We start from the raw sequence: 144,179 nt of genomic DNA, 5'->3' as shown, positions 1-144,179 counted from the left end.
AGGTCCTGGAAGCTTTGCTTCCAAATTCCTGAGGTACTTCTGCTATATTCCTAACACCACTAACTAAAAAGCATACAATCAATCACTCCTCACAATCCCAGTGCAGCTCTTTCTGCCCATGGATCCAGTCCTGTACTGTAATAAAATCACCCTTTGCACCAAACATGACCCAGGAATTCTTTCTTGACCATTCACTGCTGTCCCCATACTAGTAACCATGCCTGAAATGCAGATATTGTAGAAATACCATGATCTTTAGGATGAACTATCAGAGTTCAAATTTCCACTAAGAATTTAGTTGTTATGTGATCTTGGTCCCTGTAGTTAACTTTAGTAAGCCTCCATTTTCCTCTTGTGAAGAAAGAAAACAGAGAAAGATGGAGAGAAGGAAGAAGGAGGAAGGAAAGAAGGAAGGAAGGAAAGAAGGAAGGAAGGAAAGAAGGAAGGAAGGAAAGAAGGAAGGAAGGAAGGAAGGAAGGAAGGAAGGAAGGAAGGAAGGAAGGAAGGAAGGAAGGAAGGAAGGAAGGGAAGGAGGGAGGGAGGGAGGAAAGGAGGGAGGGAGGGAGGGAGGGAGGGAAGGAAGGAGGGAAGGTGGGAAGAGGAAGGGAGGGGGGGAGGGGACAATGGGGGGAAGGGGGAAGTAGGAAGGATAAAGGAAAGGAAAAAAGGAAGGGAGGAAGGAAAAATCTATTTATTTTGTTGAACTGTTTTGAGAGTTAAAAATAACATTTTAGGTCACCAAAGACAGGAATTGGCATACATTTAGTTGCACTGTTAGATTAAACTGATAATATGCCTGCCTGCTTTGATCAAATCACATTCAGCTGCCACTTTTGCAATGATGCCCACCCTGACCACCATATTGACACTGTAGACTGCCCCACATCTACATATTTCTAGTCCATTACCTTACTCTTTTTACTTTTTCCCATAGTTTTTATCTTCTTTTAACTCACTATATAATTGGATTTTGATTATGCTTATTAAAGCCTAAGTACACAAATTCCAGGAGGGCAGGGATATACAAATTGTCTCGAATAGTACTTGCCAGGTGGTAGATGTTCAGTAATTTTAGGGACTTTTATTTCAAAACTGGAATATTCTTTTGTACACAAATTTAAACATTTATATTTTCTCATAATATAAACACTTGAGTTCAGAAACTGTAAATGATTATTCTTTTGTAATGCCCCCAATTTCGAATCCGAGAGACCACCAAGGAGCCGATACCGATGCAAACGCACAAGGGTTTATTTGCAAGCTCAAGCTTGGGACCAAGTATACCCGACACAGCGGAGCAGGGACTTGGACCCCTAGGTTAAGAGGCGTAGCAGTTTTATAGGGGCCAGTGGCCAATGAGATTGTTACACACATAGAAAGTTGCATAGTCATGTCAGTCCACACGCAGGTGGCCAATTGAATTACAATTTACCCTATAGTAACTGTTTGACCTAGCCTATCACTCTGGTCAGAATTGGTGCACAAGTTTGGCGGGCAAAAGGCGGGGTTTAAGAATTGGCGTGCAAGTTTGGTGGTTAGGGGCTCCACATTCCTATATGAGCCGGTTTCCAGTAAGGGTGTGCTCAGCGGCTTGACTAGGGTGGGGGAGTGTCTTAAGCAATAAGTAGGTCATGTGGGGGTTCTACATGAGATGGTGGGTGTAGCACAAAATGGAGTTAGTCTTGCTCTGCTTGTCCAGGGGCAGGGGATTTTGGTTAATTTCCTTGGGTCCCACACTTTCAAGGCAGTTATAATTATTTGCATAAGTTCAATAAGAATCTCCTTGTAACTGGACACCATTGGAAATAGTGGTTATTTTATGAAGGCTTTGATTGGAATGTCGTATTTCATACCAACAAGCATAGACTCAGATATGACCATATACAGCTTTAAGGAATTAAGGTTGACTTAATGAAACAAGGGAGTCATAAAGCCCCTTGGAAATGTTGGCCTGATACCTTGCTTACAGAGTTCCCAGCAGCCTCACCAGGTGAGTAAAGAAGGTCACTTTCTGGCAGGTGCAGGAGCCTCAGGAGATCCTGGGGACTTCATGAAGAGGAATTTACCAATTCTGCAGGTATTGCAGGCCTGTCTGATGGAAGTAGCTGACTTGCCTTCTGGTCTGCAAAGGCTACTCAAAGTTCAATCTAAATTCCTTATAAAAGGTTCCAGCAAAGCAGATTTTAGAAAATTTGTATAGTTAATCACTATTCTTGCTGCACTTATTACATAAACAATTAGACCAAGTTTGCCAAAAAAGAGTACTTGTTTTACAAATTACTCTTAATTTGGTTATCTTTGACAGAAATGAGTGACTTTTAAAGAAATTATGTCTCACTCTTCTCTTTCCACCCATGGAATGTGGTCATGGGCACTTGCAAATGGGTCTTCTACTAAAACTATCAGCACTACTTCCAGTGCTGCAGGTGTTGTGGGATTCTCTGAGATTCACTGAGGGAAAAAGAGGCTGGCATGCACGCATGCGCACACACCCACACCCACAGTTGGAATATGTGTGATATTCCTTGGACATTATGGCTACCCAAGAACAAAGGAAAGGGATTTAAGTGCTTGCCATGGTACGTGGGAAACCAAGGCAAATGAAAACTGAAATTCCCTTACTGCCTACGGCCTACTGACAAGTCCTTTAAACAGGGAGAGTGACCCCCTTCTAGGAGCTCTGCTGCTTTGATGATGACACTTTGCTCAGGGCAAAAGAGAACCTTAGTTTAAGATTATTCCAATACCGGGGCCCCTGGGTGGCTCAGTCAGTTAAGCGTCTGACTTCGGCTCAGATCATGATCTCGCGGTCTGTGAGTTCAAGCCTCGCGTCAGGCTCTGTGCTGACTGCTCAGAGCCTGGAGCCTGTTTCCGATTCTGTGTCTCCCTCTCTCCCTCCCCCCCCCCCGTTCATGCTCTGTCTCTGTCTCAAAAATAAATAAATGTTAAAAAAAAAAAACAACATTATTCCAACCCTAAGGATCCTGTAAGTTTACTTCCTTTATCTCAACTGTCCCAGGATATATGCTGGCATTCATGCTCCAAGCTTACCGTCCCTGATATACATCTGAAAGGTCTCATGATCCAGGTTTCATTAAATGGTAGTAAGTGCTGTTTCCCTACTAACAGCTAGTCCCTCAAGTTTCTGGAAACCTTGCTTCCAAAATACTTTAGACACTTCCTCTATCCCTGACCCCCTCCCAACCTGAGGGTATAGATATAATAAGGTACTCATCACAACCCCAGGGCAGCTCTTCCTGCCCATAGCTTCTGTCCCCATGCTTTACTAAAATCACCTTTTTGCACCAAAGACATCTTTAAGAATTCTGTTTTGGCCATCAGCCCTGAACCATGCCATCACCACCCCAAAACATAATCAACAGCCATCTATGTCTGGTTCTGCTGTGTCCAGGAGTGGGCACATACCCAGCCACGGCTTCCACAAGCACCTCACTCAGCCTTGCCATCTGACAATGAGTCCTATGGACAGTAATAAACCCACACACAGTGCTGTGGCTTCCTACAATTCTGTACAGTATCTGGTGGGCATGTGCTGCCCCTGCCCTTTGGAGAGCTGGACCTTGATCCCACTATCCCTCCTGCCTACTGCCTGTATACCTCCAAGCTGCCACCTTCCTAGAAGGAGACTTGCCAAGATTGCCAAATTTAGAAAAGACAGCAAACCCTCACCCCTCAGTAACTCAGCCCTTTCCCAAATGCTGTAGGCCTAGAGAACCTGGCAGGGTACCAGGAGACAGGCTTCAATGCTCAACACCCCTAGCAATAGCCCTGGCACCCCACAAAGTCAGAAGAAATATTTCTTGAACCTCCCAATATTGCCAGCCAACCTGTGCTCAGAGGAAACCAGTGTAAGGATACTTATAGCTGGGGACCCCCAACACTCCATTAGAATCCTTCCCCAGGGAAGGCCAGCTGTCCAGCACATTGCTGGAGCTCCAGCCACATTGCTATGTAACACCAGGGAGCTAAGCCAGTTAGCCCAATGTTGGCCAAACACATGTACCAATGTAAGGGTTAAATTGTAGTGTAGGGCTAATGCTTAGCTTGAAAAATAACAGCTTTGTGTTGACATTGAAGGTTAAGAGATAACAGCCTTGGTTTACTCTTATAAATTAAGCCTCATACTCTTGTAAATTAGGCTTCACCAATTAAGGAAACAAAAGTTCAAAGAAAAGAGCATCAGAGGCAGGGTCAAGGAGATCCACTGGTTGCAAGTTAGAGGCAGAAAGTCTAAAATAAACACCTCATTAGGCAACTGTTTCTAACTCATCTGGGAACTGTTTCTAACTCATCTGGGAACTGTTTCTTTGTTCTGTTCCCAGGTGATGATAAAATGATGTGATCAGCTATAAAAACTGTGTACCCTGGCTGTTCGAGGCCGCACTCTTATCAAGAGTGTTGGTCCCGATCGGTTGGCCTTGCCTCTCATTGTAATAAACTTTGTTGTGACTGTCACTGGTGCCTGTAGCATTCTGTTCCAGGAGTCATGTAGATGCAACACCAACAAATACTAAAGCATGAGTACAGAGGCTGCTGAATTTAGCCCCAGCCCCACCAGCCTGAGTCTCTGAGCTCAGAACTAGCTGTGACACCTCAAGATTTTTGGAGAGAGAATAAAGTTCATATCTTAAAAAGAAATAATACAAGTTTCAAGTGAGAAGGAAAGCTAGTAAACAGAGAAAATTGCCAGTCCGAGGTCGGATACTCCCCTTGCATGCTTTTTTTGGCTTCTGTAATCTTGCTTACTTCTTCCAGCAGCCAGCAGCCAGGAACCAGAAGCTTGACCATAGTAGCCCTGCCCAATTCGGCTGTACAAATGTACAAATGACCAGAAAACCTGAGCTGAGTGCCCAGCCTTTGGAGGTGACTTTGCTGGAGCAGCACCCATGCGAGAAATAAAGTCTGATTCCCTGAGTACATGTCACTTATCCCTTCTTGGGTGCCGAGTATTTGCTATAACAGTAACACACCTTTGGAGATGTCCTTTTCAAACATTTGTCAATTAAAGAAGTTTAATTTTTCATTTGGCTTTGTTTCCCACATCATCTTGATAAAGGAGCATAAGGCAAGCTGAGGCAAAGCAAAAGCTAGCAACCTCTCCCCTCCCCCCAGGTGGGATATGCGTTCTATTAGTTAGGCACTCTTGGCTGCCCAACAACAAAGGAAACAATATGAAACAAATGGCTAATTTAGGGATCACAGTTATGTAGGACTTGAGTCTCCATCAGTTTACAAATACCTTAGTAAATTACACGAAAAATTGGCAGTCTTATCAGTAGCCTAATCTCCACAACCCGGTACACTCAGTTTCCTGGAGCCCCAATGTCACCCTCCAGTCCATAGTGATGTGGGGAACAAAGGCAGGAAGGAAATGACAGGCACAATTAAATTTCCTTATAATCTGCAGCTCATTGACAGATACTTGAAGGCAGGCAGAGTGTAACAGCCCTCCAGGAACTGCCTACTCTTACAATGTTAATTCTTTGCTAGAGGGAAAACAACCTTAGTTTACAATAGCCAGGCCTCCAGTATCAGATGAGTCTTCTTTAGCACATGCAAATCCTTTTGGAAACTTCCTTTTTAATTTACTTCCCCCAAACCCAAGTATATATAATCAATTTCTCCCTAAGGAACCCTCAGGTCCTATCCCTGTGCTTTAATAAAATTGAGGAAGGAGCATAAGGCAAGCTGACACTGCTTGACAGAGCTGACACCCCTACATGCTCAGGTGGAATACATGTGATTTCCTCAGGCACTCCTGGCTGCCCAAGAACAAAGAAAAGTTAAGAAAACAAATAGCTAACTGATAGAGATCACAGTCATACCAGACAAGAGTCTCTATCAGTTTACAAATATCTTGGTAAATTGTACGGAAAGGCAATCTTATCAATGGCCTAATCTCTAAGAACTCCCTACTGTCTTAATACTTCACTAGAGGGAAAAAAAAAAATCAGCCTGACAATAGCCAAGCTTCCAGTAATCTGTAAATCGTCTTTACCATATGGAAATCCCTTTAAGAAACTTTGTCTTGGTTTTATCTTCCCCTACTCCACAGTATATAACGAATCACTCCTCACAACCTCAGTGCAGCTCTTTTCTGCACGTGGGTCCTGTCCCCGTGCTTTAATAAAATGCGTTTTGCACTAAAACATCTCTACTCTTTCTTGGTTGTAAGCTCTGGACCCCGAGAACCCCCATCTCCACCCCATCTGTCATGACTAATGTTTTACTATTGTAATGCCTGAGGTGGCGAAACCCCCCACAAGAGACCACCAGAGTCTTAAGTCAAAGCCAAGCAGCAAGGGTCGTTTATTGCAGGTTCGAACCTGGACCTCCGCGCACTCGTTGCCAGTGACGCTAAGAGGCCCCAATCAGGGTTGGTACAGCGTTTTTTGTTTTTGTTTTTTTTTCAATGTTTATTTATTTTTGGGACAGAGAGAGACAGAGCATGAACGGGGGAGGGGCAGAGAGAGAGGGAGACACAGAATCGGAAACAGGCTCCAGGATCTGAGCCATCAGCCCAGAGCCCGACGCGGGGCTCGAACTCACGGACCGCGAGATCGTGACCTGGCTGAAGTCGGACGCTTAACCGACTGCGCCACCCAGGCGCCCCGCTACAGCGTTTTTATAGACAGAGACAAATAGCATAGGGGAGGTTTCAAGTTATGAGGGGCCTGATTGGTTGATTTTAAAGTAAGGACATTTGTTGTTCTCTGATTGGGCGTCCTTTGTCTGTCCTTTGGCAGGAAGGCTTTGTCCGTTACTTGTGGCGGGAGAAAAAGGGGGAAGGGGGAAGGGGAAGAATGTGTTAAGCAAGCAAGATTACAGAAGTGAGAAAATGCTGGTTAGTAAGTATTTCCGTAATCTTAGGGTATAGCAAACTAAGTCTAGAAAAATTTAACGGTGCTCACATTGAACAATAGGCAAGACATACAAAATTTTAAATTCATTCTCTACACTATTTTACTAGACAATAGTAAGTAACTTTTATCTTAACAGCATCTAACTCCTCAAGGTCCTGGAAACCTTGTTACAAATTCTTTAGCCTTCTGCTATCCATAACCCCTAGTAAGTGAAAAGTATATAATTAGTCATTTCTCAAAACTGCAGTGTAGCTCTTTCTGTGCATCATTCTATCCACATGATGGGATTTTGGGGTGGTAGGGGTGGTTTAGGGCAGACGACAAAGAAGGAATTCTTTTTAAAAATTTTTTTTTTCAACGTTTATTTATTTTTGGGACAGAGAGACAGAGCATGAATGGGGGAGGGGCAGAGAGAGAGGGAGACACAGAATCGGAAACAGGCTCCAGGCTCTGAGCCATCAGCCCAGAGCCTGACGCGGGGCTCGAACTCCCGGACCGCGAGATCGTGACCTGGCTGAAGTCGGACGCTTAACCGACTGCGCCACCCAGGCGCCCCAAGAAGGAATTCTTAAAAACATCCTTGGTGCAAAAAGTGATTTTATTAAAGCATAAGGACAGTGCTAAGGGAGCTTGGGGCAAGCTGAGGGCAAATACAGGCTGGCACGCATGGGCAGGCACACACACACACACACACACACACACACACACACACACACACACATACACCACCCCAGGTAGAATATGTGCAATATTCCTCAGACACTCCTGGTTATGCAAGAACAAAGGCAAGTGAATGAATTCCCTTACTGCCTGCAGCCCACTGACAAGTCCTTGAGACAAGCTGAGTGATCTCCCTCTAGGAGCTCAGCTGCCTGGCCAACTTTATTGGGGCCAAGAGTGAATCTTAGTTTAACATTATCCCAACCTCTAGGGTCCAGTAAGTCTACTTCCTTTATCTCAATGGCCCCAGGACATATGCTGGCTTTCATACTCCAGCATATGGTCTCCTGAGATATATCTGAAGGGTCTCATGATTGACGTTTTATTAAATGGTAGTAAGTGGAATTTCCCTAGCAACAACTAGCCCCCTTAAGGTCTTGGAAACCTTGTTTTCAAAACACCTTGGGAGACTTTATCTATCCCTGACCTGAGGGTGTATGAGTTACCTGTCATGACTCCAGTGCAGTTCTTCCTGCCCATTGGTCCTGTCCCCCTGCTTCAATAAAATCACTTTTTGCACCAAAGATGTCTTCAAGAACTCTTTCTTGGCCATTCACTCCAGACCCCACAAACTCCCCATTACCCCAAAACTTCATCAGACAGTTTCCATGGGCAGAAAGAGCTGCACTGGAGTTGAAAAGTCTGACTGATTATATACCTTCAGGTTGGGAGGGAGTCAGTGATAGTCAGGGGGTTAAAGACAAAGGAATTTTTATGTATTTAAGGAGAGTCACAGAACTCTGGTGGGGGCGTGGGGGGTTGGCAGCTCAATATAATGTTAAGCCAAGATTCCCTTTTGCCCACAGCAAAGTGTCACCATCCAGGCAGCCAAGCTCCTAAAGGGAGGTCACTTGGCCTGTCTCAAGGACTTCTCAGTGGGCTGTCGACAGTAAGGAAATTTAATTTTTGATTTGCTTTTTTCCCACATCAGCATGGCAAGTACTTAAACTGCCTTAAATCTTCATAACGATGATATCAGCGCTCCAGGAAATGGAAACTTTAAGTTTCCGGAGATTAGGCTATGGATAAGATTGTCCTTTTTCTTCAGTTTACTAAGTTATCTGTAAACTGAAGGAGACTCCTCTCTACCCTGACTGTGATCTGTATCAGTCAACCATTTGTTTTCCCCTTTCCTTTGTTTTTGGGCAGCCTGAGGATTACCACACATATCCGACCTGGGTAATGGGGTGCTGCTAACCTGTACTTTGCCTTCAGTTTGCCTTAGGCTCCCTAAACACCCATGCTTTAATAAAAATACTTTTTTGTATTAAACGTCTCAAGACTTCTTTCTTGACTATTTGTTTTCAGACTTCATATCACATCAGAACCTAGTAGAAAGGCTAAAGCTTGTTTTTCAGAGAAACATTTCCTACTAATCTGCTACAACAAATTCACTAACAGTCCCTGCAGAAGCCTAGACTCAAGGTCAATTGATATGATTGAAGGCTATGAAAAAGCAAAGATGCATTTACAACAGATAAAAAGCAAAGATGAATTTATAACAGATAACAAGCCCAAGACCCCCACCCAATTCAATAGCAGCTCTCAGAGTATTACCACAGTCCTTTAGTCCTAAAATAATCCCCTAAAGTAAAGGGATAAATTTAGCCTCATGATGTTCAGTCTCCACCCTAAAATAAACATGAGATGTATGTTACATATATATTTATTTAATGTTCATACTCTATCTTTCCTCATGAATAATCATGAATTTCCCTACCTTTTTATCAAGATGTATATATAAGATTCTCTGAATTTTTTTCCTAAGTCTATTCCAATACTACATTAGTTCTTTCAAACTGTTTTTACTGGAATCTCTTACTGCCCATATATCTTTGTTATAAATGTTGTATCATATTTTTTTTTAATTTTAATGTTTATTTATATTTGAGAGAGAGAGACAGAGTGTGAGCAGGAGAGGGGCAGAGAGAGGGAGACACAGAATAGGAAGCAGGCTCTGGGCTCTGAGCTGTCAGCAGAGATCCCAACATGGGGCTTCAACCCACAAACCGTGAACTCATGACCTGAGCCCCACCTGGATGCTCAGCTGACTGAATCAACCAGGCACCCCAAATGTTATATCATATTTAAAGCTACATGACATAAACCAAGCTCATGTACTATCTTTGGTTGTCAGGTTGAACTCGAAGGGCCCACATTCAATGTAGGATGGCCTCCAGAAGGGACGTTAGATGCTCCAATAGTGCAGCAGGTTTGGCTAATAGTCACTGGGAACCCAGGCCACCCTGATCAATTTCCGTACATCGACTCCTGGCTTGAAATTGCCCCAAATCTACTGCCTTGAAGGTGATTCATCATTAGCAAACAGAGCCAGGCAAAGGTTTTAGCCACTTTATCTGGAGGCTCACCCAGGGAGCCAAAGAAGCGACCCACTGCTCCTCTAATATTTGAAGGAGATATGGAGGAAGATATTGTCTTTCCACCTCCTCATGACTCTTCAAGCTCCCTCCCCCCTCCCCCGGAGCTTGAGACTCCTCCTGCATCTGTCTCTCCAGCCACAGCCAGAGTCAGTGCAGTTGCCACTGCAGTCAGTGCCGCCCATCTCCCCGCCGCTCTCAGACCCAGATAACCCACCCCAACATGGGCCAGCAGCCAGACTGCACCCCAGACCCAGACCTAAAACTCGCCGGATGCATGTAAAGGAGACGAGAGAGCATGAAAGACAGAATGAGGATGGACCAGTCCAGACCAGCCATTCCATGATGTGTTATCTACCTTTCTCTACAACCGACCTCCTCAATTGGAAACACAACACTCCACCATACTCCGAAAAGCCACAAGCAATGGTTGACTTGATGGAGTCCCTCTTCCAGACCTACTGACAGACTTGGGAAGATGGTCAACAGTTACTCCATACTTTGTCTAATTAAAAATAAGGATGACAGAAACATGACAGTACCTAGAAGATCACACATCTCCAGGAATCAATGACCCTACTTTCTGGGCTCAAGCTGCATGCCTGAAGAACACCCAACATGGGATTTCACCACAGAAGGAGGACAGGGCCACGTCTGATGATACCAGGAAGCCCTCCTTCAGGGAGTCTGACTGGAGTCAACAATCCCATGAACATGACTAAAATATCATCAGTCACACAGCACCCTGGGGAGTCTCCCGGAGACTACTATGAAAGATTCTGTGAAGCGTACCGTGTATACGTCCCGTTTGACCCCGTGGCACCAGAAAGTCAACAGATGGTAAATACCTCTTTTGTGGCACAGGCTGCCCCAGATATCCGACGAAAACTCCAGAAGTTGGGGGGCTTTGCCAGATGAATCTCACTCAGCTGTTAGAGGTCATCAATACAGTTTTCACGAACAGAAATTTGCAGTGGAAAGAGAAGTGAAGACTAGAAGAGAAGGCCACCTTTCTCACAGCAGAACTAAAGAACAGATGCTGCTGTTTTTTAGCAGCATCTAAAAACCCCAACCACAAAAAGGGGGGAAGCCCATAGCCCCCTTAGCAAGGGACCAGTGTGCATCCTGCAAAGGCAAGGGAAACTGTAAAATGTCCAAATTGGATGGGGACCTCAAAACCCAGCCAATATCTGGAGGAACCTCGAGGTGAGAACCTTCTTGATCTGGCCGGGGTAGAATTGGACTGAGGGGGACCGGACTCTTTTTTCTTGGCCCCCATGAACCCATGGCTGAAATGAGGTGGTGGGCTGAACAATAACTTTCATGGTTGACACTGGGGCTGGATACTCCTTGGTTACTTCCCTGGTAGCGCCCATAGGCCAAAAGACAGCAACCATACTTGGGGCTACTGGGACACAGGCAATGCAACAGCCCTTCAGTCAAGCTCAACAAGGTGCACTTGGGGGTCACAAGGTCCGGCATGAGTTCCTCTACTTACTTGACTGCCCGATTCCTCTCCTGGGCCGCGACCTACTCTCCAAACTTGGGGCCCAGATACCTTTTGAACCCACTGGACACACTGGCCTCCAATTAAACCCAAGGCAGAAGGAAACCCTGGTCTTGGCGATACCCCTGCCAAGGGAAGAAGAATGGAGACTGTTCTGTGCCCAGGCCTTACCTTGTCGCCCCTCAGAATTCAGGCTTACATTCCCCTCCCTATGGGCTGATGATAACCCGCCTGAAATAGCTTGCAATTGGGTCCCAATCATTGTCGACCTGATCCCTGCAGCTCAACCTCAGACACCAAGGCAGTCCCCCCTTCCACTAGAGGCTAGAATGGGCATACAAGAGCACCTGACCAAGCTCAGAGAAAGAGGTATTCTAACTGAGTGCCAATCAGTTGGGAATACCTCCCTCTTGCCAGGCAAGAAGCCAGGAGGAGGACACCAACCAGTACAGGATTTGAGGGCCATTAGCAAAGTGACTGTTTCCTTACACCCAGTCATTCCGAACCCTCAGTATACTCTCCTCAGCCAAATTCCGTGGTCAGCCAGAAGGGTTGCGTGCTTCGACCTAAAGGATGCTTTCTTCTGCCTCTGCCTGGCTCCGCAAAGGCAATCATTGTTTGCCTTTGAATGGACTGAGCCCGTTACAGAGCGCCAGATGCAGCTGACCTGGACACGACTTTCCCAAGGTTTCAACAACTCGCCCATTCTTCTGGGGGAAGCCCTAGGTTCAGATCTCGCTGACTTTCCGAAGGAAACCGCAGGGTATGTCCTTCTCCAATATGTAGAAGACCTCCTCCTTTCCAGTGACACCCAGGAAGACTGTATGAAAGGTACACAGGCCCTCCTACAGCTCTGATCCTACTTGGGGTACCAGGCCTCTTGGAAAAAGGCACAGATTCGTCAGCAGCGGGTCCAATACTTAGGCTCCCTCCTCACAAAAGGAAAAAGAGAACGAGGACCGGAAAGGAAGAAAGTGTGGCACCACACTGCCACAGCCCCAAACAAAACGAGGCTTGTGTGAATGTTCACGGGCCAGAGGGTTCTGTCGCATTGGGAATCCTCAGATGCTCAGCCATAGTGAGGTCCCTCTATGACCTGTTGGGAGGACCAAACTGGGAGCCCCTCGCATGGACTGAGGAGGTGAGGGCCGCTTTCACAGAAATAAAGTTGGCTCTGGGACAAGCCCCAGCCCTTGGTTTGCCTGACATAGACAGACCCTTTAACTTCTACACACACGAAAAGGAGGGCTCACTCAGAGCATGGTGCCTAGGCAATGGCCAGTGTTCTGTACAAAAAAAAAAAAAAAAAAAAACCTTGATCCTGTGGCTGCAGGATGGCCCCTGTGCCTCAGAGCTCAGAGCCACAGTCCTGCTCATCAAGGTTGCAGACAAGCTCACACTGGGCCAAACATTTAATGTTAAGGTCCCACACACGGTCGTGTGGCTCACAAGCACCCAAGGATATCATTTCCTCTCCATTTCTCAGCTGACACAATCCCAAGGCCTTTTCTATGAGAACCCAAGGCTCACTCTCAAAACAGTGTAAGAACACTAAACCTGGCCACCTTCCTTCCCACAGAGAGGGAGAACCTGACCATGACTGTTCTGGAGTAGTGGATGAAGTCTACGCCAGCTTCCCAGACCTCCAAGACCAGGGTATAACAAGCTCAGAGATCACCCTGTTCAGCGATGGGAGCAGCTATTTAGAGGAGTGCAGCCAAAGAGCAGGGTATGCGGTCATCACAGCCATGGAAGTTCGGGAAGCCAAGGCCTTGTCGGAAGGATGGTCTGCACAATGGGCTGGACTCAGTACGCCTTAACCTGAGCCATCATTCTTAGCAAAGGTAAATGAGTTAACATTTACATCGATTCCCCGTATGGCTTCGCTACTGTGCATGTACACGGGGCCATCTATAAAGAAAAAGGCCTCCTTACCGCTTCAGAGAAAACTATCAAAAACGAGGAAGAAATACTAAAGCTTCTTGAGACCATATGGCTACCAGACAAAGTAGCTCTCCTACACTGTAAGGGACCTCAGAAATGAGATGACCCCATAAATCAAGGAAATCACCTGACTGACTAAACAGCCAGAGTGGCTGCCTGAGGTGACCCAGGTGAAGCTCCTACCTACACTCTGACTCTTGTGCCTCAGAAGGAAGCCTCCCCACCCATGTACACAAGTGAAGAAAGAAGTTGGGCCTCGACAGAAGTGGGCACACTAAGCAAAGACGGATGGTGAGTCTTGTCCCGTCATCTATGTGAAAGCACCTAGTGAAGGAAGATAACTAACTCACCCTTTTAGGGAAAACTGCTCTAGAGGTCCTCTTGAAAAAGAACCACGATATCAGCCAGCTGCCGGCATTATGCCAGGCTGTCAGTGAATAATGTGTAACGTGTGCCAAAACAATGCTTGCTCGGCCCCACGGCCCCTGCCTGGCTCACAAAGGATGAACTTAGGGGTGGACTTTACCAACGTACCACCAAATAAAGGGTTTAGGTACCTCCTTGTCATAATCTGCACCAATTTGGGATGCGTCCAAGCATTCCAGACCAGAATGGAATGAGGTCAGGAGGTGGCCAAAGCTCTTCTATGGGAGATTGGGCTTAACCACACACAGTAATAATGGACCTGCATTTGGAGCGGACATTATACGAACCCTAACAAAGTCCCTTAACATTGCCTGGAAACTGCACACTGCTTAACGCCCCCAGGGCTCAGGGAAAGGTAGACCACATGAACTGCACCCTCAAGGCAACCCTGGCCAAGAGACTAACCCCCCATGGCCAGATTTGCTTCGGCTGGTCCTCCTGTGTGCCCAATGCCCGCCTGGGGCACTGGGATTCTCCCCTTTTGAGTTATTATATGGGCGATCCTCCCCCCCCACCCCCACGCACACACACACATTTAGGAAAGCTCCCAGGAGACCTACACCAGATTGCAGACAAGGAAATAAGATAACAGCTCCAGAAATTGGGGGCAGTCCTAAACAAGTTAGAGATACACCATAGAGAGGGTCACAATTTCCTTAGGGACCCCGTTCACTTCTTTCAGCCAGGAGACTCTGTGTGGGTCAAAGATTGGAAGAAGGAACCTCTTATACCATGGTGGACTGGGCCTCACACTGTTATTGTAACAACTCCTACAGCCCCCAAAACTTCAGGTATCACCCCATGGGTCCATCACTCCACAGTTAAGAAGTCCAACTCAGAAGGACCCACAACCTGGCGAAGTGATCCAGATCCAGTCATCCCGCTTAAACCTACCCTCAAAAGGGAACTGACCCCTGAGGTGTCCAGCCCTGCTCCAGCCACACCAAGCGAGATGGATGGCCTGCACACAGCAGAAGCTTGAGGAATCAATGCGTGAACCAAGCCCAGGGGTTTGAATGCAACTCTGCCAACCCTTGCCCCTTACTGGTGTCATAAGCCTGGTCTTACTTCTTACTGTTGGGCTGATAGAGACTGCGCCAACAAGCTGGACATGGTGCAAAAGATGCATCCTGGGCCTCACATACCTCCTGTGGATGGGAGGGTTACCAAGTATTGCCTGTATATTATGATAACCACTCTCACCCTCACAACTGCCGCTTATCCACTTTGCCCCCACCATTGTCATAGGACAATAAGGGGGTCCAGGGGGTTCAGCATCTTTCCCTCCCTACACAAAGATTGCTACATGGGAAAAACACCCACTCTCTGTCAGTCACCTGGTGCCCCAAGTGCTAAGTATTGGACCGAGGATATAACCAAACTATCTGTAACCCATGTCACAACAAGGGCCTCCAGAGAGGGAAGCGAGCTTGCTACACTTACCTTCCTCAATGGGGAATCTCGAACAGGGGAGGGCTGCACTACAGGGCCCTTCAAAAAGTTATAAAGCATACCCAGGATAGGGTAATACAAGCCATAAAGGCGACCACTCTGCCAGCAGCCTACCAACGTTTGAAACTTCAGCCGTCAATCAGATGCCTACCAATTCCCCACTCCAGCATTGGGCCGACACTGCTCTACTAGTCCTCCATAAGATAGATAATCACATGCAAACCTGCTGGATGTGCTTGCCCCTCAGCCAGAGGACTTACTTAGCTACTCTGATCCGTTTGACCTGGGAAGCTCCTGAAAACCTCAAAACCAACTCCTCTGTCTTAATTGGACCCCTGGCCACTAGGGTCCATCTCCCAATGCCGACAATCTAATCCGTACAGTCCCTGAATTCCCTGTCTGTGAGGAAGAGATATAACCTTAATGAGGACTACAACCCTATGTTGCACCCTTGGGTGTTCTATCTGTGTTCTAATTCGGCCTATCAATGCTTAGAGGCCAACTGGACTCAGAAATGTTATTCCATCTTCTGGACCCCAGAGATATTTGTATACACTGAAGATCAGTTCCTAACAACCTTTAGCCCCACCTCCCAGGCTAAATGGGCAATCCTGCTCCCCTTTCTGATAGGAGCCTGAATTGCGACAGGAATGGGAACCAGAATAGGGGGCATAGATTCATCCGTAAGACTATACCATAGACTATCTCAAGAGCTAAATGAAGACATGGAATGGGTGGCTTTTCTTCATTAAAGAAAATAAGCAAAAAAAGAAGTATTCTGAATGGAAAATATATGGAAAATGAAAAAACCTCGTTCCCACAAAATTAATGTCATACACCCTGCATATATTAGAAACTTCACAGCTGTCCTAAATTGCACTCAAGTAAAACTTTCTTTTGGAAATTCTAAAAGGATTTCCAGGAACAATTATATTATCAAATCCTTCTGAATATTCATCTCAAACCATAATAAAAGTAGCCTGCTTACCCCTGTTCAGGGAGTCAAAGATGACTGTTGAGGCAACTTCTCTGGGTATAGTCACTTGTCTGTAACTCAGCAAGAAGCAGACACCACTTTGGTCCTCTACCAGTTCTAAAATTAAATTCTTAAATATACGGTTATTACCTAACCATGTTGAGAGCTCTGCCAATACAGAACAATGAAGAGCCTTAAATAACTCAGTTCTGGCTTCCTTCAAACATTTTTTCTTTTTTTCTTTTTTCTTTTTTTTTTTTTTTTTTTTTTGTCCTTAAGGTGCAAAAATGCTGGAATACAAATATCAACCACAATTTGGCCATCCCGTGATAGCAACTTTCCAGTTGTTTTGATATCTTAAGAATGCAATTAAAGAAAGAGACCCAAATTAAAAAAAAAAAAAAAAAAAAAACATTTTTTTAAACAGCGACTTACTGGTAATATTTCCACTAAAAATAGTGATGCTCTTGGATATGCTTTTTAGAAGCCTTTGGGTTCTCTATGCTACTATGCTAACTGCATTGAACGTAGTCATTTAACACAATGAACATTTACCCAGAACTCGGAAAACAAACTAGGGACTTTTGCTCTTGCCATCTCTGGACCCCTGAACTCTTCACCAAAATTCCCTGAGACCATAAATCCATTTTGCCTTATTTAATTACCTAAGTCAAGAAGAAAACCTTCCTTTTTCAGTATCATACCACAAATAAGAATCCCACGTTGCCGGCCTCCCACAGAGGAAACGGAAACGGCTCCTGCTTTATAAGCGCGACAGTCAATTGCATCACTTATGTGGGGAGACAGAGGACTTAGTGAGGTTGACCTCACCGTTGCCTGCACAAATATCCATCAAGTCTGCGACGAAAACATGCCGAAACTCCGTCTCCTGTTATTTAGTCAGACTGCCGCAGGTACTGTGTAAACCCAAGCGAAGAGAAGTCCAAGCAACGGAAGCCTCTGGTGCCCTGTCCATCCTCCCATCCCAGGCGAGGGCCCTAGTCGGCCTTCCAGCCTCCGCTTTCCCCGTCCCTCACTAGGGGACCTCCGTTCGGTAAGCAGCCAGAGGCTCCACTTCCTTCCTCGGAGCATGATGGCTGGAGACGAGGTTGGAGTGACGCTGGGACAGCCGCATCTTTCTCGCCAGGATCTCGCCACCTTGGTAGGGTTTCGCTCTGGGAGGTTGCGAAGAGAACTCAGTACGGGGATGAGTGAACCTCCCAGCACTCATTTAGTGTCGTGTTTTCGGGACCAAGGATAAAGGCCATGGAGCTGGGCGCGATATGCTGCGCTTGCGCTGCCCTCTGCTTTTCGCAAGTCTGCGAGACCAGCGTGCTCGTTTGAAATTGTGTGGACCTAGGACCCTAAGGATTCGGCTGAGAAGTCCTAGTGTTAAATGTTATTAAGATTTTTACCTATGAAGGTGTTAGAGAAGCGTAAATTAAACATTCTAAGTTTTGCATCTTTAAAGGTCTGGGAAGGCGTTTATACACTCATTCCTGCTGACTCCCTAAATTTCGGGCCTGGCCTTTCAGGTCTCCTGCAGAGAGTGGTGATAGTCGTCTCTTTTAAGCATAAACTTCTTTTAGGATTTATTAGCCCTATCGTTCTGTTTGTGAATACAGACAATTTTTACAGTAAATTTTGGTAAGCAGTAGGGAGTTGAATTTATGGTGGCGTGTTGTAGATTAAAAAACGAAATCAAGATCCTGTTTTGTCTTACGTGAGTTTAAAATGCACCGTTTAATTGCAGGATGTTACCAAATTGACCCCACTCTCACAGGAAGTTATCAGCAGACAAGCCACAATTAACATAGGTAAGCAAATTGATCGCATAGAATTTTAGTTTTGAACTCCTGAGGTGGCAGCCCTCTGAAATGGTTTGTAATCTCTTCTTGTAGAGTTAACTGAATTACAAGAGAGTTTAGATATGTAGGCAATGACTTTGAGCCATGAGGAAAGCACCTGCTTGATTTCCTTAATGCAGTGAATGCTCTCTATTCCTGTAAGGAGGAGGTGTTACGTCAAGACTTATATTTAAAAAAACAGTGTGCTTTAAGGATAAATATATGCATACAGTATTCATACACCAAAGGGTAAGGAAACCATGAAGATGTTATTAAATGGGATTATTTTAAGAACGGGGAATGTAAGGGGTGCCTGGGTGGCTCAGTCGGTTAAGCGTCCAACTTCAGCTCAGGTCATGATCTCCCTGTGCTGACAGCTCAGAGCCAGGAGCCTGTTTCAGATTCTCTCTCTCTCTCTCTCTCTCTCTCTCTCTCTCTCTCTCTCTCTCTCTCTCTCTCTCTCCTCTCCCCCCCTCCCTCCTTCTTCTCTCTCTCTCCCTCTCTCCCCCTCCCCCACTCATCTTCTGTCTCTGAAAAATGAGTAAACCTTAAAAAAAATTTAAAAAATGGGGCGCCTGGGTGGCTCAGTCGGCTGGGCGTCTGGCTTCAGCTCAGGTCATGATTTCACGGTTTGTGAGTTCAAGCCCCGCATCGGGCTCTGCTGACACCTCGGAGCCTGGAGCCTGTTTCGAATTCTGTGTCTTTCTCTCTGCTCCTCCCCTGCTCATGCTCTGTCTCTCAAAATAAATAAATAAACATTAAAAAAATTTAAAAAAAATTTTTAAAAACGGGGAATGTAAAAGCCTTGATATATAAGCTATTATTAAGTATTTTTCCTAATCAGCACCTTCATAATTTAGAAGTTGGTTAATCTAGTAAACTTTGGATATTTTAAGGTCCCTACAAACAGTAAAACCTAGTATAAGATTCAGCTGTGATGTTACAAAAAGTTATACCACTTTTAAAGTATATTTAATTATTGTAATTAAACAAGAATTGTTTTCTAATTTTCATGAATTACTTTTTTTGTGTGAAAATTTTCATACATGTTTACTTTACCCAAAATACTGGTAAGTTTTTAAGTATACAAAATTTTGTATATTTTTCAGTAACTTTATTTCAGGCAGTTATTTTTTTTCTAGGTCAATAATAACTTGAATGATGATATACTGGGTATTTTTACATAGATGGCAGGTAGTTGGAAACTTCTTTGGTGTTTCAGAAAAGCTTTTGTGTAGAAGGGATACATGCAAGGAAAAAATGAATTCATTATTGCTTATATTGACATTTACAATAACTTGGTTTGGTTTTTCTAACTACACTAAAATATTTGGTGTAATTTGATGCATACAAATTAATTTTTTTGTTTTTTGTAGGTACAATTGGTCATGTTGCTCATGGAAAATCTACGGTTGTAAAAGCTATTTCTGGAGTTCATACAGTCAGATTCAAAAATGAATTGGAAAGAAATATTACAATTAAGCTTGGATATGCTAATGCCAAGGTACATAGTAGGTTGTGTAAGTAGAAGCCATTTTACATTAATTGTCAAATGTATAGATGCCAAATTTGATCTTTTCATTGAAATTTTTAGATTTATAAACTTGATGATGCAAGTTGTCCTCGGCCAGAATGCTATAGATCCTGTGGAAGTAGTACACCTGATGAGTTTCCTACAGACATTCCTGGGACCAAAGGAAACTTCAGATTAGTCAGGTGATTGTTTTTTGTGGTAAACCTACTTTTTTGTCTTGTGCTAATTGAAATATAGAGATACTAAACTGATTTCAACCAAAGCTTGTTGCATATGAATTTTGTCAAAATGTAGGTAAGAAACTTTGAAGAATATTTTCTAGGTAAGATGTCTATAGTGCATAATAGTTGATTAATAAGTTTTTTAAAGTGTATGTTATATAATAATAAGAGATTGAAAGCTGATTAAACTGAAGCTAAAATATGTATGTGCACATTTTCTGAAGAATTACCACATAAACAATTAAATTGTTATATTTGGTAGTTTCTTTTTTTGGGCTTTTGTTTTCAACTTTGTTTTTTTGTTTCTCAGAAGAAGACCAGTTATTTGGTTTTGACACTTTGAAATGTTTCCATCCATTTTTGGAATATTGTTGCATGACTTTGTTGCTCATAAGAGGATATTGCCTCCACCAAGTGATGTGTATGGGTAACAGGAGTACTCTCAATGAAAGTTTAGATCATGAGGACATGAATATATAATTTTTCAAAACAATAACAGTTTAGAGTGCATGGTATACTTTTTGTTTTTTTGTTTGTTTGTTTGTTTTTAAATTCTGCCCTTGTGCATTAGATTTGCAATTCCACATTGTTTTTCAATATGCTAGAGAGCTTTAAGCAAATTTTTTTTTTTTGGATGATAATTCCCATTCTGATAACAGTTGTGTTATTTTTCCCAAATCAATCTAATTTGCTTCAGATGATTACGATTTTACCTCCTGAAAACTATCAAAAATCTATTTTTTTGTTAAATTTTAGATCTAAAAACTAGAATATTCTAACAGCTTTGCTGTATATATATTTTTTTCTTTCTTCATCTTGAAATAATTATGGCCTCATAGGAAGTTGGAAAGGTGTCATAAAGGACCTTTATTCCCTTCACCTATTTTTCCCCACATTTAGAGTATTACATCAGGCCAAACACCAAAACAAGGAACTGGATATTAGCAGAAAGTAGGTGTATAGGTCTACCGTCTTTAATCGTGTATCCATTCCTATAACTAGCACTACTTTCCAGATATAGAACTGTCGTCACCACAGAGATCCCTTTCACTGCATGTTTAAGTTCCCATAATCATTCTCCCTAGAATCCCTAATCCCTGGCAACCACTGATCTGCTACAACCACACATCTGTTACTGCTAAGTTTCTTCTCTTGAAATGTGTGTAAATTGAATGTATTCTAAATTGTCTTTTGAAATTTACTCATTTTCACTCAGTATAATGTCTTTGAGGTCCATCCAATTTGTTGAGCATGTCAGTTAAGTAGTTCATTGTTTTGTTTTGTTTTGTTTTTCTCTCGTTTTTAGTAATCTTTATTTTTAAACCTGGTTTAGGCTCACAACAATATTGAACAGAAGGTGCAGAGATTTGTCATATTCCTTCAGTCTTGTACATACATAGACTCCTCTATTTCTAACATCCCCTAACGGAATGTAGGATGTAACATTTGTTATAATCAGTGCACCTAGTATTAACACATCATTATCATACAGCATTATCAACTAGCATCCATAGTTTACCTTAGGGTTCATTCTCAGTGTTGTGCATTCTGTGGATTTCCAAAGGTTTATAAAACATGTTTCTACTATTATGCTGTCAAAGAGTAGTTTCACTGAACTAAAAAATAATCCTTAGTATCCCACCTATTAACCCACACTCTACCTTAACCCCCAGCAACTACTGATCTTTCTGTTGTCTCCATAGTTTTGCGCTTTTTTTTTGAGAACAGTGTAAAATTGGAATCATACAATATGCAGCTTTTTAAAAAACATTCTTTTAAACATGTATTCATTTTTAAGAGAGATGGAGCATGAGTTGGGGAGGGCAGAGAGAGGGAGACACAGAATCCGAAGCAGGCTCCAGGCTCTAAGTTGCCAGAACAAAACCAAACTCGGAGCTCACGTCCACGAACTGTGAGATCATGACCTGAGCCAAAGTCAGACACTTAACCGACTGAGCCACCCAGGCGCCCCTAGCCTTTTATAATTGTCTTTTAGAATTAATATAGTTTTGCATTTTAAATGTAGGTTTGTTATCCCTTTTGAGTTAATTTTTTTTAACCTATTTGCTATCTACCTTCCCTCTGGTAACCAGAAGTTTGTTCTCTATAGTTGAGTCTCTCTTGGTTTATTTCTTTCTATTTTTTTTTCTCTTTGGTTGTTTGTTTTGTTTCTTAAATTCCAGTATGAGTGAAATTTCTCTGACTCACTGTCTTTGCTTAGCATTATATTTTTTGAGTAAATTTCTGTGCCAAGTATAAGATCTCCATCTGGATTCATTTTTTGCATGTGAATGTCCCAATTGTTTGATACCAACTAATTATTGAAGAATTATCTTTGCTTGATTGTATTGCCGTGGTTCCTTTGTCAAAGGTCAGTTAACTATGAATCTATTTCTGTGGTGTCTCTTATATTTACATATTTCTCTATTTACCTGTATTACACTGTCTTAATCACTATAGCTTGTAGCTCTTTATACTTTAAGTGTTGAAGGGGTGTAGTGTATGCAATCTAATTTTGTTATTCTCCTTTATTTATTTATTTATTTATTTTTTTTTTTCAACGTTTATTTATTTTTGGGACAGAGAGAGACAGAGCATGAACGGGGGAGGGGCAGAGAGAGAGGGAGACACAGAATCGGAAGCAGGCTCCAGGCTCTGAGCCATCAGCCCAGAGCCTGACATGGGGCTCGAACTCACGGACTGCGAGATCGTGACCTGGCTGAAGTCGGACGCTTAACCGACTGCGCCACCCAGGCGCCCCTGTTATTCTCCTTTAATATTTTGTGGGCTACTTTCAGTGTCTTGCCAAACCTTAGAATTACTTTGTTAATGTACACAAAGTAACTTACTAGGATTTTGGTTAGTATTGCACTGAATCTTGTAATTGCTTTAGAAAGAGTTTACATCTTGTCTTTTGGGTGTTACCATATATGAACTTGGACTGTCTGTCCATTTATTTAGTTCTTTGATTTTGTTCATCAGAATTTTGTAATTTTCTTCCTGGAAATTTTATATATTTTGTTAGATTTTTATCTAAGTATTTTATTTTTAGGGGTGCTAATGTAAGAGGTTTGTGTTTTTAATTTGAAATTCTAGTTCATTGGTGTCATACAGGAAGGTGTTTGACTTTTACTTATTAACCTCAAATTTATAGCCTTCGGTAATTGCTTACTAATTACAGGGGTTTTGGGTACTTTTGTATTTTATACATAGGTGGTCATATACTGTGCAAATAAAAATGATTTTATTTTTCATTCATAATTTGTGTACCTTTCTTTTGCCTTACTGCATTAGCTAGGACTTCCATTATTTTCAAAAGCAGTGGTGAGAGGAACATATTTGCCTTTTCCCAATCTTAGTGAAAAAGCATTGCATTTCTCACCATTATTTATGATGTTGACTCTGGGGTTTTGTAGGTAGTCTTTATTAATTTGACAAAGATATCCTTTATTTCTAGTTTGGTAAGAGTGTTTTTATGAAACATTGTTGGATTCTGTTAAATGTTTTCTGCATCTGTTGATACAATCATGTGATTTTACTTTTTTTTACAGTGTATTTATTTTGAGTGAGAATACAAGCTGGGGTGAAGGGCAGAGAGGCAAAAATCCCAAGTACGCTCTCCTTTGTCAGCACAGAGCCTGATCTATGGGATCATTACAGTGAAACTGAGAGACGCTTAACCAACTGAGCCACCCAGGTGTCCCTGAGCATCCAATTCTTGATTTCAGCTTAGGTCATGATCCCAGAGTCATGGGATCAAGCCCTCTGTGGAGTTCCATGCTAAGCGTGGAGACTGCTTAGGTCTCCATCTTTCCCTGCCCCTTCCCCCTGCTCACTTTCACACTCTAAGATAAATAACAAAACAAAGAGTCAACTAGAAAATGAGTAAAAGACATGAAGAGCATAAATGGTAGACAAATAAACACACTTTTCATGTCTCATTTATATTTCGTAAAATATATTTTTATATTCATTTGGCTTTCAAATCATTCATATTTCCAATACACATTGTATAAAGTCTATATCTTTCTCACTGCGGTATTTGGATTTGGGAGTTTACCTCAGATTATTTGAGCCTTATTTGTGTACAGCTAATTTTATCTGTTTTGTAATGATATTTAGTCATTTTAATTTCAGCTCGTACTCTAATTTTAAAAGTCTGGAGCATCATGTTATGAAACTGGTTGGCAGCTAGATTACTTTTAAAGTGATATATCCTTAGGAAGTCAATCCATGATTTTCATGTTTAAGAATTAATTGATTTTAAAGCTGATTATTTCTTGATTGTTAGACATGTTTCCTTTGTTGACTGTCCTGGCCATGATATTTTGATGGCTACTATGCTGAATGGTGCAGCAGTAATGGATGCAGCTCTTCTGCTGATAGGTAAGTAATATCAAGAATTGGTTTGATCAGTTCATGTGGGGCCAATACAAAATGGAATATTTAAAGAGTAAGTAGAGCCATACATGGGAGCTAGCAGGTTATCCAAATTAACATCCATGTGTGCCACCTATGATAAAATACTAAAGAAAATGAACCTGATGCTGACATCTTGTGACAATTCTTATGGTAGTATGTTTCCTTTCCACCCAGAAATCATTATTATGTCAACAGAGCATTGTTCTTACTATTATTTTATTTAGAATTTTTCACATAAAAGTATACAGAGTGGCGGAGGGTGTTTTTTAATATCTTTGGGTTGTCCACAGCATTATTTACATTATATTGATATTCTGTTGGCATATAATGGTTTTTTGGGTATAATTCTCATTCAAATGAAATGACATGACAGCCTGCATAGAGGTGTTGGTTTTTTTTAATGTTTATTTTGTGAAAGGATGCATAAATGGGGGAGGGATACAGAAAAAGGAACATAGAATTCCAATTAACCTCCATGCTCAGCACAGACCCTGATGTGGGGCTCGATTTCACAACCACGAGATCATGACCTAGCTGAAATCAAGACTGAATGCTTAACCAACTGAGCCACCTAGGCATCACAAGGCCTGCATATAGATTTTCAAAGCTAGGGATTTGCTTTCTTCCTTATGTGAAGTGTCAAATTTGGTGATTAGAGGCCATGTGGAGTTTTGGGCCAAATGTACAGTTAAAGGGCACTATCTCCACCCAGGACTGCCGTGTGATAGCAGCTGCAAATTTAGAAAGTTCCATAAACCATCCTTAAATTGTTAATTTATTAGACTCAGATCTCACTGAAAACTGTTACACTGAATGGTTATTATGATTTATTACAGGGAAAGAATGAAAATTAAGATGAACCAAAAGTGGAAACAAATAGGGCAGAGTCCAAGAGATTTTTCAACTATTAAACTTCAGTTGTCCTTTCTCTGGAGGCAGAGGTTACTCTCAGCATCACTATGTAACACTAATCATGAAATGTTCCACCATAAATGAGCTCTGCTGACTTTCAGTGTTGGGAGTTTCCATAATGTAGCCATAAATAACAAATTGCCCTCATGGTTGATTTTAGTCTCCAGATCTGCTAAGACCTCCTGTCCTCAATGCCCAACTCTAAATTAGATGGTTGGACTCTCTGGCATGTCTACCGTCTAAGATTATGAGGTTTGGCACCCTATCCTGAGATTTAGTGTAGTTCACCCCTACCCTGAAATAGACATTCTAATCAGGAATGATAGCTCTTATCTTCAAGAAGCCCAGCACAAAGCAAGACCAATTTGGGCCAGGACAAATGCTTTTTTACATAGGGGTACACTTTTCAAGAAGTATGGTACAAGACATTTAATATTACAACTTGGGGAAAGAAATTATTAGGCTGTGTTAAAAATTAGGTACTTCTTTGTAATACATAGTTGGTTGTTTTTGCAGATCCTGTGTTCCTTTTGTTAACAAATAGTCATAATTGCTATCCATTGCTGTATAGCAAAGTACCTGAAAACCTGATAGCTTAGGAAAACATACATTTATTCAATATTTCTGTGACTCTCTGGGTAAAGATCTCAAATTTACAGTAATCTCTGTAGGAACTACTGTTACATTAAGACTTGTCAGGGGCTGGAGAGTCTGATTTTAAGTTCACTTACACCTCATTTTCTCTTCATGTGGGCCTCTCCATAAATTGTCCAGTTGTCCCCCTAAAATTTCACCTGTTTTGAAAGAAGCAAAGAGCTTCCAAGCAGGAAGCCAGAGTCTTTGTGATCTAACTTAAGAACTGGCATCCCATCACTGTTGCGATATTTTCTTTGTTATTGGAAGGATTCATTAGAGCCATGTGGTATTTAAAGGGAAGGATTTCATAGGGTGCAAATATCAGAGCATGGAGACTAATGGAATTGTGGTTGTCTTCTGTCCTCTTGGATAATTATATTTCATTGACTACACTAAGCAACTTGCCCTCTTGACTATTCTCAATATCTCAAGACTAGATAGAATCAGAGGGTGTTATGTTATGTCTGAATAATAGAATCAGAGGGATATATGTTATGTCTGAAAGACTCTGGAAGAAGCCAGATTTGTTTTTTGTTTTTTTGACATTTGTTTATTTTTGAGACAGAGTGCAAGCGGGGGAGGGACAAAGAGGAAGACACAGAATCCAAAGTAGGCCCTCTGCTGGAAGTTCAGGTCCTCACATGGGGCTCCAACTCATGTACTGTGAGATCATGACCTGAGCCAAAGTTGGAGGCTTAACCAACTGAGCCATGTGCCCCAGAAGCCAGATTTGTTCACTCCAAGCATTTTTGTCCTTAGGATAAGAGTTTAAATAGCTGGAGCTGGGAGAATCCAGGGAAATTAGTCATGAAGTTTAAATGGACTTACAGAGATACTTGGCAGTGGTAAAAGGAATTTGCTTTGAGTAGGAAATACAAAAGTCTCTTTTATTGGATGCTAATTCTTACTACTCATCTTGTGTATTTGTTTTTTAATTCTTCATCATCAATTTAGCTGGTAATGAATCTTGTCCTCAACCTCAGACCTCTGAACATCTGGCAGCCATAGAAATAATGAAACTGAAACATATTTTGATTCTGCAAAATAAAATTGATTTGGTAAAGGAGAGTCAGGCTAAAGAACAGTATGAACAGATACTTGCATTTGTACAAGGTAAGACTGTAATATTTAATAAGTGTATGAGTCATTTTCAGAGGTATTTAACCCAGAAGTCTTAGTATAATTATAAAAACAGTGAATTGAAGAGTTATAACCCTTATTTCTCTGCCTACAACTTTACACTTTTATTGCTTTTAGCCATCTGACAGAAGTAGTAAAATGTTGAATTTGATGAAATTTGTATATGAGCCAGAAAACAAGTTCTATTCTATAAATGTTACCAATTGATTTAGGGGCATTTTGTTTTGAGAGGTAAACACTTGTTTTTGTCAATGTCATAACTTTTTATCATGATAATAAAACATGAAACACGTCATGAATTTGTGTTTCATCTTTGCCTAGGGTGCCAGGCGAATCCTCTATTAATAAAATCTTAGCACATGTTCTGCTATCAACACCAGCACCAATCATATGTTTAAAAAAAACTCTTCCCAGTGATGGTAACATGAATGAAAGCATCTTTTTTTTTTTTTTTCCTGTTCTATTCTCTTTATTCTAACTCTGCTTCCTCTCATGGAGTATCTATTTCCAGAATTGGAACTGATGGTACTTTAATCTTTTTTTTTTTAATTTTTTTTTCACATTTCTTTACTTGAGAGAGAGAGAGAGAGAGAGAGAGAACAAGTGGCAGAGAGGCAGAGAGAGAAGGAGACACAGAATCCAAAGCAGGCTCCAGGCTCTGAGCTGTCAGCACTGAGTCCCATGTGGGGCTCAAACTGACAAACCGTGAGATCATGACCTGAGCCCAAGTCAGATGCTTAACCGACTGAGCCCCCCAGGTGCTGCCAGGGCTTTAATCTTTGTAGTGATCCTTTCACAAAAACCTATTTTTCTTATTTGGGGCAAGATAAGAATATACTTTGCACATACATATTTGGACAATATACTTTGGTTCCTTGTTGTTTTTTTCCTTGTCAGAGGACTGGCTATATTTGCCAGATTATGTATGTAATTCCCCTACGGAGCATAGTATTTGCTTTTAGAGGTGAAAACAAACAAAATATTATGTATCTTTCTAAACAGAATGATTACTTCTCATATGTTGTTGACCTTTTGTGTAGAGATGCTGGAATACCTATGTTAGTGATCTTAATTGCTTTGTCAAATGTGAATAACAGTTTCTATAGAACTTTGTCAAATTTTGATCTTTGTGGTTTCTCATATAGGTACAGTAGCAGAAGGAGCTCCTATTATTCCAATTTCTGCTCAACTGAAATATAATATTGAAGTTGTCTGTGAGTATATTGTAAAGAAAATTCCAGTACCTCTAAGAGACTTTACTTCAGAACCTCGACTTATTGGTAAGGAGTTAACTTTTTAGCCTTTAACTTTTGACTGTATCTTTTCACATTGTTGATCCACTGTGTTTCAAATACACTCACATTATAAGGTACTAGAACATTATGAGTGTTCTAGGGATTAGGACTTCAGTGTGAATTATTAAGTATGGAAAAGTGCGATAGACAAATATGTAGGTGGCTAATTATTAAGGGTGAGGGCAGGCATTTTTTTGTCCCAGAAAAGTCATCCTTTCACATAATTATACACATATACTATTATGTTCTCATCAAATAGTTACATTGTACTTCATAGATACAGCATAAAAACATGTCAATTACTGACCTAGTAGATTTCATTTTGCAGTATAAGAAACTGCATTAGGGATTGGGATGATAATATTTCCCTACAAAGTCACCTGTAAGATAGAGATGTCAAGGGGCTGCTCATGTATAAAAGCTAACTTGAGTTAGTATTTCTTCTAATTAAAATAACAGGATAAGCTTTATGGTTTCTTTCCTTTCTTCCCTATCCTCTTTACAGTTATTAGGTCTTTTGATGTCAACAAACCTGGCTGTGAGGTTGATGACCTTAAAGGTGGTGTGGCTGGTGGCAGTATTTTAAAGGGTGTATTAAAGGTAAACTGATTGCAACCCCTTGCTTCTTAAATGGAAAAATATATATATAGTTGAACAAAATCTGAAACTTAATTTTATAACAATGTACTGTTTTATTTACTGCTTTGTATTTTACATATGTCTGGTGTAATAAAAATAGATTTCTTATATGTAGTTGCCTAATAATAGAGTGGTTATTAACCTTATAACTTTTTTACATTGTTAAATTTTTTATCCTTTTTAAAGAAATGTTTGAAATTATTGTTGCAAGTAGATGCCTTTTCATATTAGCAATCTACCAATTTAAGGGTCTATTTTAAATTCTCTCTTCTATGTTTTAGGTGGGCCAAGAGATAGAAGTCAGACCTGGCATTGTTTCCAAAGATAGTGAAGGAAAACTCATGTGTAAACCAATCTTTTCCAAAATTGTATCACTTTTTGCAGAACACAATGATCTTCAGTATGCTGCTCCAGGGGGTCTTATTGGTAAAAATTTTCCTTTCATCCCTAGCTTTTATTACTGGTTAGTCATGTTACTTTTTGTGTGTAATGGGTTAAGACTATTTATCTCTAATTCAGTATTTTAATTCAGTATGGAAAAGTGAGATAGACAAATATGTAGGTGGCTAAGTTGTTGATTTTAGATTGTAATATATTTTATGTGTTTCTTAGAAAATATTTTTATGTAGTGGGCTCCCTGGGCTCCTCAGTCGTTAAGTGTCCAATTGGTGCAGATCATGATCATTGTCCTGAGATCAAGCCCTATGTCACCCTCTGCACTTACTGTGGAGACTGCATGGGATTCTTTCTCTCCCTCTCCATCTGACCCTCTGCTGTGTGTGCACACTCTTGCTCTCTTAAAAAAGAGAGTGAGAGAGACGAAGGGAGGGAGGGAGGCAGGGAGGGAGAAAGAATTAAAAGTGTATTTTTATATAGAAAGAATAATACATGGTGGTTGTTGTGGGGTAAGCTAAATACTAGCAAAGTTTAATGATTTAGCATTTAAAAAACTTCACTAAAGTAAATGCATTTTATTTACGCTTCAAACTCTTTTGTTATTTGTTTGCTTTTTATGTAAATTTTACAATTGGAAAGTTACCCACAAGTATCACCTGTATCATGAGATCATGTTTGTGCTGAGGTTGACAATGAAAGTTACTATTTTGAAGGAACTGCTAAATTAATACATGGGTATTCTAGTTCCTTACACACTGGTTACACATATCCAGGAAAAATCAAAATTTTAGGAGAGATTCTGTTGATAGTTTTCTTTTGTATTAAAGGAGAATTTATCTTTTGGTTTTATGTGTTTTAGCTATATATTTCATAGATCACTTTGAAAATGTCATCTAGGGGAGCCTGGGTGGCTCAGTTGGTTAAGCAGCCGACTTCACCTCAGGTCATGATCTCGCGGTCTGTGAGTTCGAGCCCCGCGTCTGGCTCTTTGCTGACAGCTTAGAGCCTGGAGCCTGTTTCAGATTCTGTGTCTCCCTCTTTCTGACCCTCCCCCGTTCAGGCTCTGTTTCTCTCTGTCTCAAAAATAAATAAACGTTAAAAAAATTAAAAAAAAAAAAGAAAGAAAATCTCATCTAACTTAATCATGGTACAAGTTTCTGATGAGAAATAGTCTAAATATTATTGAGGCTTCCTTGTGCATTTTCAGTTGCATCTTATTGCCTTGCAATAGTTTGTGATTTTTGGTCAGTATAAGTTTATTTTTAATTCCAGTATAGTTAACATACAGTGTTACAGTTCAGATATACAGTACAGTGATCAGTAATTTTATACAGGGGCACCTGGCTAGCTCATTTGGTAGAGCATGAGACCCTTGATCTCAGGGTTGTGAGTTCAAACTCCATGTTGGGTGTAGAGATTAGACAACAATAAAATCTTTTAAAATGTAATAACAATAATAATTCTATACATTACTGAGTCCTCACCATGAAAAGTGTACTCTTGACTCCATCACCTATTTAACCCATCCTCTACGTACCTCCTCTCTGGTAATCATCAGTTTCTTCTCTGTAGTTAAGAATCTGTTTTTTGCTCTTTTTTTTTATTTGTCCATTTGTTTTATTTCTTAAGTTCCCCATATGAGTGAAATCAGAGGCTGTTTGTCTGTCTCTAACTGACTTCACTTAACGAAGCCTCTAGATCCATCCATGCTGTTGAAAATGGCAAATTTTCATTCTTTTTTATGGTGTAGTGTACATATATGTATGGCGCATCTTTTGCATTTTATAGATGGACATAGGCTGCTTCATATTTTGGTTATTATAAATAATGGTGCAGTAGACATAGCAGCGCATATACCTTTTTGAACCAGTGTTCAAAATTCATATTCTTTAGCTAAATACCCAATAGTGGAATTAACGGACCATATAGTAGTTGTTAACTTTGTGAGGAAACTTCCTACTGTTTTCCAGAGTGGCTGAACCAGTTTGTAGTCCCACCAACAGTGTAAGAGGATTCCTTATTTTCCACATTCTCACCAATACCTGTTTTTTGTTTTGTTTTGATTTGTTTTGTTTTGTTTTAGCCATTCTGACAAGTGAAAACTCATTGTGGTTTTCATTTGCATTTCCCTGATAATGGGTGATGTTAAGCATCTTTTCATGTGTTTGTCGGCCATCTGTAAGTCTTCTTTGAAAAAAATATCTGTTCATGTTTTCAGCCCATTTTTTAACTGGGATATTTGTTTATGGGGATGATGAGCTGTATAAGGTCTATATCAGTTCTTTATATATTTTATTTTTTTTTAATTTTTTTTTTTAACGTTTATTTATCTTTGAGACACAGACAGACAGAGCATGAATGGGGGAGGGTCAGAGAGAGAGAGAGAGACACAGAATCCGAAACAGGCTCCAGGCTCTGAGCAGTCAGCACAGAGCCCGACGCGGGGCTCGAACCCACGGACCGCGAGATCACGACCTGAGCTGAAGTCAGACGCTTAACCTACTGAGCCACCCAGGCGCCCCAGTTCTTTATATATTTTAGATACTAATCTCTTACTGAATATATTATTTGTAAAATATCTTCTCCCATTCTGTAGGTTGCTTCTTAGTTTTATTAATCATTTCCTTTGTTATTTCAACTTTTTTTTCCTTCAGTATTCTTTTTGTTTCTCTTCTCTGCCTCTGGGACTTTGTGCATTTGTCGGCACGCTTGATTTTGGTCATGCTGAGACTGTTCATTTTTATTTTTTATTTTTGCTCAGAATGAATAATCTCAATTGACCTATCTTCAAGTTTGCCCATTCTTTTTCCTGTTTCATAATGCTGTTGAGCCGCTTTGATGATGGCTCCTTTCAACTATTAGTGCTTTCCAACTCCAGAATGTCACTTGGTTTCTTCATATTGTGTATGTCATCTATTTGAGACATCTTTTTCATACTTTTCTTTCAATTCTTTAGACATAATTTTCTTTAGTCTTTACATATATTTAAAATATGCCGACTTAGTCTTTGTTTAGTAAGCCTAAGATCTCTAGGTCTTCATGAACAGTTGTTTTAAAATTGCTTTTGTTCCTATGTAGGGGCCATACTTCTTGCCTTGCCAGTCTGTCTCATGGCTTTTTTTTTTTTTTTTTTTTACTTTTTAAAATAGTTTTTTATTTATTTTTGATAGAGAAAGAGCGCAGGGGTGGGGGCAGAGAGGGCGGGAGAGAGAATCCCAAGCAGGCTGTGTGCTGTCTGTGCAGAAGAGCATTTTGGGAATTGACTTACAAATGGTAATGGGAAGATCATGACTTGAGCTGAAGTTGGACAGTCAACCTACTATGCCACCAGGTGCTCAGTATGTCTCATCACTTTCTATTGAGCAACATTTTAAATGATATAATGTGTCACCTCTAGAGAGTAGATTCTCTCCTCTCCTAAGGGTTTCTTCTGCTGCTGTTATTATTGAAAACAAAGTCATTTGTTAATTTACTGACTTTCTGAGGTAAGTCTATAATGTCTGCTTTTCTTTGCATGTGCACTCTTTGAAGTGTGGCTTGGTTGGCTTACTCAGCTAGTAATTGTACAGAAAGAAATTTCCTTAATACCTAGAACCAATAAGTCTCAATCTTTGCTAAAAGTTCTATTGATGCATGCTTTGAGCTCTGAGCTAGGCAATTAACAACTCTGTCTCATCCTTCATTTTCATTATAAGACCAACTAGATGAGAGAGTTTAAAGCATTATCAGATCTTTCCTCTTCATATCTTCTGTTCATTTTTTTTTAATTGGAGTATATGTTTTTGGTGGTGTTGTGTTATATAAGTTATTTGTATATTTTAGATACTAATCTCTTGGTGAATGTATTATTTGCAAAATATCTTCTCCCATTCCGTAGGGATGCACAGCCCTACACACACATGTTATTCACTGGATTTGTAGGAATATGTCAAACTTTTCAAATCTCCCATGGACACAAAAGCTTTTCCTTCTTTTTTTTTTTTTTTTCCTGAATTTATTTATTTTGAGAGACAGCATGTGCATTTGAGTGGGGAGGGGCAGAGAGAGAGAATCCCAAGCAGGTTCCAATGTCTCAAGCAGACTATGTGGAATGAGATCATGACCTGAGCCCCAAAACCAAGAGTCAGACACTTAACTGATTGAGCCACCCAGGTACCCTAACCTGTTCTTTAAAAAAAAACAACCAACCAGACAACTTTTTGGTTAATGTGTTGTTTGCCACCAACTGTTATCCTTCAGTTACATAAGGAAAAAAAATTTTTATATTAGGCATCCAGATAATCTTGAAAAGTGGAATCTTCCAGGAAAACATCAAACTAACCAAATGATAGTCCTCTGGGAGTCAGGCTTACCTTTCTAGTTTGTTTAACAAAAATATAGCTTTTATTGTAGCAGAAACTTAAATTTTATAAATACAGTGTAAATCTTTTCATGTTTTATTGGAAATGCTGTTCACACTTTAACATACTTTAACTTGGTAAATATTGTAGAGAGAAGGAAAAACTAACTAGATTCAAGACATGTGAAAGAAAACTGTCTATAACCCCGTGTCTAAACTTAGAAATGAGGTCTTAAATTGGTTAGTAAATTAAGATTTAATTTGATCTCAACTCTTTTACAACGTGTCTAGAAACTAGAAGCTAGGAAATGTTTCAGCGAATTTGGGAGAAAGTTGTGTGATGTTGAAAATTATTACTTTACTATTTAAGTTTTTAAAAGGAATTGCATGAATTGAAGGGAGAAAGAAAGCTACTATCCTTGCTACTTTCCAGGACAAATGCAGGTTGGTTAACAACAGTCACAGAGATGATGAGTTATGGTTGGCCTAGGACAAGTTAAAATGTCATTTAGTTTTTACTGTTCTTACTGATATTCAGATGTTCTTTTCTTTTTTTAATATTATTTTTTGTTTTAAATATGTTTTACTTATATCTGAGAGATCAAACTACTAGCAGGGGAGGGACAGAGAAAGAGGGAGACACAGAATCTGAAGCAGGCTCCAGGCTCTGAGCTGTCAGCGCAGAGCATGTTGTAAGGCTCAAACAAACGGACCCTGAGATCATGACCTTAGCCAAGATCAAACGCTTAATTGACTGGGCTACCCAGGTGCTCCTGAAATTCAACGTGATTTCTTCAGGAAATACTCCACAAAATGCGTCAAGCCTTTGGTTATATTCCCCAACTTTAGAAGTGATTCTGACTTTTTTGTCAATTCTTCATTGTGTGTATGGAAAAGAACCTGGAAGGCCTTTACCACATCATTTTACTGACACTTTTTACTTGTTATACTTTATTATATGTGTATAATAATAAAAGCTCACTGTATATGACTGGATATTTTTTTTTTGATGAACAAGGAAATTCTGGGAATGTTTTTGTGTAACTTTTTATTGTACCTATTATATACAAACATACAAGAATGGTGTAATGACAATCCTGTATACCTGCCAACCAACATCAACAATTGCCCGTTTTATTTCTGCAAATCAGTCATAATAAACTTTGTAATTTATCAATTTTAAGATTGACTATCTTATTAAATGAAATTTGTTTTCTGTTAAGCAGTTATTCCTTTAGAATTTAAATCAATCTTTTTATTCTTAAATTTTCATCAAGGCCAATGTTCTTGTGTTTTTAGACAAATCAGGGATTTGCTTGAAGGGGAATTGTACTACCAGATTTTGATTATGTAGCTATAATATGGTATGAATATACTATAATTTAATTAAATTGTATAGAACACATGTACTGCTTTGACTAACTTTTAAGTTTCTAAACATTTTAAGAAATAGAAAGTTGGAATGTGTGATATACATATCTTATTCACATTAGGAGTTGGAACAAAAATTGACCCCACTTTGTGCCGGGCTGACAGAATGGTAGGACAGGTGCTTGGTGCAGTTGGAGCTTTACCGGAGATCTTCACAGAATTGGAAATCTCCTATTTCCTACTAAGACGACTTCTAGGTGTACGCACAGAAGGAGACAAAAAAGCAGCAAAGGTATATCCTTTTTGTATTTCAGAAACACAACAGGATGTTTCAACCACTTCCATTTTCCTCTTTTTTATTTTTTGGAAGAACTTTTTTTTCTTATACAACTTTTCTTTAATATTTATTTATTTTTGGGAGAGAGAGAGACAGAGTCAGAGCGGGAGCAGGGGAAGGGGCAGAGAGAGAGGAAGGCACAGAATCCAAAGCAGGCTCTGGGCTCCGAGCTGTCAACACAGAGCATCATGTAGGGCCCCAGTCTGTGAACCATGAGATCATGACCTGAGCCTAAGTTGGACACTCAACCGACTGAGACACCCAAGTGCCCCACTTTTTTAAGTTTTATTTGTTTTAAGAGCAAGAGAGATAGAACTAGCAAGGGTGGGGCAGAGAGAGGGGAAGAAAGAGACTCCCAAGCAGGCTCCACACCAGCCACACAACCCTTTGTGGGGCTTGAAACCACAAACTGTGAGGTTATGACCTAAGCCAAAACCAAGAGGTGTACATGTAACTGGCTGAGCCACTCAGGCACCCCAATTTCCCTCTTTTATATTAAAATGGAATTAGTGGTGCCTGGGTAGCTTAGTTTATTAAATGTCTGATTCTTGATTTCAGCTCAGGACATTGAGTGCCGTGTCAGATTCAGCGCAGAGCCTCCTGGGATTCGCTCTCCCTCTCTCCCTGCCCCTCTTGCCCGTGCTCTTTCTCTTAAAATAAGTAAATAAAATTAAATTAAAAAACAAAATATATTTTTTTTTAATTTTTTTTTCAACATTTATTTATTTTTGGGACAGAGAGAGACAGAGCATGAACGGGGGAGGGGCAGAGAGAGAGGGAGACACAGAATCGGAAGCAAGCTCCAGGCTCTGAGCCATCAGCCCAGAGCCCGACGCGGGGCTCGAACTCACGGACCGCGAGATCGTGACCTGGCTGAAGTCGGACGCTTAGCCGACTGCGCCACCCAGGCGCCCCACAAAATATATTTTTTAAAAGTATAAGATAGAATTACAAAAAGTTGACTAATTCGAAATTTTCTATATAGCAACCAGTCATAAGTCAAGTTACAGGTTTTTTTTTTTTAAGTGTGTTTGTGTCACAAATTTTAAAGACTGACTTCCTGGTATACATGTGACTTTAAAAAATTTTTTTTTGGTGAGATTTGGGTGACAGTGATAAAGTATAAATGTATAATCTTTTTGTAGATAGAGCACTTTGGTGATAGTTATCAGTAGCAAAAGAGCAATATAGAAGTTCTACATTAACTTTTACTGGATTTTTTTTTTTTCAACGTTTATTTATTTTTGGGACAGAGAGAGACAGAGCATGAACGGGGGAGGGGCAGAGAGAGAGGGAGACACAGAATCGGAAGCAGGCTCCAGGCTCTGAGCCATCAGCCCAGAGCCTGACGTGGGGCTCGAACTCACGGACCGCGAGATCGTGACCTGACTGAAGTCGGACGCTTAACCGACTGCGCCACCCAGGCGCCCCTGGATTTTTTTATAGTAGCAGAAATATTTTCTGTACCCCATTATGACTGTTACATTTTAAATTACATTTTAAATTCCAGTTTTACTTTAGATCTTACTAGTGGTTGACCAGATGCTTAAAATTTTACCTTATGTATATGCAATGTTAAATTGGATACAGTATTTCCATTATAGTAGTCAAAATTCTGTATAAACATAGTCATAAAGTGCTTTTCATATTAGAACAATTATGATCATTAAAAAAATAAAGATTGTTTCCAGCATGAGTCATGTGTTTATAAAATTTATGTTTGTCATTTTGGGGAGAGTTTCTCTAATAATGATACTTTTTTTTTTGTTTGTTTGACTTTAATGAAATAATGAAGACCTTAAAAACAATTATCTGAACTTGAACATTAGGCTGTAAGTATGGACAAGAGCAGTAAGCAGTATAGAGGCTAGTAATTATTAATTACTAGAAATATAACACAAGTTATGTAGTAGGTGTTACCCAATTTTACAGGAGTCAGATAGTTACAATATGTAGTTTAGTTTGCATTTTAATGGAGTTAGACCTCCCAAGCCCACCTATTATATTATTCTTGTCTTGCTGCCTCTTTCAAGAAATTGTGTATACCGTCTCTAACACAAGTCTCTTCATAATTTTAAGAGTTTCATCTATGTTATATTTAGTAGCTTATTTTAATGGTAGACCATATGTATGTTCATTTAGTGCTAAATAAATCTTTTGTTTTGATACTTGTAGGATATATAGACTTCAAATCTCATTAAATGTAATTTGTGCAGAATTTTTTTTATAGTTTATTTTTTTCCAACAGTATGTGCTAAATTTTCACTTTGAGAAAACATTTTACTAATATAATGGTTTGTTTTTTTTCTTATTTCCCTAGGTGCAAAAGCTCTCTAAGAATGAAGTGCTTATGGTGAACATAGGGTCCCTGTCAACAGGAGGAAGAGTTAGTGCAGTCAAGGCTGATTTGGGTAAAATAGTTCTCACTAATCCTGTGTGCACAGAAGTAGGGGAAAAAATTGCCCTTAGCCGAAGAGTTGAGAAACATTGGCGGTAAGTGTGTCAGCTTTGCCACTGTTTTAATCAAGAAAAACAGGAAGAGCCCCTAGCTGACTCAGTCTCAGAAAAGCATGTGACTCTTAATCTCAGGTTCGTGGGTTCAAGTCCCACATTGAGTGTAGAGGTTACAAAAGAAAGAAAGAAGTAAACTTAAAAACAGCCTATTTTCTTGTGGTTTATTCATTCTTGACACTGTACATATACAATTATGCACACTTCTCCTTTTTTAAAACATTTAGAAAAAATTTAATTGCAGTATAGTTAATATGCAGTGTAATAGTTAGTTTCAAGTATACAGCATGGTGATTCAACACTTCCATACATATCTGGTCCTCATAAGTGCCCTACTTAATCTCCATCCCTACGCATTCACTCTTCTCCCCATCCACCTCCGATCTGGTAACCATCTGTTTGGTCTCTAGAGTTAAGAGTCTGTTTCTTGATTTGCCTCTCATTTGTTTTGTTTCTTAAATACCACATATGAGTGAAATCACATGGTATTTGTCTTTGACTGACTTATTTCACTTAGCATTATACTCACTAGCTCCTTTCATATCCTTGCAGATGGCAAGATTTCATTCCTTTTGATGGCTGAATAATATTTTATTATGTATATATATGTGCCACTTTTGTTTGTTTGTTTGTTTGTTTGTTTGTTTGTTTGTTTGTTTGTTTGTTTAAAGAGAGAGTAGGAGCGGAGAGGGAGAAAGATACAAAAAAGAATCCTAAACAGGCTCCACACTCAACATGGAGCCTGGTGCGGGGCTGCATCCCATGACCCAGTGACCATGAACTGAGCTGAAATTAAGGGTCAGACGTTCAACCAACTGAGCAACTCGTGCACTTCTATACCATTTCTTCTTTAACCATTAATAAGTCAGTGGACATTTTCTCTGATTCCATAATTTGGCTATTGTAAATAATGTTGCTATAAACATAGGGGTGCATGTGTCACTTTGAATTAGTACTTTTGCATTCTTTTGGTAAATTTCTAATAGTGCAGTTGCTGGATCATAGGGTAGTTCTGTTCTTAGTTTTTTTTTTGTTTGTTTGTTTTTTGTTTTTTTTGGTTCTTAGTTTTTTGAGGAACCTCCACACTGTTTTCCAGAGTGGCTGTACCAGTTTGCATTCCCACCAACAGTGCAAGAGGATTCCTTTTTCTCCACATCCTCATCAACACTTGTTTCTTCCTTTTCCTTGAATTCAGTGGTTTTCATGGCTTTAATTGTCAGCTATGTATTTATATAACTGAAATCTGTATTTCCAATCCTAATTTGTAAACCTGTAGTTCAGTTTTTTACTTCATATACTGCAACTGGCTGACTTTCCTTTATCTCAGACACATGTACAAAATCAAACAATTCAGAATCTTTTGACTTTTTATCTGTGTACTGTATTCACACACACACCCACAACTTAGTTTTGTGTTTTGTCTTTTAAACCTCTGATTATGGGGCGCCTGGGTGGCGCAGTCGGTTGAGCGTCCGACTTCAGCCAGGTCACGATCTCGCGGTCCGGGAGTTCGAGCCCCGTGTCGGGCTCTGGGCTGATGGCTCAGAGCCTGGAGCCTGTTTCCGATTCTGTGTCTCCCTCTCTCTCTGCCCCTCCCCCGTTCATGCTCTGTCTCTCTCTGTCCCAAAAATAAATAAACGTTGAAAAAAAAATAAAAATAAAAAAAAATAAACCTCTGATTAGTTTGCATAGTCTGTACCTCTTACTATTTCAGTATGTATAAGAGTAATGTTAGTGTATTTAACCACTTCTAGAATTTTAACATTGACAAAAATACTAAAATCTGCATTTCAGATAGTAATTTTATCTTTGTCTCAATATTGTTGTTTATTTTCCTCACTTCAACCCTAGGATCACACATTTCACTTCCCTTTTGTTTCTACAAATCTTTTTTATAGGGAGCTTTCTTAGCCTTTCTTTATCTTAAAATGAATTGACATTTAAACAATACAACCCACTTAATTTCTCATGTTAAAATTGAAGTTATGTGTTCAAGGCCAGACAGTGGTATGTCCTTATTAGGAATCACATGCTGAGAGCATACAAAATCTGAATACATCTACTTCATGAGGCTAATTTTGTTCATCCTAATAAGTTGTCTGTAACAAACCTCTTTTTACACTTGCAACTCATAAACTATCTATAGGGAGAACATTGGACTCTGCAAATAGCATATTCCTCCCAAACACTTTCTGTTGGTTATTCCTTATTATTATTTTTTTAATTAAGTAATCTCCGTGCCTAAAATGGGCCTTAATTTATAATCCCAAAATCAAGAAATCACATGCTCTACTGACTGACCCAACCAATATTGACCTTGTCTCTAGAAATAACCAAATCATGTTTTCTTTAACTCTCTCACTTCTTTACATTTATCACTCCGAATTCCCTATTTCTTATTTATTTATATATGTCTGTCTATTTGTGTGACTCAAAGGTGACTCAGAAATATTTACTCAGTGAATTATGATCCATTACTGTTTGTTTTTATGTTGATGCTCATCACCCACAATAGCCAATAGAAGTCTCTTCAGTTTATTCTTAGGTTTGTTTGAAATGACCCCAGAGCACGTTCTTACTGTGATATAAATTGTGTGACCTCAGCTTTTTCTCTACCTTTGCCTAGACTCAACCATTTATGTCTTTGTGTTCAGAAACAAAGATTTACATGTGCTCATTGTTCCCAGTCTTCTAAGTCTATACATTTGTGACACCTGGTTGTCCTTTTTGCTTCTCCTCAGATTATTTACTGAATCTATCCCTTCCATCCTGAATGTAGCCCATTTTACACTGAAGCTGTTGAAAGCTTCCTGGCTTGTGCTTTCTTTTTTCTGTGACTTTATTTTTTTTTAGTTTTTTTAAATGTTTTATTTTTTTTTGAGAGAGAGAGGCGGGGGCAGGAAGGGGGGGAGAATATGAGTGGGGGAGGGGAATAGAGAGAGAGGGAGACACAGAATCCAAAGAAGGCTCCAGGCTCTGAGCTGTCACCACAGAGCCTGAGGCGGAACTCGAACCCACGAACCTTGAGATAATGACCTAAGCTGAAGTCGATGCTTAACCGAGCCACCAGGTGCCCCTGTTTTCTGGGACTTTAATGCTTGGCCAAATATAATCTCCAAACATTTCATCATACTATTCTCAAAAATTTCTAGTAATTCCTCACATTTCTTAATACTAAAGGCTTTTGTACAAGCTTGCTTCAATCTGTATGATTTTTTCTTTGCTTCTTCCATGTAAACCCTCATAACCATACTTATACTTTTTCTCAATGCACTCATAATTATGAGTTGCCTTTGGTTCTCTGTTCTTTTCTCACTATCTTTGTCATAGATTCATCTTTGATGCCCCGTACCCCATGCTGATTTTACCATTTATCATCTATAAAATGATAATTTTATAGCTTACTACTATATTTCTAGTAAGCTAAAATTTCTAGCTTACTACTAATATTAAGAAGTGTTTTATTACCTTGTAAGTAATTAATCCTGTTTGTGATGATTTATGCTCATTTAATTTTAGCATTTCCTCTATTAGGAGTATTATTTCCATGGTATTTAAATAAGTATAAATAATACAAATTGTTAGAGACCTTCATATGGAGCACCTCAGTTAGTAGAATGATACATTTCCTGAATTCCAGCAAGTTTTTATAAAAACAAGAATCTTTTTAGTCTGTCCACTACATTATTATAAGAGAACTCTATCCAAATGAAATTTATTTCCTAAAAGAAATAAGTAAACATCTGAATTGTCCCCTTAACATTCCTTTTAACTACTAAAGTACACATAATACTAACCATCTTAACTAAATTTTTTTAAAGTTTTTATTTTTAAGTAACCACTTCACCTAATGTGGGCTTGAGCCCACAACTCCAAAATTGAGAAATGACATGCTCCACTGACTGAGCCAGTCAGGTTCCCCTATCTTAACCAAATTTTAAATGTACTGCTTTTGGTATTTAGTACATTCACAATGTTATGCAGCCATCACTATCACCCACACTGAGAACCCTTCATTTGCAAAACTGAATCTGTGTATCCATGAAACAATGACTCTAGTCCCTCATCCAGTGCTGAAAACCCTGGGTAATTTGTCATAGAGTCATATCCAGAGTTCATGCATTGGTGTACTTATATCAAAATTTCCTTCGTGTTTAAGTTATATAACATTTTGTTTATCCACTTAACCATGAATGAACACTTGTATTGCTTCCACTTTTTGGCTGTTGTGCTTGATGTTATGAACATGGGGCACAAATATCTATATTTGTGTCCCTACTCTTAACTCTTTTTTGGGTATATGCCCCAAAGTGGGTTGCTGGATCATAGCATGATTCTGTTTTCAGTTTATGAAGCACCCCACACATACCATTTATCATAGCAGCTCTACAGAATTATAGTATGTTTTGTTTTTCATTTCTTTCAAGGTATTTCCTGATTTCTCTTGTGTTATCTTCCTTGCTCCATTGGTTGTTAAAATATTTATTGTTTGATTTCCGTATATTTGTAGATTTTCCTATTTTCCTTCTACTACTAATTACTAGTTTAATTCCATTGCATTTAGAAATGGAATTTTAGATAATAAGATGAAACTTATTTTTCAGACTTTTAAATGCAGTAAGTTCTGGTAACCTAACATATGGTCTGAACTAGAGAATGTTCTGTTGGAACTTGGCAAAAAGGATATACTGCTGGTGATGCTTGTATGTTCTTTTTTAAAGATATAGGGAAACATAAAAATGATCCATTCAAAAGAGCAAAATCTCTAGAAACCATCCCAAAGAAGCACAAGCTATGGACTTGAGAAACACTTTTAAAAAACTGTCTTAAATAAGTAAGTACAGAGTACTAAATGAGAGCACAACAATCTGAAGGAAAAACAGGGAAAATGATAATATAAACAAAATGGGAGTTACAAAGAGACTCTTTTAAAAACTAAACTGGAGCTGAAAAGTACAAGGACAGTTTAAAACCTCCTGAGGAAAAAAGCAGATGGGAGCAAAATCCTTTTTCTCATTTCCCTGTTCTTTATGTGCTTTGTGATCTTTATTAGTTTTTTTTTTTTTTTTAATTGGACATTTGAACAAAAAGCTACCTCTCCCCGATTGACTTCATGTAGGAAAAGACCTTCTCTAATCAACCCATTATCAAGGTTTAATGTTCTTTTGAGTCATCTTTCCTACAGCTGTGTGTGTTCTTTCACTCAATTCTCCAATATACACAGCCACTTTAAATGTCTTAAGTTTTCTGAATCTCATCTTTTAATTTTTTGAGCTTAATTTACTATATCCTCTTAGTCTCTTTCTTCCAGGCATTCTGTAGTCCTCTGAGGTTTTCACTCATTGTGGTCCCAAGCCATGGCTTTAAGGAATCTCTATCCTGACATGCGGCTGTGCCACAATTGTCTTAGCACTCTGAGACAGGATAAAGACTAATGCCTTGAGCAGCCAACAGACAAGTAGAACTTTGAAAATAAGGTCTGCTCTTCTCCTTCGAGCCCAGAACATTTGATTGGCTTCTTCTCATGTCTGCCACAGTGGATAAGAACATTGGCATCAGATTTTCTTCATTTTGAGTTTCCTCTTCTTTGTTGGTATTTGCTTAGTTGCTGTAGATCCACAGTAGATTATTACCTTGGTGTTTCTGTGGGAATATAAAAGCCACCTCAAGTCCTCCATATTGACAAGTTTTCTCCTTCACATACGTTCTTTAGAATTGTAGTTTTTATTTATATTTTGGGTGGGTTTTGTTCTAAAAGCTATAGTTGAGATACCAATTCAAGCTAGTTATTGACTAGACCAGACTTTGGTTACTAATGTCTTGTGGCATCTGGCTGGCTCAGTTGGTCGGGCATGGGACTCTTGATCTCAGGATTATGAGTTGAAGCCCACACAGCTTTTAGAGATTACCTTGTGCGGGGGGGGGGGGGGGGGGGGGGGGAAGTAATCTATTTATAGACTATATGTTCTAGTTCTTTACTTATTTGATTTCCCTTTACCTATTTCCTTTCACTTATTTACCTTTAAGACACTAATGTGTTGACGTATTGGGAAAATGACATTTTCTCAAGTAGAAAGGGACTGACAGTTCTTTTTTAATTAGGTTGATACGTTTTATCTAGTGGCACCGTTCCTTTTCAGGGATGTTAAGTGCTCTTACTTGTGGATTCTTAATGGGCAGGTATAATTTTTTAGAGAAAGGTAGGCATATGTATAGTAGCAACTTCTTGTTCCCTTTTCTTTGGTCATTCATGCTAGCCAAACCCATGTAGAAGTCTCTAGGAATTTAAGGAGATAATATAGCATTTTCTTTGTAGAGGAACACATTATGGAAACAGGTTTGAATTTAGAGGATAGTGAAAATCAGTTATTTTTGTGATGATGCTGATGAGATGAATTTAAAATTTGTGATTTCTTGGAGCACCTGAGTGGCTCAGTTGGTTGAATGTCTGGCTTCAGTTCAAGTCACAATCTCATGGTTTGTGGTTTCAAGCACTGCATGGGGCTCTTTGCTGACAGCTCAGAACCTGGAGCCTGGTTTGGATTCTGTCTTCTTCTCTCTACCCCTCCTTTGCTCAAGCTTTCTCTCTCTCTCTCTCTCTCTCTCTGTCTGTCTCAAGTAGGTAAACATTAAAATAAATAAAATTCATGATTTATTTTCTTTTCATTTTGCAGTTTAATTGGTTGGGGTCAAATAAGAAGAGGAGTAACCATTAAGCCAACAGTTGAAGATGACTGAACAATACTGGTTAAATAATACACATGGATAGAGTTGTAATTTCTCTTAACAACCTGGGGAGATAATTTCAAAGTGATGTTGGTGAATATATTCCAAAATTCATTACTTTATTAGAAGCTGTAAGTTTATTCTCATCTTCTTGTGATGAAGATTTAACTTCTAAATAATAGAGTCTACAATAGATGTCAAAATTGTTATACTGCTGGATTTAATACATTTTAGCAGAAACTGAGTGTTGCTAAAGAGTGTCAGATTTATAGATCAATTCATGTTTGAAATGAAACAGCTACTAAACCCAAACTTTGCTAAGGAATACATATCACTGAACCTGTTTAAAATAAAGTTTTTTCTTCTCATTTTCTATGATATGTTTTTGCGTATTTCCAGACTTGAAGGGATTTTGTAGCTGTCAAAACCTGAAGATTCAAAGTCTCCATGAAAATAAGTTCCCTTTTGCCCCATATTTTATGCAGCCTTATCTTTAAAATTTAGAATGAAAATTATTAGGCTTAAATTAAATTGTCTTTTAGAGTATGAGTGCTCATTTACAGAAAAACCTTTTCTTCCTCTTATTCTGTTCCTAGATTGGAACACAGGAAGATCAAATCAGTGGTATTTAACTTCTCTTGGACTATTCCCAAAACTCAAAACATTCCCAAAACTCAAAACAGTGTTTCCCTATTTGCAAATATAATTTTACCAAATAACCCTGGATAAAGAAAAAGGTCCATTTGCCATTATTTTTGCTTTTTTTCTTAACCTTTCACTTGATACAATTAAAACATAGATTATAATAGTAGTTTTTTCTTGCCTATCAGATAGCAAGTATTTTTTTCTTATTCCTTAAAATACTTAAAGTTTAATGTTGCCAAAATTGGCATATGATGTTAATCCATATTGAAATAAATCAGAGGTTATAGAAGATGCTGATGTTATATGCACTTTGCCAAGTTTTTATTAGCTCCTGTATATTGAATAGTTATGAATTCACTCTTTAACTAGCCAATATATAGTAACAGTGCTTAAAAACTGATAACTGGTAATATATAGAGGCTCAAATCTTTTGTACTATTGGTTATACAAAATAAAAATTAAAAAGCATTAACATTTAGGCTGTTGGAGGTGTGTTTATGAATGTATTTACTTTAAGAAGAAAAACATTGTTTTATTGCAGAAATACGCATTCAGTTCTACATATGATTCCAGTAGCTTCACAGAGCCACTGAGTTCTTCCTCAGATTTCATACTAAGAACCCTTATAATCTTACACTGAACTGTACTAGTGCGCCTGGCTGGCTGAATTGGTAGATCATGCAACTCCTAATTTCAGGGTGGTGAGTTCAAACCTCGTAATGGGCATGCCAATCAAGTTCCATACCATCAGCACAGAGCCTGAGACTGGACTTGAACCCGTGAACCAGAGATCATGACCTAAGCTAAGATCAAGAGTCAGACACTTAACTGACTTAGCCACCCAGGTGTCCTAAGAGAAGAATTTATTAAGTACTAGTTATAGTGTTAGAATCTCCGTTTATGATAGAGGACTAATTTATTTTCCCTTATGCTGGTATGAATTTTTGCTTTATGTATGTTTGGATTAAGTACAGGTAAGTTGGACCAACTGTGTTTTACCATGAAATGTCTGTTTTCAGGTAGACAAACTTATCTACAATTAACATATCTATACCAGCATAATTTTTGTTAGTAACTACCTAGTATATCTTTTAATTTTGGGCTTTTGGTTTCAGCTGTAATTTTAGCCAATATTATAGCATTTGAGTTTTTAAAAAGTCAGAAATATTTTCACTTGTGTTCCCATAGGATACAGTGAACAAAGATCAGAAATTTGCATTCTCAAAGGATACAATGAACAAAGCACATTTAACTGGTTTCTTCAGGCAAACTAAGACATATAGCCTATAACATGTCTCTGGTTCTTTACCAACAAATGAGTTAGAGACAGGCGATAGATCAGAAACTCTGTATTTGATTTAGGAACTGTCTCATAATATGCTCATTGGATAACATATTAGAGCTTTTTTTAATAATCTTTCCTGAAAATTCATTTTAGTTCGACCTTTGAACGTCAAGGTTTGAATTGCATGTGTCCTCATACTGTAGCAAGTACTATAAATGTATTTTCCTTAATTCTTTCCTGCCTGTAACTTTGTTATAGTATATAATACACGTAACATGCAAACTGTCTGTTATTTTGCTATTATCATTAAGGCTTCTAGTCAGCAGTAAACTTGTATGTAAGAAATTACACACATTTTGGTTGCAAAAGTATTGGCACCTCTAAACCCTGCCAACAGCTTTAATTGTTCAATTAAATTGTTCTGAATTTAATTTTGTATAAAATATTTCTTTGTGAAAGACTCATGCAACTGAGGTATCAGGAGTAATGATCATCTTATGATTGTCTATAGCCATGGAACAGTCTAAATTTTGAAAACCAAAGGATGGCTTAGAGGGAGGTAGTGGTTTCAAAGGGTAAACAGATGGTAAAAAATGCTAGTTTTTCCTATCATTTGTTTCTTAATACTTCCTCACTGAAAAGTTGTGAATGATGTATTTTGTGTGATGTTTTCTTGCATATTTGTGGCCTGTTTCTGATGAGTACCAACCAACTTTTAGGTCTCAGTACAGGCAATGTATGTGAGTGGAAGGGCCCAAAAGAAAGGAAAAGTTAAATAAAAGAAAAAAAACATTTTTTAAATGTTTATTTTGGGGAAGAGAGAGACAGAGCACAAGTGGGGGAGGGACAGAGAAAGAGAGAGAGACCCAGAATCCAAAACTGAACTGTCAGCACAGAGCCTGAGGTTGGTCTCGAACTCGTAAGCTGTGAGATCATGATCTGAGCCAAAGTCTGAGGCTTAACCAACTGAGCCACCCAGGCGCCCAAGAAGTAAAAGAAAAAATTTTAAAATAAATTTAAAAAAGTAACAAATGAAGGATGTTATGACTGGTAGTAGTAGCAATTGTGATAATTATTTGGATTCTAAGTATATAAGATGATAAAATTTCACTAAGGGGATCTCTCTGTTGTACAGTTTAAATGATGCAAACATAAAATGCCATAGTTTTTATTTCTTAGGAATGAAAATAGTAAATGAAAAGATACTCTCACTGACTCATGCCACACTCTCAGAAGTGGGAATTTTAAAAAATGCTTGTTCATATGTTATGTGTGCCTTTTACACAAAGGGATCATGCCTAAAAGAGCTGCTACATCTCTGTTCATGCAAATGCATTATTTGAATGTCTTGTAAGGGTTTAAAAGACAGCAACTCAGACATACATGCTGCCTAGAAAAACATGCTTTGTAGAATGGAAAACAATTACATCATGTACTTTGAAATATTGATGAGAGGAGGAAAGATTAAGAGTAATGCTTGGAAATTAAATGACTCTTTATACTAAACAAGTTAAGTTTACTTTTTTTTCTAGTTTGCAGAGAGTTTTCATATGTTCAGATGTCTTTTTTTTTTCAGTTTAAGTTAAAATATTATGTTCATTGATTGATAAGTGTTAACCTAGTACTTCATTCCTGAAAGAGTCCACTTGATATATGTAGTACCTTTTAAATTTATTGCTGGCTATGTTTCACTAAAAAAATAATAATGATAATAGAGATTCTGCAGTTTGCTCTTTTTATCACTTAGTCATATTAGAAAGTTTGCGTCGAATTGGTATTTCATGCTTAAGCGCTCACCAGAATTCACTGTAAACCACAAAAGCCATGTGAGCCCTTTTTGTCTCTTCTATTTTATGGGAAATATTTTTATTTAAAATTTATATTTCTTTCATAAATGTACTATAATTCAAATTATGTCTTTGTTGGGTGAGCTTTGGTAGTTGTGTCTTTCAAAACTTTGTCCATTTCATGTAAGTTATAAATTTATTGGTGTAAAATTAATCATGAGATTCCATTATCCTTGTGAAATAGTGGATTCTATAGTGTAACCTTTTTCACTCTGGATATTGGTAATTTGTGGCTTCTCTTTTTTTCTAGGTAGCTAGATGTTCATGACTTTACTCCTCAAAGAATCAACTTTTTTTTAATTTTTTTTCTTTATAGTTTTCTGGTCTCATTATTGATCTTTGCACTTAGAACAGGTGTCTTCTCTGCTTTCTCTAGCTGTAATGTGTGCTTCCTCACTTGGATGCTTAGCTTTTTTCCTAACATAATCATTTGCTACTATACACTTACATCTGTGTACTACTTTGTTCAACCCACAAATTCTAAAATGTACTATATTTATAACAAGTTTGGGATGACTGGCTGGCTCAGTCTATATAGCATGCAACTGTTGATCAGAGGTTCATGAGTTCAAGCCCCACGTTGGATGTAGAGAGAACTTTTCTTTAAAAAGAGAGGAAAAAGGTTTTCTTTTGAGACCTTTTCTTTAACCTATAACTATTTAAAATTATACTGATTAATTCCCAAGCATTTGGGATTTTCCAGGTATCTTTCTGTTACTAGATTCTAACTTAATCCCTACTTTCCTTCCCTCCTGCCTGCTTCCCTCCCTTTTTCCTTCTTTCCTTATTAAAAAATCTACCTCCAACATGGAGCTTGAACTCACAACCCGGAGATCAGGAATTGCATGCTCTACCACCTGAACCAGCTAGACACTTAAATATTTAATTTCTTTATAGTCAGAGAAACTACATTTTGTGAGTTTTACATACCTCAGAATATAGTATGTTTTATGGAATGTTCTATGTATTCTTGAAAATACTAAAACTGCTACTGTTAGTCCCTAACATCCCTAGCCTGGGTGGCTCAATTGGTTAAGCATCCGACTTCAGCCCATAATCTCATGGTTCGTGGGTTTGAACTCCAATTCAGCCTCTGTGCTGACCGTTCAGAGCCTAGAGCCTACTTCAAATTCTGTGTCCTCATGACTCTACCCCTCCCCCATTCATGCACGCACTCTCTTGTCTCACTTTTAAAATCTGTGAGGCTTAAAAATAAATAAAATCTCTGAGGCTTTTGCGGGGCACCTGGGTGGCACAGTTGGTCAATATCCAACTCTTGATTTCAGCTCAGGTCATGATCTCATGGCTTGTAAATTAGAGCACGCCTCTGGCTCCCTGCTGACCATGGCTTCATGCTAAGGATGTGGAGCCTGCTTGGGATTCTCTCTCCCTCTCTCTGCTCCTCCTCCACTAAGCTCCCTCTCTGAGAATAAATAAACTTAAAAAAAAAATAGGCTTTTTTGAAAGCAGTTTTACTAAAATATAATTGATATACCAAACAATTTACCTATTTTAGTACAAGTGTATGGTGGTTTAGTATATTCATCTATATGTGCAGCAATCATCACAATCCATTTTACAGCATTCATATTTACAAACTCAAAAAGAAACCATGTACACTTTTACTACTACCATAATCCCCCTCCCTATCCTTTGTACCCCTGCCCAGCCCTAACAGTCACTTGGTACAGTTCCTCATTGTTTAAATTTGCCTGTTCTAGAAATTTCATATAAATGAGATAATAAAATATGTGGTCTTGGCGACTGGAATTTTCACTTAGCATGTTTTCATATTTTGTCAATTTGTAACATTTACCAAAGCTTCATTCTTTTTTTGTAATACCAGAATATCCTTTTGTATGGATACATAACATTATGGTTAGCTATTTGCTGGTTGATGGACATTTATATCGTCCCCACATTTTATTTCTAGGGATAAATCTGCTCTAAACATTCATGTACTCATATTTGAGTAGACACGTTTTCATTTATTGTGGGTATATACATTGGAGATGAATGGCTTGGTCACAACATAACAATGTTTAACCTTTTAAGGAAATGCCATATTATTTTTCCAAAGTAGTTGCCCCAGCTGTACCAGCAATATATGGGAATTCTCTCTTGCTTTGTTCAGTTGTCTTACTGGGTTCTAGGAGGTTTTTTTTTAATCTTTTAAAAAATTTTTTTATTTTATTATTTTAGAGAGATGGATAACAGGGGTGAAGGGCAGAGAGAGAGAGAGAAAAAGACTCTTTAAACAGGCTCCACCTTCATAATGGACCCTAACATGAGTCCCACAACCCTTGGATCATGACCTGAACCAAAATCAAGATTCAGAAGCTCAAACAACTGAGCCACCCAAGTGCCTAGGAGTTCTTTATATATGAATACGTATCAGATATGATATACACGTATTTTGTGAGTTGATTTCACTTTATTGATAGCATCCTTTGAAGCATGAAAGTTCATCCTCTTTTTTTACTTCCAAATTCTTTTTGGCTTTTATAGTTTTATATGTGGTAAGAATCTCTGCATTTATTCAATCTTGAGATTGTTCAGCTTCTTAAATCTGTAGTCTCATGCCCTTAAATTTGTGGAGTTTTTTTTCTAGCCATTACTTCTTCAAATATTCTTCCCTTCCTTTCTCCTTTTCTCTTTCTTTCCATTCTTCTGTTATGTATTATTTTGATACTCAAATTTTCTCTTAAGAACGAGTGCAAGCTTCTTCAGATTAGATTGTGACAACTCTTGAACAGAGTAGTAATTTTTAGTACTTTTCTTACTTTGTGGGATAAGATGGCCTAGTCTGTAAATCACCATTTCTCTAGAAGACCTAGTTGCTCTTAGTGGGAAATTACCTACACAAAAAAATGCCTGAGTACCAGAGATGCTTCTTGCTAGTGGTCATTGTTCTAAGCTTCACATGATTGAGTTTTACCTATTAAGAAGGACTCATTTGCTGTTGTGCCTTTTGGTTTATAATCCGTGAGGTAGAACTCAGCAGGTGCACTTTTAGAAATTAATATCTTACTCAACTAGTAACTCATGGTAAAAATAGTACTTGTAAATCACCTAATTAGCAGTCATCATTTAAATTAATCAGGGAATAGGCAGGTTAGAAGTTTGTGCTTTATATTAATAGATATAGGGAGTGAAAGCAAAATATGCAACTTGCTCATAATGTAAGTTAAATAGTTTCTTTTTTTTAAAGCATGGTTAGTGTGATAGTTAATTCTATGTGTCAACTTGGTTAGGCCATTTTGCCTAGATATTTAACTCACTATTATTTGAGAAGTTTCTGTGAAGTGTTTTAGATGACTAACATTCAAATCAGTAGATTTTGAGTAAAACAGTTTACCCTCCATGGTGTAAAGAGGCCTCTTTCAATCAGTTTGAAGAGCTTTTAGAGGAAAAGACTTACCTCAGACTCAAATTGAAATATCAACTTTTCCCTGAGTCTCCAGCCCACTGATCTATCCCATAAAATTAAGACTTGCCAGCCCCCACATCTTAAGAGGCAATTCCTTAAATTTGTCTTTTTTTCTCTTTCACTCTGTACCTCCTGTTCTCTTTTTCTGGAGAACTCTAGTACAGATTTTTGTTCTGAGAAGTAGAGTGCTACAGTTACAAATCCTTAAAATGTGGAAGCAGCATAGAAATGTATTACTGTGTAGAGGTGAATGGTAAAAAAAAAAAAAAGTCTAGATTATCTAAAGCAATTATTGGTAGAAATAGAGATATTGAAGTTGCTCTGGTGAGATCTTAGGTGGAAACGAGTAACATTTTAGAAACTGAAAGAAAAGCAACACTTGTTAGAAAGTGGTAAAGTATTTGGCTGTATTCTGTTTTAGTGTTTTATGGAAGATAGAATTCATCAGTGATGAATGTAGGTATTTAGCTTGAAGAGATTTCTAAGCAAGGTACTGAAGATGTGACCACGGTTCTTCATTGGAAAAAGATGGAAAGAACTTGTATTCTCTTACTCAGGTCATTTATGTTAATTTTTCAAAATGGTAGAAAAAAATCTAACTACCAGTTACACACTAAAGAAGAAATACATTTTAGAATAATATAAATTCCTTTGCTTGCTTTGAAACCAGATTGTTTTTTATTAATAGCATTTGCTTTTCGGATAGTCTGCTGTCAATCTCTCTAAAGTTTCCCTTTATGTATTTCTTCAAGAAAACGAAAGCACTTTAGAATGTCTTTACTCTGCCATACACATTTCTTTATTTGGAGTTCCCCAGAGGCAAGCACCAAATACATGTTTGCTACCCCCTGTGCTGAGACTTCTACAGGCTTCTCCTCTAATACTAAATTAATAGTAATTTTAAAGAAAGACAGGTGTAGGTCCTTTAAATGATGTAAGACATAAGATGCTTAACCACCCAGCAGTTTCAGTGATCTTAGGTGTACTTGAAATCTTAATGTATTCAAAAATTATATTTTGTATTTTAGCATCAAAACAGTTTCACATTTCTGCTATTCGTACTTCATTTTTTAATTTTATTATAAATATCATATATTATTAACTAAGTATACTTCTGGTAACATGGTTTGTTATATATTACTAATTCTTTACTGTCACTCAAATGTATTTTAAATCCAAATGACTTTCCATTGAAAAAAGCTAACATAATTCTGCTGTCTTCATCCATACAGTTATCTACAGAATAATCTTCCTTGGATTTTAATAAAGGTTTATCTAACAAATATAGTTACATCTATCCTTTTTATATGTGAAACCTAATGTCAAAAGGTGAGTTTAAAATTATGACTAACTTCTCACCTTTTAAAGGTCAGAAACATAGGAAACGTCTTTTTCCTTTATGTTAGTGGCCACTCAATGCTTATCCTGGTGGTTTTACTAGTATTTTTGATAATCCTGGAAGATTGAACAAGAATAGTTAACATTAACTTTTTTGTTCTGACTTGTTTGAGTGCCAATTATTAATAAACCATAACATTTAAGGAAGGCCTTTGGAAAATATTGAAGAATGGCTACACTATTTTGAAATTATGTTAGTTATATTTGAAGTTAAGCAGGTTCTTTTTTATTTTCTTCTTTTTTTTTTTTTTTTTTTTTTTTTGAGAGAGAGTGAGGGTGTGCAAGCACATGGGGTGCTCAAGCTGGAGAGGGGAGGGAAGGGGAAGAGAGAATTCTAAGCAGACTCTACACTCTCAGCACAGAGTCTGATATAGGGCCTGATCTCACAAAACCTGAGATCAGAACCTGAGCCAAAGTCAAGAGACCAATGCCCAATGAACTGAGGAACCCAGGTTCCCCTAAGCTGGTTCTTTTTTACCTGTAAAATGTGTTTTGTTTACCCTACCATGAATTATATCACAGTATGTTGTAATTAATATCTCCTGTATTTTTTAATTAATTTTTTAATGTTTTTTTTTCATACAGAGATGCTGTCCAAGTTGGGGAGGGGCAGAGAGAGAGGGACAGAATTCCAAACCTGCTCCCTGCTGTGAGTGCACAGCTCCCTGCTGTGAGTGCAGAGCCAGACATGGGGCTCAAATTCACTGTGAGGTCCTAACCTGAGCCAAAATGAAGTCAGATTAACCAATTGAGCCACCCAGGCTGCGCTTTTGTCATTTTCTAGAAATAAAGACCTATTGTCATGAAGTTTTAAAACAACATTTAATCTTGGGGGGAATAAAAGAAAGAAATTAGCTAAGGTCTTTGAGAGGAAAATTATTATCTAGTAGTTTGTCAGATTTCTTCTAGGTATGCCGTTTTTCCTTTTTTAAGCTTATTTCATATTTTTAAGATACATGCAGGAAGGACAAATTGTATTCTGGGAGTTTGAGAATATGTGTTGCACAAGTCATATATATAGCCTATATATTTAAAGAAATTTCCTAAAGTATGCTATTTGCTCTATAATTTTTACATTCTTTGTTGTTTAAAAGATTTTGTGTATCATTTAGGTCACTGTAGGGAAAGTATAGCATCTCGGATTCCACATTACAGTGCAAGCACACCATATTGCTTGACTTTAATTTTTATTATTTCTAGGTAATGTTAATGCCAAAAGTGGGCTCCAGCTCACAATGGTAAGATCAAGTAAGGCATGTGCTACCTACTGAGCCAGCCAGGCACCATTTACTGGTAAATTATTTTAAACATAGTTTGGGTCCCAAGTTCAGTAGGGAAAACTAATCAAATTTTAAAGTAAAGAAAATGCAAAGTACATGTTTTTGGAGTTGCTAAATGATTGTTTAATCAAGTATATTTCTTGTTTTCTAATTCTTTTTTAAGGGCAGTTTAAAACGTTTGTAGAAAAGCATATCCACATATAATTGTGCTGCTCTATGTATATACTTAAAACATGGAAATAGTGAAGTTCATTATTTATGAATCTATCGTACATGATTTACATTTCAGAGGCTACCAAATACTCAAGAGAAGGTTCATATGAAAGACTATATAGTAACAATTCATGTTTATTGAAATACGCGGAATTATTTTCAGAGTTAAATGCTTTTCGCACATACTTTAAAAGCAGGTTGCCTGATTGTTTTTTAATTTATTGGTTTGGTAATTGCTGTAGGATAACTTCTCTCTTGCCCATATACTCAGACTGGCAAGCCAATTTTTATTGCATTTCAAAAAATTTTTTTCAAGAGAAGATAACACCAGGGACTGCTAATGTTTAGGTACCCACTAGGAAGAGGAAAACATATTCACAGGCGCGGGAGTTTAGAGACTTGCAAATTTGAGAAGGCACCTCGAGGTGGAAAGGAGGATGGTCTCCGGGGAGAACCATGGGGATAACGGCGGCCCATGAGACACAGTAGCGGACTGTCAGGCTGGTCTGCGGGCCGCCTGCTTGCGGCCGGGTAGAAGGACCACGGCTCCATGCGGGCTTTAGGGTCAAGGCAGCGGCAGCGGAGCTTGAACGGCAGAGGCGGGAGGGAGCGCGGAGGAGGAAAGAAGTTGTGACAGAGTCTGGCCGCCAGCGACCCCGCTGCCGGGAGGCCACCGCGCTCCCCGGTCGCGGGGCCTGAAGGGCGCCAACACAAGGTTCCGTACTATCCACATTTCGGAAGGGGGCCTATCAAGCCTTCCGCATTTTCCTGGGGCTCTTTCCCGGGCGGTGACGTGACGTGCTGACGGCGGGCCCGTGCCGGAGAGCTGGGCCGCTTTTTGTCAGCCCCGAGCTCGGCCCCTCCTCCCTCCCTCCGCCCGCCCCACCAGCCGGAGCCCGGCCCAGTGCTCCAGAGAAAGGCCGGCCTGCAGCACCCGCTACCGTCGCCGGCCACCCGAACGCCAGTCCGGTGAGTCCGGGACTCTGCTGTGACCGTGGGGCCCAGCGGGAGTGGGGTAGCCTGATCGGCGGCCTGGGAAACGCCCTTCCGCCCTAGGCCGGGCAGTGCGGCGCAAAGCGCAGAGCAGGCCGTGAGGAGGCCGCACTTAGGCCCGGGGAGGAGCCTAGCCGCCCAGAGCTGTGTCGAGGTATACTCGGTTATTAGGGGGCCAAGGGATGAGGGGTAGGGGGGTGGTAGGGGAGGATCGCCTGCTGGGGCGGAGGCGGCGTCGAGGTCTCGGGTTGGCCCCGCGGCCTGTTCGGGGCACCTCGCGAGGCCGAGGCCTACCTAGGACCGAAATCTGTAGGAGTGAGGTGAAGGCCGCAGGGCGGCCGGGTGGATTTTCTGTATGTAAATATTGGCGGGGAGGGGGAGGGACGGGGGCAAGATGGTGGCGGATTTACGCTTGCTGCCTGGGACGGTTGAGGGGTTGTCGAGAGGGGGACCGCCATCTTGAAAGCGGCGTTTAAGTAGAAAATTCCGCTACAGTCCTTGAGGGGGTGTTGGAGAGCTGCAGCGGCCACCCCGGTGACGAGCTCTGCACGGGCCCGGTACCGTGTGCACGCGAGGAGGGGGTTGCTAGCTTCTCAAGACTGCCATTGCCCTTGCCGCCATGATACGCCCTCGTGCTGCAGGCGTTACGCTGCAGCGCCACCTTCCGTGGCAGTCATCAAGCAGTGACTGGCTGCTTCGTCCGCTGAGCTGCTGTGTGCCTTTCGGTCCTGTTCCATTTGCCAGTGCTAGTAACCACCTGAGGTTGGTTGTCAGTCCCAGCAACTGAGCTCACAAAGACATTTTTTACACTTTAGTAGAGTCAAACGTGGCTCTTAGTGTGCCCGCGATCAGGTTGTTCTCGATCAGTTGTCTCCGCGACTCACTCGTTAAAATTGAAATTGATGGGGATAAAGTTCTCACCCAACCTTTTTGCTAAGTAGGGGAGAAAGTGCATTTTGCAAGCTTGAAATCGGAAGAGTAAAAGTTTGAAGATTATTTTTCTCTCTTATTTGGAAAAACTTTGAGAGTCACGTTTAAATGATTAATCACTTTATATTATTTATTGACTAGTACATGCTTTTCTGTCGAGGCACAACAGAGTGTGATGGATTAACTACGGTTCACTTACCTGGTGCTGTTTAGATTTTGTCATGGTGAAAAATGTTCAAGGTACTCTAGTGTACTTTTAGATTGCTTACTGTTAAACTTGTATTGTAAATTCAGACCTTAGTGCATACGATGCACGGTGTAAGAAAGATTGTAAGGATTTTTAAAATGCACATGATGGCTGCAAGAAGTTCACTTTTATGTTACTGTGGGAAGCCGAAGTCTCTGTTTCCAGCATCAGGAAAAGGTTCCTGAAATAGGTGGCATGTTGGGGAAAGTTATTCATTGAAAAAATGGTGGACTTTTTAGGTGGAGGAGGGACGGTGGAAAAGGCTTTGTAAGGATGATTTAAAATATTTATAGTTTGCTAGATGGGTCGGATAGGTAGGAGAGTAGTGGAAATGAAAAAGGTAGATTGTGACTGTAGCAGAGTGATAGAACACCCCAGTCCTACTTCATATTCATTTAGCTGTTCTGGATCCAGTTTTTGGAAAAGGTTGAAAGTTGAGAAATAGGGACAATTAGTAAGTAAATCAGTCGCTTCAGTACTAGAAAATTACCTGAGTGTTGCTGCTTTTCACATGATTCATCTCTCCTGGACAGCTGTTCTTTTCTATCCTAAATTCTTATTCCAATAACCTTTAGCTCAGAAATATTACACTTTCTAGTGAAGAAAATTCCTTTACCATGGTTGAAAATTACAGCAGTAATTTAGGAAGTCACTTTGAAAAGTAGGCTAGAAGAGTAATGCCTAAATAATTAAAGTGCCATTATGCAAACCTTCTCTCCTCCCCTCCCCCTGAGTGAAAGTAATTCCCTCCACAAAATAATCTTTTCTACTTTTTACTAACCTACACTTTAAAGCTCATTGTAAATATGATTTATTTGTGAATGTTCTAGATTAGGAAATTTTAAGAAGTACATGGAGTGCTTATGTCCTAGAATTTTACAATAGAAAACACAAATTTTCCATTTCCGTATATTGCAACAGGTCAATCTCTGGTAAGAGGGATTCTTCTGTTTATAATGAAAATCTGTGTTTAGGAAACACAAATTAACAAATTGGATTATAGAGACAGACTAGAAGTAGTTTGCTAATGCAGTCTAGTTGTGGAGGTCGTAAGGAAAAACATAAACTGTAGAAGTAGTTGCTTTATATCTTGACAGCTGGGAAAGACATAGAAGAGCTCTAAAGAAGATAGAATTGTAAGCTGCACTTTATGCACAGTACAGCAGCAGCAGATGTTCCAGTACAGCAACAGTGGATTTTCAAGATTAAGGTTAATTTAGAGTCGAATGTATAATTGAGGCAGGTAAGTGTATAATTTTAAAGACTTTCTATAAGAAATGTTTAAATATAAATGTTTTTTGCTAGAAGAGGTAGACCATGATGATCTGGAAAGCAGAGAGGTAGATTATTAATTAGCCAACTATTGTGGATAAATCAGCTATTATTTTTTTATTTATATATGTTTTTCATATGGATGCATCTTTCCTTTTTTTAAAAAACATACAGTGCTTTTTGTTTCTGCTTATTTTATGACTCTTAACTTTTGTATTCTCACTAAATTAATCTTGTGTTTGTGCACATAGACAGTTACAAACTTTTTTTTTTTAATTCTTGTAAACTTCTCAACCCCAGTCTTTAAAATCCCTCCACTTCATAGTTTATTATTTTTTTTTTAACTTAACTGAGAAAGGTGGATGACCATTTGCTGTAAACATGTGATCTCTTCAACTTATGCTGTTCCCCTATTTCTACCCAGACTATCTTTTTTCTTTTGCTTTGGCAAGAATGCTCTTCTCCATGCCCATTTATTCTGCCAGTCTTCTTCTGTAATGTTCATGATTTCTTTCTCTCACTCCTAAGTATAATTATGCTAATCCTGTAAACATTTACCTGATAACACATTTATCCCGTATTTCTTTATACCAGTCCTTTTATTTTCACTTTATCCCACTTAATTATAAATTCAGTGTTTACCAAACTGTGAAACTCCTCCATTACATGTTAATTGGGGTATCACAAAAAAGTGTTTTGTTTTACAGAAACTGCTTTCATTCTCTGCTGTGATTATTTTTTTTTTCTTTTTCTTTTAAAGATTTTACTTTTAAGCAATCTTTTTACCCAACGTGGGGCTCAAATGTGTACAACCCCAAGATGAAGAGTCACATGCTCTACCAGCTGAGCCAGGGAGGCACTCCTCTGGTTCTTCTTTTTAAAACTTATGTGGGGACTCTCCATGAGGTCATTTGCTATCCTTTTCTATCTTCTTCCTTGGCTTCTCTGTCCTTTATTATACCCACCTTTTTATCTAAGTTTGTTATCTAGTATTTCCAGTTGCCTACCAAACAATAGTCCCAGCTGGCTTGTTGATACTCCATACTCAAGTTGACTGAAGTAAAGTTTAATTAATTCATAGTAAGTGCCCTAGAATGTTTATTGAAAATCTGTTATTCCATGGAGTTCCTAAACAACTCCTGTGCCTTATTTCTTTCTCTTTGTCACTCCATTACTTTCCCAGGCTCATTCTTTGTTCCGTGTCACATGGAGCACTGTAGACATCTTTAGTTTAGCGTTAAATCTGTTATATCCTAATACTGGTATTTTTGTCTTGCTAAATTTTGAAGATCCTAATTGTAGAGATAGTTTCTTATCTTCTTTTGCACAATGATCTGGACATAGACATTATTTCCAAAAAACATTACTGAATGATTGAATACTGAGATTTTAATGGAGTTGAGTAGCTTTCCATTTGAAATGAATTCATGAAACAGATACTTTGGTTTTGCTATAAGGCTTTAACGTGTATTTATTTTTGAGAGAGAGAAAAGAGAGCACAACACATGTGAGGGGGAGGAGAAGATAGAGGGACTCACAGAGTCTGAAGCAGTTCCAGGCTTTGAGCTGTTAGCACAGAGCCCGATACAGGGCTCAGACTCACTAACTGTGAGATCATGAATGGAGCCGATGTCAGATGCTTAACCAAATGTGCCACACAGGTGCCCCTTTGTTAGAAGGCTTTAAAGTACATCCATTTTATGAAGGCACAGAACAAAATGGAAGTTTAGGATTAACTCCTTTAGAATAGGCACAGGCTTTTATTTTTATTAAATTACTTTTCAAAATAACATTTTATAAATGTTTCTTGTTATTCTGATTATGTATGGTGTAACATTAAGAAGTCACTAGGTTATAAAGAAATCACTGCTTTTTTTGCAACAGCAATTTTAGTGAAAGCAATTTTAGTGAATGAGAGATGTACATCAAAGAATCTGTGGTCCACGGGTGCCTGGGTGGCTTAGTTGGTTAAAGCATGATGTTACATGCGTCTGTGGAAAACACTGCACACTACATTTATGGCAGGATGACGTAAAAAAGGTAAATACTTCTTAGTGTTATTATAAAAATAATTTATCTTTCACAGGCACTCTGAAAGGTATCAGAGATCTCCACAGATTCCAGGACCACACTTTAAGAATTAGTAATCTAGAACCAGAGATAACATAGATATGTCTTAAAAACCCACCAGTGAGTGGAAACACATATTGAATGACTTACGGTGGTGACTTTGGGCCCCACATGAGGCTCTGTGCTGACAGCTAGAAGCCTGGAGACTGCTTCAGATTCTGTCTCCCTCTCAGTCTGCCCCTTGGCTGCTTGCTCTCTGCCTGTCTCTTTCCCTCTCTCTCAAGAACAAATAAACATTAAAAAAATCTGCAGTCTGGAGAATTTTTTAAAAATGTAGTCACATAATTGATATTAACATAGTAAACATTTAAATTTTAAAATGTTCCAAAAGGCACTTAGATAAAGCAACTTAAGTTGCAACATTGTTTCACATTTGCTTTATTTATTTATTTATTTTTTTTACTTAAAGAAATTATAGCCTGCAAGTTCAGTTAAAGTGTTTCCATCACTTCATCCCACTTCTTACTCTTTTTTTTTTTTTTTTTTTTTTGCCAGAGGTCATTGGTGTACTCAGGTGTGTACCAAAAATCTTTGTGTGCTTTACCTTTACAGAGAAGGTTTCTCATTAAATATGTCGTTTCCAAACCTGGGTGAGTTTTTGAGACTTATCTATGTTATTTCTGGTTTTAGATTACTAGTTTTTAAAGTGTGGTCCTAGAATCTGTGGAGATCTCTGATACCTTTCAGAGTAGCTGTGAAGGAAAAGTTACTTTTATAATAATACTAAGAAGCATTTACCTTTTTTGCTGTCATCATGCCATAAATGTAGTGTGCAGTATTTTCCATAGTCGACTCTAACATCATGCTTCAAAAAATGGAGTAAGAAAGCAGATAGGGAGAATCAGCTGTCTTTTAAACTAAACATTAGACTTGCAAAAAATTTTATTTATTTTTTAAAAGAATGTAGATTGAATGGTCTTATTTGACTTTTTTTTAAGTGTTTAATCACCCAGTGCTCATCACCAAAAGTGATCCCCATCTCTTGTTTCACTCCCCACCCCAGCCTCCACCTCTCTGTAGTAACCATCAGTTTGTTTTCCATAGGTAACAGTCCTGTTTCTTGGTTTGTCTCTCTCTTTCTTGTTACTACTTTGCTGGCTCATTCTTTTTTCTTATATTTCACATTATGAGTGAAATCTTATGGTATTTTTCTTAGCCTTGCTTATTCCACTTAGCCTAGTACCCTTTAGCTCTATCCGTGTCGTGCCCAATGGCAAGATTTCATTCTTTTTGTGGCTGAACAATATATTCCACTGTATGTATGCCACATAGATGTATGCCACATCTTGTTTATCCATTCATTAATCGATGGCATATGAACTCTTTCCATAATTTGGCTGTTGATAATGCTGCTATAAATATATGGGTTCACATAGCCGTTTAAATTAGTCTCTCATGTATTCTTTGGGTCAACATCCAGTAGTGTGATGCTGGATCATAGGGTATTGCTGTTTTTAACTTTTTTTTTTTTCATTTTCATTTTTGAGAGAGTAAGAGACAGAGTGTGAGCAGGGGAGGGGCAGACAGAGAGAGAGAAGGAGACACAGAATCTGAGGCAGGCTCCAGGCTCTGAGCTGTCAGCACAGAGCCTGGTACAGGGCATGAACCTACAAGCCTGTGCCGAAGTCAGTTGCTCAACCAACTGATCCACCTAGGCGGCCTCCCTGCCCCATTTTTAACTTTCTGGGGCACCTCCATACAGTTTGAGTTGCTGCATTCCAACCAGTAGTGCAAGACTGTTGCTGTTTTTTCACATCCTCACCAACACCTGTTTCTTGTGTCATTGATTTTAGCCATTGTGACAGGTGTGAGGTGAAACCTCACTGCAGTGTTGATTTCCATTTCCCTGATGATGAGTGGTTGTGAGCATCTTTTTATGTGTCTCTTGGCCATCTGGATGTCGTCATTTTTTTATTTTTTAAAGTAAGGTTTGTGGGGTGCTTGGGTGGCCTATTTGGTTGAGCAGCTGACTTTGGCCCACGTCATGACCTCATGGTTAGTGAGTTTGAGCCCTGTGTTAGGCTCTGTGCTGACAGCTCAGTAGGCCTGGAGCCTACTTCAGATTCTGTGTCTCTCTCTCCCTGTGCCCCTTTCCTGCTTATGCACTCTGTGTTTCTCTCGCTTTCTCAAAAATAAACATTAAAATTAAAAAAAATAGTAATAATAAAGTAAGTTTTATGTCCAACATGTGGCCTGAACTCACATCCCTGATATTAAGAGTTGCACACTCCACTGACTCAAAACAGCCAGGTTTCCCTGGATGTCTTCTGTGGAGGAATGTCTGTTCATTGCTTCTGCCCATTTTTAATTATTCATTTTGGGGTGTTGAGTTTTATAAGTTCCTTATATATTGTGGATACAAAGCCTTTTTTGGGTATGTCATTTGCAAAATTTTCTCCCATCCCATAAGTTGCCTTTTGGTTTTATTGTTTCCTTTGCTGTGCAGAAGATTTTAATTTTAATGTAGTCCCAGTAGTTTAGTTTGCTTTTATTTCTCTTGCCTCAGGAGACGTATCTGGAAAAGTGTTGCTAGAGCTAATGTCAGAGAAATTATTTCTTGTGATGTCTTCTAGTATTCTTATGGTGTCAGGTGTCACAGTTAGGTCTTTAGTCCATTTTAATTCTGCTTTTATGTTTGCTGTGAGAAAGTGGTCCCGTTTCCTTCTTTTGAATGTTGCTGTCCAGTTGCCCCAACACCATTTGAATGAATCTTAAAGTTTTCCTTCCTCTTTTATTTTTTGAATAAATAGTTTGAGAGGAAGAAGTATTAACTCATCTTTGTTTGGTAGAATTGCATCTGGCCTTGGTTTTTTCTTTGTTGGGAATTTTTTGACTACTGATTTAATTTCATTGTTAGTTGTTAGTCTGTTCAAATTTTCTATTTCTTCCTGTTTCAGTTTGGTAGGTTACATGTTTCTTGGTATTTCTGTTTCTTCTGTGTTGTCCAATAGGTTGGTGTATAGTTTTTCATAATATTCTCTTAAAATTGTTTGTATTTCTCAGTATTGGTTGCTATTTCTCCTCTCTCATCTGTGATTTTATTTGGTGTCCTTTCTTTCTCTCTCTTTTTTTTTTTATTTGAAGATTTTATTTTTCAGTGCTTTCTACACCCAACAAACTTAACAACCTCAGATCAAGAGCCATTAGTTCCTTTGTTCCTGGAGGGGTCTCCCTGTTAAAGCTGCTTCTTTGGGACATAATCTTAGGTGAAAAACTAGTCTCCATACTGTGTGCCCAAGCTTTAAGAACACTCACTGCCTACAGAGTCCAGAGTGCCAGGTTTCAGTCTAGGCCTTGGGGATGCGAGCTGCCCCCAGCCTATGTTCTCATCTGTGAAATGGGGATGGAGGCAGTATTATTCTGAGAGAACCACCAGAAGGGTCTAGCGGGATCACAAGCAGAAAGGTCCAGCAGGATCGCAAGTTAGCACCCTGCCAGGGGCCAAGGACACGTGGACAGACAGATGCTGCTATCGGTGTCTCTAGTAGGATTGTTGGATTTGAGACACTCTCCACCCCGTCTCTGGCATCAGTTTGTTCTGTAGAGTCTGTGCTCTATTTCCATAGCCCTCTTTATGGCCTATGACCACAGATTTCTGTTACCATTATCATCTTTGCTATTGCCGTCATAAATACTTTAGCATTACTTTTTGTGTTTTAGTAATAACCTTTTATATCCGTATTAATTCCCTGAGGTAAGTATTAGTCTGTATTGTTTTTGATATGAAAGTCTAAAACCTAGGGGATTAAATTATGGAGTTAGGATTTTAATTTTACTATCTAGTTCCAGTGTCTGTCTCCTATTCCATTCCATTCCATTCTGTTCCATTCCGTTCCATTCTTCTATTCTGTTGTGTTCTACTCTATTCTACTGTACACTATACTATTTTCTATTATACTATACTGTATTGTACTATATTGCTTTTCATTGGTTTCTTGCAGAACTTATGTTAACTGTTATTATATTTTGTGTAGTTTTTGTTGCCACAGTAAATAGCAGGTTTTTTTTTTAAATTATAATTCCCAATAATAGTTTATAACAGATCCTGTTGACTTTCATGTATTGATCATGCAGCCTTGTATAATCCTGTGTGTGAGCATATTTCATAAATTAGATGCATTTCCCCCCTTATATTTTAACACCTCTGAAATTAGAATGTATTTTACAGTTGATAACATCCTATAATCATTGTTTTTGAAGGCATTGGTCATGATTTATAACTGCTTGCAGTATTCATGAACAGTATTTATTTTGTATCATTTCAAATGAGTTAGTCCACTGTAGGATACTACATATGTAGCAAACAATATAATTGTTACTGTCAAACAACTTAATTCAAGTTAGAATAAGTTGCCCTGAGAAGAGTTGAAAGAAGTTTTAAAGCAATCAGAGGTTGGTATGATTGATTAATAGTTCAGTCACAAGATAGATAGTTGGTCATATTTGGATTGTTCTTCATTGCAAATTTTCCAAATTTCAGTTGAAGCTCCTTAGGAAAAACATGAATCGATGACTTTTATCAGAGTAAAGTGACAACATCAAAAGAAGCAAAGCAGAGTGTACTAATTTGAAAGATTCTATAGATAATAATAAAGAGATGCTTCAACATCAATACTCTTGTTGTCAAGACACTATTGTTAAACGTAGACATTGAACATTTCTAATTAGTAGGAAAATGAGCTAGAGTGGCACCCAAGATATGTTACTGTAAAGCAATGTTTGTTTGTTTGTTTTCTGTGTAAATTATGTATAAGTAAGTTAAAAAAAATTCAGTATGTATAAAAAATACTCAAAACAATAGTAACGTGTCATTTTACTTGGCTGTGGTGGTATTTCTTTAGTGGTATTTAAAACAATGCCTCATCTAGTAATTTGGGAGCATCTTTAGAATCAGTGAAATACAGGGGCGCTTGAGTGGCTCAGTTTGTTGGGTATCTGACTTCAGCTCAGGTCATGATTTCACGCTTTATGAGTTTGAGCCCTGCATCAGGCTCTGTGCTGACATCTCAGAGCCTGGAGCCTGCTTTGGATTCTGTGTCTCCCTCTCTGACTCTCATCCATTCATGCTGTCTCCTCTCTCTCCTCTCTCTCTCTCTCTCTCTCTCTCTCTCTCTCTCTCTCTCTCTCTCTGCCTCTCTCAAAGTAAATAATCATTTTAAGGGGCGCCTGGGTGGCTCAGTCAGTTAAGTGTCCAACTTCGGCTCGGGTCATGATCTTGCGGTTTGTGAGTTCAAGCCCCGCTTCGGGCTCTGTGCTGATGGCTCGGAGCCTGGAGCCTGCTTCCGATTCTGTGTCTCCCTCTCTCTCTTCCCCTCCCCTGCTCACACACTGTCTCTCTCTCTCTCCTTCAAAAATAAATAAACATTAAAAATTTTTTTAAAAAAATTTATCATTGTAAAAGTGCAATCAGTGAAATACAGTAGTAATGGAAGTTAATGCTTCCTTTGCATTTTTTTACGGTTCTATTTTCTGTGAATAATGATGTCAGGATTCCATTTCTGCTTGTCTGATGGTGTGCATACTTTACAGAAAGTACCTCCCAGGCTAAGTTCTTTAAGGATCTCTTGATCTGAGCTTAGGTCTTGGATCTCAAAATCATAAGTTCAAGTCCAAGCCAGGCTCAGCATGTAGTCTATTAAAAAAAAAAAAAAAAAAAAAAAAAGGTGCTTCAAATATTTTCTTTATTGTAGTGTTCTTTTGGGTATATATTATCTAAGTTCCTTTCTATTTACAGTGCAAAAGTGTTTTGTCATCAATAGGCATTGACTTTGGGGATATTTGGGTTACATGTATTTTTTTTCCTCTTTTAACTTATTAAAGTTTGTTAGTAGACTTTACATTCTTCTTGAATACACTGAATATTTAGTATTTACATCACTTTCTTGTCCTAAAATTTCCCTCTTTCAGTCACTCTTTTTTTTTTTTTTTTTTTTATAACAGGTTATCTGACACTTCTAAAACTAGTTGGGAGGTTTTAGTTTTCCTAAAACAGGGCATTTACTAAGGGATTAGCCATTTATAGGAACTTAGAATTCACTTGTGAAATTGTCTGTACCTCATGTCATTTTGTGAATAGATTCTTTTAACAGTTCATTCATTCATTCGTAGTTTCTTGGTGATAAGTCTAGCTTCTCTTCCAGTCTATTTTTCTTTTTCAGAATTTAAGCTTTTCTGAGAAAAGTGTGAGTTTACAAGCAGGATAAGATATTTATAGGTTTGTTTTATGAATTAAAATTTTTAATATTGTTAATTAGGTTTGTTTTTTCTGATTAAAAACTATTGCCACTAGTGTCCTTACTTGATTGGACTTTTCTTTTTTTTCTTTTTTTCTTTTATTATTTTTTTTTAATTTTTTTTTCAACGTTTTTTTATTTTTGGGACAGAGAGAGACAGAGCATGAACGGGGGAGGGGCAGAGAGAGAGGGAGACACAGAATCGGAAACAGGCTCCAGGCTCCGAGCCATCAGCCCAGAGCCTGACGCGGGGCTCGAACTCACGGACCGCGAGATCGTGACCTGGCTGAAGTCGGACGCTTAACCGACTGCGCCACCGAGGCGCCCCTTGATTGGACTTCTCAAATAATGTTTTTATTGATCCTTTCTGCTTGTATATCTTTTTAAATTATTTGAGCTTATTCTACCATTTTTTTATAAGAACTTTTTTTAAAGTTTGCTTATTTTGAGAGAAACAGTGCACAGGGGAGAAGAGAGAGAGAGGGAGAGGGAGAGGGAGAGGGTGAGGGAGAGGGAGAGAGAGAGAGAGAGAGAGAGAGAGAATATGAATCTTGATGCAAGTGCTTGAACCCAGGATCTGTGAGAGCATGACCTGAGTCAAAATTAAGAGTTGGATGCTTAACCGACTGAGCCACTCTGGCACCTCTCTGCCATTCCTTTTTAAGTTTCATGTGCTTAAGTCTTAGCTCATTAGTATTTGATACCTATTTTTACAGTAGGCTCATTTGAAAATAAATTTCAGTAAATTGTAGCTGAATACTCTGATTTTTGACATGATATGGGATATTATCGCTTAATTTTAAATGTAGTATGATTTCCATAATTATTTTCCTTATCCTTGCTTAATCCAAAGGGTTCCCCACCCCCCACCCCCCACACTGTTTTCATACTTACAGATTTATTTGTAAAACCATTTTGTTGGATGTATAGGTTCAGGACTTTTGCTTGTGTTGTTTGTTTTTGTTTGTTTTTTAAGCCCCAAAGTCAGGTTTGAATTCAGGGTCCCAAGATAAGGAGTCAATGTGCTGTACTGCATGAGCCAGGCAGGTGTCGTCCAGAACTTTTTTACATCTTAGTGACAATGTTTCCCTTTTAACATTAACAAATAAACAGATTTCAGTACTGGTAATGCTGCGTGTTTTACCTCTATTTTGTCTAATAATGTAACTAATAATATAACTAATAATATAATATAAATGGAAAAAAATTAGTATTTTTGGAAATGGAAAATGGAAAAAAATTACTTATTTTTGAGAGACTGACACAGCACAAATGGGGAGGGGCAGAGAGAGAAGGAGACAGAATCTGAAGCAGGCTCCAGGCTCTGAGCTGTCATCACAGAGCCCAACGCTGGGCTGGAACCGCTAACAGTAAGAGCATGACCTGGGACAAAGTTGGACGCTCAACCAACTGCACCACCCAGGCACCCCTATTTAAAGAGCCTTTTAAAACAACTGCCACTATTATATATTTTTTATTTGCCTTACATTTCATTTCTCTTCCCATCTCTTATACTGATTATTGTTTTGCTAAATTATCTCAGCATCTTTTTAAACACTGGTTTTTAAAGTAGTTGTTTCTACTTCTGTTCTTTCAGCTGTTATGCATAAACATACTTAATTAAACATACTTAATTTTATTTCAGGCAATGAAGTTAATCAATTTTTTTAAGGTTTTTTTTTTTTTTTTTTTTACATTTATATATTTTTGAGATACAGAGAAAGCCAGAGCATGAGCAGGGAAGTGGCAGAGAGAGGGAGAAACAGAATCCAAAGCAGGCCCCAGGCTCCAAGCTCCGAGCTGTCAGTACAGAGCCCAATGTGGGACTTGAACTCACGAACCGTGAGATCATGACCTAAGCCAGAGTCAGATGCTTAACTGACTGAGCCACCCAAGTGCCCCGAAGTTAATCAGTTTTTAACCATCTCTTTGAAGATCAGAGTTTGTGGCCAGAAAAAATGAAGGTTTAAAAACTCAACGTAGTAAGTAATGAAAAGATCAAATGAGGCATGGATGAGAATAAAAGATGGCTAAGATTTAAGATGAAGGGCATTAGCATTAAGTAAATATTAGAGGAAATCTATATAAATAGAAGCTTATGCACTGTAAGGTAGTCACAGTACTTAATGTTTTCTGGGGATATATGGAAGAAGGCTGGACTGTGGAAAACTAGAATAATGGTTTTGTAATACGTAATGACAAAATAGCTGTATATTTCTCTGTGAATGAAATAAAAATTATTAAATTATCTTGTTTCATTTTTTAAAATCCAGATTTAGGGGCGCCTGGGTGGCGCAGTCGGTTAAGCGTCCAACTTCAGCCAGGTCACGATCTCGCGGTCCGGGAGTTCGAGCCCCGCGTCGGGCTCTGGGCTGATGGCTCAGAGCCTGGAGCCTGTTTCCGACTCTGTGTCTCCCTCTCTCTCTGCCCCTCCCCCGTTCATGCTCTGTCTCTCTCTGTCCCAAAAATAAATAAACGTTGAAAAAAAAAATAAAAAAAAATAAAATCCAGATTTAGTTATAATTCTGACAATGAACTATATCTCTGAATGAAGAAAATGGATTAAGTGGTGGGTGCTATTTTGGCATGCTTTTCTTACCTAATTGTATGATACTGCATAGTATGGTATTTTCCTTCTTTTCTTTTCTTTTTTTTTTTTTTTTTTTAAGTTTATTTATTTTGGGAGAAAGAGCATGTGTGTGCAGAAGGGCAGAGAGAGAATCCTAAGCAGGCTCCGTGCTGTCAGTGCAGAGCGGATGTGGGGCTCAGACCCAGAAACTGTAAGATTTTGACATGAGCCAAAATCAGGAGTCAGATACTTAACCACCTGAGCCACCCAGGCGCCCTGGTATTTTCACTAATATTGTAGTTATACAGCATGAGCATAAGGAAGCTATGCTTAGGATATTGCCAAGTTTTTATGACCTTTTGTTAGGCTTACTATTTACATAATTCTCTTGGAAAGAAATCTGCTCATTCTTGTGGATTTTTTCTTTTATTTTCTTCCTGGAAGATTTTTAGTAGTAAGTCACTGGCCATGACCACAAATGAGCATTTCTTTCTCATTTTCACCAACTTTTTATACATCCTTTGTGTATTTACATTTTTGCCTTAAAATATAATTTCCTCATATTGTTTTGTATTGTCATTATGTTTAAGGAACTTATCAGTGAGACTTTAAACAAAGACATGTTTTGAGTGGAAAGCAGAGTTTGTAAATTATCAGGGAGAAATGTTTCAGATCATTAGGTTGAGTGAACTCTAAGCAGTTTTTGTTGTTCACCCATATTATTAAACCATTTATATTTTTAACAGATGAGACATTTTAACAGATATTAAAAATATGTAAACAATTCTTCAGTGCCTAGCTAGATTAATCAGTAGACCATTGACTCTTAATCCTGGGGTTGTGAGTTCAAGGCCACTGTTGGGTATAGAGATTATTTTTTTTTTAATCTTAAAAAAATGAAAGTATATAAACAACAGTTCTGTTCTTTGTCTTTCTACATCCCCTCACATGCACGCATATAACTTTAGAGACCATTGGCACACTTGATTTTAAGACTTTTGCTTTCTTCTGTAGCCATCAAAACTGTTCAGAGTCAAATCATGAAAGTTCAGACACTTAAAATAGTCTTCAGGGGCACCTGGGTGTCTTAGTTGGTTAAGGTCCAACTTTGGCTCGCGTTATGATCTCACAGTTTGTGGGTTCAAGCTCCATTTCAGGGTCTCTGCTATCCACACAGACTCTGCTTCAGATCCTCTGTTCTCCTGCCCACCCCCAGGTCCATCTGCTTCTCCATCACTGGTTCTCTCTCTCTCAAAATAACTTTTTCAAAAGATTTTTTTAAAATAGACCAGGTATACTAGGAAAGAATTGAAACTAGAGGATTTGAGTATTAAAATGATAAAAAAGCAAAATAATGAAAATGTATATGAGAAACATAATTGATGATTTAAAATTCCTGTGTGCTTTTTTTTAGTTTTTTATGCTTTCCTTAATTGGAAAAGTGGCGTTAATAATTTATACCAGTTTACATAAATATTTAATGAGGTAATTTAATCTTACTGCAATTTTTGGCATCTAACAAATTATCTCTAAATGATAGTTTAAGGATGGAGCAGAATAGATTAAAATTAGCTATTAGTATGATAGGGTAACATACAAAACAATCTCTAAGACCTTTCATATAGTAAATTTAAAGATTCATAATAAAAGAATAATGGATTGGAAGAGTCTTCCTCAAAATGAGTACATATGGATTGAAGCAATTCCAGTGCAGCTTTTGAAAAGGAATTTAAATATGTGGCATATAAAAATGTGTATTCCATCCATACCAGTAGTAGTCTTTTAAAAATCAGGGAATTAAGGGGCACCTGGGTGGCTCATCCATTAAGCATCCAGCCCTCGGTTTGGGCTCAGGTCATGATTCCATGGTTCTTAAGCTTGAGCCCCACTTTGGGCCCACAGACAGTGTGGAGCCTGCTTAGGGTTCTCTTTCCCTCCCTTCTCATATGTCCCTGTGCTCGGTCTTTCCCTCTGTCTCTGTGTCTCAAATAAATAAACGTTAAAAAAAATACCAGGTAGCTAAAGTTAAGGAGAGATGTGTAAAACTCTTAAGCAAACTATTAACCAATAAAAGGATATAAATGTTCTTTTTTTTTTCAGTAACATTGGAAGATTTTAAAGTATTAATTTACAGTGCTTAATAGGTGTTAGGGAAATACATACTTTTACATTACTGGTAAGTGCATGTAAAACATAAATTGTCAACTGTCTTTTGTGTACAGCAGCTTAACAATATCAAGGGTTTGCATGCACAAAATATTCTGACTTACATGACCTTTTTACAGTTTTCCTGTAGAAATATCCACCAACTTGGAAGCAAAAATTTTAAAAAAGCACTAATGTGCTGAGTTTATTACGGCATTAGATAATAAAATGTTGACAAAAATGTAAACGATATTTCTTTTATTTTGATTATGACTGAATAATGTCACAGCCATAACATACTACATCTACTTAAAGAACAAATTATAGATGTTAATTTTATTTTCTAAAAGTCTACTAGGATTTTGAACATTTCTTAATAATTTTTATTTACTGTAGAGAAGGAGCTTTTCCAAGAAACATCCTAATGGTGATAAGATATAGAAGTAGTTTACATAAAATGCAGAATTATCTTGAGGACTTCAGTCGGTTGTAAAGGTAGTAAACGCTGTTTTAAGGGGTTTCTTTGATATTTATATTCAATAGCACACACATATACTCTTAAGTAACGGTTACCCTGATTTTTTTACATTAATCTCTACATCCAGCATGGGGCTTAAACTCAGTACAGACACAGAGATCAGTTGCATGCTCTACCAACTGAGCCAGAACCAACTGAGCCCCGTTCTATTACCCTGATTTATAAAATGATGTTACCAGTAATATATAAGCCTCCTTTGTAATCCCTTCAGTCAGTTATTCTTCTTTCTCCAAGTAGGAAACACTAAACTGACTTTTATCGTCATTGATTTGATTTGCTTGTTTATAAACTTTAAATGAGTGAAACCACAGGGCCCCTGGGTGGCTCAGTCAGTTGAGCGACTGACGTCAGCTCAGGTCATGATCTCACGGTTTATGAATTTGAGCCCCGCGTCGGGCTCTGTGCTAACAGCTCTGAGCCTGGAGCCTGTTTCGGATTCTGTGTCCTGTGTCTCCCTCTCTCACTGCCCCTCCCCCACTCATGCTCTGTCTCTCTCTGTCTCAGAAATAAATAAACATTTAAAAAATTTTTTTGGGGGGCGCCTGGGTGGCTCAGTCGGTTAAGCGTCCAACTTTGGCTCAGGTCACGATCTCGCAGTCCGTGAGTTCGAGCCCTGCGTCAGGCTCTGTGCTGACGGCTCAGAGCCTGGAGCCTGTTTCAGATTCTGTGTCTCCCTCTCTCTGACCCTCCCCCGTTCATGCTCTGTCTCTCTCTGTCTCAAAAATAAAATACGTTAAAAAAATTTTTTTTAAATAAATGAGTTAAATCATTATAAAATGTATTTTGTTTGTGTGCCTGGCTTTTTAGAGCAAGATTTTGTCTGAAATACATCCATGAAATTGAGTATGGTAGTTCGTTCTTTCTCATTCTGCCCTATCAGTTACGGAGTTGATAAAACTTCATAGTTAACCTATCCTGATATTAATTAGTATTTAGATTCTGTAAGGTTGTTGGCAATTTCAGAGCAAACAATTATAGAAGATATGTGTACGTTTTTTGGTGCCAGTATATATAAGTGTTAGATACAAATGTACGAGTATAATTTTACAGGATTTTAATTCGAGGCAAAGGTTAATTTAAGGGAAATTGACATTTCCTGATAACGCTGTTTTCAGCAGCCCCATGATTCACTTATTTGTCCTTTAAAAAGAATCCTGCATTTCATTTATATGCCAATGCTATGTTTCTTTAAGTGTTACATAAAGAAGTTACTGTGTTTAATAGAATTAATTTTGTATTTACCTACTCAGTTATACATATGCTTTTATGAACTTATGATGATAGTTTTTCAGTTTATTCTTCTGGATTCCTTGGCTATATTATATATAAGTTAGAAGTTTGACTATAATCTTGAATTTATCTTCTCTATTACATCACTTAGCAGTTTCCATTATTAAAATACAATAGTGTAAAAGGCATCTTAGTTTTATTTCCAACTGCATTGTGAGGATGTAGTATTGTCCCCTAAGTTTAATTACATGCTATTCTATTCAGAATGATACTAACAGTATTCTTCCACTGGGATTGGTTTTGAAATTTTGTATTTTTGCACACATACACATTTTAGTGATTATTTTTTATTCCATTGGAATGAATATTTTGTTTTAAATTTAAAAAACCAATGTTGAAGAGTGCCTGTGTGGCTCAATCAGTTAAACATCCGACTTCAGCTCAGGTCATGACCTCATGGTTTGTGAGTTTGAGCCCCCACATTGAACTCTGTGCTGACAGCCCAGAGCCTGCAGCCTGCTTCAGATTCTTTGTCTCCCTCTCTGTCTGCCCCTCCCTTGCTCACACTTTGTCTCTCTCTGTCTCTCAGAAATAAATAAACGATAAAAAAATTTTTTTTAAACCGACTCTTTTAGCATCTTTTCAGAATATCCTAGTTTTTCTCTAGTTATTTTTCTAGTGATTAATGCAGTCTATTTGGTCCCATTTTTTGAATAACCTTACTTTATCAAGGGGTTGATAATGGGTCACATTTGCAAGTCCTTGACCTGGGTCGTAAGTGATGGAGTTTGGGATTGGTTTGAATTATTTTCTTAGATTTTGATTTTGTTGGGGCGCCTGGGTGGCGCAGTCGGTTAAGCGTCCGACTTCAGCCAGGTCACGATCTCACGGTCCGTGAGTTCGAGCCCCGCGTCAGGCTCTGGGCTGATGGCTCAGAGCCTGGAGCCTGTTTGCGATTCTGTGTCTCCCTCTCTCTCTGCCCCTCCCCCGTTCATGCTCTGTCTCTCTGTCCCAAAAATAAATAAAAAACGTTGAAAAAAATTAAAAAAAAAAAAAAAGATTTTGATTTTGGTTATTTACTAAAAGGTATTGTGGAAGGCTTTTTTCTCACATTGTAGAATACATCATGTATTTTACAATTATCTGTTTTTAGAACTTGTGCAAAAATTTCCCTATGAACAATTTGGTTTCAAGGTGTTTGAAATGCTTACATTAGGCAACTTAACTTTTTTTTTAATGATTGCTTGAATTTTCTATCTTTGCAGAGTTTTCTATTCTCTTTTAAAATGCATGTGTGTGCTTCCCACTTTATTTCCCCCTTTAGTTTCCTACCTGTTAGTTTCTTGTGTCTCTTTATGCCCTTACCACAAAAAAATGAAATGAAATTTAGATTTAACTAGAACAGTATATTTAATTGCTTCTTTAGTTTTGCCAAGGAACATTATTTCTTATCATGAAAGAAATGTTACTCAGCTCAGCTTTTTACTAGTTCCAGTTTTCTCCTGTTAAAAATTCTGTTATGGACAATGTGATTTCTTTTTAACTTCTAGCAACTTAAGTGATTGTGTTTACATTGTATAATATTTTGGTTTTCTGAAGATGTTGTAAGGAGGGAAACCTAGATTAAAGTTATATTAAAAGGCATTAATATATATATGTTTGGGAGATCAGAATCAGAAAAATAATTTTTGCATATGTATTAGCAAGCATATAGCTTATTTAGAAATATGTTAAAGAAATACTGTTGAAACTTGCCCAGTTTTAATAAATAGTATTATGTTTGAGAATATAAAAGTGTCTGGGGGGGCACCTGGGTGGCCCAGTCGGTTAAGTGTCCAACTTCGGCTCACGTCATGATCTCACGGTTTTGGGAGTTTGAGCCCTGTGTTGGGCTCTGTGCTGACAGTTCAGAACCTGGATGGAGCCTGCTTCGGATTCTGTGTCTCCCTCTTTCTCCCCACTTCCTCCCACTTGTACTCTGTCTCTCTCCCAAAAATAAATAAACATTAAAAAAAAAGTGTCTAGGAATCATGAGTTATAAATTAGAAATAAATTAGTCATGGACATAATTAACATACAGGAAATATTACTAAAGTCTTTGTATGGTATTTTTATTGTTGTAAAGAGTGAAAAGTGTTTTTATGTATTTCCTAGATTTCCTCTCTTAATTTCTTTTCACGCTATTAAATTTTCAACTAGGGATTATCTTCAGGAAGCTCATAATCTTAACTTTTGTATCTTGTGTCAGATTTTCAAGATCATGATCCTTGCAGTCAGAGGATAGGAGTCTTAGATTAATGTGAGGTAAATGCTAAGTTCAAGGTAAAATATTTTCAAGACATTTGATAATCAGACTGAGTGTTAGGGTTTGCTCATCTGAGTTTTAGTCTTTGGTTCCCTGGTTTTTTTCTGCTTATTTGTCTTCAGATTCAGCTAATATCTAGGTTTAATTTCTTTCTGTGTCATTGGCAATTTCATTTAAATCATCAGACCATGTTCTTGCCCTTTTTACTTTTCACAATTGTGGGCCTCTTTGGAAGATATTCCACTTAAGAGCATGGTTTTATTCTGACTATTGGAGGCAGTTGGCAGTTCTCACTCAAGGAAGGTTACTAAAGTAAGGTGTAATCATCTTCAAATGCAAAAAACAAAACAAAATCCCTGTTTAGTTAGTTGTCTATTTCGGGGGAAAATTACCAGTCAAGTGCATTGTTTAACAGTGATTGATCATATTATAAAAAATAGCACGTGTAGGCAGCCCCTTTTATAGGCTAGACTATATATTATTAATGCATATGATATAAAATTACAGTTAGTTTTTTGGAAAGGTATAAGTTGATAGCTGTCTTTGCAGAATAGAGTCCTAGCATGCAACCCAGCAGCTAATGGTAGTTTCTCACCGTTTTAAACTTTAGTTTCTTCTTGTTTGTGGTTTTGTTTCAGATATCTGTGGCTGGCTTTCTGAACCAGTCACTGTTACCAAACCCATAAGTCGCTGACATTAGTAGCATCTTCGTATGTGAATATTTGTGCATTCATTGACTCTGTTGATGACATTTCAATAAGCTTAGTTTTACTTTAGAGACCACACCTCCCAGAAAATTCCGTGCAGTCAGATACCAAAGTGAAAGTGGTAGGGTAGCATAAAAAGCTCCTTTAAAGAATGAAATGCTATCCATGTAGGCTGCAAAGTTGGGTGACAGGAAATATGCCTGTCAGCTTGTGATTAATATTATAGAACATCTTGAATTTTAGAGAACTGATCAAGTTTTTCAGCAGTGTGTTGAAACAGTGCTCAAAGAGAGGGTTGGTTTTCCTCCAGATTGCAGGAATGCTTCAGCACCTGACATTAACCCTTTTCTGTCAATAAGATTTCTAGTCATTTTTTTGTGAGTGTAGGAATGTCAGAAAGAAGCAGAGCCATTTGAGAGGCTGTTTTTTATCTTTAGAAATTAGGAAACAAGGATCTGTGATTAAGTGATGATCATATGAATGAAAAAAGGGGGGGACATACAAGGGAGAAGTTTCAGGAGGAAAAGGAGAAGTTTCAGGAGGAAAAGACAAGATTGGACATTCCAGCTGACAAATTGCTCTCATAAAAAGCAAGCTTGGTTTTCTCCATATGAAAATATATACCAGTCTGGTGACTATTAGTCCTCCCTTCAGTATGTAGATTTGAGGAATCATCTGGGCCAGTAGTAGTTGAAACCATAGGAATAAAAAACAAGCTGAAGAAAAGAGGGCTGACTACACAGTCCTAGGCAAGCTGCAGTAAGTGATGAGGGGAGACAGAGGAAACTGTCATTAAGAAGACCAGAAGAAAACTAACATCACTTAAAAAAACTAAGAGATTTTCAAAAGTGAGGAAATTAGTTCTGAAACTAGTAGGTGAAACAACTCCTTTGGTTTATTGAAATATGACATAATATTATGTAAGTTTAGGGTATATTTGATACACCCTAAATAATTTGATAATGTGTATATATCGTGAGGTGATCACTACAGTAAGGTCAGTTAACACTCACTGTTGTCACATAATTATCTTCTTAAATATGTGATGAAAATATTAATATTTACTGTCTTAGCAGCTTTCCCCAAAGTCCTTTCATGGCAAAACTGTCAGGATTGCCTTCCTTTTCATGATTGAATGATATTCGATTGAATACATATACCCTACATTTTGTCTGTTCACCCACTGATGGATATTTAGGTATCTGGGCTATTAGGAATAATACTTTGATTAAAAAAGGACTGCAGATATATCTTCAACATAATGATTTCATTTCTTTTGGATATATATACCTAGACTGGGATTGTTAGATCATATTGTAGTTTATGTTTTTGAGGAACCCCTCTACTGGTTTCCATAGTGATTGTACCAGTTTACATTCCTACCACAGTATACAAAAAGGGCATCATTTCTGCATATCCTGGTCAACACTAGTCATCTGGGATTTGTTTTTGTTTTTGTTTTGTTTTTTTGATAATAGCTATTCTAACAGATACAAGGGGATTGTCTCATTGTGGTTTGATTTGCATTTGCCTGATCAGTAATATACTTATTTTAATGTACATAATGGCCACTATGTCTTTTTTTTTTCCAGAAACCCAGCTTCAGTTAGTTTTTATTTTTTTATTATTTTTTTCAGGTGTTTAATATTAAATTACATTCTAGTTTTAATTCAGATTCTAGTTAGTTACCATATACTGTAATACTGGTTTCAAGAGTAGAATTTAGTGATTCATCCCTTACATACGACATCCAGAACTCATCCTAATAAGTCTCCTTAGTACCCCTTACCTACTTAACCCATCTGTCACCCATCTCCCTCCATTAACCCTTTTGTTCTCTATACCTAAGAGTCTCTTACAGTTTGCTTCCCCCTCTCTTTTCTTTTTTCCATCACTATGTTCATCTGTTTCCATATGAGTGAAATCATAGGGAATTTGCCTTTCTCTGACTTATTTAGGTTAGCAAAGTATACTACATCTAGCTCCATCTATGCCCTTGGCACATGTCAAGCTTTCTTTTTAATGGTTAAGTAATATTCCATTTTATGTACATACCTCCTCTTCTTTATCATCAGTCAATGGATACTTGGGCTCTTTCTGTAATATGGCTATTGTTGATAATGATACCATAAACATCAGGGTGCATGTGTCCCTCTGAATCAGTATTTTTGTGTTGTCTGGGTAAAGACCTAGTCGTTTAATTGCTGTCTCATGGGGTATTTCTGTGTTTTAACTTTTAATTTGAATATTTGAGAGAGAGTGTGCATGCACCTGAGTGAGAAAATGCAAAGAAATAGAGGGAACAGAGGATCCCAAGCAGGCTCTGCGCTGACAGCAGAGAGCCTGATGTGGGGCTCAAAATCACTAGCAATGAAATCATGACCTGGGCTGAAGTCAGACACTTAACCAACTGAGCCACCCAGACACCCCTATTTTTAACTTTCTGAGGAATCTCCATACTGTTTTCTAGACTATTTGCACCATTTTCAATTCCCTCCAACAGAAGAGGATTCCCGTTTCTCTATATCCTTACCAACATCTGTTGTTTCCTGAGTTGTAGACTAACAGGTATGAGGTGGTATTTCATCATCCTTTTGAGTTGAATTTCCCTGATGATGAGTGATGTTGAGCATGTTTTCATGTGTCTGTTTGCCATCTGGATGTCTTTGAAACAAAGTGTCTGCTCATGTCTTCTGCCCATTTTTTAACTGTATTACTTATTTTGGGTGTTGAGTTTGAGAAGTTCTTTATAGATTTTGGGTACTGATCTGTGGTTGACTTTTAGTTTTGTTGATGGTTTCCTTCTCTGTACAGAAGCTTTTTATCTTTTTCTTTCTTTCTTTCTTTTTTGAAATTGTTTATTTTTTTAATTTTATTTTTTATGTTTTTAAATTTACATCCAAATTAGTTAGCATATAGTGCAACAATGATTTCAGGAGTAAATTCCTTAGTGCCCCTTACCCATTTGGCCCATCCCCCCCTCCCACAACCCCTCCAGTAACCCTCAGTTTCTTCTCCATATTTATGAGTGGTTCTGTTTGGTCCCCCTCCCTGTTTTTATATTATTTTTGTTTCCCTTCCCTTATGTTCATCTCTTTTGTCTCTGAAAATACTCATATGAGTGAAATCACATGATTTTTGTTTTTCTCTGACTAATTTCACTTAGCATAATATCCTCCAGTTCCATCCACATAGTTGCAAATGGCAAGATTTCATTCTTTTTGACTGCCGAGTAATACTCCATTGTATATATATATATACCACATCTCCTTTATCCATTCATCCCTCAATGGACATTTGGGCTCTTTCCATACTTTGGCTATTGTTGATAGTGCTGCTATAAACATGCGGGTGGGTGCATGTGTCCCTTCGAAACAGCACACCTGTATCCCTTGGATAAATGCTTAGTAGTGCAATTCCTGGGTTGTAGGGTAGTTCCATTTTTAGTTTTTTGAGGAACCTCCATACTGTTTTCTAGAGAGGCTGCACCAGCTTGCATTCCCAAGCCTTCATTTTTTTAATATGGTGCATCACATCTATTGACTTGTAGATGTTGAACTACTGTTGCAGCCCAAGGATTAAATAAATAACATTTTTATTGTTCACAATGCTTATAATGTGCTATTGGATTTAGTTTCCTAGAATTTTATTGGGAAATTTTGCATATGAATATTCATCAGCGATAAAGGTCTGTAGTTTCCCTTTCTTGTTATTGCCCTCACTTAGCTTTAATTATGAGGGTAATGCTAGGCTCATAAAATAACTTTGGGAGTGTTCTCTTATATGTTTCAAAAGACTTTGAGAGGATTGTTACTAATTTTTCTTAAATGTTTGGAAGAATTTGTCTATAAGAACCTCTGGTCCTGAAATTGTCTGTATTGGGAGATTTTATTTACCAAATCAGCCTTCCTACTGTACATTCACATTTTCTATTCCTTCAGAATTCAGTCTTGGAAAAGTATATGTATCTAGGACTGTATACATTTCTTGTAGGCTTTGTTTTCTGGATAGTTTGTAGTTCTGTGTTATAAGTATGTACTCTCTTGTGGCTTTCCTTTGAGAGTTGGTTATTTTCCATATTGGTAAGTTTTCATCATCTTATATTTTGTGTATCTATTATAGATACTTGCTTTGTGTTACCCTGAGAGTTGACATTATTTTATATATATAATAATCTGTTTAAGTTGCTAACACCTGAATTTTGATGACATATAAAAGCTATCCTTTTTATTCCCCTTCACAAATTGTTTTTATTGTCACAGGGTTTTTTTCATATTGTGTATCCACTAACAGATTGTAGCTGTAGTTTTTACTTTGTCCTTTAGGTTATATTAGTTAATATTTTAGTATTAGATTATTCTCAATTTGACTATATACTTACTTTTACTGGAGTACATTATATTTTCATATGTTTTTATGTTACTAATTACCTAGTTTTCACTTCAGCCTGAAAAACTCCTTTCAGTATTTCTTGTAAGACAGATCTCGTAGTGATGAAGTACGTAGGTTTTTGTTTCTTAGGGCAAGCATTTATCTTTTCTTAATTTCTTAAGGACAGTTGTGCCAGTTATGTATTGTTGGTTGGTAATTTTTCTTTGAACACTTTGAATGTATTATCCTGCCTTCTCCTACTTTGTAGTGTTTCTGCTGATTTTAAAAAATTTTAAAAATTCTGCTGATAGCCTGGTGGGCGTTCCCTTATATGAGTGATTTTTTTTTTTCTTGCTGCTGTTATATTCTTCTCTTTAATTTTAGACAGTTGTATTATAATGTGTCTTGGAGAAGATTGTTTGGGGTTGAAATTTTGTGGGGTTTTATGACCTTCATAAACTTAGATATCCGGATCTCCACAGTTTAAGCCTTTATTTCCTTAAATTAACTTCCCTCTCCCTTCTCTTTTTCTTTCTTTTCTGGAACTCCAGTAAAGTGTAGTTTATTTCCTCATTGATATCCTGTATTCACGTAAGCTGTTTTTAGCCTTTCTTATTTTTTATTTTTTTCTAAGTAGATTGTATCAAAGAGTGTCTTCTGTTCCACATATTTCATCTTCTACTTGTTCTTTTCTTGATGCTTTCTATGTCATTTTTTCATTTTATTCATTGTAGTGTTGGCCCTGGAACAACAGGGGTGTTAGAGGTGCTGTCAAAATCTGTATGTAACTTTTGATTTCCCCAAAATACTTAACTGCTGATAGCCTATTGTTGACTGGAAGCCTTACTGATAATATAGTCAATATATTTTGAATGTTGTATAAACATTATGCTTTTTTTTTGAGTTTATTTATTTATTTTGAGGGAGAAAGAGAGAGAGTACAAGAGGGGGAGGGGGAGAGGGAGGGAGAGAGAAAGAGGAAGAGAGAGAGGGAGAGGGAGAGAGAGAATCAGAAGCAGGCTTCACACTCTCAGCTCAGAGCCCAATGAAGGCTTGAACTCATGGACCATAACATCATAACCTCAGCCAAGATTCAGAGTCAGACATTAACCAACTGCATCCCCCAGGCTCCCTGTATATGTAGTTGTTTTTTATGATCCCTTTCTTTTTATTTTGTTAATGTATTAATTTTTTATTTTGTTGAATTTCTGTTTTCTTGTAGCTTGCTGAGCTTCCTTAATACTACTTCAAATTCTTATTATAGATTGCAGGTCTCCATTACTTTGGGGTTGGTGAATAGAAAATTATTATGTTCCTTTAATGGTATCATGTGAGGATTGATTTTGAATATTTTTAATATTCCTTGAAGTCTTGTATTGTCTTCACGTTTGAAGAAGTCAGTCTGATAGTGCCTCTAGGCTTAACTTCTTATTGGCTTTGGTAGAGAAACCTTTGCTGTAGCCCCATTAGGAACTCACGCTTTTTTCATACCTTGTTGGTGGATATGCCTGCTCTACAATTCTAGCTCCCTCTTTTGGGGCATTCTTAAGATTGTGTGCTTCTCTCAATTCTGCAAAGCCAGGCTGGGTAATGATAGCCTCAGGTTTGCTTTTCCTAGAAGGTGCTGAATTCTTAAGTTTGTGTGGTTTCTCCCAATCATAAAGACTGAATCCTGCCTTTACAGGAGCCAGCCATAGGGTTGAGTGTTTGTGCCGGTAAGCCACATAAAGTGTTGAGGTTGTCCATGGACTAATTGGTGGAATCCACAAACAAGACATCACCAGCATTTTGTGGATAAATTACCTGATGGAATCACGAAGCGGTTAGTAGGATTGCATCCCATTGGTGCCCTACTGATTTCCAAGAGCCTTACTGATTTCAGCAGGTTTCTGCTTCCGCGTCATGAAGGACATCTTAGTATTCTGGAGACGGTGAGAAAGAAGTGGGCTTCTTTGGCAGTGTCCTACACAAATAGGGAAGCCGGGCACTCATTTACAGGCTTTTACTTTCTCTCATGGAAAAAAGCACAGGCCTTTAGGGGTGATTAAAGTGAAACTACTCCTCTTCCTCATTTTGTTGTGTGTTCTCTCTCTCTTTTTTTTTTCTGTTTTCCTTTTTTTTTTTTATTTTTAATTTTTTGCCTACTTCTGGAACTTCTCCACTAGAATGCTGGAACTTCTCCACTAGAGAAGTTGGACTCCACTTGCCTCTGTCATCTGTTGGTAATAGGCTCAGTTGGTGTTTGGGGACGGTGGGCAAGGACAGTGGAAAGTTCTTCTTCCACTATGATGATCCAGGTTAAACTTTATCAGAGCTAATGAGATTGATTTTTCACCAGGAAACTTAAAGATACTTTAAATACTGTATCATTTTTATGGCATTCTTAATTGATCCAATTACATGTAGTTTTACTTAATTTTGCTTATAAAATTTTTAAAGTTTATCCTTTCATAATGGTATTTTAAATTTTATTTTCCATATTTTTTTAATGTTTATTATTTTGAGAGAGAGAGAGACAGAGTGTAAGTCGGGGGGGGGGGGGCAGAGAGAGAGGAAAACACAGAATCCGAAGCATGCTCCAGGCTCTGAGCTGTCAACACAGAGCCCAGCGTGGGGCTCGAACTCACAAACCCTGAGATGACCTCAGCCAAAGTTAACTACCTAACCGACTAAGCCACCGAGGCGCCCCATAATTGCCTTTTTTTTTTTTTTTAATGTTTTATTTATTTTGAGAGAGTACATGATCAGGAGAGGGGCAAAAGGAGAGAGACACAGGGGATCTGAATCAGGCTCTGCTTTGAAGGTAGTGAGCCTGACAGAGGGCTTGAACTCAGGAGAGATCATGACCTGAACCAAAGTGAGATGCCCAACTAATTGAGCCACCCACACACTCCCATGATGACATTTTTTAAAGAGGGAGAACGAAATAGAAATCCAGAGAGTTTGGAAAGAGAAAACAGCAACAGTTTATTTAGACCAAGAACATTTTCCAATATTTTGTGGTTAAAAAAAATACTAATGTAGTCTTCACCTTTTTATTTGAAGCATTTTAAATAAATAACATAAAGCCTATTTCTTGACTTGGATATGCCTTGGAGATGACATATAGTGGAAATTATTTCTATAAACTTAACTGAGTTTCTTACATGCATAAGAACCATGTACTTTTATGTATGAACATTAAGAGATACATAAGTATTAATTTTGTTTGTTTGTTTTTTGAGGGACAGAGAGAATCTCAAACACATTCAGTGCAGATATGTGGGGCTCAATGCCACAACTCTGAGATCTTGTCAGATGCTCAACTGACTGAGCCACCCAAGCGCCCCCATAAATTTTCTTTCAAAAAATACAATAAAGATAGAAGTGTAAAGACTGTGAAATTTCATAGGCAGGAGGGATTTTTTCTAACATTTTCTTTTAATGTGCACATGGGGGGAGGGGAGCATGCAGGGGATAAATCAAGGCACAGGTAATATGGAAGGCATTTCAGGTAGAAGAAAAACAAAGCCAAACATAACATTTGTGTCTTATGGGTACCAAAATATATTTAGGTGTATTTGTTTGGCTAAAGAAAGAGACAGAAACACAGATTGGGGTTTTGGAGGAAGGGAGAGGAAGATGAGTAAAGGGAAAGTATGAGGATAATGGTATTTAGGGCTGGTTGTTAGGATTATAGGCTAAGGAGCTTGAATTTTATTTGGTGTGAGCAGGAAGCTATTAAAACATTTATCATTATCGGGGACCTGGGTAGCTGAGTCGGTTAAGTGTGTCATGCTTAGTGTTGGCTCGGATCACGATTTTACCATTTGTGAGTTTGAGCCCCACATTGGGCTGGGTGCTGACAGTGCAGAGCCTGCTTGGGGTCCTCTCTCTCTCTCTCTCTCTCAAAATAGATTAATAGACATAAAAAAATTTCACCAATAGAAGTCTGACATCATTTAAATTATGCATCACAAATTTCACTCATTTTACATGTGTTAAAATGTACGCTTTTCTTTTTAATTTTATTTTTTTAATTTACATCCAAATTAGCATATATTGCAACAGTGATTTCAGGAGTAGATTGCTTAATGCCCCTTACCCATTTACCTCTCCCCACTCCCACAACCCCTCAGTAACCCTGTTTATTCTCCATATTTAAGAGTCTTATGTTTTGTCCCCTGCCCTGTTTTTATATTCTTTTTGCTTCCCTTCCCTTATGTTTATCTCTTTTGTCTTTTAAAGTCCTCATATGAGTGAAGTTATATGATATTTGTTTTTCTCTGACTGACTAATCTCACTTAGCATAGTCCCTTCCAGTTCCATCCATGTAGTTGCAAATGGCAAGATTTCATTCTTTTTGATTGCCAAGTCATACTCCATCGTGTGTGTGTGTGCGTGCGTGTGCGTGTATACACACGCACGCACGCACACACACCACATCTTCTTTATCCATTCATCCATTGATGGCCATTTGGGCTCTTTCTGTACTTTGGCTACTGTTGATAGTGCTGCTATAAACATGGGGGTTTATGTGTCCCTTCAAAACAGCACACTTGTATCCCATGGATACATGCCTAGTAGTGCAATTGCTGGGTCTAGGGTAGTTCTATTTTTAGTTTTTTGAGGAACCTCCATACTGTTTTCCAGAGTGGCTGCACCAGCTGGCATTCCCACCAACAATGCAAAAGAGATCCTGTCTCCTCATCCTCGCCAACATCTGCTGTTGCCTGAGTTGTTAATGTTAGCCATTCTGACAGGTGTGAGGTGGTATCTCATTATGGTTTTGATTTGTATTTCCCTGATGATGAGTGATGTTGAGCATCTTTTCATGTGTCAGTTGGACATCAGGATGTCTTCTTTGGAAAAGTGTCTGTTTATGTCTTTTGCCCATTTCTTCACTGGATTATTTATATTTTTCGTGGGGGAGGGTGTTGAGTTTGGTAAGTTCTTTATAGATTTTGGACCTGTTTATCTGATATGTCATTTGCAAATGTTTTCTCCCATTCTGTCCATTGCCTTTTAGTTTTGCTGATTGTTTCCTTCTCTGTGCAGAAGCTTTTCATTTTGATGAGTTCCCAGTAGTTCATTTTTGCTTTTGTTTCCCTTGCCTCTGGAGACGTGTTCAGTAAGAAGTTACTGCGTCTGAGATCAAAGAGGTTTTTGCCTGCTTTCTCCTCCACAGTTTTGATGGCTTCCTGTCTTACATTTAGGTCTTTCATCCATTTTGAGTTTATTTTTGTATATGGTGTAAGAAAGTAGTCCAGGTTTATTTCTCTGTATGTCACTTCCAGTTTTCCCAGCAACACTTGCTGAGGACACTCTCTTTATTCCATTTGATGGTCTTTTCCTCAAAGATTAGTTGGCCATACGTTTGTGGGTCCATTTCTGGGTTCTCTATTCTGTTCCATTGACCTGAGAGTCTGTTCTTGTGCCAAGGTTTTGTTTTAATTATATAGGTTAAGTATCAAATACAAAAATATTTGTTTTGAAAAAAGTTTATACTGTACTGACAGACATGAAAGGAGAGTGAGTCATGTCATTCCATGAAGGGCCACATGGGGAAGGATCAGAGGAGGAGAGGAGACAGCATGGCCTGGAAGCCTATATTAGGAAGGAAGACAAGATGTGGTATATTTGGTGGGTTGATTGGCCAGTTTTAATAATTTCCTTGGGGTATTTTATGGTATGGGGAATGTTGGATTGGTATGTAGATTAAAGTTTGGGGATATGGGTCTGATTGGTTGGTTTGTATTATGACAGTGTACTTAGAGGGGAGACATTTGTTCTCTGTAGGGTTTAGCCAGCTCAGGAGGAAGCTATGTCTCCAGGATCAAGGCCCCAAATGAGAAAGCATGAAGCATACAGAAAATAAGAAATTATCACCAATAAGCTGCATTACTTGGAGTTCGAATAGGCATATATTTTGTATACCATCAGCAAAAATTATAAAGAGTAGAAACTGTATCTAATAGCATTTTTGAAGGTGAATTAGAAAGTGAGAAAGTGGAGATTGGAAAGCTAATTAAGAAGCTTAGTAGTTGTGGGACAACTGGGTGGCTCAGTCAGTTAAGCGTCTGACTTCGGCTCAGATCATGATATCGCAGTTTGTGGGTTTGAGCCCATGTTGCGCTCTTTGCTGACAGCTCAGAGCCTGGAACCTGCTTCAAATTCTATGTCTCCCTCTCTCTACCCCTCCCCTGTTTGTACTCTGCCTCTCTCTTTCAAAAATAAACATTAGACAGACACACACATATTTTTATATATGTTTATATAAACATTTATATGTTTATATTTGTTTAAATAATGATATATATTTATATAATATATATGGAATGTTTATTTATTTTTATGTACATAAAAGAGGCTTACATAGTACTTGTAACATAAGTAAATCATGGCCCCTGGTAATTCTCCCTTTCTTGCTCCTTTTATGCACTTGCTTTTTAGGCCTGTATATGTGCTTTAACTTTTTTTTTTTTTTTTTTGGGAAACTGGCTGTTTATCCTGTCTATCCCAAGGCAAATTTGGTAAATAACCTTCTTCAACTCTGTCTTTTTTGAGAGAGAGAGAGAGAGAGAGAGAAGAAAAGAGACAGGAAGAGAGGGGTGGGGGAAAGAGAGGGAAAGAGCATATGCACACAAGTCTTATGGTTTTAGGTATCTTATATAGATGGTACCTTCATTTTACTTTGTTCAAAGATGAATTTATTTTTTACCTTTTGTAGCTGGTACCAATTCACCTGTGGCCTGGAGAACCTAAATACACTGTGAGAATTATTTCTGCAGTCAGAAGGTCAGTTAAGATAGGTCACTTATAAGGTACACAGAAATGTCCAAAGAGTGTTTACCATTGTTAATGATTTTTGAATTTCTATCATTTTATAATCTAGGAAGGAAGATTGCAGACTACATTACATTAAAAGGTGTAGTAAAATCTTGGTGAAACTCCCCCAATACAAATTGTGTTAAGGTGAACATGAAAGAGTCATTGGATTGCTGGTAGAGAAGAGGCAAGAGGGAGTCATCTGGGGTATAAGAAATGTTGTGTATTGTAATCTGAATAATGTTACTATAAGTTTAAATATATACTTAAAAGTATAAACATTTATATATATAAATTATTAAGCAGAACACTCAAGATATATGTTCTTTATGTAAGTAATACTGTAATTAAAACAAAAATTCCCAAACACAGTTAACTTGTTTAACTCCTTTTCACCCATTAAATGATACAGCTGCTCATACATCAGTATAAATCAGACGTTCCCTTTTATTATATTTGATAGGGTTTGATAAATTAAATTTGAACATTTCAGAAATGTGAAGATCATGATGACATTTTAAGTATGTGATATAATTAATATTTGGTGTACTTTATTTCCTGGCTTAGGAGCTGTGACTAATGAGAATCAAAGGCCATGGATGAAGATGAACTTGAATTGCAGCCACAAGAGCCAAACTCCTTTTTCGATGGAATAGGTATATCTAATTCTTGGGTTGTTCCACTTCCCAAATTTGGAGTTTGCTTATCAAGAGGATAAGTTGCTAGATCTTAACACTGATTCATTATTAAGGATCTTACATCCTTTCAGAGTCTCCCAGCCAGCTCATAATCTTGTCAATACCCCATTAATATCAAAAATGCGTGTTGTCCCGTTATTCTCATTTTCCCTAGTTACACCATTAATCCTATCAGTTCTTCCTTTGGAAGTTTTTCATGACTATTTCTGCTTGTAATTAGTTTTGTATTGTTGCAACAATATATTTCCACAAATTTGGTGACTAAAACCGTGCCAATTTGTTACCTTACAATTTTGAAGATTATAAGTGCTTGTACAGTGTATTATAGTTCAACTGGTACAGAATTTTGCAAACCAAAGTCAAGGTTTTAGCAGGCTGCGTTCTTTCTGGAGCCTCTGAGAGAGAATCTTCCTTCATGAACATTCAAACTTTTGGCCAGATTTAGTTCCCTATACTTGTCTTCTTTTCTTATGAACTATTAGCCTGGACCTTTTTTTGTTTCTTGAGGCTGCTCACATTCCCTCTCATGCTTTACATGTCATTTCCTTTAGCAACAGTGAGTTGAGTCCTTCTCATGCTTTGATCTTTTTGACATTCCGTTCATCATGTAGCATCTGACTTCAGCCGGCAGCTTATCCAGTATAATTGACCTTCTATCCATAACCCTAATTATATATTCAAGGTTTCTTTTACTGTGTCACATAATCTATTTGAAGATCCAGGGATTTGGGTGTGGATATCTTTCTTTGGGAGACCATTCTGCCCCCAAACTTCTTTGTTCCCCCCACAATAAAATTTAACACTTTCTTCTGAGATACTCAGATTTAACATCCCAAATTCTCATCTGAAATTAAGCAGCTCAGCTGCATCCCCATTGTTTTAGAATATAGCGGGTTTTTTTCTTTTATTTTGAGACTTTGATTTGCCATCTGATTCCTTCCTTGGCCCATTGCTTGTGTAGTAGTGTGTTGTTTAATATTTACATATTAAATATTTATCGAAAGGAATTGAACAGCTCAGAAATTTTCATAGCATATAAATCAGGGGCCGATAATACTTGAGGAGTGGTTCATTAAGTACTTCTGGGGCACAGAGTTTTCTTTACCAGTGGACTTGTGAAGCTAAGCAACAAGCTATCTACTCCCATTATGAGTGGTAGTGCAGTTTTTAATATTCTGGTTACAACAGAATTAAAAGGAAGGTAAATGGAGTCTGTAGTCTAAAGAAGTTTTGAAATACAATTGGGTAAACTCCATTAGTTCCCAAGCCCTGGGAATAATCTTCATGGTTGATGGCTCCCTGCTCTGAGTCATCTTTGGTTTTTGTTGTTTTTGTTTGTTTGTTTTTGTTTTTCCCTATCAGTGATAGCAGGTGTTCTTATTAGCTTGCTCCCTGCACCTAGACTTTGGGAGTCCAGCAGTTCTTAACACGGTCTCCATGCCTTTCAGTCCAAGTTAGTATTTAAGGCATTCAAGATCATATTGTTTCTGGTGGTATAAAATTTTTTTTAAGAGTTTTGTGCGTCTCCTGGGTCATGAGAATTTACTTCATTAGACAAGTGATTCCCTTTACATACCTTTCAGAAATACTATATTTCTTTTTGACTTCCTAGAAATGGCTGAGGGATACTGCTTTTAAGGTCCTTAGACGTACCTTAGTTTGATTGAGGGATTTTGTGAGGCACACAATTAATGGCCTCAGACATGAAATGACTCACTTTTCACATCTGTTGATCTTCAAAGAGGAGATCTAGAATCATTAGACTACTGTTTCTCTAGAACTTTCTTTCTGAAAATTTAATTTTTTTAATTTAATTTTTTCTTTTTCTTTTGTCATCTCTATAGGCTGAGAATTTGCCAGATTATTAAATCATGCTGTTTTTTTGTTTATTGTTTCTTCTCTCAACTTATCTTTTTTTTTTTTTTTTTTTTTTTTTTTTTTTTTTTTTTACTATAAGCAATAGAAGAAACCAGGTCACATCTTCAGCACTCTGCTGAAATCTAAGCTAAATATCTGAGTTCACAAGTTATGCTTCCCACATAACTGCAGCATACAGTTTTGCTAAGCTCTGTGTCAGTGTTTAACAAAAATATTACTTCTTTCAGTTTCCAGTAACCTGTTTCTTCCTTTTAACCACTACTGGCAAAGTTCTTAAAATGGGGATTTCCATTAACAGTCTGTATATGGTGACTTAGGTATTCTCTGAGTCTACAGTGTTCATTTCTTCTTTCTGAGTTCTCAGTAGCATGGATTGTTAACATCCATAATTCTCCCAGTGGTCTGTTCAAGGGAATACTGCATTCCAGAGCCACTTAACAATTGTAGGTGTTGTATAGCAGCACTTTACTCTCTACCAAAATCTGATTTATTTCAATTACAATGCCAAAGTTAAATTTAGCAGTTTAAATCAATAAAATTCATTGTTTCTCTGTTTCTATGGGTCAGAAATCTATCATGGCATGACTGGACTTTCTGCTTTGGATTTCATAGGGCTGAAATAAAGGTGTCAATGGGGTGTTGTTCCTTTCTGGGACTCTGGGGATGGTTCTCATTCCAAGCTAACTGGGAATCAGTTTACTTCCTTTCACCTGTGGGACTGAAGTCCTCATTTCCTTGGTAGCTTTCAGCTGAGGGGACATCTTTCCTCCTTGTGTCTGCTTGTGTTCCTTGTCATGCTTTCCATGTAGCCCATGCAGCAACATTGAATTGAGTCTCTCAAACTTAAAATTCCACTTTACTCTCTAATGCCACTTGGGAAAATTCTGCTTTAAGTGTTCATGTGATCAGATTGGACCCACTTAAAAGTTTTAGTGTAAGTTTTATGACCTTAGTTACATCTGCAAAGTCCTTACAGGACTATACTGTGACATATTCACAGTTCCAGTAATTGGAATGTGGACATCTTGCAGGGGCGGGTTCAGTGAGGTGGATAGGCTAGGAAGTCTGCCTGCCACTTAACCACTGCTCTTACCAGTTTCTACCACTTCACCCAGGTCCTGTTACCTCATTTAAACTTATAATATTAAAAACTGTTTTCCTCACTCTCAGTTTCCTTCTTTTATTTACCACCCCAATAGTATACTCATCCTACCGTAACACCTGGAGCATGTCATTTCACTTTTTCATTGCCCAGGAGATAAGGTATAAAGGTCCTCTGCATTTTGACATTTTCCCACTTTCACAGCCCTGTTTATCAGGAGGATTCTCAAGGAACCTTATGCATCAGGCATATAGAGTCTTGCTTATTTCTTCAACTGCACAAGGAAAATTATATTCATGAAGTTTTAATAGTGGGAAAAAAATGGGTAACCAGATTACCCAAGGTTCTAAGTAAATAATATTGAAAAGCATTGCACTAGATTTTATAATATAAAATTGCTTTCTATTACCTACTCTTACTAATTAAAATTTCAATCATTCAGTTTTATGTGATCATATTTGCTATATATTAAAGAAGAAATAGTAACTTTACCAAGAAATACGAAGGTTAAGTGTGCTTTCTAAATCCTGTGGGGGGTGTGTGTGTCAGACAGTTTGGGGTAGTGTTTTGACTTATGCTTGGTAGTGTCCCTTTGATGATGGTAAATGCAAAGTTAACTCTTTCTTCATTTGAACATAGTGAAGTATAATTAATGTGTTTAATAGAGAAGCTGTAAGTTTTTTGGAGAAAAACAGTATTTACCAGCTTAATTTTACCACAGTAATCTTGGGTCATGGAGTAAGTGGTAGATTGAAGGACTGTTTGCATTTTAGCCCTCATAATTAACACTAATAGTTTTCATTCGTCTTTGAGCAAGTCACTTAATCTGCCAGGGCCTCTGTTTTCATGTCCTAATAATAATGAAACCTCTCATTACAGTTTTTCAGAACACTTCACATACATTCCCATTTTGATCATCACAACAGTCCTGTGAGGTATGCATGGCAGATACTACTGTCCTCATTTTACTGACAGGAAACTGAAACTCAGAGGTTAAATGACTTGCCTAAGGTCACAAAATGAGGAAGTTCTAAACGTGTCTCTCTGACTTAGGTCTTGTAAGCAGTGCTCTTGCCTTTAAGTGCTTTTATGTTTATGTCTTTAACATGAAATTAGAGTAACATATTGTTTGATGCGAATTATTACACACCAAAGATAAATGAAAATAAAGCATTTAATGGAAATTCTACAGAAATGAAAGAAAACATTTTCTCATTATTTCTATATGTAATTCAAATTGGCATTAACTGACTTTAAAGACTTCCTGCAGGTTGCACTATTTTTTTGGCCTTTATTGATCTTTTTTGTTTGAATAATCTCTGTATTTCTCTGATGGCCTAGTCAGTGAGACACAGTCACTGTGTGAGTCACATTCTTAAACTCAACTGTTCTGAGTCATAGCCAGGAACAGTAGCTAGCTAACTGACTAGCATATTTGTTCTAAGGACCAGGAGCCAAGATAACAGTTTTGTTGTATTTTATTTCATGTTACAATTTTGGTAAGGATATCTTATTTCTGTCTCACTCATCTTATTCATTCAAAGTCATACTTAACTGAGCACCATATTCTATGCAAACAATTGTGTGATCTTGGTGAAGTCATTTAATCTCGCTGGGCTGCAATTATTTCACTCCTGTACCTTTATTATTTAACTACAGAGTGGACTAACATAGGGTTTCTTACAATCTGTGGAACTACCTCGGAGATTGGAGTGTGGGTAATTGGAGGAGGCTAGCCAGAGGCTGAGTACCCCTTGTGAAATTCTAAATCCTGCCTCCACATTCACTCTCCATGCTCCAGAGTAGCTTCAGTTTTATTCATCTTTATCTATCCACAGAGGTCCTTAATCAGTTGTGTTTACCTATCTGTAGGCTTCTCTCTCTTTTCATTTATGCTCCAATCCTTTTCTAGCCTAAATTCAGTTTAATGAGTGAATTTCCAGTCACATATGCAGAATACTTTTGGAACATTACACCAGAATAGAGTGGTTGATTCTAAAGAGTGTAACAAAAAAAAGAAAACAAATGTGTAGTAGTGTTGAAAAGTTAAGAAAACTAATATATTTAAAGAATTGTGGAAAAAAATGAAAAGAAATGGAACAGATACAAAAGGAAAATGGTTTGTTTTCTGGATTTATGTTAGCCTCTTTAATGTTTACAATTATCCCTTAAGGTTTTTTTCCTAAAATCTTTTTGTGTTTATGATGTTCTAAAATACTTTTCTTTGACAACTGCCCCATGTTTTTTGTTTCCTTACATTTCTTTACTTATTAATTGATTAGAGTTGAGTAAAAGCAGTTCTTATGTTAATTTGTATTTGTTATATGAATCAACAATAAATTCTTTATTTCCTTAATCTGTTTTAAAGTTTGAGAAAACTGAGGATATATTCTGTTTTCTGGTAGAAATTAACATTTATATCATTTTACAGTCATGCATGCATGCCTGAAATTTGTCATTTTAATTTTTGTTTTTTGAAGGAACTGATGCTACTACGCACATGGATGGTGATCAGATTGTTGTGGAAGTTCAAGAAACTGTTTTTGTTTCAGATGTTGTGGATTCTGATATAACTGTACATAACTTTGTTCCTGATGACCCAGACTCAGTTGTAATCCAAGATGTTATTGAGGATGTTGTTATTGAGGATGTTCAGTGTTCAGATGTCTTAGAAGAAGCAGATGTATCTGAAAATGTCATCATTCCTGAGCAAGTGCTAGGCTCAGATGTAACTGAAGAAGTTTCTGTAGCACATTGTACGGTCCCAGATGATGTTTTAGCTTCTGACCTAACTTCAGCTTCAATATCTATGCCAGAACATGTCTTAACAAGTGAATCTATACATGTGTCTGATGTTGGACATGTTGAACATATGGTTCATGATAGTGTAGTAGAAGCAGAAATCATCACTGATCCTCTGACAACGGACATTGTTTCAGAAGAAGTATTAGTAGCAGATTGTGCCTCTGAAGCAGTCATAGATGCCAATGGGATCCCTGTGGACCAGCAAGATGATGACAAAAGCAACTGTGAAGACTACCTTATGATTTCCTGTAAGTGTTTATGTACAGTGATTGTCAGATATTTTTGAAGCCTTTCTTTTCCATTATATATCACGATGATATTTTCTTCACTTAAAACTTACTTGAAAATTTTCAAGATAAGTGTCTTAAGTCTATGTGCATTATTGTTTTAGGTTGGATCTTGTTAACATAAGCCATAAATAAGAAAGCTAAAATGGTAAAAGTAAGGAGTTATTTCTCTGTGAGAATGGAATACAAAGATGAGAAAAATAAAGGCTGGAAAGAATGAACTATGTGAAATCATGAACAATGTATTAACATCACTTTCACCATTGAACCTTCAAAGGATTTGAGCTTGAAAAAAATCTATTGTCTTTATTGTGCAGTCACGTCTGCACTTAACCTTCTTCATACCAATACTGTTTTCCAGCAAAGTAATGATCGTATTTTAAAAAACAAATTTACTATTGACTTTGGAACTCTATGAGTATAATGTCTTTAAATAAAGTAGTCAAGTACATAATGTAAACAACTAATTTATGCAGACTTTTAGATTGATTAGAGATTTAATATCTTTGGTTTTATACTGTTCACTGCTTCTTATGGGATACTGGCTTTCTTGATTGGATTAACTTCTTTACCAACTAGAACATAATTAGATATATTTTTGCTTATATAGTAGATCTCATAATTCTGTTAGTAGATCTTCTGGTAGGTGTCTCTGATTTTTCTGTTTTTCTGCCTAAAACAGAAGAGATAGTAAAATACGTTTTTCACGTATTTTATATTTTTTCATGTGTGTACTTAATTTCTCTTATTCTATGGCTAATTATTCAATATATATATAGTTTATTATTGGAAGCTGCCTACCAGGTAATCCTTTTTTTTTTTTTTTTTTTTTATTTGTCTATCTAATTTTTTTTTAATCTGGTAGAATACAGGCTAAAATTTTGGAATTTTAATTTAATTTTATTTTTTTTTACATTTATTTTTGAGAGAGAGAGAGCACACGAGGGCAGGAGGGTATGGGGGGGCGCGGGCAGAGAGAGAAGGAGACACAGAATCCGAAGCAGGCTCCAGGCTCTGAGCTGTCAGCAAAGAGCATGACCCAGGGCTTGAACTCACAAACTGTGAGATCATGACCTGAGCTGAAGTTGGATGCTCAACTCACCTAGATGGCCATAAAATTTTGGAATTTTAAAAATAAGTATACACCAGGAAATATATTTTAAATGTAAATAAGGATATTTTAGGGAAAAGGTCTTTACATTTTTTAAAGTTTGTCTTGATAAATTAAGAAAGAAGTTTTTTATTAGACTAGAATTGATGTCTTTTTATGTAAGAACTCTAAAATATATTTCAAAAATATGAAAGCGGAAGGGCATTTGGGTGTCCTAGTTATTTCAGCATCAGACTCCTTTTGGCCTAGGTCATAATCTCATAGTTGTGGGGTCTGGCTCCACAATCAGTGTGGAGCCTGCTTAAGATTTTCTCTCTCTCCCTCTGCCTTTCCCCACTTCCCTCTCTCTAAAATTAAAAAAAAAAAAAAGAATTTTTTCTAAATTAGAAATTATTAAAGCTGATCTATAATATTTTATTTATTTTTTTTTCAACGTTTATTTATTTTTGGGACAGAGAGAGACAGAGCATGAACGGGGGAGGGGCAGAGAGAGAGGGAGACACAGAATCGGAAACAGGCTCCAGGCTCTGAGCCATCAGCCCAGAGCCTGACGCGGGGCTCGAACTCACGGACCGCGAGATCGTGACCTGGCTGAAGTCGGACGCTTAACCGACTGCGCCACCCAGGCGCCCCTGATCTATAATATTTTAAAGGACATATTACAAAGCAGTAAAAGGAGATAGCAATTAAATTGTTATGGAGAATTTGATTTCAAGAGTTGTCACATTATATTTTTTAAAACATTTAATTTTCAACAAAAATTATGAGACATGCAAAGAAACAATAATTGCAGTAGAAACACAAGAAAAAGGAAAAAAAGTATAATTATAAGTAGGAACTTATTATGAGGAAAACCAGATAGTGAACTTAATAACAAAGGTTTTAAATCACCCGTTTAAATTTGTTCAAAAACTAAGGAAAACCATTTGTAAAGAACTAAAGTGTGAGAATGAAGAAAAAGGAAAAAAAGTATAATTATAAGTAGGAACTTATTATGAGGAAAACCAGATAGTGAACTTAATAACAAAGGTTTTAAATCACCCGTTTAAATTTGTTCAAAAACTAAGGAAAACCATTTGTAAAGAACTAAAGTGTGAGAATGATATCTCACGAAATAGAGAATATCAATAAAGAGAAATTCTCTTTTATTGTTTTTTAATGTTTATTTTTGAGAGTGAGCACAAGTTGGGTAGGGGCAGAGAGAGAGGGAGACACAGAATCTGAAGGAGGCTCCAGACTCTAAGCACTACCCTACATGGGTTCAGACTCACAAACTGTGAAATCATGACCTGAGTTGAAATCGAACTGACTAAGCCACCGAGGTTCCCCAATAAAGAGAAGTTTTAAAATAAATAGAAATTCTGGACTTTGAAATTACAATAAACTGGGGACTCCTGGGTGACTCACTCAGTTAAGCAGCCAATTCTTGTTTTCATCTCAGGTCATGATCTCACAGTTTGTGAGTTCAACCTTGCATCAGGTTCATGCTGACATCTCAGAGCCTGCTTGGGATTCTCTTTGTTCCTCTCTCTCTGTCTCTCCCCTGCTGACACACCCTCTCTCTCTCTCTCTCTCTCTCTCTCTCTCTCTCTCTCTCTCTCTCTCTCTCTCTCAAAATAAATTAATATACTTAAAAAAAAACTGCACACACACCCACAAAAATTGAAGACCTCTGTAGGAGTTAAAATTGAAAACATCTTAGAACAAAAGAGAAGCACAAGAAAAAAAATGCATGTATTCATCAAGTTTGAAAATGTTTTTGTTTACCAGAAACTGTCAAGAAAGTGAAAAGATAACAGAGAATGGAAGGAAATATTTGAAAAGCATATACCTAAGGACCTAGTACCCAAGGAACCAGAACATATAAAGAATATCTGCAATTCAATAATAAATAGCAGTCCAATTAAAAAGGGGTATAGACTTGAATAGACATTTCTCCAAAGAAGAAAATAAGCACATGAAAGATGTTCAACATCATTAGACATTTTGGGGATGCAGATCAAAACCTGAATGAGTTAATCATTCACACTTTCAGATGGCTATTTGAACCTTGGGGGTTTATGAGGTCAAGCACTTCATCAGGCTCTGCACTGACAGAGCCTTTCTGCCTGCCCCTCTTGTGCATTCTCTCTCAAAATAAATAAACACACTTTAACAAGAAAAAAATATCAATAGTATTCTTACAGGTTTTATTGATTTATTTATTTATTGATAGATTTATTGATAGATTAATAGGATTTGATCACAATAAGATGTATCTTGTCTACAAAAACTAAGGTTTCTTTAAAGTGAAGCATGAGAATTGCTTAAAATTAGGACAGTTGGAGTGTTCTGGTGGGGTTGTGGGTATTGGGAGAGAATAATGATTACAAAGGCAGAAGGCAGTTTGAGTGTTCTTAGTTGCTAGGATCTTTGGTTTATGAAAGCTGACAGATATCTTGTGAGAAATCTGGGGAAGGGGAAATCAGACAGTTGTTATGTTCATTGGGGTAGGCTGTGGTTGATAAACCTGAATAGCAACCTGCACTTGTTTTTAGGCAAGCCATCAGTAATAAGAACATGAGAATGATAAAAGATTTCTCTATTTATAAGATTAATTAGACAGAATACAGTTGCAGCATCCTTTTTTCTTCTTGCAGTATTGTAGTCAGTTCTCTAGAAACTTAGAAAAGTGAGATAAATACAACCAACTAAAAATGAAATGAAAATCTGAGTTTTGAAGACTATCTTTTTCATTCCTTCCCCTTACATTTAACTTACCAGCTCAGTGAACTTGAGGCAAATCACATACTACCCCCAAATTTTTCTTTATTTGGAAAAAGTGAAATAAAATACAAGTGTTGAAGAAATTATAAGATATCATGCAAAATGGTGATTATTAGAAGCAGTCTTTTCCAGAAATTTAGAGAAACCACATTTTTTAAAAAGACAATTATATAGAAATAATTTACTGCTGTCTGAAGATATTTATTCAAGCCTTCTTTGTTTTTAAATTTTAATGGCAGTTTTAAAACCACAGTTAGATTTTACATGATAATAGGACACTTAAGGTGTGTGGGATTTTTTTAATAAGTTGCTTTTGTAATAATTCATTTAGGAATAGCTTTGCTGTTCTCAGGTAGATCTGACATTGGATTTTTTTTTTTTTTTTAAATACACTTTTTAAAGCATAGTAGAAGCACCAGGGGCACCTGGGTGGCTCCATCGATTAAGAGTCCAACTGTAGCTCAGGTCATCATCTTGCAGTTCGTGATTTTCAGCCCCACATTGGGTTTGCTGATGTTGGCGCAGAGCCTGCTTCAGATCCTCTGTGCCCCTCTTTCTCCCTGTCCCCTGCTTGTACTCTCCAAAAAAAAAAACTAAATACTAAAAAAATGATAACAGAAAGATCTTTTATAACTGCAGGTTAAATACATGACATTTTTCAAGCTCCACAGTCATTAGATAGTCTGTTCTTTAAAGAGTTTAATTTTATGACTACCCAGAAATTAACATTTAAGAACATTTTATGTGATCATCTGTACATAAGGCATTAGATTTTTCAGTACCTGCTTAGAATCACTTTTTACAAACCTTCTGATAGAGGCCAACTTCCCCAAAAGATTAGTACTTTAGAGAAGTTGTAGATTTATTCAGAACTATCCTAAATAGTTTCCTGAGATCTCTGTCCTAATGCTGTCTCAGTTTGACATTCCAAAGCCACCTTCAGGAAAATAACCTTGGCTCAGTCAGCTGGATGTGTCAAAAAACAAGTATTTAACATTGAAGAAAAGACTGTACATAATATTAGAATGAAGGGCATGATGCCTGTTTTTGCCCACAAACTATATAAAACATAGCTAAAATACCTTATGTTATATACGGTTTAGGAAAGCTTTGTATCTATGTATATATAATGCAGAGAGTACATATTCATATCCTAAAGCTCTTCTTGGACAGCTCTTTCTCTTTCACTTCTCAAATACTTAACTTGGTCTGTCATTCTTTAGGCAAAGTCGTTGCCTCCTCTTACTCCTGTATATATACCTGAAGATAACCAATCAGGATGTTTTCCTGCTTTCCTCTCCTGCTCTCTTTTCCTTAAGAAGCTAACTACATTTCTATTGATCTGTCCTCCAGTGTTAAAAGGAATAGTGTGTTTCTTCTTAAATGCTTAAGGCAAATTTCTTAAGAATTATATTTTCTCCTTATTTCATCTCCAATTCCCTCTGAGACTTGGACCTCGTAATTACTGTGTCCTCTAACTCCAGCCTCGTACTTATTACTTTACTACTCTCACAGATTATGAACATAATTACATATTTTTATTGGTGAAATAGTTGTCTCTTTGATCCTCTAATCCATTCTGACTACTCTCCTTTGTTCTTTTTTTTTTTTCATTCTAAACTTTTTAAAGAAATTAACATCTTTATAGATCCTCAGCCTCCTTGAATCTGATTCCATATAGCATCCACTAAAACACTTTAACCAAGAGTGGTTATAACACTTTAACTAACCAGGTATTCCTCCTTGGCTTTGTACTTGTCCTGTTATTGCTATGGGCATTAGTAGGACTTTCTGTGTTTGTAAGATTTCTAGATGCTGAAGTAGTTTTGTTCATGGAATGTATTGGGATGGGATGTTCTTGATTTTAATAACAAACTAAATTAGATAATGTGTTAATGTATTTTCATTTTTTTTAAATTTTTTTTTTTTCAACGTTTATTTATTTTTGGGACGGAGAGAGACAGAGCATGAACGGGGGAGGGGCAGAGAGAGAGGGAGACACAGAATCGGAAACAGGCTCCAGGCTCTGAGCCATCAGCCCAGAGCCCGACGCGGGGCTCGAACTCACGGACCGCAAGATTGTGACCTGGCTGAAGTCGGACGCTTAACCGACTGCGCCACCCAGGCGCCCCTGTATTTTCATTTTTTAATGTAGTCTTTTAAAGTACTAAATTCATCTTAATATTAGGTATAATTAATTTTATGTAAGAGTTTTGATTAGACAAATGAAATTTTTGTGTGGTTTTTTTGATGTTTATTTATCTTGAGACAGAGATTGCCAGCAGTGGAGGGCAGAGATAATTCCAGGCAGGCTCCACATTGTCAGCACAGAGGCCGAGTCAGGGCTCAAACTCATAAACCATGAGACCGTGACCTGAGCCAAAATCAAGAGTCAGGCAGTGGACTGACTAAGTCACCCAGACACTACAGATTTTTAGATCTTTTAAAGAATTTGATATGAGGGATGCTTGGGTGTCTCAGTTGGTTAAGTGTCCAATTCCAGCTCAGGTCACAGTCACACAGCTCATGAGTTCAAGCCTCACATCAGGCTCTCTGCTGTCAGTATAGGGCCTGCTTAGGATCCTCTGTCTCCCTCTTCTCTGACCCTTCCCACCTGGTTCTCTCTCCTTCTGTGAAAATAAACTTTATAAAATAATAGTAAAGAATTTGATGTGGAATTTGCACATCTCTTTCAAAAATGTCAAAATCTAACTTTTGTCTTTGTTAGCCACTGTTTAAGAAATTAAGATGAAGGTGCCTAGCTGGCCCAGTCTGTAGAGCATGTGACTGTTGATCTTGGGCTTGTGAGTTCAAACTCCATGTTTGGCATAAGACTTACTTTAAGAAAAAAGAATTAAGGTGTAAAATTAAATGGTCATAACTGTCACCACAGCATTAGGTGAATTGTGCTTGAGTCATGTTTATATTCATCTGATCTCTGCTAATAGAAACCATCTAGTTAATTACATCATTTATTAACTATCACAATTTACCATTGCCTCTTACAAATGTTAGAGAATACATTTCTGAAAACTCCAGAAATTGATTAGGGTTACTTACGACTCTTACAGGTTTTGTTTTGAATTCTCATTTTGCCACTTGCTAGCTATATGACCTCATATAAACATTAAACTTTTCTAAACTGCAGAGTTTGCTTTGCTCTACTGTGAAATGTTGGTGGTATTTTACTTAGTGTAAGCATCACACAGTGCTTATAGTAATCACTTGATAAATCGTAGTTATCTTATTAGTATTCTCACATTTTAAAATAATCATCTATTCAATGTCTGTTTTCCCACTGGATTACAAACTTTTTTTTATAGTGTAACTTTTTAAAAAAAATTTATTTAAATTCTAGTTAGTTAATATACAGTGTAATATCAGTTTCAGGTGTACAGTCTATTGATTCAATACTTGGATACAACACCCAGTGCTCATCATGACAAATGAATTCCTTAATTAGTTCACCCATTCCTACATCTACCTCCATTTCTGGTTGGATTACGTATTTTTAGTCCATAACTTTTCCATATTTGTATCTCCAGTACTTACCTAGTACAAAGTCTTATTTATAGTTGTGATAACATTGTCAAATGGATTAAATGAATGCCCAATTAAAAGGATAAAATAAATCTAGAACACTAAAAAGGGAACTGAAAGGAAAATGAGAACCTTTGATGGGTGAATTGAAAAAAACTAAATCAGTATTTTTTGGGGGGCTTTGGTTCTGTTCTCTGCTTGGTCTTCAGCTGTGGCAGCTAAGCCAGTTGTACCTAGAACAGAGAGAGCATTTTTTCAGTCTTTCTCTAGTACACTCAACATCGGTAAATTCAGCTGATGTAGAATTTGAATTGTATTGGCTAAATTTTCATTCATTGGTCTTTGCCAAACTTCCATTTGTGCCAAAGGTAGCAGAGGATAGCCATAACTGGATAGCAGTGGATAAAAGATTATATGGGAATTATGTTTTTGGTATTTATTGCAATCCAGAGTCTGATTCTTTGAGATACTGTTTTTTACTTTTATTAATTTTCCAAATGCTAAAGATAATACTGTATTTATCTATTTTATGAAGCTTAAAATATGGAATGTTTCTTCCAAATCCCCTGAAACTCAACTATGTGCGTCATGTGTGTCTTTATTGGTACATAGGGCACCTTTTTTTTCAAAACATAAAACAGACTACTTTCATTAAGTTATATGAGAATGCTATATGTTTAAGTATACATTTACTGCATTTGTCAGCAATGACCCGGACTAGTTTTATGAAGTCAAGTGTGTGTCTTTATGTGTGTGTATAAAACATGTATGTGTATGTGTAGTTTTATGTTTAAACAGTTTGACATTGTAATTTACATTGATCATTGCAATGTACCTTTCTGAAAAACCTATTTTGATTTTTTTTTAAAAAATTACAATTCTAAAAGAAGCAGATAAGACCAAGTAATATTCAGTGAAAACAGAGAGTGCTGAGAAAATGTATTAAGACCAGCGTTTGCTGATTTTTACTAGTAGAACATTATTTCCATGATCTTTAAGAATATAATAATCGTTTTACCTTATGGATATTAGTGTATTTAAAGATAAAGCATATAATTTAATTACCTTTGTTAATTTTTTAGGTTACCAGGAGCTTAGATTATATAAAATAATTATCTTAGTATCTCATCCCATTTTTAGAAGATTTACAAAATGTATTTATTGAATTTTCTACTTAGGTAAAATTGTCCAATTTTATATGAGTCAAGTTCGATATTATATATATATATTACATTATGTATTATATTTATTATATTATTATATATTACATATATGTATATTGTATATGTATATATAATCATTTTTTTTAATGTATGTTTATTTGTTTGTGAGAAAGAGAATCCAAGCAGACTCTGTGCTGTCAGCACAGAGCCCAACATGGGGCTTGATCTCACAAATTGGAAGATTATGACCTGACCTGAAAGCAAGAGTTGGACACTTAATTGAGCCACCAAGGCACCCCTGGAGATTTTATATCTAAAAGGGATTTTCAAAATGGTAATATTTTATTTATTAAGTATCTGTTAATATTATTTATGATGTATTTCTTCTCTTAGTGGATGATGCTGGCAAAATAGAACATGATGCTTCCTCTGGAATGACCATGGATGTAGAGTCAGAAATCGATCCTTGTAAAGTGGATGGCACTTGCCCTGAAGTTATCAAGGTGTACATTTTTAAAGCTGACCCTGGAGAGGATGACTTAGGTAAGAGGAAAGCTTCAGCACATCCTGATAATCCGTGTTAACCTGATTAGTTTTGGGTGGTTTAGATTGAGTACATTTGAAAACTTTTCTGAAGATAACTTTTAATCAATGATTTCAATATAGCAGTGGAAAAGTATATAAAATGTAGTTAGTCCAATGGATGGAATTGAAATTTTAAGATAAATTTTCAGATTGTCATCTTCTCTGTTAGGTGGCACTGTAGACATTGTGGAGAGTGAGCCTGAGAATGACCGTGAAGTTGAATTACTTGATCAAAATAGCAGTATTCGAGTACCAAGGGAAAAGATGGTTTATATGACTGTCAATGACTCTCAGCAAGAAGATGAAGATTTAAGTAAGTAGGTGGACTTGCTGTGGGAGAAAATTTTGTTTGTGTACTTTTAGAAGTGCAACCAATATTTGAAGAAAATAAACACTACTATTATAGATATTATTGTACTGCTATATACCAAAAAGGAACATCAGTGACTGTTAATGTTTGCTTGGGATGTCACTTAAAAAACAAACTATTGTGAAAGCCAGGAAAGGAATAGTTTATTCAACAAATACAGAGTATATAGTATGTGAAAGTAATGTTGTTGGTATGTACCATTTGAACCTCTTTTCTGTTTGTCTGAATTCAACTGATTTTTTTTAGGCTTATTTATTTATTTGCGAGACAGAGAAATAAATTTTGAAAATTTCAAAATAAATTTTGAGGTGGAGGGAGGGGGCAGTGAGGGAGAAAGAATCCTAAGCAGGCTCTGCACTGTCTGTCAGTGCCTAGCCTGATATGGGGCTTGAACTCATGAACCATGAGATCATGACCTGAGCTAAAATCAAGAGTTAAGACGCTTAGCTGACTGACCCCTAGGTTTCCCCAAACCAAAATATCATCTGATCTCTGTAAACTTGGTCATTAAAGTGTTGTAATTTTCTAATTAGATGTTGCTGAAATTGCTGATGAAGTTTATATGGAAGTGATAGTAGGAGAGGAGGATGCTGCAGTAGCAGCAGCAGCAGCAGCTGCTGTGCATGAACAGCAAATGGATGACAATGAAATCAAAACCTTCATGCCAATAGCATGGGCAGCAGCTTATGGTAAGTCACATACATAATGGTTCGAAGGATTGCATGGTTCTTAAACATAAATTCATTATAAAAAATAGTTTCTATGTTTCAGAAATAGGAAGTACCACATAGTGATTTAAGGACAGAGGACGATTGTTTGGCCTGCCTTTGACCTTTAATTTTTTTTAACATCAGTTTCTTTTATGCCTATATTATGTAGGAAATAAGCTTTCAAGGTGAAGTTTATTATCTTGAGTTTATCTGGATCATACCTTCACAATTTTGAGGATCATCAAGGGAGTTCATGGTGCAAAATGCTACAACAGTTGGAAGCTAGGCTTTTCCTATTTTCTTGTATATAAATATGACCTTACAGCCCATTACCTAAATAGGAAATTTGTCATTCATGAGTATCATGGCTTTTTGCTGTTGTAGTTAATAAAGAACCCCTAATTCTTTATAAAGAATACTGTATAATTTTGTTTTTTAATACACATTGTTAGGTAATAATTCTGATGGCATTGAAAACCGGAATGGCACTGCAAGTGCCCTCTTGCACATAGATGAGTCTGCTGGGCTTGGCAGACTGGCTAAACAAAAACCAAAGAAAAGGAGAAGACCTGATTCCAGGCAGTACCAAACAGGTGAGGGTGCACAAGTTCCACAGTGCAGTGTGCTCTGTGAGCTCTCAAATGAAACTAGTATGTATCCACAGAAGTGTTAATGATAGCAATTTAGCTGCTAGATCACATGTAGCTTTTCTTTATTAAATTTGAAAATATAATTTTAAGAATTCAGTGATATTCATGAATGATTTCCTAGAATAAAAACAACAGATTTTGAGTCAGAATAAAATCTCAGGTTATTTTAGGAGAAATTAAAATAAATCCCTAAAATATTTTCTTTAAATGAACAAATTTAAAGATTATTTCTGTCAGCATAAGCAGGGCTTCTTTACAGAGGAGCAGGACAAATATTTCTATTGTACACTGGACAGTTCCTTTGCAGTAAAATCTTATATATTGATTTGCCTATTATAGTTTGTTTAATTAGGTGTGGTTAAACTTTAAGTTGGTATAAATATGACATAATAGTAATAAAACTGAAATGTTGAACTTTGTTTTTGTGATATCTGTAGATATCCAAATCTATGTGGCTTTACTATTTTAAACTGGGAGTGAGATTGGTACAGATATACTGAATGAAGTTTCTGACCTAGATTTTGGTCAGATTTTGGAGTTTGCTGTTACCTCTTTTATTTAAAATCAGTGGGAAGAATATTAACCTTTAGGAGTACTTGTCCAATAATGTTCAGAACACACACTTCAAATGCTTGAAGAAATGAAAACAAACCGTTGTTTGATCACTCATGTTCTTTTCTCTTCCTTTCTTAGCAATAATTATTGGCCCTGATGGACATCCCTTAACTGTCTATCCTTGCATGATTTGTGGGAAAAAATTTAAGTCAAGAGGTTTTTTGAAAAGGCACATGAAAAACCATCCCGAACACATTACCAAGAAGAAGTACCACTGTACTGACTGTGATTACACTACCAACAAGAAGATAAGTTTACACAACCACCTGGAGAGCCACAAGCTCACCAGCAAGGCCGAGAAGGCCATCGAATGTGATGAGTGTGGGAAGCATTTCTCTCATGCTGGGGCTTTGTTTACTCACAAAATGGTGCATAAAGAAAAAGCCAACAAAATGCACAAGTGTAAATTCTGTGAATATGAGACAGCTGAACAAGGGTTATTGAATCGCCACCTTTTGGCGGTCCACAGCAAGAACTTTCCTCATATTTGTGTGGAGTGCGGTAAAGGTTTTCGTCACCCGTCAGAGCTCAAGAAGCACATGCGAATCCATACTGGGGAGAAGCCGTACCAGTGCCAGTACTGCGAATATAGGTCTGCAGACTCTTCTAACCTGAAAACCCATGTAAAAAGTAAGCATAGTAAAGAGATGCCATTCAAGTGTGACATCTGTCTTCTGACTTTCTCAGATACCAAAGAGGTGCAGCAACATGCTCTTATCCACCAAGAAAGCAAAACACACCAGTGTTTGCACTGCGACCACAAGAGTTCGAACTCGAGCGACTTGAAACGACACATAATTTCAGTCCACACGAAAGACTACCCCCACAAGTGTGACATGTGTGACAAGGGCTTTCACAGGCCTTCCGAACTCAAGAAACACGTGGCTGCCCACAAGGGTAAAAAAATGCACCAGTGTAGACATTGTGACTTTAAGATTGCAGATCCATTTGTTCTAAGTCGCCATATTCTCTCAGTTCACACAAAAGATCTTCCGTTTCGGTGTAAGAGATGTAGAAAGGGATTTAGGCAGCAAAATGAGCTTAAAAAGCATATGAAGACACACAGTGGCAGGAAAGTGTACCAGTGTGAGTACTGTGAGTATAGCACTACAGATGCCTCAGGCTTTAAACGGCATGTTATCTCCATTCATACGAAAGACTATCCTCACCGTTGTGAGTACTGCAAGAAGGGGTTCCGACGACCTTCAGAAAAGAACCAGCACATAATGCGACATCATAAGGAAGTTGGCCTGTCCTAATAGTCCTTATACAGACATTTGTGGAGATACTGGCCCTAAAGCAGAAATCTCATTTTAAAGCCAATCAGTCTCATTCACATGCAATACTGTATATCAATTTATGCTGTGTACAAATAGAATTATTGCTTCTAGTCAACTTTTCTTTACATTTTACTAAATAGAGTGTTCTGGATCCTATTCAGTTTGTTCAGTGGCAAAAAATAGCAACAATGAAGTTGCTTTTAAAAATGAATCTCTGATGTTGTACTTAACTTTTTCAGTCTTAGAAGTTTTACTATTCATAAATATTTATTCACATTGATGGTACTCTTCTAAGACCACTTACAGATTAAAAACACACAATTGGTTATTCAAAAAGTAATTATTTTCACTCATTTTTCCCCATAAATTTTTTAGATTAAATACAAACATCTACAAATAGAAACAGATTGTATTCTTGGGTCTAATCATTACCTGAAAGTAATTTCCTTGTCTTGCTTAATGTTTTCAGACCACATGACCGTGAAACTTTCCATCTGAGTCTCTAGCATTGCTAAATACAGAACATTTGCTAGTTTTATGTTTAATTTTCATTTTATTTAACTAGGCTTTCTTGTGACTTTCTCTGTCGTACATCTTTTCTCAGCATAGCACCCTTTTATTATTATTATTATTATTTTTTTTTATGAAGTTTATTGACAAATTGGTTTCCATACAACACCCAGTGCTCATCCCAAAAGGTGCCCTCCTCAATACCCATCACCCACCCGCCCCTCCCTCCCACCCCCCATCAACCCTCAGTTTGTTCTCAGTTTTTAACAGTCTCTTATGCTTTGGCTCTCTCCCACTCTAACGTCCTTTTTTTTTTTTTTTTTTTTTACCTTCCCCTCCCCCATGGGTTCCTGTTAAGTTTCTCAGGATCCACATAAGAGTGAAACCATATGGTATCTGTCTTTCTCTGTATGGCTTATTTCACTTAGCATCACACTCTCCAGTTCCATCCACGTTGCTACAAAAGGCCATATTTCATTTTTTCTCATTGCCACGTAGTATTCCATTGTGTATATAAACCACAATTTCTTTATCCATTCATCAGTTGATGGACATTTAGGCTCTTTCCATAATTTGGCTATTGTTGAGACATAGCACCCTTTTAGAAAGCTGTTGAAAGGTTTTGCTTTTTCCTGTTTGTTATTTTTCTTTTACATAGTTTTGTTTTGGAATACTTGTGTTCTACAAATGAGACTTACTGAGTTTTAGAATCTTAGAGATAAAGGCCAGTTCATGGGATATTTTGCAACTGCATCTGTAAGTGTGCTACAGATTTTATATGTGCCTATGTGTTGCTTGTTTTATATATTTACACACACAATCCCAAATTTAAGTATAATGAAAAGTATTAAATGGCACAGTAAAGTGAAAGATCCAGGGATATGTGAAAGAACATTTTACAAACTTGCTATTCAGACAGATTAAATTAACTTGAAGCAAGAATTAGAAGGAAACTAAGGACAGTGGTATTTTTAAAGACTGAAGTATTTTCTTTTAAGTCTGTTTGGTAATTGAAAAGAGAAGGTATTTCTAGATACAATATTTTTATATAATTTTAGCTTCATACTTCTGAAAAGCAAATGAATATCTAAACATAAATCTCAGTGCTCAGTTGAGAAGCATGTAAAAGAAACATCTTTTTACAACGTAGAGTAAGATTAATGGCTCCAGAGGATGGCTGCTAATTAAAATTGACAAGGTTAGCCTGGTTTTTTGTTGTTGTTTTACTGTTTCAGTTGGCAAACTTGAAAAAGATTTAATATTCAAGTTAGCTTTGATTAGAAGTTAAAGATGTGTTTAAACTACAAAATGAAAATGTTAAACTTTATTCGGAATAGCACCAAGCCTTTTACAGCTTTTGTTTTTTGTCAGTTGGCATGTTTTAAGCAGTCAGTGAGTCATAAACCTATAAAATGATTTCAGACAGTTAATTAGAATTTGGTTGTGTTCATCTGAATTTTCGAAAATAGAAAACACTTTTTTTTTTTTTACTTGAGTATTGGCACATACATACTGGCACATTATATAAGAATAGAAAAAAATTTTTCCCCTCTTGATCGTTCCCTTGCAACTTCATTATGGTGCTTCCTTCTTTTACTGTAAAGTTTTTTTTTTTTTTCAACGTTTATTTATTTTTGGGACACAGAGAGACAGAGCATGAATGGGGGAGGGGCAGAGAGAGAGGGAGACACAGAATCGGAAACAGGCTCCAGGCTCTGAGCCATCAGCCCAGAGCCTGATGCGGGGCTCGAACTCACGCACCGCAAGATCGTGACCTGGCTGAAGTCGGACGCTTAACCGACTGCGCCACCCAGGCGCCCCTACTGTAAAGTTTTTACCTTCTGCCTTTTCTCTATGCCACTACTATTCATATTCAGAAGTTATATTTATAGGGTTAGAAATATAAATATTTGGAGGTATTGAAGGCTGGATTAATTTAGTCTACTTTTAAATCAAGTGCTTAGGCATATTTAAACCTAATGCCATTCAAGCAACAGGATGGATTTAGAAACCCCGTAAGCCTTCTTGGTCCTCAAATTTGTCTCACCCCACTTTCAGTGTCCATTGTCCTGAACTTAAAAAATTCTTATTTTTCTGTGTGAGAATCTTTTAATTTCCCTTGCATTTGTTTTTTCCCTGAGGTAATAACAAAAGGAAATGTTTAAATAAAAGTTTACATTTAAGAATTTTAAAACATTCTTTAAAATTAATACAGATAAAAACCTTATTTAATTTTAAAAATAAACTGAAGATAAAGAACACAACACTTTACATACTTTATATTGCTCTCATAGTCTGAATGAAGTCTTACACAGTTATTTTGTTTTGTTTTTTTAAGCACAATATCGAAACCTTTAAAAGGTATTTAAGGATTTGGCGAAGTGAATATGATAAAACATTTGTCTTTAAAAAGAAAAAATGAAATTGTACTTACTGTTATGTACCAATATTAGTTGCAGGATGTTTTAGTTCTTAAAACAATTTGATTAGCAAAGCTAAACAAGTTTGGATGTTTCAGTTTAATGTTTTAAAGAGGTACAGATTTTTACAAGAACATAAGTTATTGTTTTGTTGAAATAGCCTATTAAATATTATATGTCTCTTCCTCTGTACACATTGTAAAATACTTAAAGTAAAATACTTGATAAATTCATATAGAAGAGTGTGACACTATTGTAAATGTGTACTTGAGAATAACATGCAGAAATAAAAATCAAAATATTTTCTTGTTAATCAGTGTTTAGTCTATTTGTTTCAGTACTAAGGTAACACTTTTTCATAAAAAGTTTTATTAAATCTAATAAATATAAAATGTACTGTTTTTATTTTCCCATTGCTTAACAATGGAATACAGAATGCAGAATTTGCTTTTGATTTTGTTATTTGGATGCAGTTGTTAATCCTGTGATTTTACAACTAATATTTTAGAGTAGTACAGAGCTAATTGATGAGTTCTTTGATCAGCCTATCAGTGAAACTCATTTTGTTGTTTTATTTTCACAGAGTATTTGTTATTTTGGGATTTTCATTTCTTCTAACGTAAATGTTCTCAGAAAAACCAAGCATGAAGTGATGTTTTAAAGCACTTAAAGTTAATTTCATTATAACTCCATAAAGACTGTCCTACAGTTGTCTTTGTGCCAAGTTTGGAGGACTTTAATAGATACTAACTTTGGTGGGTTATTGTCATAGTCTGAAGTTGCATAAAAATTATGTGAGAAGTTGTCTCATTTTGTTTGGGCTGCTAATTGTGACTCCAGTTATTTTGATAATTTACTTCCCTATTCTCTGGAACCTCATTTACTTTACATTTTAATTTTTTGAAATGTTTACTTTTGAGAGAGAGAGACCAAGCCTGAACATGGGAGGGGCAGAGAGAGAGGAGACACAGAATCCAAAAGCAGCCTCCAGGCTGTCACCTGTCAGCACAGAGCCCAGTGCGGGGCTCCAGGTCACAAACCGTGAGATCGTGACCTGAACCAAAGTCAGAGGCTTAACCAACTGAAACACCCAGGTGCCGTGGTTGAAACTTAGTTATGTAATTTTCTTTTATTCCCCACAAATTCTAGGGTTAATGTAAGGAAAAGCATTATGGCCAGTCAGTATCTTAGAGATTGGATATTTCAGAGCACTGGTGTTTCAAATTTTGGTCCAGGGATTGCCACAATCAAAATTACTTGTACCAGTCCTTAGTAGCCACCATTCTACATTTTGTAGAATGATTACTTAAATTCATTTCATAAATAGAATTGTATTTTTTTTGTGTGTATGACCAGCTTATTCACCTACCATCTGTGCTTTAATCCTCATGTTAGCTTTAAGGTTTCCCCATTGAGTACAAAGTTAGCTATGCACTTTTTATATATATACTTTATTATGTTGTAATTCATTTTATTCCTGGTTAGTTGTTTTGACCACAAAAGTGTATTGAGTTTTGTCCAGTGACTTTTCTGAATCAGTTGAGATCATAATGATGTTTTTGTCATCCTGTTACTGTGGTTTATTATAACCATTGTTTATACATCATGTTTTATAACCCATGGATATATGCCATTTAGGTAGGTATCCCATTATGCTGTATAATCCTTTTAATATGCTACTTCATTAGGCTTGCTAATATTTTATTATGGATTTTTATATCAATATTCATCAGGGATATTAGTCTGTACTTTTCTTATTTTTTATTTTATTTATTTTAGAGAAAGAGTGTGAGGGAGAGAGAGAATCTTAAGCAGGCTCCATCCTCAGAGCAGAGTCCAGTGCAGGGCTCTATCCCAGAGACCCTGGATCATGACATGAGCTGAAATCAAGACTCCAATGACCAAGCAACTAAACCACATAGGCTCCCTAGTCTAATTTCCTTGTAATGTCTTTCTCTGGCTTTGGTATCTGATAATTCTGCTTCACAGAAGGAGTTAGGAAATATTCTATTTTCAGAAGACTTCAGTGATGTCTTAATTTTTCCTTAATGTTAATATTCACCTGGGCCACCCAGGTGGCTTAGTTGGTTAAGTCTCAGGTCATGGTCTCACAGTCCATAGACCTGAGCCCCCTGTTGGGCTCTGTGCTGACAGCTTGGAATTCATTCTCTCTTTCCCTCTTCTCTGCCCTCATTTGTGCACTCGTGTGCAGTCTGTGTCTTTCAAAATAAATAAATAAACTTTAAAATTTACCAATGAAGCCATGCTATTCTAAGCTTTTATTTGGCTGGGTGTTTTTGTGTATGACTAATTAAATATATTTGTTTACAGGTTTTCAGATATTTTTCTTGATATAGTATTTTGTGCATTTTAAAAAATGTGTTCATTTCTTCTCTGTTGTCTAAATTGCCGGTGTTGAATTATTCGTGGTATTAAAATTTTTTATGTAAGCTTATTGGTAATAACCTACATTCATTGTTGACTTAAGTAATTTCACACTTTTTTCCTAGCTAAGTTTCTAACTCTTTTAAGTCTAGCTAATTCATATTTTACCAATTTAGTCAAAGCATCAGTTTTTGGTTTTGTTAATTCTTTTTCTGTTGTCCCATTTATCTGTGTACTAATCTTTTTTTCCTTCTTGCTTTGGGTTGTATTTGTTTTACTTTTTTTTTATTTAATTTTTTTTTCAACGTTTATTTATTTTTGGGACAGAGAGAGACAGAGCATGAATGGGGAAGGGGCAGAGAGAGGGAGACACAGAATCAGAAACAGGCTCCAGGCTCTGAGCCATCAGCCCAGAGCCTGACGCGGGGCTCGAACTCACGGACCGCGAGATCGTGACCTGGCTGAAGTCGGACGCTTAACCGACTGCGCCACCCAGGCGCCCCTTAATTTTTTTTTTTAATCTTTATTTCTTTTTGAGAGAGAGAGTGTGAGCAGGGGAGGGAGAGGGAGAGAGGGGTACACAGAATCTGAAGCAGGCTCCAGGCTCTGCCATCAGCACAGAGCCCAACGCAGGGCTCCAACCCACGAATCTAGAGATCATGACCTGAGCCGAAGTTGGGTGCTCAACCCATTGAGCCACCCAGGTGCCCCATGTTTGCTTTACTGTTTGTATTTAGGGTTTAAACAGTTTGTATGCAATTTTCTGCATATACATACACACACATTTTTTTAAAATATTTATTGTTGAGAGAAGCAGAGTGCAAGCAGGTAGGGGCAGAGAAAGAATCTGGAGACAGAATCTGAAGCAGGTCCCAGGCTGTGGGCTGTCAGCACAGAGCCCAACATAGGGCTCAGACTCATGAACTGTGAGATCATGACCTGAGCTGAAGTTGGACGCTTGACCAGCTGAGCCACCCAGGCGCCCCTACACATTTTTTTAATTTTAATATTTATGTATGTATGTATTTTGAGAGAAAGCATGAATGGGAGGGGCAGCAAGAGGAGAGAGAGAATCCTAAGCAAGCTCTGCCTGACATGGGGCTCAATCTCACAAATCATGAGATCATGACTTGAGGCAAAATCAAGAGTCAGGCACTTAACCAAGTGTGCCACCCAGGCAGAGCAAATTTTTCTTCTAATAGAAGTGTTGGTAAGATTTCCCTCTCAGAACTGTTTTCACTGCTTCTGTAATTTTGGTTTCTTGTATTTTTCATTTTACTCGAGATTACTTCCTAATTTCACTTGTGAATTTTTTCTTTGACCTATTGGTGGTTTAATGGAATGTTATTTAATTTCCACATTTTTGTAAATAATATGGAGGTGGTGTATGTATTATCCATTTCTAGCCTTATTCCTTTGTGGGTAGAGAAGATGCTTTATATGATTTCAACCTTTTAAAATATATTGAGCTTTGGGACGCCTAGGTGGCTCAGTTGGTTAAGCGTCCCACTCTTGATTTCAGCTCAGGTCATGATCCCATGGTTCCTGAGTTCAAGCCCCATGTCAGGCTCTGCACTGACAGTGTGGAGCCCTGGTTGGATTCTCTCTCCCTCTCTCTCTCTCTCTCTCTCTCTCTCTCTCTCTCTCTCTCTCTCTGCCCCCACCCCTGTCTTAAAATAAATAACCTATGGTCTATTCCATGTAGAATGTTCCACATGCACTTGAATGGAAGGTATAGTTAGTCTGCAATTGCTGGAATGAATGTTCTGTTTATTGTGTTCAATATCTCTATTTTCTTTTTCATCTTTTTTTCCAGTTTTATCTGTTACTGGGTATGGATTATTCTACTATTGTGGTACATCTGTTTCTCTTTAATTCTGTGAGTATTTTTTCATATAACTTGGTGTGTATCTGATCCTTACATATTTTTGGTGGATTGACCCTTCTGTCAATATATAATATCTTTTGTCTCCTATAATAGTTTTGACTTGCTGAATACAAGACAACAGACCTAAAATGGAGTGGTTTGGGATAACTTAATTATAGCTTTGGCTCTCTCAAAAATAGAGTGTTAAACAGAGAACAGGGAGAAGGTAAAAACTTTACAGTAAAAGTAGAAGGAAGCACCATAATGAAGTTATTGATAAAATAACTGGCTATTTTAACATTGATATCTCTGTTTTGTTTTTGAGAAACTAAGACCCAAATGAGTTAAAACAACTGTTCTTAACTTTATTTCATTTGGGACCCATATAACAAATGATATTTTCTGTGTAATTCCTGCCATACCTCACTTCTTCTTCTCCTACGATGGAACATTTGATGCTATTCAGGCATTAAGAAGCATAAATAAAGCTATTTGTAGTTGATGTGGAAAGGTATCTCTAACATACTGTTGACTGAAAAATCAGAGTCATATGTTCACACATGCATAAAAGTGTCAGAAAAGTTACATAAAAAACTTAACAGTGGTTAACTATGAAATTGAGAGATGGGAGTCATTCTTTTTTTCCCCAAATTTTGTATTTAAGTTACTGGATATAGTGTAATATTTTTCAGGAGTAGAACCGTTATTTATTCTTTACATGTAACACCCAGTGCTCATCATAAGTGCCCTCCTTAATGCCCATCATCCATTCCCCACCCACCACCCTCCAGCAACTCTGTTTGTTCTCTGTATTTAAGAGTCTCTTATGGTTACCTCCCTCTGTTTTTATCGTACTTAATTTTTCTTTTCCCTTCCCCTATGTTTTAATGTTTATTTATTTTTGAGAGAGAGACAGAGCATGAATGGGGGAGGGACAGAGAGAGAGGGAGACACAGAATCTGAAGCAGTCTCCCGAATCTGAGCTGTCAGCAGAGAGCCCAAAGCAGGGCTCAAACTCACAAACTGTGAGATGGTGACCTGAGCAAAAGTTGGTTGTTTAACTGACTCATTATTTCATTCTTTCTAGTTATGATCTTCTATTTTCCACTTAAAGAAGTATGTTTAGCTTTTTTCATGAGACACATTGTCTTGATGATGAACTCTTTTTAACTTTTATTAATCTGAGAAACTTTATCTGCCTTTCAATTCTGTTCGCCTTTGTTGGTAGAGGATTCTTGGTTGTAGGCGTTTACTGTCAGAATTTTGAATGTATCATACCACTCCCTTCTGTCGTGCAAATTTCTGCTGATAAATCAGCTGACTTAGGAGATTTGCCTTGCATATAAGTTATTTTATTGTTTTCATTTTAAGCTTTTTTATATTTAATCCTTACCTTCTTAATTATTATCTGTCTTGGTGTAGACCTCTTTCAGATCATCTTGTTTTAATGTCTCTGTGCTTCCTAAACCTGTTTTCCTATTTCCTTCCCAAGAATGTTATTATGCTTGATGCAATCCCAAAGGTCCATACTTTAAATTCTTACACCATCTTAATTTTAATATTTTTTTCTTTTTACTTTTCAACTTGATTTCCTTTATTCTGTTTCCCTAGATCACTTATCCATTCATCACTGTCCTCTAATCTGTTCTTTATTCCTTCTAGTATATATTTTTTAATTTCAGTTATTGTATTTTTCAATTCTGACTCGTTCTTTTATTTTTTCTATGATTTTAAGTTCTTTGTGTTCAAATTTCTCCTGAGTTCTGTGAGCATATTTGACCATTACTTTGAACTGTTTATCAGATATATTGAAATTTGTGTATTGATATTGTGTATACTGAGATACTGTGTTTAGTTATTTTTCTGAGGCTTAGAACATATTTCTCTGTTTTCTCATTTTGCATGACTCTCTGTTTGTTCCTATGTATTAAGTAGTTCAATTACATCTCTTCTTATGTAAAAGACATCATATGGGGCCCAAAAGCACAATCCCCCCTGGTGTCCAGAATCAGTTTTGTGTAGGTTGTTTGTGCCCTCCTGTTTAGAAGTGCTTTGGACAGATGCCAATACCAGCCAAGTCCACCTACACAGTGTGAAAATGCAATAGCTACTTTGGGTGTGCTGATCACATCAAAGGTCACCTGGTTGATGCAATGAGACTGCTTATTAGTATTGAAATTGAGTTAGTAAATGAAAACAGAACTCCCAACAAACAAAAGTCCAGGACCAGAGAGTCTCACAGTTGAATTCTACCACATATTTAAAGAAGAGTTAATCGGGGGCGCCTGGGTGGCTCAGTCGGTTAAGCGTCCGACTTCAGCTCAGGTCACGATCTCGCGGTCTGCGAGTTCGAGCCCCGCGTCGGGCTCTGGGCTGATGGCTCAGAGCCTGGAGCCTGCTTCCGATTCTGTATCTCCCTCTCTCTCTGCCCCTCCCCCGTTCATGCTGTGTCTCTCTCTGTCTCAAAAATAAGTAAACGTTAAAAAAAATTAAAAAAAAAAAAAGAAGAGTTAATCGAAATGCATTAAAGACAAATGTGAGACCTAAAACCATAAAAATCCTAGATGAGAACACAGGTAATGTCTCTGATAGGGACTACACCAACATTTTTTTTTTTTTAATTATGTGTCCTGGGGTCCCTGGGTGGCTCAGTCAGTTGAGCGTCTGACTTCGGCTCAGGTCATGATCTCCCGGTCTGTGAGTTCGAGCCCCGCGTCAGGCTCTGTGCTGACCGCTCAGAGCCTGGAGCCTGTTTCAGATTCTGTGTCTCCCTCTCTCTCTGACACTCTCCCGTTCATGCTCTGTCTCTCTCTGTCTCAAAAATAAATAAAGGTTAAAAATTTTTTTTAAATTATGTGTCCTAAGGCAAGGAAAACAAAACAAAAATAAATTGCTGGGAGTATATCAAGATAAATAGCTTCACAGCAAAAGAAACAGTCAACCAAACCAAAAGGCAACCTACTGAATGGGAGAAGATATTTGCAAAAGACATGTCTGATAAATGGTTAGCATCCAAAATATACAATGAACTTATACAACTCAATACCCCAAAACCAAATAATCCTATTAAAAACCAGCAGAAGACATGAGTTTCTTCAGACAGACAGAGGACAAAGGATACATGAAAGATGTTCAATATCACTAATCACCAGGGAAATGAAAATCAAAAAGAACTACAATGATGTATCAACTCACAGCTGTCAGAATGTCTAAAATCAGTAACATAAATAATGAGTGTTAGTGAGGATGTGGAGAAAAAGGAACCCTCACGAACTGTTGGTGGTTATGCAAACTGATGCAGTCACTGTGGAAAACACAATGGAGCGTCCTCAAAAAAATAAAAAATGGGAATACCATATGATCCAGTAATCATACTTCTGAGTATTTACCCAAACAATACAAAAGTACTATTTCCAACAGATACATTCATTCCGTTTATTGAAGCATTGTTTACAATAGCCAAATTATGGAAGCAACCCAAGTGTCCATTGATAGATGAATAAACGGGTAAAGAAGGTGCCACATATATACGTGAGTGTAAAGGGAGGCAGGGAGGAAGGGAGAAAGGAGGAAGGAAGAAAGGAAGAGAGAAAGAATAAATATGGAATGTTACCTATAAAAAAGAATGAAGTCTTGTCATTGGCAACAACATGAATGGTCATAGAGGGTATAATGCTAAGCAAAATAAGCTAGTCTGAGAATGCCAAATACCATAAAATTTCATTCATATGTGGAGTTTAAGAAAACAAACCAACAACAACAACAAAAAAGGAGACAAAACAAACTCTTACCTATAGAGAACTGGTAATTGTCAGAGAAGAGGTTGGGGACAGCAGATGGGTAAAACAGGTGAAGGGGACTAAGAGGAGTGGTGAGCACTGAATAGTGTGTAGAAGTGTTAATTACATTGTACATGTGAAACTAACATAATACTGAATGTAAATTATACTTGTATAAACAATAACCAAACCATGAAATAGCACTTTATACCTGTCAGAATAGCTAGGATTAAAAAATCAAAATGCAACAAAGATGCAGAGAATGGAAGACTTTGTTCACTGTTCGTTAGAATGTAAACTGGTGTAGCCACTGTGGAAAATGCTACGGCGCTTGTCAGAAAATTGAAAATGGGGGGGCGCCTGGGTGGCTCAGTCGGTTAAGCGTCCGACTTCAGCTCAGGTCACGATCTCGCGGTCCGCGAGTTCGAGCCCCGCGTCGGGCTCTGGGCTGATGGCTCAGAGCCTGGAGCCTGCTTCCGATTCTGTGTCTCCCTCTCTCTCTGCCCCTCCCCCGTTCATGCTCTGTCTCTCTCTGTCTCAAAAATAAATAAACATTAAAAAAAAATTGAAAATGGGGGCATCTGGGTGGCTCAGTTGGTTAAGCGTCTGACCTCGGCTTGGTCATGATCTCATGGTTTGTGGTTCGAGCCCCATGTCAGACTTGTGCTGACAGCTGAGTCTGGAGCCTGCTTCAGATTCTATGTATCTGTCTCTCTGTGCCCCTGCTGTGCACTCTCTCAAAAATAAATCAACATTAAAAAAAAAAAAAAGAAAATTGAAAATAGAATTACCACATAATCTAACATTCCATTTCTGGGTGTATACACTTAAGAAAAACACGAATCTGAAGAGATACATGCACCTTTATGATTACTGCAGCAATAACGACCAGAGCCATGATATGGAAGAAATCCCAAATGTCCATATTATGTATATGTATAATGGAGTAATAGCCATAAAAAACTATTATATCTTGCCATCTGTGACAACAGTAATTAGACCAAGAGGGTATTATGCTAAGTAAAATAAGTGAGACATAGGCAATCACCATAGATTTCACTTATATATACTACATTAAAAAAAAAGTAAACAGTCAAAACAAAATGAAAAAACTGATAAATGCAGAGAACAAACTGTTGTTTGAAAGAGGGTAGGCAGGTGAAATAATGGGCAAAATAGATAAAAGAGATTGAGTTACAAACATCTGGTTATTAAATAAATAAATCACAGGGATGTTAAGTGTAACATAGGAAATATAGTCAATGACATTGTAATAACTTCGTATGATGACAGATAGTAACTACATTTGGTGACCACTTTGTAATATATATAAATGTTGATTCACCATGTTGTACATCTGAAACCAATATAATATTGCATGTCAACCATGGATCAATACACAGACTGTGTGCTGCTGGCCAGCACCATCTGCCTCTCCCTTCCCCCAGCCAAAATCCCAAAGGGAACCAGCTCCCCTAACCAAACTTGCTTGCACTGCACAAACACTCAACGCTGTGCTTTGGTGGATCCATCCCTCTGCGGTCCTGCCTCCCTGCCGGTGCTGCAGAGACCCTCCCGCAGGGGACCACCCACAACAAAGCTAGCTAAGCCTGCCCCTCCTGCTCCTGTGCACCTTGTGGACCCACCACGGCTAATACTCCAGATCCCATCGAAGCAGCACCACAAGCCTGGCAGTGTGCAACTAGCCCAGACAGGGGCACCCCACTCCATGGTGAGTCCTCCCCCTGGGAGAGGGGAAGATAAGGTATACACCAGTCTGACTGTGGCCCCAGCAGTGGGCTGGGGGCAGACATCAAGTCTGACTGCAGCCCTGCCCACCAATGCAAGTTTCTCCAGACAGTATAGGAGAAGTGCCCCACAGTTCCGTGCCATGCCAGCGACTATCCAAAATGATGAAACAGAAGAATTCTCCTCAAAAGAAACTCCAGGAAGTAGCGACAGCTAAACGAATTGATCAAAAATGATTTAAGCAATTTAATGGAACAAGAATTTAGAATAATAGTCATAAAATTAATCACTGGGCTTGAAAACAGCATAGAGGACAGCAGAGAATCTATTGCTACAGAGATCAAGGGACTAAGAAATAGTCATGAGGAGCTAAAAAATGCTATAAATGAGGTGCGAAATAAAATAGAGGCGACCACAGCTCGGATTGAAGAGGCAGAGGAGAGAATAGGTGAATTAGAAGATAAAATTATGGAAAAAGAAGAAGCTGGGAAAAAGATTTAAAAAATCCAGGAGTATGAGGGGAGAATTAGAGAACTAAGTGATGCAATCAAGCTTAACAATATCCATATAAAAGGAATTCCAGAAGAGGAAGAGAGAGAGAAAGGGGCTGAAGGTATACTTGAACAAATCATAGCTGAGAACAGAGAACTCCCTTCAGACGTAACTTGAATCAATCTTTTGCACAACATATCATAGTGAAACTGGCAAATACAAGGATAAAGAGAAAATTCTCTTATATCATGTGATGAACAGAAAAAATATGCTTTATCCACCAAGTCTGTCATTCAGAATAGAAGAAGAGATAAGCATCTTCTCAAACAAGCAAAAACTGAAGGAATTCATCACTGCTACAACCAGCCATACAAGAGATCCTAAGGAGGACTCTTTGAGTGAAATGTTGCAAGGACCACAAAGTACCAGCGACATCACTACAAGCATGGAAACTACAGACATCACAATGACTCTAAACCCATATCTTTCTATAATAACACTGAATGTAAAGGACTAAATGCTCTGACCAAAAGACATAGAGTATCAGAATGGATGAAAAAAACAAGACCCATCTATTTGCTGTCTACAAGAGACTCATTTTAGACCTGAGGACACCTCCAGATTGAAGTGAGAGGATGCAGAACTATCTATCATGCTACTGGAAGTCAAAAGAAAGCTGGAGTAGCCACACTTATATCAGACAAACTAGACTTTAAATTAAAGGCTGTAACAAGAGATGAAGAAGGGCATTATGCAGTAATTACAGGGTCTATCCATCAGGAAAAAATAACAATTATAAATGGCTATGTGCCGAATACAGGAGCCCTCAAATATATAAAACAATCACAAACATAAGCAACCTTATTGATAAGAATGTGGTAATTGCAGGGGGCTTTAATACTCCACTTACAACAATGGATAGATCATCTAGACGCACGGTCAATAAGGAAACAAGGGCCCTGAATAATACATTGGGCCACATGGACTTGACAGATATATTCAGAACTCTGCATCCCAAAGAAACAGAATACACTTTCTTCTCGAGTGCACATGGAACTTTCTCCAAGACAGATTACATACTGGGTCACAAAACAGCCCTTCATAAGTATAAAAGAACTGAGATCATATCATGCACACTTTCAGACCACAATGCTGTGAAACTTGAAATCAACCACAGGAAAAATTCTGGAAAAGCTCCAAAAGCATGGAGGTTAAAGAACACCCTACTAAAGAATGAATGGGTCAACCAGGCAATAAGAGAAGAAATTTAAAAATATATGGAAACAAGTGAAAATGAAAATACAACAATTCAAATGCTTTGGGATGCAGCGAAGGCAGTCCTGAGAGGAAAATACATTGCAATCCAGGCCTATCTCAAGAAACAGGAAAGATCTCAAATACAAAATCTAACAGCACACCTAAAGGAAATAGAAGCAGAACAGTAAAGACAGCCCAAACCCAGCAGAAGAAGAGAAATAACAAAGACCAGAGCAAAAATAAACAATATAGAATCTAAAAAAAACTGTAGAGCAGATCAATGAAACCTAGAGTTGGCTTTTTGAAAAAATAAACAAAATTGGTAAACATCTAGCCATGCTTCTCAAAAAGAAAAGGGAGATGACCCAAATAGATAAAATCATGAATGAAAATGGAATTGTTAGAACCAATCCCTCAGAAATACAAGCAATAATCAGGGAAAACTATGAAAAATTATATGCCAACAAACTGGACAACCTAGAAGAAATGAACACATTCCTAAACACCCACACACACCCAAAACTCAAACAAGGAGAAATAGAAAACTTGAACAGACCCATAACCATTGAAGAAATGGGATCAGTTATCAAAAATCTCCCAACAAATAAGAGTCCAGGACTAGACGGCTTCCTAGGGGAATTCTACCAGACATTTAAAGCAGAGATAATACCTATCCTTCTCAAGATTTTCCAAAAAATAGAAAGGGAAGGAAAACTTCCAGACTCATTCTATGAAGCCAGTGTTACTTTCATTATTAAACCAGACAGAGACCCAGCAAAGAAAGAGTACTACAGGTCAATATCCCTGGTGAATATGGATGCAAAAATTCTCAACAAAATACTAGAAAATTGAATTCAACAGCATATAAAAAGCATTATTTACCATGATCAAGTGGGATTCATTCCTGGGCCCCAGGGCTGGTTCAACATTCGCAAATCAATCAACGTGATACATCACATTAATAAAAGAAAAGATAAGAACCATATATGATCCTGTCTGTCGATGAAGAAAAAGCATTTGACAAAATTCAGCCTCTTTTCTTAATAAAAATCCTCGAGAATGTTGGGATAGAAGGAACATACTTAAACATCATAAAAGCCATTTATGAAAAGCCCACAGCTGATGGGCTTCCCTCAATGGGGAAAAACTGAGAGCTTTCCCTCTGAAATCGGGAAGATGACAGGGATGTCCACGCTCACTGCTGTTGTTTAACATAATGTTGGAAGTGCTAGCATTAGCAATCAGACAACAAAAGGAAATTTAAAGCATCAAAATTGGCAAATATGAAGTCAAGCTTTCACTTTTTGCATACGACATATCATACACACACATTCAATGCAATCCCAATCAAAATTGTACCAACATTCTTCTCAAAGGTACAACAAGCAATCCTAAAATTTGTATGGAACCACAAACGACCCTGTATAGCCAATGTAATTTTGAAGAAAAAGACCAAAGTGGGAGGCATCACACTCCAAAACTGTAGCCATCAAGACAGCATGGTATTGGCACAAAGACAGACACATAGACCAATGGAATAGAATAGAGACTCCAGAACTGGACCCACCAAAGTACGGCCAACTAATCTTTGACAAAGCAGGAAAGAACATCCAATCGAAAAAAGACAGTCTCTTTAACAAACGGTGCTGGGAGAACTGGACAGCAACATGCAGAAGAATGAAACTAGACTACTTTCTTACACCATTCACAAAAATAAACTCAAAATGGATAAAGGACCTGAATGTGAGACAGGAAATCATCAAAACCCTAGAGGAGAAAGCAAGAAAAAAATCTCTCTGGCCTCAGACACAGTATTTTCTTACTTGACACATCTCCAAAGGGAAGGGAATTAAAAGCATAAATGAACTATTGGGACCTCATGAAGATAAAAAGCTTCTGCACAGCAAAGGAAGCAATCAACGAAACTAAAAGGCAACAGACGGGAAAAGATATTTGCAATGACATATTGGATAAAGGGTTAATATCAAATATCTATAAAGAACTCACCAAACTCCACACCTGAAAAACAAATCATCCAGTGAAGAAATGGGGAGAAGACATGAATAGACATTTCTCTAAAGAAGACATCCAGATAGCCAACAGACACATGAGAAGATGCTCAACGTCACTCCTTATCAGGAGAATACAAATCAAAACCATACTGAGATATGACCTCACGCCAGTTAGAGTGGCAAAAATGAAAAAATCAGGAGACTATAGATGCTGGAGGCGATGTGGAGAAATGCGAACACTCTTGCACTGTTGGTGGAAATGCAAACTGGTGCAGCCGCTCTGGAAAACAGTGTGGAGGTTTCTCAAAAAATTAAAAATAGGTCTGCCCTCTGACCCAGCAATAGCATTGCTAGGAATGTACGCAAGGGATACAGGAGTTCTGATGCTTAGGGGCACTGGTACCCCAATGTTTATAGCAGCACTTTCAAAAATAGCCAAATTATGGAAAAAGCTTAAATGTCCATCAATGGATGAATGGATAAAATTAAAAATAGGTCTACCCTATGACCCAGCAATAGCATTGCTAGGAATGTATGCAAGGGATACAGGAGTACTGATGCTTAAGGGCACTTGTACCCCAATGTTTATAGCAGCACTTTCAACAATAGCCAAATTATGGAAAAAGCCTAAATGTCCATCAATGGATGAATGGATAAAAAATTGTGGTTTATATACACAATGGAATACTACATGGCAATGAGAAAGAATGAAATATAGCCTTTTGTAGCAACGTGGATGGCACTGGAGAGTGTTAATGCTCAGTGAAATAAGTCAGTGAAAGAAAGAAAGATACCATATGTTTTCACTCTTATGTGGATCCTGAGAAACTTGACAGAAGACCATGGGGAAGGAGAGGGGGGAAAAATGTTAGAGAAGGAGGGAGCCAAACCATAAGAGACTCTTAAAGACTGAGAATAAACTGAGGGTTGATGGGGGTGGTGGGAGGTAAGGGAAAGTGGGTGATGGGCATTGAGGAGGCCACCTGTTGGGATGAGCACTGTGTTGTATGGAAACCAATTTGACAATAAATTTCATGTTTAAAAAGAAAGAAAAAAGAAAATAATATGCTGGGACACAGAATTTTCAAGTTTTTTTCAAGTTTGGTGGAGTCTTTTGAGTTTCCTACATATTGTATTATGTCATGTTATGTTATGTGGAGATATATTCACTCAATCTACATTGTTGAGATTTTGTTTGTTTGTTTGTTTGTTTGTTTGTTTGTTTGTTTGTTTTTACCATGAATGATATTGTAGTTTGTCATGTGCTTTTTCTGCATTACTGAAATGATCGTATAGTTTTTATTCTTTCTCCTATTGATGTGATGTATCGCACTTATTTGTCAGTATTGAACCACGCTTACATCCTGGGAATAAGTCCCACTTGATGGTACTGAATGATTATTTAATGCATTGTTGGATTTGATTTGCTTGAATTTTGTTGAAGATTTTTTTGCATTAAGAATCTTCAGAAATACTACCCTGTAGTTCTTTTGTGTGTGTGTGTGTGTGGAGTCTTTATCTGACTTTGGTATCAGGGTAATTCTGGCCTGGGTGAGTGAATTTGGAAGTTTTATTTCTTCTTGTTTTTGGAATAGTTCCATAATAATATTAACTCTTCTTCAAATGTTTGCTAGAATTCCCCTGTGAAGTCATCTTGTCCTTTCAGTCTATTCAAATTTTCTATTTCTTCTTGCTTCAGTTTTGTAGGTTATATATCCAGGAATTTAACTATTTCTTTTGGATTGTTTTATTTGTTGGCATATAGTTTTTCATAGCATTCTCTTACAATTGTTTGTATTTCTGTGACGCTGGTTATTTCTCCTTCATTTGTAATTTTGTTAGAGTTCATTCATTCATTCATTCCTTCTTTCCTCCTTCCTTCTCTCCTTTCTTCTTTCCTGTCTCTCCTTTCCTTTCTCTCTTCCCTCTCTTTCTTTTTTTATGAGTTTTGCTAAGGTTTGTCAATTTTGTTGATATTTGCAGACAGTTCCTGGTTTCATTGATGTGAGCTGCTGTTGTGTTTTTAACATCTATATTATTTATTTCCACTTTAATCTTTATTACTTCTTTTGCTGGTTTAGGTTTTCAAACCTTTGTCCTTTTTCTAGCTTTTTTAGTTGTAAGGCTATCTTGTTCATTTGAGATTTTTCTTGCTTGTTGAGGTAGACCTGTATTGCTACTTACTTTTTTCTTAAAACCACTTTTGCTGCATTCCAAAAGTTTTGGATGGTTGTGATTTTATTACTGTTTGTTTCCTTTACTTTTTGATGTGTTCTTTGATTTCTTGTTTACCCATTAATTGCTTAGTAGAATGTTATTTAATCTCCGTGTATTTGTTCTCCTTACAGATTTTTTTCTTGTAGTTGATTTCTAGTTTCATAGCATTATGATCAGAAAAGATGTGTAATGACTTCAATCTCTTTGAATTTGTTGAAGCTTGTTTTGTAGCCTAATAGCTGATATATTCTGGAGAATGGTTCATGTGCACTTGAGAAGAATGTGTATTGTTTTATGATGAAATGTTGTCAATTAAATCTGTTAAGTCCAATTGGTCCAATTTCAAAGTCACTGTTTCCTTGTGATTTTCTGTTTAGATGAGCTGTCCATCATTGTAAGTAGGGTATTAAAGTTCTCTACTACTGTTGTATTATTATTAGTTAGTGCCTTTATGTTTGTTATTCACTGTTTATGTATTCGGGTACTCCCATTTTGGGTGAACAAATATTTACTATTGTTATATATCATCTTAGACTTTTCCCTTTTATTATTTTATAGTGTCATTCTTTGTCTGTTGTTATAGCTTTTGTTTTAGAGGCTATTTTTGTCCAATATAAGTAAGGCTACACCAACTTCCTTTGGACATTCATTTGCATGAGTAATATTTCTTTACCACCACACTTTCAAACTGCAGGTATCCATAGGTCTAAAATGAGTCTCTTATAGGAAGCATATGGATGAGTCATGGTTTTTTTTTTGTTTGTTTGTTTTTTAATCTATCTGTCACCTTATGTCTTTTGCTTGGAGAATTTTGTCCACTTACATTCATACTAATTATTGATAGGTAAGTGTTTGTTGCCATTTAAAAATATGGAGCACTTCATGAATTTGGGTGTCATCCTTGTTCAGGGGTCATGCTAATATTGTCTGTATTATTCTAATATTGTGGGCTACCAATGTGAGCACTGTGTTTTATTTTATATATGACTCCATTTATTGTCTTCCTTAACGTATTAAATTTTAACATATGTTGTGTATATATATTTTTATATATATTCGCATACATGTTATAGATTTTTTTTGGTGGTTGCATTAAAATTTGCAATAAACACTTATAATTCATGCAGATCTTTCAAATAATACTTCGCTTCATATGTATGCAAATTCTTTATAATCACAAAATATTCCTAATTCCTCCCTTTAATCTCTAGTACCAATGATCTCTTTCATTTCACTTATACATATACTTACATAATCAAATATATTATTGCTTTTATTATTTGGTGAAATGGTATCTGTAGGTCAATCAAGAAAAAATAGTTCTTTTACATTCACTTATCCTTTTAGAATGCTTTTTTTTTTTGTAGGTCTGAGTTGCAGATGCATCATTTTCCTTCTTTATAAAAAATTCTTTTAATAACTTTTGCAAGGTTGATCCACTGAGAGGAACATCACAATTTTAAGGAGGTATTTTCCCTTTACTATTGAAGAATTTCACAGTGCAAAACATTCTAGGTTGGTGGTACTCCATTCTTCCTTGCATGGTTTCTGAGAAGATGAATGTAATTCCTATCTTGCTTGTCTGTAGGTAGTATGGTCCTCTGGCTTTTTTCAATATTTTTTATCTTTAAATTTTTGTAATTTGAATATAATGTGGCTAGATGTAAGCATAGGGCACATTTGGATTTTTAGTCTGGTGTCTGACATTATTGGGTGGGGGGCAAGTTACATCATTATTGTTTCAAATATTCCTTCTGTTCCTTTCTTTTTCTTCTTTTTTTTTTTTTTGTTTTCCTTTCTTTTGATGGTATTCCTATTTTACCTATACTATACCTTTTGTTCTTGTCCCAAATTTTGGATATTTTGTTCATTTCTTTTTAATTCTTGATTTTCAATTTGGGCATGTGTCTCATCAAATCCTCAAGCTCAGTTATTGTTCCCAGTCATGCATATCTAATGAATACATCACAGGCATTCTTTTTTTTATTTGTAATGGTTTTTACTTCTAGAATTTTTTCTTAGAATTTTTATGTGTTACATTATCCATCTCTTCTCATGTTTTCTCTACCTTTATTACAATGACCAATTGTAATTGTAATTACCAATTATCTTGGTAATTACAAACTTTTTTTTAAGTTGCTAGTGTGATAATTCAAATATTATAGCCTTATCCCATTGTGGTTTTAGTCTTTTCAAGCTTTTTGCCTTTTGGTATCTCTTTTTAGTTTTTGTTGAAAGGTGCATATGATATTTTAACTAAAACTGCATTAAGTAGGCTTTTAAGTCATTTGGTGGTAAATTCTGTGGGGAGGACAAACATTCAACAGTCCAATGATGAAAACTCAATGTTTTGGTGAGCTTGTGCCAGTACTATGAACTTTGGCCATAAGCTCTTTCATCACCCTTTTCCCTGTTCCTGTTTAAGGACAGCATCGTTACAGGTGGGTGGAGCTGGGCATTTGCCTTCTTGGGGTAGGTTAGGGTCTGATAAAATCCCAGCAGGTTAAGCTCTGGTAAAACAATTTTTTGCGAAGACAGACCTTATTAACAACAGAATGTTCTGATTTATTTCAAAAGCGTTATTTGTCTGTGATATTCACTGAGGACCTAGTAGAATTCTTGAAGGTACAAAAGTTTGGGCTCCCTTCATGAGTGGATCCTTGGAAGGTTCTTTTGTATTGTCTTATTTTTGTTGAGTCATTGACACTGAGCTGCCAGCAATTAAATTGTAGTACAGTTTTTCCTACCTTAGCACTGGTTCCCAAAGTGATTTGTATTTTGGTATTTGCCCCCAAGGTTATGATTTTCTGCATATTCCTGTCTTCAGTGTGTTCAGTGTCAGACTGGCCTGTGACCTTTTTCAGTTTGTTCAGATTTTTACTTGTTAGCATGAAGTGTTTAGTGAAAGTTGTCTTTTTGGAGATCTAGTATGAACAATATAAGTGCAAATTCCTTGACAGTACAGAGTCAACTGTATACATACTAAGCTATTCATTAATGAGTTTCCAAGAATGTAAGTGTAAATCAGGGGTCAACTAAATATAGCTCACAGGCCACATCCAACCCACCATCTGTTTTTTCTAAGTACAATTTTACTAGTTATGCTGATAAAAAAAAAAGCATAGTGTCTTTCACATTGTTGGTTTAACATTAACTATACCAGATAGCACAGATTTACATTCTGCCATTTAAAGACAAAAGTCTGTTGACCCCTGATCTAAACTTTTAATGATATATCAAGGAAATGACTGTGGAAGGAATAAGAAATGAGAGAAAATTACTTTTTCTTCTTTATACAGTATTATGTTATATAAAGAAACATATTATTTTGACCCTTGAGTGGCATTTAATTTTTTTTATAATCTACCAGGTGATAACAAACTCTTCTGAGATAAAGCTGCAGAGAACAGTGGTATAATTTGATTATATATAAATATACATATATATACCCATACACACATATATTTAAAAACAATACATTTTTCTTTTTTGTGACAAACTGTTGAGGAAAGAAATTCATAAAGATCTTCAAACAGTAAAACTAAACCTTTCCAAAGTGCTCAGTTTATTCAAATACTACATCATAATCACATAATCAGTTTTTAAAAATAACTTTTGTTCATAAAATATGCTAAATATTTTATCTAGTAACACACTTATAAACATTTTCATACCAAAAAGGATACTTGACAAATGTCTACACTATCACAGGTAGATCTACGCTTAGAAACTTGAAATGTGGGATAAAACTTGTTATGCTCACTAAAAGAGAAAAACAATATCATCTATACCACATAGGCCACAGCATTACAAATTTCATCAATACTGAGACAGACTTTCCAAAATATTAAATATTATGTGCACCTATTAGCTAATCAAAGACTTTCCCAAGAGTACACTGTATGGCAATATTTAAAACAAATAAATTTAAACTTAAAACAGATGAAAACAAAAATGAAGCAAATAATTATTCTACAACACGTATCGCAAAAAAGTGTAATGCAGAGATTCAAACTCCAGTGTGTACTCCTATTTTGAAGTGGGAGTAAGAGAACTCACAGTATGACTACCAAATATAAAGAATAACTTTTAAAATATACTAGAATTTGCATCAAAGAATTTATATTCTTTCAAAGCAGTGCAACCTTAAAATTATATTTACTCTACATGCCACCCAAGATCTTTCTGGTCTCAGTTATTTTCATCATTGTTTAAACATAATTAGAAGTGGAGTATTATTAAAATCTCTTCTACCCTTAATTCCATAATCTGTATTTGTGCAAACATTTACAACGTCCGTCTTGCAATTATGTAGAATTTATAATACACATTTCTGAATTACTCTAACTGGTGGCTTGTTTCATTAGTACAATATTTAATATTTGTGGTCTAGAGCCACAATATAAAACTAACAGATATAAAGAATATCCTACATTGTAAGCATTGATAACTTTTAAAAGTAACATATCTTCCAAAACGAGACAAAGACCCCACTAAAAAGGAGAACTATAGACCAATTTTTTCTGATGAACATGGATGTAAAAAATCCTCAACAAGATATTAGCCAACCGGATGCAACAATACATTAAAAAAATTATTCACCATAACCAAGTGGGATTTATACGTAGGATGCAGGGCTGGTTCAAATCCGCAAAACCATCAATATGGCTCATCATGTTAATAAAAGAAAGGACAAGAACCACATGATCCTCTCAGTAGATGCAGAGAAACATTTGAAAAAATACAGCATCCTTTCTTGATAAAAACTCTCAAGAAAGTAGGGATAGAAGGGTCAGACTTCAAGATCATAAAAGCCATGTATACAAGACCCAACACTAATATCATCCTCAGTGGAGAAAAGCTGACAGCTCTCCCCCTCTGGTCAGGAACAAGACAGGGATGTCCACTTTCACCATTGTTATTCAACACAGTATTGAAAGTCTTAGCCTCAGTAAGCAAATAATACACAAAAAAATAAAAGGCATCCAAATCGGCCAGGAGGAGGTCAAACTTTCACTCTTCACAGATGACGTGATACTCTATATGGAAAGCCCAAAAGATTCCACCAAAAAACTGCTAGAATTGATTCATGAATTCAGCAAAGTTGAAGGATATTAAGTCAACACACAGAAATCGGTTGCATTCCTATACACCAATAATGAAGCAATAGAAAGAGAAATCAATGTATTGGTCCCATTTGCAATTGCACCAAAAACCATAAGATACCTAGGAATAAATCTAACCAAAGAGGTGAAAATCTATACACTGAAAACTATAGAAAGCTTATGAAAGAAATTGAAAAAGACACACGAAAAAGTAAAATATCCCATGCTCCTGGATAGAAGGTAGAAGAACAAATATTGTTAAAATGTCAATATTACCCAGAGCAATCTACAATTGCAATGCAATATCTATCAAAATAACACCAGCATTTTTCATAGACCTAGAGCAAACAATCCTAAAATTTGTATGGAACAAGAAAAGACCCCAAAGAGCCAAAGTAATCTTGAAAAAGAAAACCAAAGCAGGAGGCATCACAATCCCAGACTTCAGGCTATACTACAAAGCTGTAATCATCAAGACAGTATGGTACTGGCACAAGAACAGACACTCAGATCAATGGAACAGAATAGAGAACCCAGAAATGGGCCCACAAATGTATGGCCAACTAATCTTTGACGAAGCAGGAAAGAATATCCAATGGAATAAAGACAGTCTCTTCAGCAAGTGGTGCTGGGAAAACTGGACAGCGACATGCAGAAGAATGAACCTGGACCACTTTCTTACACCATACACAAAAATAAACTCAAAATGAATGAAAGACCTCAATGTAAGACAGGAAGCCATCAAAATCCTTGAGGAGAAAGCAGGCAAAAACCTCTTGGATCTTGGCCGCAGCAACTTCTTACTCAAGATGTCCCTGGAGGGAAGGGAAACAAAAGCAAAAATGAACTATTGGGACCTCACCAAAATAAAAATCTTCTGCACAGCAAAGGAAACAATCAGCAAAACTAAAATGCAATCAACAAAATGGGAAAAGATATTTGTAAACGACATATCAGATAAAGGGTTAATATCCAAAATCTGTAAAGAACTTACCAAACTCAATACCCCAAAAACAAATCATGCAGTGAAGAAATGGGCAAAAGATATGAATAAATACTTCTCCAAAGAAGACATCCAGATGGCCAACCGACACATGAAAAAATGCTCAACATCTCTCATCATCCAGGAAATACAAATCAAAACCACAATGAGATACCACCTCACACCTGTCAGAATGGCTAACATTAACAAGTCAGGCAACAACAGATTTGGTGAGGATGCGGAGAAAGAGGATCTCTTTTGCACTGCTGGTGGGAATGCAAACTGGTGCAGCCACTCTGGAAAACAGTATGGGGGTTCTTCAAAAAAACTAAAAATAGAACTACTGTAGGACCCAGCAATTGCACTACTAGGTGTTTATCCAAGGGATACAGGTATGCTGTTTTGAAGGAGCACATGCATCCCAATGTTTACAGCAGCACTATCAATAGTAGCCAAAGTATGGAAAGAGCCAAATGTCCATCGATGGATGAATGGATAAAGATGTGGCAATCAAAGAGAATGAAATCTTGTCATTTGCAACTACGTGGATGGAACTGGAGGGTATTATGCTAAGTGAAATCAGTCAGAGAAAGACAAATATTATATGACTTCACTCATATGAGGGCTTTACAATACAAAGCAGATGAACATAAGGGAAGGGAAGCAAAAATAATAAAAAATAATAGGAAGGGAGAAAAAACATAAGACACTCTTAAACATGGAAAACAAACAGAGGGTTGCTGGAGGGGTTGTGGGAAGAGGGATGGGCTAAATGGGTAAAGGGCATTAAGGAATCTACCCCTGAAATCATTGTTGCAGTATATGCTAATTTCCATGTAAATTAAAAAAATAAATAAATTAAAAAAAATAACATACCTACTAATTGTCTATCGTGTAATTAATGGATAAAAAAATCTTGTGTACCTATATAACAATGTTATTTAGCTGTAAGAAGAAATTATACATGTTACAACATGAATCACCCTTGAAAACATGCTAAATAACATAAGTCTAACACAAAAGATTAAACATTATATGATTTCTTTCATATGAATAATTCAGTGTAGGCAAATCTATATATAGAGAAAATATTTAATGGTCAACAGGGACCCAGGGAAGAAGGAAAAATGCAGGATGATTGGCTAATGAGTACAAAGTTTGTTCTTGGAGTGATGACATTGTTCCAAAGTTTATTGTGGTGATAGTTTCGACAGATCTATGAATAACTGAAAGCTACTGAATGGTACATATTAAATGGGTGGATTGTATTATATGTAAATCATATTTTAATAAAATTGTTATTATAAAGTAACAGAAAATCTCATGCAATAAAATGAGTAGGATTAAATGATCTTTACTCATATGGAGAAATTAAATACTTAAGACAATCGTACTACCATTGTTATAATTATGTGAACTCAGTTTTGAAATTATATTCATATAAAATTCATGTCTCATGCGTAAATTACTTTGTGGTGCCATCTCTTAATTATGGCATTCTCTGGAGCATTCTGTTTTTGCCAGAATTCTCCGGGGTAATTCAGGTAAATCTAATAAATAGCATTTATTTAACTTTAGAATGGGTGGTGATAGAAGAAAAATGTCTCACTCTCGTTTGGCAGGGATGGCTTCATTTGAATCTGATGGTATACACTCAGATCTTTTTGTAGTCCTTAAATTTCAGTTAATGTTTATTAAGGATAACTTAACATGTTGATAACTAATCTTATTTGTTATAAATAAAATCAGTGAAAGGATTTGCATTAAATTGCTACCATTGGCAATATATGATTATGATTCTCTGAGTCTACCACAATACTACCCACCTTTGTAGTGAAGGTGCAGTGGATGTTCTATGTAAAATGTATCCATTTGAGGTGCATGTTTCACTTTTATTAAGCGAGTGTAAATTTCCAAGGAAGGCAGTATACAGAAACTAGAATCTTTTTTACAGTCATTATTGGTTCTACAAATTTGGCTGGCCTCAACTGTTTTCCAGAGAGGTAGACAGGTATGCTATAACGAAGATATTAGTTAACTAAAAGTCATTTGCATAGATGAATACATAAACATATTAAATGTGGTATTTATATTTACAATGGAAAATCAGACATAAATCAGAATGGAACCTTCCAATTTGCAGCAACATTGATGGAGCCAGAAAGTATGATGCTAAGTGAAATAAGTTGGTGAGAGACAAATACCAACATGATTTCACTTATATGTGGAATCTAAAATACAAATGCACAAATAAGGAAACAAAAACAGGGAAAACAGACTCAGATACAGACAACAAATAGGTGGTTGCCAGAGAGGAGGTGGGTGAAATACATAAAGGGGATCAACTGATACAAATTTCCACTAATAAAAGAAATGTCCTGGGGATATTTATACTTATTGTGGTGAGCCTTCAATAATGCACAGAATTGTTAAATAATTATGTTGTACCCTGACACTAATATACAGTTGCATGTCAATTATACTTCAATAATAAAAAATTAAAATAATACAAAATAAGAGTGATTTGTAAACCAAGAAAAGTCCAAGTTATTTTTCGTCAATATTTTTCATGTCATTAGCATATTAGGAATAGGCTTACATAAAAGAAAAGACAGCTTCCAGTAAAATCTGACCAAATGAGATATTACCACCGTTTTTAAAGATGATCAAAGAAATGTAACAAATGAAATATAGGAATTTTAACAAATGATAAAAAGTGAGCATTTTAAAAGAGGAAAGTTTTCGTATATTCCATTTTAGTTCTATATTATTATTTGTAATAATTAAATGACAACTTCTCCATGGATAACTACTTACCAATCGCTTATTAAAATTATTTCTGTAGGAAAAGCACACATTTGTGAGGTTGTGATTGTCACAACATTCGGTGGAACCATCTAGCTGTTTGTATGCTTAAGAGAAATATGGTTGGTCTATTGGAATCTGTTCCACAGAAGTACATTTTTAACAACACTTTTGCGTTTCCAGACAAAACTTACAGAATAAGTAAATTGGCATATGAATTCAGAAACAACTGTATAAATTAAGATCAGTTTGATGCTCTTTTTGTAGTAAAAAACAATATATTCAGTTTCTAATCAACAATAGTATCTTCACATAAACTAGCGGATCTCAGTAGGATTCACAATAATATGTCTTATTGGTTCACTAATGAGCAAATTTTATGTACCATATATATATTGTGTATATTCCAGTGACCTAATGTTATTGCATGCATAAATTGTGTTTTATGACTTACCAGATATTATTTTTAAAAGTAACAATTAATTTGGGTGATATTGTACATTATAGAGTTTTTAATAATAAATCTGATAATATTGATAACTGTTGAATCATACTGATACAACTGAGCTAGATTGCATATGCAGACATAGGAGTTATGCAGATACCAAATAAATGAAGCCAACTATGTGAAAAACATATGAAATAGTAGGAACTGTGAAGAATCAATTAGCACCAAACCCTTCTCTAAGGGATTCAGTTGCAGCTCGGTATTACTAGATTTTCCTGATGAAAAGCTATAAACTTTCACGTGAAGTCATTAACTTCTAATATTAACAACAATTTAAAATGTATAGGCAAACCAAACATATCTGTTAATACTGGATTTGATATTTACACTTCAATATACTGATCTCTTGTTGAGGATTCTTCATATGGAGATAATTACAATAAAATTCATGCTCGTGCTCTCCTTGGCAAGATTAAATGTATGTAGAATATTCCACTAAAGATTTACTATTTTAAGTCTCCATGTAAGAACTACACCTGATATTTTTATCTAATATTGTATTAGTTTAAAAGTTGTGGTTTTGAAAAAATATGTAATTTGAGAACCTTTTCTATATAATCAAATAACACAGTTTCTGTGAGTCCATTCTTAAATCTATATTATGGGATGCTACAGATAATATTTATAATACATTTCTATCAATCATGAGAGGTTAGTTCAATTCAACTTTCTATCTACCAATCAGAGGGAACCAATCCAATTCAAGAGTGCAATGGCAGGTTCAGGAAGCATTTATGGGGTCAACTCACAGGGTCTAGGAAATGACAATGAACCCATAGGCAACCCTTGCTTAGAAGACAATTAGAAAATTTTAACTTCAGGGAAGTTCCACTACAGGAAAAATCAGACACATTCTGAATGTATCTTATACTTTATATTTTTAAAAAATGTTGATGTTTATTTATTTTTGAGAGAGACAGAGAAAGAAAGGCAGAGAGGGCATCAGCAGTGGCGGAGCAGAAAGAGAGATGGAGACAGAAAATGAGAACCAGGTTGCAATCCTGAGCTGTCAGCACAGAGCCCAGTGCCCAGCTGGAACCCACAAACCATGAGATCATGACCTGAGCTGAAGTCAGATGTTTAATCAACTGAGCCACCCAGGTGCCCACTTGTACTTCTTAATGTATATAATACAAGTACTGAATTCCACCTTAATTGAACATGAATATCTTCAATTGGACTACGGAAACCAAATTTGGGTATATTACCCTTCATATTCATTCATAAGAAAGAAATAATAAAACTGCATAAATGTGCATAAGATGCCACTAATCCATGTGTGTCTTAGTTAGCTGGGTTGCCAAGGCAAAATGCCACAAACTGGATGGCTTAAGCTGAAGAAATTAATTTTATCAAAGCTCTAGATTCTGAAAACCTGAGATTAGAGTGCCAGCATATTTACTTTATGGAATAATCTCCTTCTGGTTTGTGGATGACAGTCTTCTTGCTGTGTCCAAAGGGAGGGTTCTGGTCTCTCCTCTTCTTCTCATAAAGACACCAGTCCTATCAGATTAGGCCTGATCTTTTGTGTTAGGTCTTCAATCCCTGTGAAGGGATAAAATTCAGTCTGCAACACTGGTTTTCTTAAAGGTCCACAGCCTGTGGACATTAATCTGGTATGTATGTTAAGTGATTTTATAATCACTATGATTCCTCACATGTATTGATTAATAAGTTACTTTAGCTTTATAATACAACACAGTTTATAATAGTTTTTACAGGAATTGTAAGAAAATGATAAAGCACTTTAAGTGTGAAATGATGGATTATTTTCCTTACAGAAGAATATGCTTTGAGTTGTATATTAGTTTCTGTCTTCTGAAAGGGGGAGATTTCACTAACATTTCTGTCTGTCAAAAAGGGGGAGATTTCACTAACATTATAACTTCAAAGAATGAAGTTCACCTACTAAATAACTTAACATCATGAAAAGCAACACAGATTCATTTCCTGATAATGATATGATAGAAAGTACTGAGTACAACCTATGAAATTTGTAGTTAATTAAAAAAAAAAGTTTCTGAGGGATGCCTGGATGGCTCAGTCGATTAAGCATCCGATTTTGGCTCAGGTCATGATCTTGCGATTCACAGGTTCGGGTCCTGCGTCGGGCTCTATGCTGACAGCTTGGAGCCTGGAACCTGCTTCAGATTCTGTGTCACCCTCTCTCTCTGTCCCTCCCCCACTTGCTCCCTCTCTCTCAAAAATAAATGTGAAAAAATATATATAAGTAAAAAAGGATTCTGAGTCTTTGAGTCTATACATTTAGTAACCATTTTATAGGAATTCTACAGAAGACATAAATATGTTAATATATCAGGAGGAGGGATGCAACCAGAGAAATTCAAATTATGAAAAATTCTATAAAAATATCTTCAACAAATAAAAGGCATTTCAGAAAAATAGAAATGAAAATTGTAAATTAAAAGAGACTGAACAGATACAACAACCAGATAATGCAAGCCCAACACTAAAATGACAATTAGGGAAAACTAAATACTATGTGGTAATCAGGAATTATTATTATACATTTTGGGATTTGATGAGAATGTGGTTTTTTTTTAAGTAATCTATTAAAGATAAACACTGACATTAGTGGATAAAATAATAGGATGCATGCTTTAAAATACTCTGAAATTGTTGGGTGATTAGATTAAAAGATTTGCAAAATGATGATAATTTTCAATCTAGGAGGAACATTGAGAGATTTTAGTTATACTACCATCCATGTAGCTATTACTGGCACCAGACAGCAATTTGGACCTCTCACTCGGCCTTTCTTGTCTACCTGTCCCTTTCAGAATCTCCATGAAAGTTTCAGGTTAATACTTTATTATATAGAATGTTTGTTTCATTTTTTCTGTCAAGTTATTTACTGTTAATATTTTATTTATTCTGAAGTAACCTTATGGAAAGCTTGTTACTATTTTTTTCTATTATAATAGTACCATATTAAGTAATGTATTTAATTACTGGAATTTAGCTATCCGTCATGCTAAGCTTGATGCTTAGCTCTTTTTAAAGGAGAATTAGACTGGAGTCCTGAAGGTGAAATAAGTTATTACAGAATTACACAGAATTTTCAGTTACAATGTAAAGTAAAAGAAATGTATATATTTATATCAATTTACCAAGAAGAATATATAGCATTGTTACTTTACTGATACATTTTAAAAAGATTAGAACAATGTAAACTCATAGACATTTTCTAAGGACTAGGAAATGGCAAGTGCTTGAAGCAATATGTTACATTGAGAAAATATACATACCTCTAACTGGGAAACTTAACTGCTGTAAAGTTGTGGCACTTATACAGTAACCAGTTTGGGGTTCATAGGCAATGGTATGTAGACATTCATTCCAATCTTGCACATTAGTAACAGGACAGTCCTGTAGACAAGTGACAAGGTCTCCCACAAAAACACATCCAGATCCAATGGCAGGTGAGTCCTTGGGAGGAGTGTACAACCAAATTGGAGAGTGTGTGAAGACAAGTATGGTTGAGTAAACTGACAAATCAATTATGGTTAACCTGAGTAAACAATAGTTAAAAACATTGAGTATATTTTGATAATGCAGAACGTATTCAGTTAAAATGCTTTGAATCCAATACATAGAATCTTAGAATATTCTAAGATATTGAATTTTTGATGACTGGAAAAAAAAGTCCATTTGCTGACTGATACCATTAAAATGATAACAAAGTTCAACAAAACTAAGAGTTAACTGACAGAATGGGAAAAGATACTTGCAAATGACATGTCAGACAAAGGATCATTATTCAGAGTCCATAAAGAAATTATCAACCCCAACACCCAAAACCCAAATAATCTAGTGAAGAAATGGGCAGAAAGACATGAACAGACACTTTCTAAAGACATCCAAATAGCTAACATACACATTAGAAGATGCTGAACAACACTCAGCACCAGGAAAATATGAATCAAAATCACAATGCGATACCACCTCACACCGGTCATAATGGCTAAAATTAGCAGCACAAGAAACAGGTGGTTGGCAAGGATGTGGCGAAAGAAGAATTCTTGCATTCTGGTGGGAATGCAAACTGGTGCAGCCACTCTGGAAAACAGTGTGGAGGTTTGTGAAAAAATTAAAAATAGAACTACACTATGACCCAGTGATTGCGCTACTATGAATTTATAAAGGATACAAATATGGTGATTCGAAGGGGCATATGCACCCCAATGTTTATAGCAGCACTATCAACATTAGCCAAATTATGGAAAGAGCCTAAATGTCCATCAGCTGATGAATGGATAAAGAATATGTGGTTTATTTATACAATGGAATACTATTTGGCAATCAAAAAGAATAAAATCTTGTGATTTGCAACAACGTGGATGGAACTAGAGGATATTATGCTAAGCAAAATAAGTCAAAGAAAGGCAAATACAATATGATTTCACTCATATGTGGAATTTAAGAAACAAAACAGATGAATATAGGGGAAGGGAAGGAAAAATAAGATAAAAACAGAGAAAGAGACAAACCAAAATAATCTCTTAAATATAAATAACAAACTGAGGGTTGCTGGAGGAGAGGAGGATGCGGATGGGCTAGATGGATGATGGGCATTAAGAAGGGCACTTGTTGGGATGAGCACTGGGTGTCATATGTAAGAGATGAATCACTAAATTCTACTCCTAAAACCCATATTACACTATATATTAACTAGCTTGAATTTAAATAAAATTAGGGGGGGGAAAGGAATCAAAACTTGGCAAGAAACATTACTGGAATAGGTACAGTTTCTCCATGAAGATCTTAATAAACTTCTAAATATGACCAAAATGTCAAAAAAAAATGATAACAAAGTTTGTCCTATGCTGTCAATTTATATTGTGTGTATGTGAAATTAGTCATCATCTTTCCATGTGGCTTTGACTTTCTTATCCTAAACAGATAAAACTGTAAGACAATTACTTATATATGGAAAGCACCAAATATGGAGACAAAGTTGTTTGAAATAAATGATGTAAGCCAATTGTTGCTTATAGCAATAAAAGTCTTGATACCATCACAATAGTTTTCCATCTAAAAGTGTTAAATACAGAGTTGCAGATATTACCTTAACTCTAATACTAAATGTTCTGAGTCGCAAGCCTAGGTTTCTATTTCTTTTTTTTGCTTGTTTGTTTGTTTGTTTGTTTGTTTTGTTTTATTTTCACTTCTTAGGAGTAAATACATTTGTATAAAGTAGGATTCCAACATAAAAGTAAATGACATATTTTATTTACATAGTATAATATAGAGAATCTTGGTACTCTTCTAACTCAGAACAAAAACAATTTTCCTGGTATTATAAGATGCCAACATGTTTTATTTATTATTATCATTTTTTAATGATTACTTTTGACAGAGAGAGAGAATAAGAGAGAGATCATGAGTGGAGGAGGTGTAGGGAGAGACAGAGAGGGAGAGTCTTGACCAAGATCTATCAGCACAGAGTTCAATTTGGGACTCAGAATTACAACATGAGATCATGCCTGAGCTGAAGTTTGTCACTTATCTGAATGAGTCACCCTGGTGCCCTAAGAAGCCAATGTGTTTTTTTTTTTTTGTTTTTTGTTTTTTTCCAATATATGAAATTTATTGTCAAATTGGTTTCCATACAACACCCAGTGCTCATCCCAAAAGGTGCCCTCCTCAATACCCATCACCCACCCTCCCCTCCCTCCCACCCCCCATAAACCCTCAGTTTGTTCTCAGTTTTTAAGAGTCTCTTATGCTTTGGCTCTCTTCCACTCTAACCTCTTTTTTTTTTTTCCTTCCCCTCCCCCATGGGTTTCTGTTAAGTTTTTCAGGATCCACATAAGAGTGAAACCATATGGCATCTGTCTTTCTCTGTGTGGCTTATTTCACTTAGCATCACACTCTCCAGTTCCATCCACGTTGCTACAAAGGGCCATATTTCATTCTTTCTCATTGCCACGTAGTACTCCATTGTGTATATAAACCATAATTTCTTTATCCGTTCATCAGTTGATGGACATTTAGGCTTTTTCCACAATTTGGCTATTGTTGAGAGTGCTGCTATAAACATTGGGGTACAAGTGCCCCTATGCATCAGTACTCCTGTATCCCTTGGGTAAATTCCTAGCAGTGCTACTGCTGGGTCATAGGGTAGGTCTATTTTTAATTTTGTGAGGAGCCTCCACACTGTTTTCCAGAGTGGCTGCACCAGTTTGCATTCTCACCAACAGTGCAAGGGGGTTCCCATTTCTCCACATCCTCTCCAGCATCTACAGTCTCCTGATTTGTTCATTTTGGCCACTCTGACTGGCGTGAGGTGATATCTGAGTGTAGTATTGATTTGTATTTCCCTGATGAGGAGCGATGTTGAACATCTTTTCATGTGCCTGTTGGCCATCTGGATGTCTTCTTTAGAGAAGTGTCTATTCATGTTTTCTGCCCATTTCTTCACTGGATTATTTGTTTTTTAGGTGTGGAGTTTGGTGAGCTCTTTATAGATTTTGGATACTAGCCCTTTGTCCGATATGTCATTTGCAAATATTTTTTCCCATTCTGTTGGTTGTCTTTCAGTTTTGTTGATTGTTTCCTTTGATGTGCAGAAGCTTTTTATCTTCATGAGGTCTCAATAGTTCACTTTTTCTCTTAATTCCCTTGCCTTTGGGGATGTGTCAAGTAAGAAATTGCTGCAGCTGAGGTTAGAGAGGTATTTTCCTGCTTTCTCCTCTAGTGTTTTGATGGTTTCCTGTCTCACATTCAGGTCCTTTATCCATTTTGAGTTTATTTTTGTGAATGGTGTAAGAAAGTGGTCTAGTTTCAATCTTCTGCATGTTGCTGTCCAGTTCTCCCAGCATTTGTTAAAGAGACTGTCTTTTTTTCCATTGGATATTCTTCCCTGCTTTGTCAAAGATTAGTTGGCCATACTTTTGTGGGTCTAGTTCTGGGGTTTCTATTCTATTCCATTGGTCTATGTGTCTGTTTTTGTGCCAATACCATGCTGTCTTGATGATTACAGCTTTGTAGTAGAAGCTAAAGTCTGGGATTGTGATGCCTCCTGCTTTGGTCTTCTTCTTCAAAATTCCTTTGGCTATTCGGGGCCTTTTGTGGTTCCATATGAATTTTAGGATTGCTTGTTCTAGCTTCAAGAAGAATGCTGGTGCAATTTTGATTGGGATTGCATTGAATCTGTAGATAGCTTTGGGTAATATTGACATTTTGACAATATTTATTCTTCCAATCCATGAGCACGGAATGTTTTTCCATTTCTTTATATCTTCTTCAATTTCCTTCATAAGCTTTCTATAGTTTTCAGCATACAGATCTTGTACATCTTTGGTTAGATTTATTCCTAGGTGTTTTTTGCTTCTTCATGCAATTGTGAATGGGATCAGTTTCTTTATTTGTCTTTCTGTTGCTTCATTATTTGTGTATAAGAATGCAACTGATTACTGTACATTGATTTTGTATCCTGCAGCTTTCTAAATTCATGTATCAGTTCTAGCAGACTTTTGGTGGAGTCTATCAGATTTTCCATGTATAATATCATGTCATCTGCAAAAAGTTAAACCTTGACTTCATCTTTGCCAATTTTGATGCCTTTGATTTCCTTTTGTTGTCTGATTGCTGATGCTAGCACTTCCAACACTATGTTAAACAACAGCGGTGAGAGTGGACATCCCTGTGGTGTTCCTGATCTCAGTTTTCCCCATTGAGGATGATATTAGCTGTGGGCTTTTCATTAATGGCTTTTATGATGTTTAAGTATGTTCCTTCTATCCTGACTTTCTCGAGGGTTTTTTAAGAAATGATGCGGAATTTTGTCAAATGCTTTTTCTGCATCTATTGACAGGATCATATGGTTCTTATCTTTTCTTTTATTAATGTGATGTATCACGTTGATTGATTTGCAAATGTTGAACCAGACCTGGGGCCCAAGAGTGAATCCCACTTGATCATGGTGAATAATTCTTTTTATAAGCTGTTGAATTCGATTTGCTAGTATCTTATTGAGAATTTTTGCATCCATATTCATCAGGGATAGTGGGCTGTAGTTCTCTTTTTTTACTGGGTCTCTGTCTGGTTTAGGAATCAAGGTAATGCTGGCTTCATAGAATGAGTCTGGAAGTTTTCTTTCCCTTTCTATTTTTTGGAATAGCTAGAGAAGGATAGGTATTATCTCTGCTTTAAACGTCTGGTAGAATTCCCCTGGGAAGCCATCTGGTCCTGGATTCTGATTTGTTGGGATATTTTTGATAACTGATCCCATTTCTTCAATGGTTATGGGTCTGTTCAAGTTTTCTATTTCTCCTTGTTTGAGTTTTGGAAGTGTGTGTGTGCTTAGGAATGTGTCCATTTCTTCCAGGTTGTCCAGTTTGTTGGCATGTAATTTTTCATAGTATTCCCTGATAATTACTTATATCTCTGAGGGATTGGTTGTAATAATTCCATTTTCATTCATGATTTTATCTATTTGGGTCATCTCCTTTTTCTTTTTGAGAAGCATGGCTAGGGGTTTATCAATTTTGTTTATTTTTTCAAAAAGCCAACTCTAGGTTTCATTGATCTGCTCTACAGTTTTTTTAGATTCTATATTGTTTATTTCTGTTTTGATCTTTATTATTTCTCTTCTTCTGCTGGGTTTGGGTGTCTTTTCTGCTCTGCTTCTATTTCCTTTAGGTGTGCTGTTAGATTTTGTATTTGGGATTTTTCTTGTTTCTTGAGATAGGCCTGGATTGCAATGTATTTTGCTCTCAGGACTGCCTTCGCTGCATCCCAAAGCATTTGGATTGTTGTATTTTCATTTTTGTTTGTTTCCATATATTTTTAAATTTCTTCTCTAATTGCCTGGTTGACCCATTCATTCTTTAGTAGGGTGTTCTTTAACCTCCATGCTTTTGGAGCTTTTCCAGACTTTTTCCTGTGGTTGATTTCAAGCTTCATAGCATTGTGGTCCGAAAGTATGCATGGTATGAACTCAATGCTTGTATACTTATGAAGGAGAAAGCTACAATATTCAAACAGCTTGGTACAGAAAAAAATACAACATCCAGAAAGATTTTGATAAATCTTCTGATATTTTTGATAAGTATGCTGACAACGCAGTGAAACAAGGTTAGTTCTTGACAAATGAACCAGTAGATATCTACATTAAAAAATTGAGTTACATAACTCAAAATGAATGAATGACTCAACTGAAAAACCTAAAAGTATTTAACTTTTTTTTTAATGTTTATTTTTGAGACAGAGAGAGACAGGGCATGAATGGGAGAGGGTCAAAGAGAGGGAGACACAGAATCTGAAACAGGCTCCAGGCTCTGAGCTGTCAGCACAGAGCCCGACACGAGGAGCGAAC

At 37.2% G+C, this 144,179-nt stretch overlaps 3 protein-coding genes and 1 pseudogene across 16 annotated transcripts in view; 3 read left to right on the top strand and 1 right to left on the bottom strand.

Moving 5' to 3' along the window:
- Positions 1-9,909, top strand: part of LOC115508113 (amelogenin, Y isoform) — a 36,100-nt gene extending 26,191 nt beyond the window's left edge. Inside the window, exons 6-9 of the mRNA XM_030306509.1 lie at positions 4,777-4,884; positions 8,411-8,493; positions 8,913-9,165; positions 9,742-9,909. Coding sequence (XP_030162369.1) covers positions 4,777-4,884; positions 8,411-8,493; positions 8,913-9,165; positions 9,742-9,909 — 612 coding nt within the window. The remainder of the gene's footprint in view (positions 1-4,776; positions 4,885-8,410; positions 8,494-8,912; positions 9,166-9,741) is intronic.
- Positions 9,910-17,334: 7,425 nt separating this feature from the next.
- Positions 17,335-45,732, top strand: LOC115508108 (eukaryotic translation initiation factor 2 subunit 3). Its single transcript, XM_030306504.1, has 12 exons — positions 17,335-17,449; positions 18,041-18,104; positions 19,511-19,638; positions 19,729-19,850; positions 24,181-24,275; positions 26,814-26,972; positions 28,145-28,279; positions 28,800-28,894; positions 29,215-29,359; positions 35,162-35,331; positions 37,697-37,869; positions 44,562-45,732. The coding sequence occupies exons 1-12, from the start codon at positions 17,378-17,380 to the stop codon at positions 44,623-44,625; spliced, it is 1,422 nt and encodes a 473-aa protein (XP_030162364.1). The 5' UTR covers positions 17,335-17,377; the 3' UTR covers positions 44,626-45,732.
- Positions 45,733-55,314: 9,582 nt separating this feature from the next.
- LOC115508104 (zinc finger X-chromosomal protein-like) lies at positions 55,315-107,332 on the top strand. Of its 14 annotated transcripts, XM_030306483.1 has the most exons (10): positions 55,315-55,680; positions 78,481-78,578; positions 87,091-87,158; positions 87,756-87,844; positions 93,347-93,919; positions 102,932-103,081; positions 103,293-103,436; positions 104,027-104,182; positions 104,656-104,796; positions 105,547-107,332. In XM_030306483.1, exons 4-10 carry the CDS (start codon positions 87,784-87,786, stop codon positions 106,725-106,727), a joined length of 2,406 nt encoding a protein of 801 aa, XP_030162343.1. In that variant the 5' UTR covers positions 55,315-55,680; positions 78,481-78,578; positions 87,091-87,158; positions 87,756-87,783; the 3' UTR covers positions 106,728-107,332. The 14 variants fall into 14 exon arrangements, with proteins under 14 accessions (XP_030162343.1, XP_030162345.1, XP_030162344.1 ...); XM_030306485.1 differs by lacking the exon at positions 87,091-87,158; XM_030306475.1 differs by lacking the exon at positions 55,315-55,680 and adding an exon at positions 55,691-55,858 and having other exon boundaries at positions 87,091-87,844.
- An 18,968-nt stretch (positions 107,333-126,300) lies between these two features.
- On the bottom strand, positions 126,301-126,400 carry LOC115508115 (annotated as a pseudogene).
- Positions 126,401-144,179: the final 17,779 nt, after the last annotated feature.

Source organism: Lynx canadensis, chromosome Y, assembly GCF_007474595.2.
Source record: "Lynx canadensis isolate LIC74 chromosome Y, mLynCan4.pri.v2, whole genome shotgun sequence".
NCBI lineage: Eukaryota > Metazoa > Chordata > Mammalia > Carnivora > Felidae > Lynx > Lynx canadensis.
This window is presented reverse-complemented; position numbering and strand designations above follow the sequence as displayed.

Coding starts and splice junctions, on each gene's coding strand:
- LOC115508108 (XM_030306504.1), top strand. CDS start 17,378: ATGATGGCTGGAGACGAGGTTGGAGTGACGCTGGGACAGCCGCATCTT. Junction 18,105..19,510: donor ACAAGCCACAATTAACATAG/GTAAGCAAATTG, acceptor TGTTTTTTGTAG/GTACAATTGGTCATGTTGCT. Junction 28,280..28,799: donor TTCAGAACCTCGACTTATTG/GTAAGGAGTTAA, acceptor TCCTCTTTACAG/TTATTAGGTCTTTTGATGTC.
- LOC115508104 (XM_030306484.1), top strand. CDS start 87,784: ATGGATGAAGATGAACTTGAATTGCAGCCACAAGAGCCAAACTCCTTT. Junction 87,845..93,346: donor CTCCTTTTTCGATGGAATAG/GTATATCTAATT, acceptor TGTTTTTTGAAG/GAACTGATGCTACTACGCAC. Junction 103,437..104,026: donor GCAAGAAGATGAAGATTTAA/GTAAGTAGGTGG, acceptor TTTTCTAATTAG/ATGTTGCTGAAATTGCTGAT.